Genomic DNA, 144179 nt, shown 5'->3' with positions numbered 1-144179 from the left:
TGTTCCCATTTGCCTCTCGAAGAAATTCAAGTAAGTCTTCCCAGGCATACTCAACACAGCTAAGAGTGAGGAACCATGTAGGAGTTCCTAAGTTTCTTAGCATACATTTCAATTCCCCATGACGACGGTACCAATACTCATTCGTACCACGCTGACATGCCATGAGATTGATTAGGTGAGATTCCAAAATACTGTCTTCCACTTGGACTTTATCTATAAAGTCCCTTGCCGCAACATTTTGAAGATGTACTCCAGATTTCAGTATATGGTTCACAGCATAAGATAGTCCAGAGAAGTCACTCTCAAACAGAAGATGAAACAAATATGGAATGCACTGACGAAATCTTGGATCTTTTGCATATAATCTTAAAGTCGGGTATTCCGACGCAGGAATTCGAACAGGTCGGTCATCATATCTTCCACCTTGACCTGTTGGAAACAATTGAGGAAAACAACGAGCTTCTAAGCTTTCTTCCCATACACTTATGGGACTTTCTTTGGCTTCTTTCATTTGGAACAACTCAATAGCATTCCTCATTACTTCTTTGGAATGCAAAGGATGAACACTATAATGCTCATAAATCTGTTCACTTCTAGACACATCTACTTTTTCAATCTGTCCAGCTGATGAATCACTGTCCTCTTCTACAGCTGTTTCCTCTTCTCCTACATATACATTTTTGTAGTACTGATTGTTTTGTACTAAATACAACGTTGCCTTTTTGACTTTCCTAATATCCACTAATTCTTGCCAGATTTTCTTACTCTTTGTAGGAACGCCATTAACTAGAATAACTAGAGGTTCCTCTTCCACTTTTTCTACGCCACTGGTGTCAATATTTTTCTTTAAATATAAAGGCAAATAAACAACTCTTCCCTTTAATCCTCTCTGTAAATCTGAAGGAGGCAATTTCCCTGTCTTAGGCTCCAAGCGAACAATAGCCTGAAAACGATGCACACATTGAATCAGAATACACTCATAGGTATTTAAACCCATCAATTTAGACGGAATCTTTACCAACTCAAGATTATTATGTACAGCTCTAGCAGGCATTCTGTTTTCATTTAATTTATTATCACAATATTTACAAATACGCAGATCAGAACCCAAATCAAAACAATTCTCAACCAACAAATAAGTTGCAAAATCCTTCCATTCATTATTATTTTCCATTTCACTTTTAACATATAAATCAACTAACCGAGTCTGATTCTTATAATGAGTTCGTCGACAACACACACAAGAAAAATTTGGCCTTTCACTTGAAATGATCTTAAACTTTGTAATTTCATGATCAAAATTTTGAGTACTTACAATCTGTACATTCTCTTCCACATTACTTTCTATTACTGTATCATTTATGGCAGTGTCTTCTTTTTCACCAAAGTAACAAAACTCTATTTCTTCACAAATCTTCTTCACATCTAATTCTGATCCATGCAAAAGAGCACTGTTTAACTGTTTTAGCCTAAGTGCTGGACTTTTTGCATAATACAACCTTCTCACTATTTTCCTCACTTTAGTTTGATGCACTCCTAACACCCTAAAATGGTGAAAAGTACTTTTCTAGAAAGACAAGCCAATGAATGACCATGCAAACCTGTTTTTTCCCTCACTCTGCAAGGATCTAAGTCTTGTAACATCTTAAACTTTTGTTTTAGACTTTTCTTACTATATGTACGTAAGAAATTGCGAAACAAATTCATAGAATCCTGTCGCACACTACTACAATTCCAAGTATAGATCGGACCCTTAGCACGTCTCCCTAAAACTTCATCAGCTAACACCTCATCTGCATTTCTAGGCACAATTTTTTCTTTTTCAACTGGACAACCGTCCTTCACCTCATATGCTCGACCACTGGTGTCAACTGCATGTACCAAATCATTATCCTGAAAGTAACTCTCTTCATTAAAAAATGTCTCACTACTTGAACTATGCTTCCATTCTCCCGAAAAAACATCACAAAAATTAGTTCGATTGATTACTCTTTTCCACTTACATTTTGATTTCAAATCATTGATTGCCTTATCTAGTGTACGAACTCTATTGATTACTAAAATATACAGCTTTCTCTTCACTTCAAAAGCCTGATCAACAAACTTTTCTATTCTTTTCTTTTTCTTGTAAAAAGTTGTTTTCCTATTATATTTCTTAAGATTTATTAATAAATTCAAAACTACTCTGTTATGAAACATTCGTCTACGAATGTCAATAAACTGACTTCTCCTACGATTACCAGACACACTATGATCTCCTTGTACCATTATACCATTTTTTGATGACCTCTGTTTTTTCTTTCTAGTTACAACTTGTTTTTTTTCCGCAGAAACACTTTCTTGACTTTTTCTGCATTTTAACAATTTCCTTAAAAATTCCTTTGTTTGCTTACCAGGAGCATTTTTTCTTTTCTCTGATGATTGTCCTTTGCATGAATCTTCTAATTGAGTCCTCTTGGTCGATAAAACTTTCTTATAAAGTCTCTTTTGGCGGTCTTTCGTAGGCATAATCTATTATGACTCTGTAGATATTTACAATCTGTTGAAAAGAAAAATGTGACATATTATAGACCACTACTAACATAACACATAGCAAACACATTAACTAAACATTATAAACACTAGTTCACATCTCTCTTTGTGTATCTCATATCACTCTTTGCCTGCATTATCTCCCTCTTTGCATGCCTCATCTCACTCTCTCCTTCCACCATCTCTCTGTTTGTATGTGTGTGTCATCTCAATCTCTGCCTACACCATCTGTCTGTTTGTGTGTGTGTCATCTCACTCTCTGTGCCTAAAACGATTTAACAAGCTAAATATTTTTTACTGAAATGACTGGCTTTAAGATTTTTGACAAGCATCACACTGAGTGCGTATGTGAATTAAGGAATTATATTTTCATCTTTTTCCTTAATGTTAGCTGTGTGTGCTTACAGTTTATATATTTTACCTTATACGGTAGACTTCTTTTTAAAGTGTTTCTAATGCTTGAATTCAATGCTGGTATAGAGATAGTGCTAATGATTTCATTGGGCTTGTGTGGGCTGTGAGGGCTGTGTGGGCTGTGAGAGCTGTGCGGGCTCTGAGAGCTGTGTGGGCTGTGAGAGTGTGGGCTGTGTGGGCTGTGAGAGCTGTGAGAGCTGTGTGGGCTGTGAGAGCTGTGTGGGATGTGAGAGCTGTGTGGGCTGTGACAGCTGTATCGGCTGTGAGAGCTGTATGGGCTGTGAGAGCTGTGAGAGCTATATGTGCTGTGAGAGCTGTGTGGGCTGTGAGCTGTGCGGGCTGTGAGGGCTGTGTGAGCTGTGAGAGCTGTATGGGCTGTGAGAGCTGTGTGGGCTGTGAGAGCTGTGTGGGCTGTGAGAGTGTGGGCTGTGTGGGCTGTGAGAGCTGTGTGGGCTGTGAGAGTCACTGATAGCTCTCTCCTTCTGTTGAAGTACTTCATTCCTTTCTCGATTCTCTGCCTCAGCACAGGCTTTATCAATTGTGGCGTGTGTATACCCTCGCTTCAGAAACCTGTCAACCAATATGGTTTTTTCTTTATAAGGTGCAATTACGTATGGCTCTTAGTAACTCACCCAAAGGAATGCTACAAATTAAATTCTCAGGGTGGCAACATTGGGCGTGTAATAGGGTATTCCCTGCTGTTTCCTTTCTAAAGAAATAGCTGTCTGAGTGCTTATCATTGACCCTGAGTCTCAAATCAAGAAAATCAATAGTTGCTTTGTCCATTTGGCTGCTATTGATTTTCTTGACTTGAGAACCGAGTCACAGGAAAAAACATTTTAAAAAAGGGGGCTAGGTAGAAGCACCCCCAAATAACCATTAAAAATATAAATTGGCAGGAGATGCGGTGGATCCGGGGAGCCTGCAATTGATTTAGGATGGGCCAGTAATAAAAAATAATGATGGGGCCCCAAGTAGGCCCCTTGCAGGCCTGGAAACTGCCACCTCTCTGGAGCTGATTGCCCCCCCACTGACCAAGGGGATGATGTCCCCTTGCCTCTTATGGGCCTCAGGACCAAAGTGGACTTCTTACCCCAATCAGCAGTTCACCCAGAGGTGTGTTTGCAGAGTGGTGGAGAAAGGGGGTATGTCCTCTGACCACCTCACAGCAATCCAGTTGTGTGGGCCTTACTGGAGGTAGCAGGAGGGCTTATTGGTCCCCACGAACACTCAAGAGACAAGGGGACTTCATCCCCCAATTAGTAGTGCACCAGGATGCATGTTTGCAGAGTGGTGGAGAAATGGGGCATTGCCTGCTATTAGACCTCAGCAATCGTGCTGTATTGGACATACTGAAGATAATAGGAGAGGTAGGGGGCCCCAAAGGACCCTTAATAGCCAAATGGACTTCATCCCCTACTATTCGTGTGCCATGAAGTGCGTTTGCAGAGTGGTGGAAAAAGGGGCATGGCCTGCTATCAGATCTCTGCTATCTTGTTGTATGGGATTTACTGGAGATAATAGGAGGGATGGTTGGCCCCTAAGGAGGTCCTTGGGGGCCAACTATCCCACTTGTTACCTCCAGTCAATTCCACACATCAGGATTGCTGAGAAGATGTCAAAGGCACACCCACTTTCTCCACCACTCTGAAAATGTGCCTCCTGACATACTACTCGTTGGAGGATGAAGTTCCCTTGGGCGGACCAAGAAGCCCTCGTGGTAGATTCTGTAAGTTCTAAACAGCGGAATTCTTGAGAGCTGGTCCGAGGCCTCACCCCCTTTCTTCACTACTCTACAAACGTGATCACTACTTTAAAAAACACAGAAATTCACTGTCTGTTTTTTTTTATTAATGTTGGGAGGGTAGGCTTGATAATACGTCCTTGTTAATTCCCATAGAAGCCTATGTTCTGGTGTTAATATGGGCTTCTATGGGAAATAACAAGGCTGTATTATCAAGCTCAATGGTGCCGTTTTATCGGCAATTTCCTGCCAATAAAACGCCGATAATTTTAACACTGGTCCTTGATAATATGCACCTAAGTTTACTGGTCAAAAAAAGAGCAATGGGCCATATTATCAACAAAAGGAGATATATTATCGCAGCTATCATCGGCAGGAAACTGACGATAAAGCGGCAATAATGGGCTTGATAATATGCCCTTGTGAATAACCATAGCAGCCCAGGTTAACATCAGTACCTGGGCTGCTATGGGAATTTACAAGGGCCTATGGTTTTTTATTAATGTTGGGAGGGTGGGCTTGATAATACGTCCTTGTTAATTCCCATAGAAGCCTATATTCTGGTGTTGACATGGGCTTCTATGGGAAATAACAAGGCCGTATTATCAAGCTCATTATCGCTGTTTTATCTGCAGTTTCCTGCCAATAAAATGGCGATAATTTTAACACCGGTCCTTGATAATATGCACCTAAGTTTACTGGTCAAAATAAGAGCAATGGGCCATGTTATCAACAAAAGGCGATAGATTATCGCCGCTTTTATCGGCAGGAAACTGCCGATAAAGCGGCGATAATATGCCCTTGTGAATTCCCATAGCTGCGCAGGTTAACATCAGAACCTGGGCTGCTATGGGAATTTACAAGGGCCTATTATCAAGGCCATTATCGCCGCTTTATCGGCAGTTTCCTGCCGATAAAAGTGGCGATAATGTATCGCCTTTTGTTGATAATATGCCCCTTCATTTCTATGATAGTATGTAAAACTTTCTTTTTTTTGTGTAGCAGTTGTACTCTCTACGCATGCATTTCGAAGCCCGCGTTTTTTACTTTTTTTTACTTTTTCTTCAAGTTCAACAAGCAAACCTTTCTTTATTTCAGGTAGTAAATTTGTCGCTTTCTTTTCCCGGCTCGTGTGTGTCATCCACTGCTGTACTTTTGTAATATATTAATAATCATATTTTTTCTATATTTATTTGAAAGGTAGTGCCGAGGCGCCAAACGTTGATTACGTACTCCGTCCACCGCCATTTTAGTAGTTTATCACCGTTATTTTTATTATATCTGTTACTTAGAACTCAGTAGTTTTCAATCCTAGTCTTGAATATCTTACTATAGTATTTCAACATTATTTTTATTGTGGACTGTCATACCCCTCCCCCACAAAATACAAGAAGAATGTAATTTTTTTTATTAACTTTTATTAAAAAAATAAATGTAAATGAAACTCAATTATAACTATATTAGAAGCAACTAGAAAAATAACTTTAACAACAAACAATATTATAAACAAATTGTTAAATGGACTCGAAAAGATGTCCGATTGGTAATCTGCAAAACAAAAAAGAAATTAGAGTTTAGAATTATGTAGATGTGAGTAAATGAGCTGAAGCATTACAAGTTTTGGCAACTCTACGGTTTTACTTGTGCAATGTGCCTCGTACATTTCAGTTCTGTTATAGTGAAATTCAAGCGTGACCGCTTGCCCTCTGTGCACTGTTGCAAGTCCACAATGGGAACTTCTTCACTGCATTTATCAAATGATTAATTCAAATTACATCAAAAAGCACACTGCAAATTATTCTTGTGATTTGATCTTCATATTCTTTACTGACAAATTATAGTAATCATCATGGTACACAATTCGTGTTCAAAAACCATTGATACATGAATTAAATCAATCCGAATAACAATGTTTCATCATGAGCATTTTTGTGACAATAACAAATAATGGTTGTTTTTCCTGCCCAATGCATTTCGGGCCACCCGGCCCTTCGTCAGGGGCGGTACCTAAAAAACAAGACAATTGATTTCCATCACTAAACTGAATGGGGTTCTTCAAATTGCATAGTAGATAGCAAGTCACTGTATGCTTTGTAAGTCATAAAAATGAGTGCTGAAAATATTACTGTTGCTTCAACCCTGTTCTGTGATATCATACTCACTTCAAGCTCAGCAAATACTGTGTGTAAGTATACGTGTTTCAAATATGCCGGTAAAAGAGACTGAATCCGCCGTTCTATAAGAAGAGAAAATACGTCTAAGTTCTATTTCTGGCTAGGTTTTTGAAAATACAAAAAGGAACAATAAACACGACACTTTTCCTCTCAACTTACTCACAAAATCTGTGCACCAAAGGGGATACGGTTTCTAACGGAAACAGCTGGTCTGGCTGTATAATGACAAACGCCGAAACTGTTTGGTGTATCACTTTGACCCCAGTAATATTTTCAGCACTCATTTTTATGACTTACAAAGCATACAGTGACTTGCTATCTACTATGCAATTTGAAGAACCCCATTCAGTTTAGTGATGGAAATCAATTGTCTTGTTTTTTAGGTACCGCCCCTGACGAAGGGCCGGGTGGCCCGAAATGCATTGGGCAGGAAAAACAACCATTATTTGTTATTGTCACAAAAATGCTCATGATGAAACATTGTTATTCGGATTGATTTAATTCATGTATCAATGGTTTTTGAACACGAATTGTGTACCAAGATGATTACTATAATTTGTCAGTAAAGAATATGAAGATCAAATCACAAGAATAATTTGCAGTGTGCTTTTTGATGTAATTTGAATTAATCATTTGATAAATGCAGTGAAGAAGTTCCCATTGTGGACTTGCAACAGTGCACAGAGGGCAAGCGGTCACGCTTGAATTTCAGTATATGTTTAGTTTCTTGATGCAGTTCTTGGACACAGCATCTCCTTCTGTAGCACGCATGATAGATTTTGTTTAGAATAAACAAACATTGAGTATTGTCATTTATACAGGAGTGCCTTTCCCATCACTAATTTCTAGTTCTGTTATAGTGCCACGTTCAAGTGGTGTCTATATGGAAGTGCCTACTGCATTACTGACGCCCGTTAAGCCGACTTATTTCTAATGCATTGCTATGAAGGCTTTGTAGATCTAGGCCTCTGTGCTTACTGTTGTATAAACCTTGCGGCCAAACACTTCAGGCAATTGGATTCACAACTTATTTTCAACAATTCTTCTACACGTCCAAGCAGACATCAGTGTCTATAAGTTTAAGAGAGAAAGAGAAATGATGTCGCAGAGAGTGAGAGAGAGAAAGAGAGAGAAAACAACATTAAAACGGTGTTGCAGAGTCTGGAGTTGAGATTTTTTCTTGAAAAGCCAGACGGTACAGTGTACCTGGTACATTTCACTTGTTATAGTGCCGCATTCAAGTGGTGTCTATATGGAAGTGCCTACTGCGTTACTGACACAAAAGTGGCATAACGGGATTTTAAATATGGCGACTTATTTCTAATGCATTGCTATGAAGCCATTGTATATGTAGGCTGCTGTGCTTACCGTTGTATAAACACTGTGGACAAACACTTCGGCCAGTTGAATTCACAACTTCTTTTCAGCAATTGTTCTACACGTCCAAGCAGACAGCAGTGTCTATACGTTTAAGAGAGAAAGAGAAATGATGTCACAGAGAGTGAGGGAGAGAAAGAGTGAGAAAACAACATTAAAACTGTGTCGCAGAGTCTGGAGTTGAGTTTTTTTCTTGAAAAGTCAGACGTAGATTTGCAAGCTCCTTGCGTCACTTGACTTTACCCATGTTAAAAGTGACTCAAAAGTGACGTAATAAGGTTGTGGATCTGTTTGTCAGAATGTTGTAACCCATCTGTTGTCACTGCTTGGAGGTAATTATAGATTTTACAGAGAAGCTGCTGTACACTACGCACTCTCTCCTTTCACAAATAATGGTAACACAACAGTTTTACGAGTGCAGTGTACCTGGTACATTTCACTTGTTATAGTGCTTCATTCAAGTGGTATCTATATGGAAGTGTCCACTGCGTTACTGATGCAAAAGTGGCATAACGGGATTATAAATATCACTATGCCGACTTATTTCTAATGCATTGCTATGAAGGCTTTGTAGATCTAGGCCTCTGTGCTTACCGTTGTATAAACACTGCGGCCAAACACTTCAGCCAGCTGGATTCACAACTTCTTTTCACCAATTCTTCTACACATCCAAGCAGACAGTGTCTATGAGAGAAAGAGAAATGATGTCACAGAGAGTGAGAGAGAGAAAGAGAGAGAAAACAACATTAAAACTGTGTCACAGAGTCTGGAGTTGAGATTTTTTCTTGAAAAGTTAGATGTAGATTTACAAGCTCCTTGCATCACTTTACCCATGTTAAAAGTGACTCAAAAGTGGTGTAATAAGGTTGTTGATCTGTTTGTCAAGCTATCTGTTGTCACTGCTCGGAAGTAATTGTAGATTTTACAGAGAAGCTGCTGTACACTACGCACTCTGGGCCATATTATCAAGCCTGGGCGATAAAATTAGGCTGAATAAAGGGTCTGCATTTTGAATTTGAATTAATTTTAGAATAATTCATAACTCCAGCCAAGAAAGGCAGCAAGTGTGCAAATTTTCCACTGCCTTTGGACAGGGTAGTTTCTACAACAAAAAAGTTTGATAAATGTCTAATAACTAATGTTAAGGACAGTGACGCTTCTGTTTGTTGTTTTTGATGAGGTTGATAAACTGTTTCGTGTAACACATAAGTTATTCGCAATAAATGCATAGAAATTTAAGTTAATCAAATTGAAGATCAATATGAGAGTATGGACTGTTGCCTGAAGGTGCTGTTGCAGTAGTTGATGTGCTTGATGCAGCAGCAAGTGGGTTGTTCTGCAATCTCTGTGCTGCAGTGAAGCAAAGTTGTTGGGGTGCAAGTTGTTTAAGTGTTGCACTATATTTGCTGTGCCAAAGGAGGATTTTTTGGATTGATCACACCTTGAAAGAGTTGTTTGCTAAATATAACAGGTTACTAATGGTTGGTGTGTTTCAGTTAGTATGTGTCTGGACTTTGCTGGAATCTTTAAGGGACACATTAGAGCTTTCATAATACAGAAACAGTTTGTACTTAGTGACGTCCAATTATATTTTGTGAAGAATGGTTGAATTCTACATCCGCCTTCAGAACTAGTGCGAGGGTAGCATTTTAAAGTGTTTGACAGGTTACACTACATGTGTGCATGCAGCTAAAGAAAACTTAGCATTGTTTTGCATGGGCATCCTTTCACAGAAAAAGTAGTATTCAGGATTGTAAAAGCTTGACATAGGAGTGACTAATGAGTTTATATATGTCAGTGACAAAAGAAAAACAAGTATGATTGTTTTACATTACAGATATACAGACCTGAAAGACTATGCATGTAAATCCATGAAACTGTTTTTGACGGTATGGAGGAAAGCAGTGAAAGGGTGTTTGGAAGCAACACTGTCCAGCATAACAAGTGCATAAGTATGTGTTTAAGTAACATATGATCACATGCAAGATATCTAATTATATATTTGCACACTCCTGCAGTATAGTCTTGTGTCCAAATTATCTTAAAAAGTAATGTTGAGACACACTCTTTTTTCACCTGTTACGATTTGCACAATCCTTTTAGAGTTGGACCAGAGTTCCTCTAACATTCCTACTTAATTTTCTTTTTGCAATTGAACAATTATTTCGTTTACCTGTTGAAATATACATTTAAATCTTCCTCTTTGAAGGTCAAGAAGCAACAGCGCTCCTCTACACAATATTGTTCAATGGTAGTCTAAAATGTAGTGGTAATTCCACTGTCAACAAGGTAGATATCTGACAATAGAATGAATGATATTTTTACACCAGTATTTCATAGTCCTAATGCAGCCTTATAGCCCGCCGGAGAGGGCTATACCGGCTATTAAAGGCCCTCTCCAGCGTTAAAGGCCCCGAGTCGAAGGCAAGGGCCTTTAACAGGGAGAGGAAGGTCTAATTTGGAAGTTTGTTACTTTTCCAGAAGGGCAATAAAAGGTTAATGCTCGAGACTTAACCTGTAAAATTTGCCAAACAACTCTTTCAAGGGGTGATCCATGTAAAAAAGACTCCTTTGGCACAGCAAATATGGTGCGACACGTGAAGAACTTGCACCCCAACAACTTTGCTCGAGCTGCAAGGCACAAGTTGCACGAGAACCCACCTGCTGCTACACCTAATCTCTGGCAAAATTTCGATTTCACTTAAATCGACCTACACAAATATCGTGTCTTAAATATAGATTACAATTACATCGACATCCTATACTTATTTATAAATTTACTAAAACATCGATCTCACTATATCGATATACAAAAATCTCGAGTACACTAATTTCGATCACACTTATATCGAAATACAAAATATCGACAATCATTAATATACATACCACTATACAAAAACATCGATTACCAAAATATAGACAGCAATAATATCGACATTACCTAAATATCGACTTTTCAAAATCATTCTTACAGTTTATATAAACATTATACACATTAAATATATTAAAATTATACTATTAAATAACTATATATCTCTAAAAAAATATTATTAAATTACGAAATCTATGGTAACAATCACATATTACATTTCTTATATATACACATATTTATTTTATATTATAAATGTTTTAAAGCTATACTATTTAATTATATTATATTTAAAATACTTACTAATACACAAACTCTCTAAACAAACATTTCGAATTCAGCAAATTAAACTATTAAAAATAAAAAAATTCAAACTAACCAATAGGAACTGTTTTCTATGCTTCTAACCAATCACAAACTAACACTAATTAAACATACCCTATAAAAACAGCTACAATTAAGACTCAAAAACCAGCAGAAATTATTCAGCTTCAAGGAGAAATGCACTTATTTCTACCACTCTAAATATTGCTCTCATACAAATATACTACAAATCAACAAAAAGTAAGTAATTTTATGTTTCAGTATAAAAAGTTACATTATTTGCAACCTGCCGTTCATTCTAAATATCTAAAACTGCTTTTCTATCTATCTCTACATATATCCTAAACAGATTCAAGGTTAACAAACAGATGAACATTTTCAAGAAAAGTACAACAACAAATTTGATAAGTAAGTTTATTAAATTACCTTTTTAAACACTAAATAAATGCCAAATCCATAGTAAAACATGTTATAACTAACTCATACATTCCTACTTAAATGTCTAATTTTTGTTTTTTATTAAACACAGTTTTCAAAGACTTACAATGTGAAATGCTTGTTTAAAAAATTGTTACTTCTATTATAAAAACTAAACTAAAGTTTCATCATACTATTACTTTTTTCCACAGATACCTTTACTAATTAAAGCTGCAACATAACAACAAACATTCTACCATCAACAACTAAAAATAAAAAATAGGTAAGCATCGAAAACATGCCCAAGTACTAATATTTGTATTTTAAACACTCACAATGTTTAGATTTAACTGTTTGTATATTTAAAACAGTTTTTTCTTTAAATGATATATACATCTGAATAAATGTTGCTAACGTTTTCATAATAAAACATTGTACCTTAGCAAATGTGTTTTATAAATACACATATAAACATTCACTAAAATATTCTTCATTTTCTTTCAACAGACCACTACAATCTATTAAAGCATCAATCAACAAAAATATCTCCTTTGAAAATATACTACTTTGGAATAGGTAATTACCCACAAATGTTACATATGTATTTTTTTCCTCTTCTAATAAAATGACTATTTCTAATAATATTTAATACACCTTTTCTAGATTTAAGAAACCAACAATGACAGAAGATGCAAGATTTATCTCATCTCAGAAAGGGAAATATTTGTTATGCTATATGGGGTATACTTATACTCAGGAAAAACAAAAAGACCTTAAAGTTAACTGGAAATGTACTAAGTATTATTCCAACAAATGTTATGGTCGTGCAACAACTAGAGAAACAAGTGTGATTAATACTACTGAACATAACCATCCACCTAATATCTCAGAAATAGAGGTTAGATCTACCCTAGACAAATTTAAGGAATTAAGCAAAACCTCTGACTTACCGACTAGTGTAATACTTAAGGAAGTAATACCTAGAGTACCTAGAGAGGCAAGAGGTCAGTTACCAACGATAGCTGCTATAAAAAGAACTATTGCTAGAACCAAAAAATCTAGTAGACCAACAATAGCAACACCAAAAACTTTTGAACAGGTCATAATTCCACCTGAACTTAGCAATAACTCATAATGATGAACCTTTTATCTTCTACGACAACAACAACAAAGATAAAAGGATAATAATGTTTGCAACAAACACCAACCTCAAAAAATTAACTGATAGTCAAACATGGATGATGGATGGCACTTTTAGCATATGCCCTAAACCATTCTATCAATTATATACTATACATGGCCAATTCCACAATACCTGCATACCATTCATTTATTGTTTGTTACCAAACAAACAAACTTCTACATACACTGAAATATTAAACAAAATCAAAGAAGAAACAAGAGACTTCTTTCCCCTAAAAATTATAATTGACTTTGAACAAGCTATGATAAATTCCATCCTTAAAATATATCCACACACATCCATACAAGGATGTTACTTCCATTTCAACCAATGTATATGGAAAAATTTGCAAAAATTAACACTTAGGGGCCGATTAGGATGGCGGTTTTTCCGCATCCTCCGGGCCGGCGGAAGTGTCCGCCGGCCTGGAGGATGCGGAAAAACCGCTGCGGAGCCTCCAAAGACCCACCGCCAAATTAGGATGGCTGGTGGGTCTGGAATTCCGTCCGCCGCTTTTCCGCCGCGGTCGGCTTCCGACCGCGGCGGAAAAGCTATAACATGGCAGGCGGTGTCTATGAGACACCGTCCGCCATATTAGGATGTTCGTAAATACATGCTTTTCCACGGCGGCTTTTCCGCCATGGAAAAGCATACGGACATTCACTTTGGGGGCCCGTTGCGGGCCCCCTGGGTGAATGGGGGGTGGGGGGTGCACATGGGGGGTACCTATGGTACCCCCCTGCATTTGCGTGCACAAAGCAGCAGGCACCGTGCGGTGCCGGCCGCTTTGTGCATGTAAATGTAAAACATGCTTTTTTAACATTGCGGCGGGTGCAGCTTGAAGCTGCACCCGCCGCAATGTTAAATATAGAGGATGTGACCGCCACCCTGGCGGTCACATCCTAATCAGCACGGAGGGAACGCCGCAGCCCCTGCGGACGTTCCCTCCTCCTCAAGGGTGGCGGACGGACGCAAGTCCGTCCGCCATCCTAATCGGCCCCTAAGTGTTGAATATGCAACCAATATTACCTTCGCATACCAAATAAAACACCTCATTGCCCTAGCATACGTGCCAATAACCGATGTGGCTGAACACTATAATCTTTTAATAGAAAGTCCTTTCTATACACAAAATGAACAAAAATTGTCTCCACTTTTGGATTATTTTGAGGATACCTGGGTGGGGAGACTACACCGGTCAGGCCACAGACGACAGCCTAAATTCCTAATTCCTTGGTGGAATGTATATCTACCAACCCTAAATCAAGAGGCCAAAGCAAACAACGCAGTGGAGGGTTGGCATAATGCCTTTCTATTGTCAACTAGGCGAACAACTCCTACACTACACAAGCTACTAACAGCAATACAAAAAGAACAAAGTTTCCAAGAGTTAAGAATGGAGCAATCAGTTCTACAATTAAAACCCAAACTATCAAGACAAACAGCCCAAATGTACCAATATTTACAACAAGTACAACTTTACCCCACAACAAGAGGACTAGAATACTTAAAAATGATAGCCAAAACACTAATCTAAAAATAATGAGTCACAAAAAATCTGAACATTTAAAAAAGCCTTAAATGTAATGAAACCATCTTATTTACAAATTATAAGATATTATTATTTTCTAAAAATTATAAATATATAATAATTTTTAAACAAATAAAATATGTAACTCAACCTTTTTTTTTTTAAATTGAACATTTCCCAACACACAACATTTAATAACATAAATGCATTTACCTTTTGACAACAACGTAATTAGCAAATCCAATGATCCATTACAATCCATGCTGTAATAAATCCACAGCATATAAAAAAAAGGGGCCTAATACAATGCAAAAATACTACTGTTCGAAATACATCTGAAATCCCAATTATTAGATAACTCTGATTCCCGAAAAAGGCTCTAGAATGTATGAAACGCTCCAGAAACACAAATAAATCAACGAAGTCTAAAACACATAGCAGTTACAACAACTGAAATGCACTTATTTTTTAAAAAAAACGTAACAACTCGGAAACGGAAATGGGTGTTTCCAAAAACGTACAAGAGAAAAAAAATAATACCCACCTACATAAAACTTAGAATAACACATTATTAATAACTAGAACATACATATATGTAACGAAAAAATCATAAAAAGCCACAAACACAATAACTCCAAGGCCGTTACTGAGAATACGCTAAGAAAATGTAAAAACATTAATAACGAACTACATAAGAAGTTAACCCTAACATAGTATTCCACAAACAACAAATAACAAAGTACTACCTTCAAAATTACCTTAAATTAGTTAAAATATAACAAATAGCACTCTTACCTTCTCAGGCGTGAAGTAGCTTCCAACCGCGAGCTTGAATCTTCCAAAATGACCCAAAAAGACTAAGAGCGGTTACAAAATGAAACTCCCAAATGATACTATTATCCAAATAACAGTTAAATAAATGTCAACTTAATTTGTTTTAGTAATAGAAATTTGTTAAAACTGTATAATTATTTCGGCTGTATTTATCCCATGTATTATTAATTTTTCTACAAAAATATTAATTTGATTTATTTTTTTTATTATTACATTAATTATTAATATATATTAATATGTAATGTTATAATAAAACAAACAATATTTACTTTAAATTATTGAAAATAAAAAGTGTTATTTGTCATTACTTATATACAAATTGTGACTAATATGTTTAATATATTAATATTAATATTATAAAATTAATATTAATACATTAAAAATATATAACAGATATTATAATTTAACATGTTTGTAAAATATACATTGTATGATATGAACTATAAATATTATCAATGTTGTTAATTCCAAATATATCTACATATATAACATATATTGAAGTTCACATGTATATGTAACAAAAATATTACTATATCATTTATTAACAATTGTGATGTATTGTAATTTCACTTAAAATGTATATACTCTATATAGTATAATGTTCAATGTTTTATGTTTTACTATATAATTTGCATATACCACAAATGTAAATTACTGCAAAGATATCGAAATAAAAAAGAAATTGGTGCTAAATTAGATATATTATTGTGTTTAAATTGTATAAAATAATTTTTTATACATGTATTATTTGCTTTAATTACTATATGAACAAATAAAGAAAAAATGTGTTTAAAACTGTGTCATTTTTATCTACTACCTGTGGTAAATAAAATATTACCCTGTCATAATTTCTATAATAAACAAAGTGTCATGCATTAAATGAGAGGCAGAGTCCGTGGTATCCGAGTCAAAGGGCTTTATTCCAATAACTCGAGTTAAGGGAGAATCTGTTCCATCACCTCTAAGGTTCAGGAAGGGTCTTCTAAACATTATTTTCTGATTACATATTTATATGTGCAATCTTGTACATAGGGTGAAACGCTCCAGGCAGAGCAAGAGAAAGAGAGATAAGAGCATGTGGGCGTGAATATGGGCGTGCATTTGAGGAGGAGTCATAGGTGGGTGGATACATGGAGGGGGGTTGCATGGCAGTCTGGAACTTTGCCCTACTTGTGCGTGCAACTTGATCATGATGTGCAACTGACGTGTGACTGGGGGGAAAGCTGACATTCAGTCTAGTAGAGAGGCCTTCAGTGTCAGGGCGACCAGCACGTCTGGTATTATCTGATATCTTGAGTCCGGGGATGTTTTATCTGAAGCAAAGGTCGCTCATCACTAAGAGCCAGAGAGGGCATATATTTCTTCGTGCATTGCATGGGGGCCGTGGACTTTCTACGGATGCAAGCTCTGTAATTTACTTAAACGGAGACAGAAAGGCTAGGCCCTTTCTCTGCAGACGGGTTCTGTTTACCTTCTTCACTGGGCAGGAATGTGATTCTGTTCAACAAGCAGATAACTATTTTGCAAAACACTGTCTTGGCACCCCGTGCTGGGCCTCGGCTGAGCCAGAGGTATGCAAGGTCAGGGATACGTAACTGCAGCTCTCAGAGTGTCTGGAGACCTGGAGCCCTAATTCAGAAACAGGCTCAGGCTAAGCCACCAAACGGGTTATCCGTGACTTATTTAAAAGTGCACAATGCAAATACATGGGCCTTAAATGCTAACTTAATATTTCTTACATGGGAGACTTGAAGACTGGCATCCTAATGCAGGACGTAAATGCAGAGGCCTTGTGATTCAGGCCACTTAAGGGAAAATGCATGTATGACATGCACATACATTAAACATAGGGTACACGCAGGGGACATATTGGTCATGTAAAATTTCATCTTACTCTATATAGTATAATGTTCAATGTTTTATGTTTTACTATATAATTTACATATACCACAAATCTAAATTACTGCAAAGATATCGAAATAAAAAAGAAATTGGTGCTAAATTAGATATGTTATTGTGTTTAAATTGTATAAAATAATTTTTTATACATGTATTATTTGCTTTAATTACTATATGAACAAATAAAGAAAAAATGTGTTTAAAACTGTGTCATTTTTATCTACTACCTGTGGTAAATAAAATATTACCCTGTCATAATTTCTATAATAAACAAAGTGTCATGCATTAAATGAGAGGCAGAGTCCGTGGTATCCGAGTCAAAGGGCTTTATTCCAATAACTCGAGTTAAGGGAGAATCTGTTCCATCACCTCTAAGGTTCAGGAAGGGTCTTCTAAACATTATTTTCTGATTACATATTTATACGTGCAATCTTGTACATAGGGTGAAACGCTCCAGGCAGAGCAAGAGAAAGAGAGATAAGAGCATGTGGGCGTGAATATGGGCGTGCATTTGAGGAGGAGTCATAGGTGGGTCATAGGTGGGTGGATACATGGAGGGGGGTTGCATGGCAGTCTGGAACTTTGCCCTACTTGTGCGTGCAACTTGATCATGACGTGCAACTGACGTGTGACTGGGGGGAAAGCTGACATTCAGTCCAGTAGAGAGGCCTTCAGTGTCAGGGCGACCAGCACGTCTGCTATTATCTGATATCTTGAGTCCGGGGATGTTTTATCTGAAGCAAAGGTCACTCATCACTAAGAGCCAGAGAGGGCATATATTTCTTCGTGCATTGCATGTGGGCCGTGGACTTTCTACGGATGCAAGCTCTGTAATTTACTTAAACGGAGACAGAAAGGCTAGGCCCTTTCTCTGCAGACGGGTTCTGTTTACCTTCTTCACTGGGCAGGAATGTGATTCTGTACAACAAGCAGATAACTATTTTGCAAAACACTGTCTTGGCACCCCGTGCTGGGCCTCGGCTGAGCCAGAGGTATGCAAGGTCAGGGATACGTAACTGCAGCTCTCAGAGTGTCTGGAGACCTGGAGCCCTAATTCAGAAACAGGCTCAGGCTGAGCCACCAAACGGGTTCATCGTGACTTATTTAAAAGTGCACAATGCAAATACATGGGCCTTAAATGCTAACTTAATATTTCTTACATGGGAGACTTGAAGACTGGCATCCTAGGACGTAAATGCAGAGGCCTTGTGATTCAGGCCACTTAACCCCTTCCACACTCATGACGAGCTGGGCTCGTCATGAGGTAGCCTCCTCGCACGCTCATGACGAGCCCAGCTCGTCATGAAACAATGGGAATCAACAAATATCAGCACAGGAGGGGAATATGCTGAGCATCGATGTGGTTAAGGGAAAATGCATGTATGACAAGCACATACATTAAACATAGGGTACACGCAGGGGACATATTGGTCATGTAAAATTTCATCTTACTCTATATAGTATAATGTTCAATGTTTTATGTTTTACTATATAATTTACATATACCACAAATGTAAATTACTGCAAAGATATCGAAATAAAAAAGAAATTGGTGCTAAATTAGATATATTATTGTGTTTAAATTGTATAAAATAATTTTTTATACATGTATTATTTGCTTTAATTACTATATGAACAAATAAAGAAAAAATGTGTTTAAAACTGTGTCATTTTTATCTACTACCCATTATTAAATAATTAATACCAATATATAAATTTGTAAAAATGTTTACAATATATAATTATTTTTATAATTATTTTACATATATAATAAACTATTACTATCAATTTACTATTCACACATAAATATACAATTTATTAAAATCGATACTGGACACTTAACATTAAACATTTAATTCCAAATCCAAAATATTTTTTTTTATTATTAATAATAAACACTTAAACTATCAAATTAACAATTGTAACTCAAATATACATTTAATTAGGGTAGTTGCTGTACACAGAACCTATTTAATTTACTATGCCAACTGCTATCTACATTTAATTAGGATATATGCTGGACACTCAACCTATGTCTAACACCTAAAAATACCCCTGTACCGCAAAACCCAAACCTAGCCCTGAAACCTAAAGATACCCCTCTACCCCAAAACCCAAACCTAGCCCTGAAAACTAAAAATACCCCTCTACCCCAAAACTCAAACCTAGCCCTGAAACCTAAAAATACCCCTGTACCCTAAAACCCAAACCTAGCCCTGAAACCTAAAGATACCCCTCTACCCCAAAACTCAAACCTAGCCCTGAAACCTAAAAATACCCCTCTACCCCAAAACCCAAACCTAGCCCTGAAAACTAAAAATACCCCTCTACCCCAAAACCCAAACAGAGCCCTGAAACCTAAAGAAACCCCTCTACCCCAAAACCCAAACCTAGCCCTGAAAACTAACAATACCCCTCTACCCCAAAACCCAAACCTAGCCCTGAAACCTAAAAATACCCCTCTACCCCAAAACCCAAACCTACGCCTGAAAACTAAAAATACCCCTCTACCCCAAAACCCAAACCTAGCCCTGAAAACTAACAATACCCCTCTACCCCAAAACCCAAATCTAACCCTGAAACCTAAAAGTACCCCTCTACCCCAAAACCCAAACCTACGCCTGAAAACTAAAAATACCCCTCTACCCCAAAACCCAAACCTAGCCCTGAAACCTAAAAATACCCCTCTACCCCAAAACCCAAACATAGCCCTGAAACCTAAAAATACCCCTCTAACCCAAAATCCAAACTTAGCCCTGAAACCTAAAAATACCCCTGTATCCCAAAACCCCAACCTAGCCCTGAAACCTAAAGATACCCCTCTACCCCAAAACCCAAACCTAGCCCTGAAAACTAAAAATACCCCTCTACCCCAAAACTCAAACCTAGCCCAGAAACCTAAAAATACCCCTGTACCCTAAAACCCAAACCTAGCCCTGAAACCTAAAGATACCCCTCTACCCCAAAACTCAAACTTAGCCCTGAAACCTAAAAATACCCCTCTACCCCAAAACCCAAACCTAGCCCTGAAAACTAAAAATACCCCTCTACCCCAAAACCCAAACATAGCCCTGAAACCTAAAGAAACCCCTCTACCCCAAAACCCAAACCTAGCCCTGAAAACTAACAATACCCCTCTACCCCAAAACCCAAACCTAGCCCTGAAACCTAAAAATACCCCTCTACCCCAAAACCCAAACCTAGCCCTGAAAACTAAAAATACCCCTCTACCCCAAAACCCAAACCTAGCCCTGAAACCTAAAAATACTCCTGTACCCCAAAACCCAAATTAAATAAATGTCTTACTTTTTTTTCAATTTTTTAATTTAACATTTCATATTTAAAATGTAAAATTTCATATTTCAAATTTAAAATTTCGAAATCTATTTTATATAAATTTATTTCCTAAAAAAATATTTTATTTTATATTTTTCATACACTCCCCACCCTTATCCCCTATAAACCCAACATCCCGCTGCAGAATTTTTAAATTATTTTCTAATTTCAAATTTCAGATTTAAAAATTAATATTTCAAATTTCTAATTTAAATTTTCGAAATCTATTTTTATAAAAATGTATTTGATAAATTATTTATATTTTTTTATATTTTTCATACACTCCCCACCCTTATCCCCTAAAAACCCAACATCCCGCTGCTAAAATATTTTAACATTTTCTAATTTCAAATTTCAGATTTAAATTGTAAAATTTCATATTTCAAAATTAAAACTTGGAAATCTATTTTATATAAATTTATTTCCTAAAATAAATATGTTATTTTATATTTTTCATACACTCCCTACCCTTATCCCCTATAAACCCAACATCCCACTGCTGAATTTTTAAATAATTTTCTAATTTCAAATTTCAGATTTAAAAATTAAATTTTCAGATTTCAAATTTAAAATTTCGAAATCTATTTTATAAAAATGTATTTGATAAATTATTTATTTTTATTTATATTTTTCATACACTCCCCACCCTTATCCCCTATAAACCCAACATCCCGCTGCTAAAATTTTTATATATTTTCTATTTTCATATTTCGATTTTCTAATATTTAATTTCGCATTCTAATTTCTCTAACATATTTTTTAACATTTATATTTTTAATATTTATATTTTTAATACACTCCCCACCCTTATCCCCTATAAACCCAACAACCCGCTCCTAAAATTTATAATACTTTATATCAATAATTTATATTATAATTAAATATTATAGCACATTTATATAACATTTTTTATTATTAATATATTAGAAACATATATTTAAAAATGTCGATATTTTGACATTTCGACATTATATATGTCGATATTTCTATCATCGACATTACTTATCTCGATATTAATGAATATACATTCAAATTGATATTTTAGACAACGATATTTAGAACATCGATATTTCTTACCTTCGATTTTTCGGTCTCGATATTAGTGCAAATCGACATTGTTGACTCAATATTTTGACTGTGCACCGCTACACCAAGCACACCAACTGCTGCAGCAGCATTTTCAGCAAGCAGTCCACACCCACAAATTGATTCTGACTTTGCTAAAGTTAAAATAGTATGCATTTATTGCGATAAACTTTTGTGTTATGGGAACAGTCTATGGACCTGATAAAATGCAGGATGCAGGATCATTGGTGTCCTCGACATAAGTTGTTTTTTTTTCATTCTTTTGTTCCGCTTGGAATTTGTTGAGAAAACACAAAAAAAATACAAAACAAAAAATAAAAAACTGTTCTTTTTAGAACTCCCTTCACTGGTCAAAGAAAGAACTATATTTCTATGTTACTGTGTAAAAGTTTCTCAGAATAAATGTATAGTTCATAAATGAATGAATGAATATATTACTGGTGTATGGAGAATGTGAAAGTGCAGAACTATAAGGAAGTGCTACAGCATAAATCTATCAATCAATCAGTCAATTTGTAAAGCGTGCTACTCACCCGTTAGGGTCTCAAGGCACTGGGGGGGGGGGCGCTGCAGCTAGTGGTCGAAGAGCCAGGTCTTGAGTAGTCTCCTGAAGGCCGGGAGATCTGTGGTCTGCCGTAGGTGTAGGGGGAGAGTGTTCCAGGTCACAGCGGTGCGGTGGGAGAAGGATCTGCCCCTGGAGGTGGCTCTGTGGATGCGCGGGATGCCGGCCAGGGATAGGTCGGCGGAGCGGAGCCTCCTGGTGGGTATGTATAGGGAGAGTCTGCTGTTGAGGTAGGCTGGGCCGGTCTTGTGGAGTACTTTGTGTGCGTGGATCATGAGTTTGACAGTGATTCTTTTGTCGACGGGGAGCCAGTGCAGGTCTCTCAGGTGCGGGGTGATGTGGTCTCTGCATGGGACGTCTAGGACCAGGCGTGCAGAGGCGTTCTGGATTCTTTGGAGTCTGCTGATGAGTTTGGACAGGGCTCCGGCGTAGAGGGCGTTTCCGTAGTCGGCTGCTGATGAGGGCGTGGGTGACTGTTTTCTGCATGTTAGTTGGGATCCATCTGTAGATCTTGCGGAGCATACGGAGGGTGTGGAAGCATGAAGAGGAGAGGAGACTGCGTTGACTTGGTTGGTCATGCTGAGCTTGGTGTTAAGGTATAAGGTATAAGGTATAAGGTGTTTACCTATAGTATACTGTAGTATGTCCGAAGCACTTGAATGTAACATATGTACATAAATATGTTACAAGTCTATGCTTCAATTTGCGCTGCTGGTGAAACTGCCTGGGTGAATTTGTATGTGTTAGGGGCAGATTTACCATTCCCTTGTGCCGCTTTTACACAGCCGGTACATCACTTTTGTGACACAGCGGTGATGCAAAAGATGTGCCATTAACACAGTGTGTGCTATTAACAATGTGACACATCTGAAGGGTGCATTACATTGGGCTTTCCTGTGCAGAAGGGGGTGCAGCAACGCCTCCTAAAAGTGACTGAGTGAAATGTATAACATTTCATTCAGTTACTTTTGAGCTTATGCTGCGTCAAAACCTTGCACATGCTTGAAGCAGGTGTAAGGATTGATACAGCATTGTGAGCATAGGGACCCAAGAGCATTGCTGGAGCTGTGTTATACTTGCAACCGAAGTCAAGCAATAATTAATCCAAAAATTACTTTGCAATTTAGTTTTGTTAATATTTTATAATAAGAATATAAAATATAATCTAAAAAATAACATAAATATGAATATTTATATTAAAAATATAAGAAATTAGTATAAACAGAAAAACATAATAATTAATACATTTATAAATTATCATTTACAAAAACCTGAAATTCACTGAAAAAACCATAGGTTTCACACACGTTATAGTTAGGAATTAGCATTTAAAAACCATGCAAATTCATTGAAAAAAACCATAGGTTTCACACATGTTATAGTTAGCTGAACATTTCTCTCATACAAAACCTTTGAAAGTCCTCCGTTGTTGGTAGCTCAGCTAACTATAACTTGAGCGCCCGCAATGCACTGCTTATGACGTCACATATTACATCACTCATGACATGGTCAGTGACATCACTCATGACATCACTGATGACATCTCAAATGACATCACTGATGACACCTTCCTTGTGAAAGAGTGGCAGACCTCCTCTCAGCGTAATATAACCCTTGATACACACATTCAAAACTAGAAACAAAAATTGGAGATAACAATACCAGTTAGAGCAACCTATTTAGTAATTCTAAAAATATACATACACATCCAGTCATTCACTAACATTTCTATATAGGCACTCATACCTGTACTTACTCATATGTACTCATACACCTATACATCTTATTACACACCGACACTCATCTATAGAGTTACTCACACACATACTCAAACATGCAAATAAACTATCAAACATCCATTTACTTGCATATACAGCTATACACCCACCACTACACTTACTTCTACAGAATCGTACACATACTTACTCTCTTAAACAATCACTTATATAAACACATACTTATTTATACAGGAACTCTTACAATCTCTTGCTCTCACATGTACTCACTTATATACATATACATCAATACTCACATGTACTAGTTTAAAACATATGTAGTTACTCATAAAGATACTATTGAGACAGTGATTCACTCACTAACACACCCATACACAAACTCACCCACCCATACAGTCCTGCACACATGCTGTCATCAAAACACATACAAATAGTGAGTCACCCATTCATGCATCTATGCGGTAAGTAATACCCCCACCAAACCATACAGACACTCATACTGATACTCTAAAAAACAACTAATAACCCATATCATGTAGCTAGTCACCAACCCATGCAGCCACCTATACACAAAGTGAGACACTGATACAGATATTTACATATTTAAACATTACTCGCTAATACATGTATTCACTAAGATACACTTAATAAGTCAGTTATACAATCATTTTTTTTTTAAAACATCCATTTAGACACTTATTTACACATTTATTCTTCCATCGACCTTTAGATATACATATATAAAAGATATTTATTTTTCAGAAAGACACACATTCACTGGATGATGTTATCAGTGATGTCATTTGAGATGTCATCGGTGATGTCATGCGTGATGTCACTGACCATGTCATGAGTGATGTAGTATGTGACGTCATTAGCAGTGCATTGCGGGCGTGCAAGTAATAGTTATCTGAGCTAACTATAATGGAGGAATTTCAAAGGTTTTGTATGAGAGAAATGTTCAGCTAACTATAACAGTCCTGCTGGCCGATTTCTACCTGATTGGGCTGCTCTCCCCCACCGGGGCTCCCAGGGACCTTTCACCGAGGCCGGGCTTGGCTTCGCCCTTCCCGTACACTGGACAACCGGCCGGGCTTGGCTCCGCCGGTCTAGCTACAGACTACATCCCCCAGCATCCTTAGGGGCGTGACGACGACGACGTGAGCAGGAGCGCGCCTGGAGGCGCATAAAGACTGGACAGAGGCCGAGTCCCCTGGTGTCCTGCTGGCCGATTTCTACCTGATTGGGCTGCTCTCCCCCACCGGGGCTCCCAGGGACCTTTCACCGAGGCCGGGCTTGGCTCCGCCCCTCACGTACACTGGACGACCGGCCGGGCTTGGCTCCGCCGGTCTAGCTACAGACTACATCCCCCAGCATCCTTAGGGGCCTGACGACGACGACGTGAGCAGGAGCGCGCCTGGATGCGCATAAAGACTGGACAGGTCCCTTGCCCCGCGAGGATGCGTGTGGGACTCGCCGGGCGAAGCCCGGGCAAAGGGCCGGCCCTCAGAGGCACGAGAGGGACGGTACGGGCCACCCCCCTTGGGTCCCACTGAGCAAGGTACAGTGAAACTTTGACCCACATCTCTGCATATATTGCAGAGACACCAGGAATTCCATAGACTTTTTTTGAGGTACTCTGTTTGCTGCGCCGTTGCCATGTCTTTTAAGGGGGCTTCCAAATTCAGTACTCTCCCAAGTGTCTCTAGTAGGGGGAGGTTAGACTGTTATATAAACAGGGCTTTATCACCCGTAATTCTTGATTTGGAAGATCTAGAAACCCGTTTGCCCCTACATAGCGTAGACTGCAAACACCCCGAGGAGCAGCTAGTCGATATAGCATCAAGTCTGTCCTGGTTGGAGGATTTGAACGCCTTATGTCACATTCGATATGTACCAGTTGCACCAGTTGAAACCATACCAGTCACACCCCAAGTCCTACTCAGCCCAACACTTCCTGCACTTTCGCTGCCGGACTCTCTATTGATCGCAAATGATATCATTCTGGCTGCCCCACTCCTTTCCCCGTTAGTGAAAGTAAACGCTAAACAACTAGGGAACCCTAAAATCCCTATGGTCACAAGAAAGCGCCCCGGGGACAACAGTATGGGGAGGGAAGCTAAACTGCTTAAGCCTTGCATAAGTTCCTTACCGTCCATCAGCGCCCCACCCACAGCTTCCCAGGCCCGCGATAATCTTGAATCCTTTGTACCCCCTACCAGGCCGCTCTTCTGGACCAGATTGAACGCTTGGTTACTTCTCTAATATCCCCTTTGACTGCAAAAATCAACTCCTTAGTGGATAGGTTACGGGAAATAGAGACCTCATTCAGGGCATCGACTCAACTTGACAAGAGCCTGGCAGGATTGAGCCAACCACAGCCTTTACCCGCTACCGTGGTTTCTAAGTTAGCTCCTCAAAGAAGTAGCAACTCCCCTAACAGACCCACGGTCCCACAGAACCGCCCATGCATCTCCTCGTCATCCGATACCGAGCCCATCACCACCAAGGGTATCTTTACTGATGTAGGGGTGCCAAATGTCTCTCCTCCTTATGAGGAGAAAACTATTAATCTAGATTATACCAAACACATACATCTGCCCCCAATTGCCGCCCCCTTTGTCTGTGTCCTCACTGGTGTCTCACCAATCGCAAAGGGAAAAACCGAGAGACCAGAGGATTTAAAACACAAGGTCATCTATTGGCTGTCTAGGAATAGACCCTTGCCAGCGAACATTGATGGTGCCATTCGAAGTGTTAGAAGGGTGGGATGGCTCGGCCCCCTTCCAAAAGATCTCCCAGGTGACCTGGTGTTAGTTAGATTCTGGAGCGATCGGGTGGTGCCTTATCTACAAACTTGGTCTTCACAATCAGGGGATGGCCCGATCTCTGTCTGGGGCTCCATGATTTCTACCCTAGGTCCCGCTACCCTCGGCCCTTAAAAATAAGACCAGAGAGAAAACACTATTTTACTAACTACCGGCCGGACCGGAGTGTGTATGTACAGAATGGCTTCATCAACCCCATCCCAAATTTCTTTTCATGTATTGCTTTTTAGTAGTGGTATATTGTATTGAAAAGGTTCCTAATGAGGTGTACATAATGAGTGTGGTTTTTATATTATTACAATTATGGGTATTGTAAATATTGTTTTATAGGATGAATTCGTCAGTTAGTATGCTAAATTTAATAACATTTTAACCATTGTACATGCTTAGTTATGTGTAGTTCTTTATTTATAATTGTGTGATGTTTAATGATTACATGTTTTTGTGCTTTTATGACATAACTGACAAATAAAGCTTATTTTGATGATGATGAACTATAACATGTGTGAAACCTATGATTTTTTCAATGAATTTGCATGTTTTTTTAATGCTAATTCCTAACTATAACATTTGAGAAACCTATGTTTTTTTAAATTAATATATATATATATTACCTACTGGCGGTCGCCAGTAGGTATATATAGTTAGGATTTTTTTCTCTATGGGATTTTTGAAAATTCTATGTCTAATAACTTTGGCGTTTGTGGACGGAATTGGCTGTAATTTTCAGGAAAATGGCACATTTTGTTTCTGAGCAGCCCTTGAAAATTTGGGGGGGGTTCGTCAAGGGGGGGCTGAGAAAAAAGGGGGGTCCCAAAACGTGTTTTTAACATTGAGTTTTCCATAGGGCGGTTGGCCTCACTTTTAGCCCGAACGGCTGAATGGATTTGCACGAAACTTGGCAAAATTGTAGGGACTGGTAGCCCGATGTGCCTTTTGTAGGTCTCAATATATGTGCTACAGTGGATTTTGAGAAATTAACGTTTAAAAAAAGATATATATCTGTAACAGCGGACCGGGCAGCGCTCCAGGACGCGTACTTTTCGCGCAACGGAGCTTTGTGAAGCGAAGCTGATTGGTTCTCCGGCGTCTGTCAACATTCCAAACAGTCCGTAGCGGCCGCCATCTTGTCTCTCGGTAGGATCGAGAGACAAGAGGAGGCCAAAGCGAAGGGGCAAATGACCATAAGGGGGAATAGTAGATCCTCGCTGACCCCCTAGGTTTGATGTGGAGGTTTTAAAAGGGCCCCGCGGGGCAAAAAAAATAAATAATAATAATAATCGAACGGCTGAATGGATTTGCACGAAACTTGGCAAAATTGTAGGGACTGGTAGCCCGATGTGCCTTTGCTAGGTCTCAATATATGTGCTTCAGTGGATTTTGAGAAATTAACGTTCAAAAAAAGATATATATCTGTAACAGCGCACCGCTTCGCGTACTTTTCGCGTTACGGAGCTTTGCGAAGCGAAGCTGATTGGCTCTCCGGTGTCTGTAAACATTCCAAACAGTCCGTAGCGGCCGCCATCTTGTCTCTCGGTAGGATCGAGAGACAAGAGGAGGCCAAAGCGAAGGGGCAAATGACCATAAGGGGGCATAGTAGATCCTCGCTGACCCCCTAGGTTTGATGTGGAGGTTTTAAAAGGGCCCCGCGGGGCAAAAAAAAATAATAATAATAATAATCGAACGGCTGAATGGATTTGCACGAAACTTGGTAAAATATTAGGGACTGGTAGCCCGATGTGCCTTTGCTAGGTCTCAATATATGTGCTTCAGTGCATTTTGAGAAATTAACGTTCAAAAACAAGATATATATCTGTAACAGCGCTCCGCTTCGCGGAGATAAAATTATATCTGTATTACCTAGCTGTTGCTAACACCAGTTAGCGACGGCTAGTAGGAGATAGCGACCATCTTGGGCCCCACTTTGCATGTGAGTGATATTTATCACTAATGACATGCAAAGTGGGCATGCCAAGATGTTAGCGACTGGAAACAGTCGCTAACATCGCTATCTCCTATTATCAACTTTTGGAAATATTCGAGATAAGCGCGAATATCTCCAAAAAGTTACAGCTGCCCTGAGCAGTTCTTAGCCATGTTATCCAATGGGAGGTGGATAACATGGCTAAGAGCATTAGCTCGGTAATGCATGAATATCGCTGAGTTTTCAGCGATATTAATGCATTGCGGTCGTTTTTTATCGTATTTGCGATAAACCTTGATAATAGCAAGGTTTATCTGCGATAATTTCTGACGGTAAAAAAATCTTTGCAATGCATCGTTAGGGATAAATATCGCTTAACTTTGGTAATATGCCCCAACGTCTGTTAACGTTCGATTCGAAGGAAATCAGGAAGTGTTGAAAAACATTGTCTGCGCCATCTTGTCTTTTTTCAAATGCCACACTTTTGTCGTGCACGGCAGCCATTTTAGATGCCTTGACCAGACCCACTCTGTGCACGCTGTCGATCCTTAGCATAACTCCCCACCCTCGCAAGCATCTCACCCAGGCAGTGGTCACCCCCGCTCTCTGTCTTATGCATGGGTAATAAACCTCCCCCCATCTGCGCTGCTCTTCCCTGAGAATCACACCCTGTGCCCACCCGACACCTCCCTTTCGCCCTATTCACTACCGCACCCTCTGACACTCCTTTTCCTCTGTGTCCGATTGTCCAGGCTGGTCCTAGGGTATCAGCTAGCCCTGCAGATGTAGTTTATGGCCACAGCTGTAAAGAATCACCCCTCTTCAAAGGAGTTATAGTAGATCAAGGCCCACACTCGATGAGATCCGTCACAGCAGAAGCATTGCTATTATCTGAAAACCATCCTGTATTGTGATTGGGGAGGGGACCGAGCGTGAAGCGGAAGATTCTAGGGATGACTCTTTGTACATCAAAGTTTTTACAATTATGTGTCACATTAAAAATATATAGCACTCCGACAAAGTAGTAAGATTATAAAACTTTAATAATTTATAAATATATACAAGAAAACAAAAATAGTAATAACATATAAACATTTTTAGGGAAAAACAACGAAGTAGCGGTCGGCTGTGCGAATAGTCCCAACGCAGCACAACGTCCAGATTTCCGGCGTGGGCGTCGCGGGGGGTGGGTCATCAGTAGCAAACTGATGTGCGAATAGTTCCAAGGCAGCAGAACGCGCCGAAATCTAGATGACACGAAAGTGATGTCTAGTAAGTTGCCACCCAGCAAATAACGGCGTGGGGCGTCGCGGGGGGTGGGTCATCAGTAGCAAACTGTTGTGCGAATAGTTCCAAGGCAGCAGAACGATGGCACCAAGGTGATGTCCAGTAAGTTGCCGCACTGGTTTTGGTATCCTACAATGCTGCTCCGAATAACGGCGTGGGGCGCCCCGGGGGAGGCGGCGTGAACGGGCCTCTCCAGGTGGAGTGTCATCTGTTGTAGTGGGGCGCCCCTTTACCGTTTCAGTTGCCATTCCGTCCGTTTTTGGTCCACTGTGTCAAAAGCCGCAATTCAGCTGAGTTGCGCCCACTCTTGCGGTGCAGCGATAGGCGGCTGTCACAGGACTCTCAAAATGGCGGCAGGCTCTTTCCTTTTTGGGCCTGGTCCACTGAAATGGCCCTGGGACACCTTGGAAATCGGACGCTTGTCTGCTAGGTCTTGGACCCCATTCTCGAAAGCGTCCCCTCCGCCTTGAGAATTCATCAAAAGTTTTGGGGGCCCCGACTCCTGCAGGCTTCTGGTGGGGAGCGGCTGCCATGATTGCTCGCGGAATGACCACGACGGAGCTACGAGATGGTGGTGCTCTCATGCTGACGCCAGCTTCAGTCTGAAACATCCAGAAACAAGGTGGGGCTTTCATCGTTTGGGGAAAAAAAAAAGTTTTCATCCAATGAAAAGTGTTGTTTTTAGGTCATATGATCAAGCCTTCCATCATTAGGAAACCAAAAGTAAAATGAACCAATGAAAAGTTTTATAAACAAGTCACATGACCTGTTATGCGGCATAGGGTATAAAATGCAGAGAAAATACGTTGGCACGTGAGGCGGCGTCAGTAGCGGACCGATGTGCGAATAGGCCGAAGGCAATACAACGCGCCAAGATCCGGATGGCACCGAGGTGGTGTCCAGCAAGTTGCAGCACTGGTGTGGCCATCCTACAATGCTGAAAGTCGGCGTGGGGCGCCCCGTTGGCCTGTGAGTTCGCGTCAGTAGCGGACCGATGTGCGAATAGGCCGAAGGCAGCACAACGCGCCAAGATCCGGATGCCACCGAGGTGGTGTCTAGTAAGTTGTCGCACTTCTGTGGCCATCCTACAATGTTGAAAGTTGGCGTGGGGCGCCCCATTGGCCTGTGAGATGGCGTCAGTAGCGGACCGATGTGCGAATGGGGCCAAAGGCAGCGCAACAATATTTTCTGATTTGAAGACACCACAAGGCGCTGAGATGCCAAGATCCGGATGGCACCGAGGTGGTGTCTAGCAAGTTGTGGCACTGGTGTGGCCATCGTACAATGGTAAAAGTCGGCGTGGGGCGCCCTGTTGGCCTGTGAGATGGTGTCAGTAGCGGACTGATGTGCGAATGGGGCCAAAGGCAGCGCAACAATATTTTCTGACTGACACCACAAGGCGCTGAGATGCCAAGATCCGGATGGCACCGAGGTGATGTCTAAGTTGCGGACTGATGTGCGAATGGGGCCAAAGGCAGCGTAACAATATTTTTTGTATGGAAGATACCACTAGGCGTTGAGATGCCAAGATTCGGATGGCACCGAGGTGATGTCTAGCAAGTTGCTGTACTGGTGTGGTCATCCTACAATGCTGAAACTCGGCGTGGGTCGCCCCATTAGCCTGTGAGATGGCGTCAGTAGCGGACCGATGTGCGAATAGGCCGAAGGCAGCACAACGCGCCAAGATCCGGATGTCACCGTGGTGGTTTCATAGTTGAGAGGCACTTCATCTGCAGTGGGGCGTTGAGATCCGGATGGCACCGAGGTGATGTCTAGCAAGTTGCTGTACTGGTGTGGTCATTCTACAATGCTGAAAGTCGGCGTGGGGCGCCCCATTAGCCTGTGAGATGGCGTCAGTAGCGGACTGATGTGCGAATGGGGCCAAAGGCAGCGCAACAATATTTTCTGAAGAGAAGACACCAAAAGGCGCTGACATTCCAAGATCCGGATGGCACCGAGGTGGTGTCTAGCAAGCTATGCAGTTGAGTTGCGTGCGCACTTGCGGCGAATAGGTCGAAGGCAGCATAACAATGTTTTCTGAATAGAAGACACCACAAGGCGTTGAGATTCGGTTACCACCGAGGTGATGTCTAGCAAGTTGCCGCACTGGTGTGGCCATCCTACAATACTGCTCCGAATAACGGCGTGGGGTGCCCGAAGGGGGGGGGGGGAGCCGGCGTGAATGGGCCTTCCTAGGTGGAGGCTCGTCTGCTGTAGTGGGGCGCCCCTTTACCGTTTCAGTTGCCATTCAGCTGAGTTTCGGCTGCTCTTGATGCTACAGCGACAGGCGGCTGCAAGAGGACTCTCAAAATGGCGGCCTGTTCTTTGGATTTGGGCCTGGTCCACTAAAATGGCCCTGGGACACCTTAGAACTCGGACGCTCGATTTTTTTTCCTTTCCTGTACATGCAAAAAAAGGTAAATGCCCGGTACGTTACACGGTTCATCTGCCACGATGAACTCTCCAGAGGAACCGAAAAAAAATATAGTTGTGGTAACTATACCATGCATCGTCATATGGAGAGGTGGCACCAATTAATTATAGTGCTGCATAAAAGAGAGATTTGGAGGAGAATCCCTGACCTGCTAGTACATTCATCAAAGAAGTGGCACTGAGAGCTTCAGAGGCAAGGGAAACGGTCCCAAATATTTAGAAGAACTTTGGAAAGATTAAAATTACATGTTTAGATTGTGGCAAATTAATTTCATGTGGACAGATGAGTGTTACTCTAATAAATACAGCATATGAACATGATCATAGTCGATGGTTGGTAGAGACATTTTGACTATATCCTGGACCTGCCCGTCCTCGCCCAAAATGGCGCCGGAATAAATGGGACTCGTAACTCCTTGTTGTGTACTGGTTGCAGAACCTTGAAATCACGAGATACGTATGCAGTTTTGAAGCACATGGCGGGCGGGGACGAGAATTGATTGAATATTTCGACATCCCTATTGATATTAAGTTCTGATGTGTTATTGATTACTGTACTGTTGAAAGTTCGAATTAACGTCACCCATGGTACTTGCCCGCAAATGTATATCTAGATAATTTTATTGTAACTGGCCCTGTCGTATTTTAATTATAAAATGTACGTCCACCGATTCCGTAACTGTTAGACACCTTAGTTCTTGCAACCTAATGGCCCGCCCGTTACGTTCCTCTCCAGTGTAAATGTCTATTCATCATATACGATTACAGTTTGCTCCGTGGCAGGCCCACGTGGTTATAGGCTCGTATTTGTATAATGAAATTTTCACAATAAAGGTTTTTAAAAGAAAACATGGTAGTAGTATATACATTGGTAAAGTTTTTAATAATAGTGACTGTTTTAGAATCATTAAAAGGCAAGTGAAATAAAGCAGACCAATTACATGAAGGGTAAAAGGTATAATACGAAGGAACGCAGTAAAGATAAATGGTCAAGGGCTGTTGTGTTTTCTATTCCTGCAACATAAAGTGATCGATAAGAATCTCATATTCAGGCGTATCGGCGACTAAGACAGCAGGTCGACCCTCTTTTGCTCAACGGCTCCGTCATGGGACGAAGAAACGCTCTTTTTCTCGAAAAAAGAATATATTTTACTTGCAGGACAGTTGTAAAATTTCCGGGAAAGTACATTAGCCTGGAACATTATAACATATATTTAAGAAAAAATATTGTTCGGAAGTAATGAAAAGCGTAATTTTTAGGTCATATGACCAAGCCTTTCATCATTACAATAAGAAAAGTAAAATGAACCAATGAAAAGTTTTATTAACAAGTCACATGACTTGTTATGCTTACGTTACGCGCTGCGCGCCCCGGATGACTTCCGGATGCGCTAACGCGGCGCGTCATATGACGCATTACGCGACAACGCAGGTCCAGAATATAGTCAAAATGTCTCCACCAACCAGCGGTCGGAACACAACCCCTTTCAGCCGGCTAAATAGTTCTGTTAAATGACAACAGAAGGGACAGGCAACAAGAACCATCAGTCAAAGAGGGGAGGGCTAGTTCTTCTCTACCGGGTTACATTGGGGCGCTACCGGAACTGATCGAATTGGTAGTCTACAGTGTTTCTGGATGTTTCAGACTGAAGCTGGGGTTAGCATGAGAGCAGCACCATTTCGTAGCTCCGTCGTGGCCATTCCGCAACCAATCATGGCAGCCGCTCTTTATCGTTATTTTGGGCGGGGTGGGTGGCGGAGCCGAGCTGTTTTGCAGCCATCATTGTGTGGAGTTCAGTTCATCTCACTAGTTTTGTATTTGTCATGAGGGGTTGTTCCTAATGTTTCTATTTTAGCGAGGTCAAAAAGAGATCCCATTAGTGGCCTACTGATTTTGCTTGATTCCTTTTCTTTTTTTTTACACGATTTTTCGTTATCTGCAAAGACTAAACAGAGTATTGCGACTCTGTGTTTGTTTGTAAATAGAGAATGAACCAAAGAGAACTAATTCTAAAACAGTAAATACTTGGATAACAATCAATCAAATGGAGAGAGAAGCAGGCACGACGGATTACAACGGGGGCAAAGGCCTGCGTTAAATACCTTTCACTATCTGCAAAGAGAGAGTACTCCTAATAGAAATGAGGGGGGGGGCACCATTCAAAGCAGATCAGTGTGCATAAACACGAAAATGTTTTCACTTACCACGTACTTGACATTCGACAGCTTATGATATTTGCTATTAAAAAACCATTGAAATTCACTGAAAAAACCATAGGTTATAGACCATATATAGTTAGGAATTAGCATTTACAAAACCTTGAAAATTCACTGAAAAAACCATAGGTTATAGACCATATATAGTTAGGAATTAGCATTTAAAAAACCTTATTTTACTCACACAAAACCATTGAAATTCCATATATAGTTAGTTGCACTAACTATATATCGCGCACCCGCAATCCACTGCTGATCATGTCACATATTACATCATTCATGACATGGTCAGTGACATCACTGATGACATCACTGATGACATCTCAAATGACATCACTGATGACATCACTGATGACATCTCAAATGACATCACTGATGACATCACTGATGACATCTCAAATGACATCACTGATGACATCTCATTTGACATTACTGATCACATCACTGATGACATCATTCATGTGATAATACGATGAACCTCTTCAGACTCTAATATAACCTTAGATACACTCAGTGTAAACAGACACTCATAGACTGTCACTCATCCATGGAGTTACTCAGACACTTAGTCAGTCATGCAAAGAATCAATCACACCTCCATTTCCTCAACTATACAGTTATACACACCTTACTTATTCAAACATATACTAAAACATATTTACTCACTTATACAATCCTGGATACAAGTTCACAATGATCCATACAGCCACTCACACATTCACTGGCTCTTATGCACAGTTATTTATATATGTCAACTCTCACATGTACTGTGTTTTACATATGTACTTACTTTGACATGTAGCACTGAGATATCCATTCACTCACCAATACACTCATGCACACAGTCAACCGCCCATACAGCTGTTTCCACATGCACTTTTGAACCCATACATCTAGTCAATCAACTGCTCACACATCTATGCAGAGAGTCATACACCTCCCAGCCACCCAGACACACACTCAGTCTCCCATACAAATGCTTGGGCAACCAATCAATAACCCATACAGTTAATCATATAGCTAATGATCAACACATGCAGCAGTTTACAGAACAACAGACATAATGATGCACAAATTAAGACAGTTTAGTCACTAACCCATGCACTCAGTGAGACACATTTAATCAGTCACTCATACAGTCAGCCATGCCCCTACTAAATCCTTCATCAAGACACTTATACATCCACTCATTCTTCAATATGTAAGACATATTTTAACTTTACAGAATTATACAGTCACTGTATGTAGTCATCAGTGATGTCATCAGTGATGTCATTTGAGATGTCATCAGTGATGTCATCAGTGATGTCACTGACCATGTCATGAATGATGTAATATGTGACATGATCAGCAGTGGATTGCGGGTGCGCGATATATAGTTAGTGCAACTAACTATATATGGAATTTCAATGGTTTTGTGTGAGTAAAATAAGGTTTTTTAAATGCTAATTCCTAACTATATATGGTCTATAACCTATGGTTTTTTCAGTGAATATATATATATATTCACTGAAAAAACCATAGGTTATAGACCATATATAGTTAGGAATTAGCATTTACAAAACCTTGAAAATTCACTGAAAAAACCATAGGTTATAGACCATATATAGTTAGGAATTAGCATTTAAAAAACCTTTTTTTACTCACACAAAACCATTGAAATTCCATATATAGTTAGTAGTACTAACTATATATCGCGCACCCGCAATCCACTGCTGATCATGTCACATATTACATCATTCATGACATGGTCAGTGACATCAATGATGACTTCACTGATGACATCTCAAATGACATCACTGATGACATCACTGATGACATCTCAAATGACATCACTGATGACATCACTGATGACATCTCAAATGACATCACTGATGACATCACTGATGACAACATCCAGTGACTGTGTATTTCTGTAAAGTTAAAATATGTCTTACATATTGAAGAATGAGTGGATGTAGAAGTGTCTGGATGAAGGATTTAGTAGGTGCATGACTGACTGTATGAGTGAGTGGTTAAATGTGTCTCACTGAGTGCATGGGTTAGTGACTGAACTGTGTTAATTTGTGCATCATTATGTTTGTTGTTCTGTAAACTGCTGCATGTGTTCATCAGTAGCTATATGAGTAAGTATATGGGTTATTGATTGGTTGCTCAAGTATTTGTATGGGAGACTGAGTGTGTGTGTGGGTGGCTGGGAGGTGTATGACTCTGTGCATTGGTGAGTGAATGGATATCTCAGTGCTACATGTCAAAGTAAGTACATATGTAAAACACAGTACATGTGAGAGTTGGCATATATAAATAACTGTGCATAAGAGCCAGTGAATGTGTGAGTGGCTGTATGGATGATTGTGAACTTGTATCAGGGATTGTAAAAGAGAGTAAATATGTGTTAGTATATGTTTGAATAAGTAAGGTGTGTATAACTGTATAGTTGAGGAAATGGAGGTGTGATTGATTCTTTGCATGACTGACTAGGTGTGTAAGTAACTCCATGGATGAGTGACAGTCTGTGAGTGTCTGTTTACACTGAGTGTATCTAAGGTTATATTAGAGTCTGAAGAGGTTCATCGTATTATCACATGAATGATGTCATCAGTGATGTGATCAGTAATGTCAAATGTGATGTCATCAGTGATGTCATCAGTGATGTCATTTGAGATGTCATCAGTGATGTCATCAGTGATGTCATTTGAGATGTCATCAGTGATGTCATCAGTGATGTCATTTGAGATGTCATCAGTGATGTCATCAGTGATGTCACTGACCATGTCATGAATGATGTAATATGTGACATGATCAGCAGTGGATTGCGGGTGCGCGATATATAGTTAGTACTACTAACTATATATGGAATTTCAATGGTTTTGTGTGAGTAAAAAAAGGTTTTTTAAATGCTAATTCCTAACTATATATGGTCTATAACCTATGGTTTTTTCAGTGAATTTTCAAGGTTTTGTAAATGCTAATTCCTAACTATATATGGTCTATAACCTATGGTTTTTTCAGTGAATTTTCAAGGTTTTGTAAATGCTAATTCCTAACTATATATGGTCTATAACCTATGGTTTTTTCAGTGAATTTTCAAGGTTTTGTAAATGCTAATTCCTAACTATATATGGTCTATAACCTATGGTTTTTTCAGTGAATTTCAATGGTTTTTTAATAGCAAATATCATAAGCTGTCGAATGTCAAGTACGTGGTAAGAAAAAACATTTTCGTGTTTATGCACACTGATCTGCTTTGAATGCTGCCCCCCCCTCATTTCTATTAGGAGTACTCTCTCTTTGCAGATAGTGAAGGGTAGTTAACGCAGGCCTTTGCCCCCGTTGTAATCCGTCGTGCCTGCTTCTCTCTCCATTTGATTGATTGTTATCCAAGCATTTACTGTTTTAGAATTGGTTCTCTTTGGTTCATTCTCTATTTACAAACAAGCACAGAGTGGCAATACTCTGTTTAGTCTTTGCAGATAGCGAAAAATCGTGTAAAAAAACAAAAGGAATCGAGCAAAATCAGTAGGCCACTAATGGGATCTCTTTTTGACCTCGCTAAAATAGAAACATTAGGAACAACCCCTCATGACAAATACGAAACTAGTGAGATGAACTGAACTCCACACCATGATGGCTGCAAGACAGCTCGGCTCCGCCACCCACCCCGCCCAAAATAACGATAAACTCTATGCAAATATATACAACACACCAGCAAAGTAACAGGGTAAAACATTTTATTAAACAACTATTTACATAACTATTTTAAACTTTTTGTTGCCCGATCCGGCTAGCTCAATCGATCGAGCATGAAACTCATGCACTCTGATGATTAAAAGTTTTGAAGAGTGCTTGTAACACTGTCTGAAGCCTATTTTTACTTGCTTCATCTTCACTATTCTAAAAGTAAGTGGGGGCTGTTTGAGTACGTTACTGCATTTGTAAACAATGTCATGTGGTGCCACCCTGAACCGCTTAACGGAGGCCCCGAGGGACGGTGTGATGGCGCGGACTCGGAGGGGGCGCTTGGCTCCGGCCCCCTCCCCAAGTCGTGTTCTCCTGGTGTGGCCTGAGATCGCCCCCGACATAGGTGGCCGGCTCCAGGGATCAAGCGGAACTTTTTGCCTTTTGGTAACTCTTCCATTCTTGACCTTGTCCCACTATCCGTTTCATCTAAAGACACGCTGTAGTGGGGTGCCCCTTTACCATTTCAGTTGCCATTCCGCCCGCTTTTGCTACACTGTGCCTCTTCCGCTATTCAGCTGTTTACCGCCCGCTCTTTCGACTACAACGTCTCGCTCACCATGTAGTTGAGTTGCTCCCGCTCTTGCGGTGCAGCGATAGGCGGCTGCCACAGGACTCTCAAAATGGCGGCCGGCTCTTCAGATTTGGGCGTGGTCCACTAAAATGGCCCTGCGACACCTTGGAACTCGGACGCTTGTCTGCTAGAGCTTGGGCTTCATTCTCGAAAGCGTCCCCTCAGCCTTGAAGATTCTACAAAAGTCTTGGGGGCCCCGACTCCCGCAGGCTTCTGGTGGGGAGCGGCTAGCATGATTGCTCGTGGAATGGCCACGACGGAGCTACGAAATGGTGGTGCTCTCATGCTAACGCCAGCTTCAGTCTGAAACATCCAGAAACTCTGTAGACTACCAATTCGATCAGTTCCGGTAGCGCCCCAACGTGACCCGGTAGAGAAGAACTTGCCCTCCCCTCTTTGACTGATGGTTCTTGTTGCCTGTCCCTTCTGTTGTCATTTAACAGAACTATTTAGCCTGCTGAAAGGGGTTGTGTTCCGACCGCTGGTTGGTGGAGACATTTTGACTATATTCTGGACCTGCGTTGTCGCGTAATGCGTCATATGACGCGCCGCGTTAGCGCATCCGGAAGTGATCCGGCGCGCAGCGCGTAACGTAAGCATAACAGATCATGTAACTTGTTAATAAAACTTTTCATTGGTTCATTTTACTTTTCTTATTCTAATGATGAAAGGCTTGGTCATATGACCTAAAAATTACGCTTTTTATTACTTTCGAACATTATTTTTTCTTAAACATATGTTATAATGTTCCAGGCTAATGTACTTTCCCGGAAAATTTACAACTGTCCTGCAAGTAAAATATATTCCTTTTTCGAGAAAAAGGGCGTTTCTTCGTCCCATGACGGAGCCGTTGAGCAAAAGAGGGTCGGCCTGCTGTCTTAGTCGCCGATACGCCAGAATATCAGATTCTTATCGATCACTTTATGTTGCAGGAGTAGAAAACACAACAACCCTTGACCATTTATCTTTACTGCGTTCCTGCGTATTATACCTTTTACCCTTCATGTAATTCGAATGCTTTATTTCACTTGCCTTTTACTGATTCTAAAACAGTGACTATTATTAAAAACTTTACCAATGTAAATACTACTACCATGTTTTCTTTTAAAAACCTTTATTGTGAAAATGTCAGTATACAAATACGGGCCTATAACCACGTGGGCCGGCCACGGAGCAAACTGTAATCGTATATGATGAGTAGACATTTACACTGTAGAGGAACGTAACGGGCGGGCCATTAGGTTGCAAGAACTAAGGTGTCTAACAGTTGCGGAATCGGTGGACGTACATTTTATAATTAAAATACGAGAGGGCCAGTTACAATAAAATTATCTAGATATACATTTGCGGGCAAGTACCATGGGTGACGTTAATTCGAACTTTCAATAGTACAGTAATCAATAACACATCAGAACTTAATATCAATAGGGATGTTGAAATATTCAATCAATTCTCGTCCCCGCCCGCCATGTGCTTCAAAACTGCATACGTATCTCGTGATTTCAAGGTTCTGCAACCAGTACACAACAACGAGTTACGAGTCCCATTTATTCCGGCGCCATTTTGGGCGAGGACGGGCAGGTCCAGGATATAGTCAAAATGTCTCTACCAACCATCGACTATGATGATGTTCATATGCTGTATTTATTAGAGTAACACTCATCTGTCCACATGAAATTAATTTGCCACAATCTAAACATGTCATTTTAATCTTTCCAAAGTTCTTCTAAATATTTGGGACCGTTTCCCTTGCCTCTGATGCTGTCAGTGCCAGTTCTTTGATGAATGTACTGGCAGGTCGGGGGTTCTCCTCCAAATCTCTCTTTTATGCAGCACTATAATTAATCGGTGCCACCTCTCCATATGACGATGCATGGTATAGTTACCATAACTATATTTTTTTCCGGTCCTATGGAGAGTACATCGTGGCAGATGAAGCGTGTAACGTACCGGGAATTTACCTTTTTTGGATGTAGAGGAAAGGAAAAAAAATTCGAGCGTCCGAGTTCTAAGGTGTCCCAGGGCCATTTTAGTGGACCAGGCCCAAATCCAAAGGACAGGCCGCCATTTTGAGAGTCCTGTTGCAGCCGCCTGTTGCTGTAGCATCAAGAGCGGCCGAAACTCAGCTGAATGGCAACTGAAACGGTAAAGGGGCGCCCCACTACAGCAGACGAGCCTCCACCTGGCAAGGACCGTTCACGCCGCCTCCCCCCCCCCCTTTGGGCACCCCACGCCGTTATTCGGAGCAGGATTGTAGGATGGCCACACCAATGCGGCAACTTACTAGACACCACCTCGGTGCCAACCGAATCTCAGCGCCTTGTGGTGTCTTCTATTCAGAAAACAGTGTTGTGCTGCCTTCGACCTATTCGCCGCAAGTGCGCACGCAACTCAGCTGCATAGCTTGCTAGACACCACCTCGGTGCCATCCGGATCTTGGCGCGTTGCGCTGCCTTTGGCCCCATTCGCACATCGGTCCGCTACTGACGCCACCTCACGGGCCAACGAGGCGCCCCAGGCCGACTTTCAGCATTATAGGATGGCCACACCAGTATGGCAACTTGCTAGACACCACCTCGGTGCCATCCGAATCTTGGCGCGTAGTGAAGCTGCAGCAGCTGCAAATAAGCTTCAGACAGTGTTACAACCGCTGCTCAGAACTCTCAACTATGACACCACCTCGGTGCCATCCGGATCTTGGCGCGTTGCGCTGCCTTTGGCCCCATTCACACATCGGTCCGCTACTGACGCCACCTCACGGGCCAACGGGGCGCCCCACGCCCACTTTCAGCATTGTACGATGGCCACACCAGTGCGGCAACTTGCTAAACACAACCTCGGTGCCATCCGGATCTTGGCGCGTTGTGCTGCCTTCGGCCTATTCGCACATCGGTCCGCTACTGACGCTGCCTCACGTGCCAACAGATTTTCTACGCTTTTTATACCCTATGCCGCATAACAGGTCATGTGACTTGTTTATAAAACTTTTCATTGGTTCATTTTACTTTTGGTTTCCTAATGATGGAAGGCTTGATCATATGACCTAAAAATAACACTTTTCATTGGATGAAAACTTTTTTTTTTCCCAAACGATGAAAGCCCCACCTTGTTTCTGGATGTTTCAGACTGAAGCTGGTGTCAGCATGAAAGCACCACCATCTCGTGGCTCCGTCGTGGTCATTCCGCGAGCAATCATGGCAGCCGCTCCCCACCGGAAGCCTGCAGGAGTCGGGGGCCCCCAAGACTTTTGTACAATCCTCAAGGCTGAGGGAACGCTTTCGAGAATGGGGTCCAAGACCTAGCAGACTAGCGTCTGATTTCCAAGGTGTCCCAGGGCCATTTCAGTGGACCAGGCCCAAAAAGGAAAGAGCCTGCCGCCATTTTGAGAGTCCTGTGGCAGCCGCCTATCGCTGCACCGCAAGAGTGGGCGCAACTCAGCTGAATGGCGGATTTTGACACAGTGGACCAAAAGCGGACGGAATGGCAACTGAAACGGTAAAGGGGCGCCCCACTACAGCAGACGAGCCTCCACCTGGGGAGGCCCGTTCACGCCGCCTCACCCCTCCCCCCCCCGGGGCGCCCCACGCCGTTATTCGGAGGGCGGCAACTTACTGGACATCACCTTGGTGCCATCGTTCTGCTGCCTTGGAACTATTCGCACAACAGACCGCTACTGATGACCCACCCCCCGCGACGCCCCATGCCGGATACCGAAATCAGTGCGGCACCCAGGCAACATCACCTGGGTGCCGTCCAGAAATCTGGACGTTGTGCTGCGTTGGGACTATTCGCACAACCAACCGCTACTTCCTTCTTTTTCCCTAAAAATGTTTAAATGTTTTTACTGTTTTTGTTTTGTTGTATATATTTATAAGTTATTAAAGTTTTATAATCCTACTACTTTGTTGGAGTGCTATATATTTTTAACGTGACACATAATTGTAAAAACTTTGATGTACAAAGAGGCATCCCTGGAATCTTCCGCTTCAGGCTCGGTCCCCTCCCCAATCACAATACAGAATGGTTTTCAGATAGTAGGAACGCGTGTGGTGTGACGGATCTCATCGGGTGTGGGCCTTGATCTACTATAACTCCTTTGAAGAGGGGTGATTCTTTACAGCTGGGGCCATAAACTACATCTGCAGGGCTAGCTGATAGCCTGGGACCGGCCTGGACAATCGGACACAGAGGAAGAGGAGTGTCAGAGGGTGCGGTAGTGAATAGGGCGAAAGGGAGGTGTCGGACAGGCACAGATTGTGATTCTCAGGGAAGAGCAGCGCAGATGGGGGGAGGTTTATTGCCCATGCGTAAGACAGAGAGCGGGGGTACCAGTGCCTGGGGGAGATGCTTGCGAGGGTGGGGAGCCATGCTAAGGATCGACAGCGTGCAGAGAGTGGGTCTGGTCAAGGCATCTAAAATGGCTGCCGTGCACGACAAAAGTGTGGCATTTGAAAAAAGGCAAGATGGCGCAGACAATGTTTATCAACACTTCCTGATTTCCTTCGAATCGAACGTTAACAGACGTTATCTCTACCACACTACCGGTCCCCCTGGGCTTAAACGCCGAGATGGTAGGGACTGCATCCCGTGGAGATAGGCCGAGACGTCACTCAGCAGAAAAAAAAGAAAAAAAAAAGTCTATAAACATACAATAAGTTAAAAGTCAATCATTCTTGTTTCCTTGTAGTACGCTCCCCAGGCCCGCGGGGCCCTTTTAAAACCTCCACATCAAACCTAGGGGGTCAGGGAGGATCTACTATGCCCCCTTATGGTCATTTGCCCCTTCGCTTTGGCCTCCTCTTGTCTCTCGATCCTACCGAGAGACAAGATGGCGGCCGCTACGGACTGTTTGGAATGTTTACAGACGCCGGAGAACCATCCGGTCCGCTGTTACAGATATATATCTTTTTTTGAACGTTAATTTCTCAAAATCCACTGGAGCACATATATTGAGACCTAGCAAAGGCACATCGGGCTACCAGTCCCTACAATTTTGCCAAGTTTCGTGCAAATCCATTCAGCCGTTCGGGCTAAAAGTGAGGCCAACCGCCCTATGGAAATTAACATTGGAAAAACGCGTTTTGGGACCCCCCTTTTTTCTCGGCCCCCCCTTGACGAACCCCCCCCCAAATTTCCAGGGGCTGCTCAGAAACAAAATGTTCCATTTTCCTGAAAATTTCTGCCAATTCCGTCCACAAACGCCAAAGTTATTAGACATAGAATTTTCAAAAATCCTTACAATCACTTCGCTACAACCTCATAAATTAAAAATAAAAATGAATAATGTCTCAAACAATTTTTGATTTCTAAATATAAATTTATTCTTCTGAATTTTCATAATTTGAAAGAACTAGTAACATGTCCTCATCAGGAATTTCCTCTTCAATCATCTCATCAGGAATCTCCTCATGAAAAGTCTGCAATGATGATTCTTGTAACTCTATAGTCTCCAAACATTCGATAAATTCGCCGTCAAGAGATTGATCAAAAAAATCATTCAAGTCATCTCCTCCTTGTGAGAATATTTCATTATTGGTGCTGTCAATTTCAATAAATGTAGTGGATAATTCAAAAGAAATTGCCACGGTCTCTTCATTGTGATCCATTTTATTTTGAAATTTCTTGCTGTAAATTGCAGAAAAAAATAATCACTTTCATTTATCGTTTTTAGTAATACATAATATAAAACTAACTTTATCAAGTATTTAGTATAACAGAAGGACTGTAAATAAATAACAGAATTTTTTTTTCAAATTATCTTAAAGTGTACAACATAGTTCCCCTTACAAATTAACAACTCACCTTTTTGAAAGTAGGAGAAGCGTTAGTACTGTGTAAATCAAACACCAGAAATTGAGCACCAAAAATTCCTCACAAATGTACCTCAGACAGTAGTATCACAAAATGGCTGTGGTTTCCTCTCATTTTAGATATATACATAACCATTTAACTTTCATCACACACAAATACAAAACCAAAGTAACATTTTAATTGGTTCTAAATTTCAACACTTTCAAATGTGTTTTCCCCATATATACATAACCAATTAACTTTCATCACACACAAATACAAAACCAAAGTAACATTTTAATTGGTTCTAAATTTCAACACTTTCAAATGTGTTTTCCCCATGCAATTTTCCATAGGACATTTAGATACGTCTACAGCCTGAATGGCTGAACGGAATTACACCAAACTTGGCAAAATGGTACATCAAACCTAGGGGGTCAGGGAGGATCTACTATGCCCCCTTATGGTCATTTGCCCCTTCGCTTTGGCCTCCTCTTGTCTCTCGATCCTACCGAGAGACAAGATGGCGGCCGCTACGGACTGTTTGGAATGTTTACAGATGCCGGAGAACCAATCAGCTTCGCTTCACAAAGCTCCGTAACGCGAAAAGTACGCGAAGCGGAGCGCTGCCCGGTCCGCTGTCACAGATATATATCTTTTTTTGAACGTTAATTTTTCAAAATCCACTGGAGCACATATATTGAGACATAGCAAAGGCACATCGGGCTACCAGTACCTACAATTTTGCCAAGTTTCGTGCAAATCCATTCAGCCGTTCGATTATTATTATTATTATTTTTTTTTTGCCCCGCGGGGCCCTTTTAAAACCTCCACTTCAAACCTATGGGGTCAGGGAGGATCTACTATGCCCCCTTATGGTCATTTGCCCCTTCGCTTTGGCCTCCTCTTGTCTCTCGATCCTACCGAGAGACAAGATGGCGGCCGCTACGGACTGTTTGGAATGTTTACAGACGCCGGAGAACCAATCAGCTTCACTTCACAAAGCTCCGTAACGCGAAAAGTACACGAACCGGAGCGCTGCCCGGTCCGCTGTTACAGATATATATCTTTTTTTGAACGTTAATTTCTCAAAATCCACTGGAGCACATATATTGAGACCTAGCAAAGGCACATCGGGCTACCAGTCCCTACAATTTTGCCAAGTTTCGTGCAAATCCATTCAGCCGTTCGGGCTAAAAGTGAGGCCAACCGCCCTATGGAAATTAACATTGGAAAAACGCGTTTTGGGAACCCCCTTTTTTCTCGGCCCCCCCTTGACGAACCCCCCCCCAAATTTCCAGGGGCTGCTCAGAAACAAAATGTCCCATTTTCCTGAAAATTTCTGCCAATTCCGTCCACAAACGCCAAAGTTATTAGACATAGAATTTTCAAAATTCCCATAGAGAAAAAATCCTAACTATATATACCTACTGGCGACCGCCAGTAGGTAATATATATATATATATATATATATATATATATATATATATATATATATATATATATATATATATATATATATATATATATTAAACCAGCAACAAAGTCCTCAGCATGAAGGGCACACTTAACAGCCGGTGCGTGCGGCAAGGCTAGACTGCTCCTTGAAATGTGTTTCTCACCAATTTGAAAGTATAACGCTGCACTCTCCTTGGGGTATTAGTTTTCTTTAGTTGTCAAGCCATCTACTCCAACACCTACGCGTTTCAACTGAATATATGATCTTATTCCGCGGGATAAAATCCTGCATACCATTACTCCGCATTTTTAATAACGCAAGTGCGTTTACAACTAAATACATTCACCCCTGTCAACCACACATGTCTTGGTCACGGTGCATAGCGTTAGTCCATCCACACTTTCACCTATTTATACCAACCTCCCACTAAACCGATTATGAGGCATTGTGGGATTTGTAGTCATTTATGTTAAAAAGCATAATTAAAGCATAATTATTTAATTTTTCGAGTGGAATTACCATTACATATACTTATTAACATAGCATATGATCTTATATGACCAAATGGGGCATGGGTCCATGATGTTCTTATTACTCCCAAAATCCAGCAAATATATCAGTTGACAATGCATTGTGTCTTAGTGGATTTGTCCACACAATTGCCCCTGCATGACTACTATGTATCATATTGTTTCTCATGTTATGACTTAGGGTCTTTTTCACGGTTGCTTATTTGGCGGCTGAGTGCCCCAGTTGTATGCATGGATTCATATAGCACTGTATTGTCCATACCCAGGATCATTCTGATCCTTGTACCTTAGTTGAATTCCCCATGAGTCTCACATCCACTAGGTTGAGCGTCGTAGTAGGGAGTCAGAGGTCTCCAGGACCCAAGAAGGATCAAGGGAAGGGGGCCACACACAGCCCTCCTTCCTCAAATAGAAAAAAAAAACAAAGCTAGCAACTCTTCAGAGGCCTCGCCCCCTCTCTGCACTATTCTGTAAACGCACCTCATGGTTCACTGCTGCTTCGGTGATGAAGTTCCCTTTAGTCTTGAGGCCCTCTGGATGCAAAGGGACCTCATCGCCCACCAACAGCGAGCTGAGAAGTGAGTTTGCAGAGTGGTGGGAAAAGGGGGTTGTCCTTTGACCACCTCTCAGCAATTCCACTGTGTGGGGCTAAATGGAATTAACAGGTGGGCTAGTTGAACCCTAAGGACCCTCAGAAGCAGAGGGGACTAAATCCCCCAACCCATAGCGCGCCAAGAGGTACGTTTGCAGAGTAGTGCAGAGAGAGGGCAAGGCCTCTGATGAGTTGCCAGCTTTGTTTTTTTTCTATTTCAGGAAGGAGGGATGTGTGGCCCCACTTGCCTTGATCCCTTGAGCCTTTTGGGCCCTGGGGACCTCATCCCCAGGGTCTGACCCAATTTGTTTTAATAAAAAAGGAGAGTGGCCTTGAGAGGCCCATTTTGGCCCTGGGGACCCCATCCCTCTGGGTTAGGCCTATTTCTTTTTATTTTTAAAAGGGAGGGGGCCTGTGTGGCACCCCTTAACTGGGCTGATTTTGGCCCCAGGGAACCCATTCCCTGGCTATTTCTTTTTTTTAAAATAGATATATTTAAAGGAGGAGGCCACATGCCCACCCCCCCACTGAGGCCAACTTTGGCCCTCGGGACACCATCCCCGAGGCCAGGCCTTAACTTTTTTCTCTTTAAAATGGTTGAGGGGGCCTGCATGGCCCCTCTACCCAGGCCAATATTGCCCCGGGACCACATCCACGGTGCGTAGCCACATCCCTTGCCAGAGCCGGCATTGCTTTTGGGCACAGGGAGCTGCTAACATGTAGCTCCCTTTGCCCAAAAGTAATTTTGCTTTGTTTCATGGAAGAGAGAGCATTTTCAAGCGAAGCAGAGTTTGCTATGGATTGGCAAGAGCAGTGCTCCCGCCAAGCTATAGCAAATAGCAATGCCCTGGGGTGGGCACTGCAGAACATTGCTGGAGCCAGCCCTGGGGGAGGTGGCCCTGCACATTTTAATGAAAGTAGTCCCGGGTGGGTGGTGGTCCCCAGGGTTTTTGGGGGGGCAAGCGCCCCCACACAATCACTTTAAAAAGAAAGCCCTCAAATCTCATTCTAACATTGCTACCGGGAACTGGCCAAACTGGTGGCTTCAGGAAACAAAGTGCAGGAGCTCGCGCTTCGTTTTTTTGGGGAATTTTCGGCTGTATTCACAGATCAAACACAAATCTCACCAGAAAAACCTTTTTAAAAAAGGTGGTCCCAGTGGGTCCCCTCTGCAGGTCTAGGGGGTCGGGGTGTTTCTAAGTTTTTTACCTTTTTTCTTATGACTCGGTACACAAAATGGCTGCCAACACTTTCTGGTTCAAAAGTGTTGACAGCTAATCTGATTGCAGGCACGAGATCAGGCGGGTGCGCGGATCATCAGCGGCCATATTTATATTTCTGAGAACTGTTTACATTTCTCAGAAACTCCTGTACAGATTAACACCATTTACCAAAATTCACCAATTCACCATTTAATTACATTGCCTATGTTGTAGCCCATGGAAAGACTTTTGGGACACAATGTGTGATCAGCGCAATCCAATTTTTTCAAAGTAATAGTAGCTAGTAAAGTTTTACAAAAAGATGTGTGCAACCCAGTGAAAAGGCACCAGCCTACTATAATACTTATCACATTGTTTGTCCAAGGCAGATTCCAACTCCACCTCATTGGATATTATCCTCTTGATCCTGAGCATCTGTGAATATGGTAGATTTTGCAGTAAAGAAGGAGAATGGAAACTAGAGAACAGCATTAGGTTGTTTCTGTCCGTTGGTTTTGTGTATACGGATGTTTGAAATTTATTGTTCTTTTTAGTGATTAAAACATCCAAAAATGATAGACTGTTTACACTTATATTGTGGGTGAATTTGATGCGTGCGTTTTTAGAATTCAGCTCGTTGATTTGTAATTCCAATGATTTTTTGGAGCTATTCTTTGTTGCCATCTCTGGACATTTCCTACGATGTATCTGTCACTTTTTGACATCATTGGAAACAAAAAATACTGGTACCTATTTATGTCTCTTTATTTCACAGTGGCCCCTGAAGAAGGGATTAGTTCAATCCCGAAATGCATTGGGCATGCCTGGGCAATTTTGTAAAAATATGTAATTTTGTTTAATGATTTTGTGTTTATCATCACTTGAAACATTTTTTTTTGTTATTTGCAATTCATGTAATACCCTACAAGCATACAGTTTTTGATCAGATGATTATAATAATTTGAGTCTCAAGTGTTATACTTTTCATAAAAGCACTGTTTAAACTGAAGGAAGTATTTGGGACCTTTTTTGTATAATATTGTGAAACATAAATACTGTAATTTCAGATGTGCAATCAGTATACTGGTGGGCTACCACCAGAAAAAGACTTTTGGGACCCATGGATGTTTGCAGAGTCCACAGGCTTAAACCGCACACTCTGATAGCCAAAAGGTATCTACCGGGTGTGACACACCACTGTGTGCATGCATCAGTGGTGTATGCACACAGTGCGACATCACTGATGTGTGACAATATGTTTGTCTCTCCCAATAGATTCCTTTTTGCCCAAATTCCACTGCTGTGACCTGTGGGAGGAGCTGTGTGACCCAAATCTGTTTTCTCTCATTATTGTGCTCTGTAGTCTTCAACTGCAGATTCTGGTGGCCGAGAGGTGTCAACCTAGTGTGATCAAAATTCCGGTATAGATCAAGGGTGCAGGCATGAGAAGGGAATGAGTGGAACATACCATAATTCATCACCAATTCAGGTTTGGAACGTAGCATTTGATTCGTTTTGGACTTTAATGGTAAACAGAGACTCTGGTTTTATATGAAACATGAGCTCTGACAACTGCTAGGTAGTTTTGTATTGCTAAACATCAAAAGGACCTTCATACACTCAAAGCAGCAGATTATTTTTTCTTTTACATCAATTTGGCTTTCTACTTATCTTTTACTCAAAAGTAAAAACATTTATATTTCTAAAATTGTAAAAACGATATCACCACTCAGGCAAAATCAGTGAAGAGATTGCTAACTTTTCTGTCACAAATACATTTTTAAAACAAGACAGAAAAGAAACTACATGTATCACTGCTGTGAAAATGGCAGTGATATGCGGATTACCTCTTCTCAATCACAGGGCAATTATAGCAAAATAAACGATTGCCCCTTCACTTGCTGTTAAATATGATTTCCATAAAGGGAATTTTATTTAAACAGGATACATGTTCAACATGAAGCTTTCATTTTAGAGGAGTTTTTATTTAGCCCTTTTCTAAGCCTTCCACCTTTAGTGGATTTGGAAACACCACAGAAAGAGTTATTTGCTCAGGATCACACGTGTTCAAATTCAGGGAGCCAAAATGAACAACTTTAAATTAAACAGGGCCTTTGAAAGGCGTGTCACGTGTTCTTGCTTTTTGCAAACTTATAGGCTGCTTTAAATAACATTCAGTCAGCTGCTACTTAAAAAGCGAGTGTCGGGGAAAAACCTTCAATTAATTATCTCCCTTGCTTTTTGGACCTGGAAACTTGGTTTCAGTAATGTACCAGAAGGCAACATTAGACTATGTCACAAAATACGGCATAACGAACATATGCTAATGGTTAATCTAGTAAGCGGTCTTGAACAGTTGCTGCTGAGATCTGTTTATAAGTGACATAGAAACACAGTACAGTTTAAATCATCCATATGAAAATTCAGTACGCCAGATGGGAAATAATTTAATTACTGCTGGGTTAAAACTGTCGGTGACCTACCACCATCGTCCTCTCAATTTCAGGATGGCCTAGTCGAGCCAACAGAAATCACGCTCCTGCCACATTGAAAAACATAGTTTATCTACAGGATCGCTGGATTTTTTCTTCGAGTATTCATTGTGGGATATTTAGCTACTTTCTTGACTCTTCAGTTTTGCTTGAATAAAGAAAATTACTAAAAGACGTTATTTTCACTCAATTGCATATGTGGTCAAAATGTTCAGTTTAGGGCCTCAGAGTTTTTCCAAAAGCGAGTTCATCTATAGATCAGAAGAGCTCCCTCCTCCACCAGACCCTCCCTTCACCCTCCTCATATATAGGTAGCTGCCTCCGTAGTTGGAAACCTATGACATAATGGACCTTCCACATCAGGGTTGTTGGGACAATGGATCCGCTATTTTAAAGCAGTCTTTCTGATTCACCATTTGAGGCATCGCTGGCCTGGGCAGGAGAATCAATCACTGGCTCCAGGCACATCAGGTATTTCACTTTGTCTTCCATTTCAGAAACAAATACCTGTTTTAGGTGGGGCACCCAAGTTAAAATAATCCCCTCAGTCAGCAAACAGATCACCTTACATGTATTGGGAGATCTATGTTAAGAAGAGACTTTCCAGTCCATTATGGTTACTAGGTCTGGCACAAAGCCACTCAAGTTCTTGCCTTACAATGGCTTTACCCCTTCTTTCGATAAAATCCAACCAGCCTAAGTGAGAATATTGAGTCACAGCTGATCAATGTAAATACTGAACTTCACAGTTTTTGTACTGTCCTGCTTGGAATCTTTAAAAGTGCCAGTAGCAGGCATTAGCCTGTTTCACAGAAATACATGTTGAACATAATGGTTTAAGGATGAGGTTTGTGCACTGTATGCTGCTATCTCTGCCTTACTGTTAGACCTCTCATCTTTAGGGTGGTCGTCCTCAAACCTTGTTGCTTGCTTACCTCTTCTTTTTGCTAATTCTTTTTGTTGGCCTTTCGATTCTGAGTACTTTACCTCTGCTGACCAGTGCTAAGGGGCATGTTCTTCTTACCTAAACATGGTAATATTGGTGTATACCCAATTGACATATTTAGTTTACTTGTAAGTCCCTCGCAAAGTGGTATACCATATACCCAGGGCCTGTAACCTAAATGCTACTAGTGGGCCTGCAACACTGATGTGCGCAGTTTATTATCACTTCAACTTGCCATTTAAAACCACTTGCCAATCCTCAAACTTCCCTTTTATTACACACATGTCACCCCTATGGCAACTCTAGGTAGCCCTAAGAGCAGAGTGCTGTGTAAGTAAAAGTAAGACATTTACTTTAATGTTTCACATGCGTTGTAGTGACAAACACCCAGATTCTTTTCTCACTAGTGAGGCTTACACCTCTAATAAGCTAGCATTAGGAAGTTCTTAATATAGTTGTAAGCTGTAATTTCTGATATGAAATGAGTAGCTGCATCATTTTGGTATCTTTGGAATCGTAAAGATAAACCCTCTTTAATGGTAAAGTTGGAATTAACATTACTATTTTAGAGATGCCACTCTTAGAAAGCAGACATGTCCCTGCACTTACTGATCTGTGTGCCTGCAGGCTGCCTCCAATACACATCTGTGGTGGGTGACAGCTACACTTCTGCATTCTCTCTAGACTGCCACAAACACAGGAAGGGTGGGTGTGACATAGAACTCATCTGCATTCTGATATCTCTTCCTAGGCAGGAAGAGTGGGGGGAGCTGACACTTACACCTGAATAGGCAGTGTCCTGTTTCCCACACAAAGGGCTGATTACCCTCTATTTATAGTCTGGAGCCGAGGTAGGGAAGAAAGTAGGTCACATGATAATGAATAGAATTGGATTCAGCCAGTGCTGTAAAAGGCCACCTGCTTGGAAATCAAATTAATTGAGTTTCTTCTTGAGATTATCTAGTAAGTGTATCTACTTACATTATCTCATGTTCAGTGAATAATTTAAATCCCCATCTCTGGGATTGCTAGTTACCTCTCTACCACAAGATACCCAAGGTTCTCAACTGGATGACTCAACTTGGTGAAATATTGTACTTCAGTGCTATAGATTCCTGTCTTTAATTTTCTGGTATGTCTGACCAACGTAAGCCTGGTCACATGGGTATTTAACTACATACATTACATCAGTGCTATTTCAGTTAATCTGACTCCTAAGGGAGCACTTCTTCTCATTATGGTTGAATCTTTCTTGGGTAGCAAAAAGCCAATCCCATTTTTTCTTAACCTTCACAACATTGTTAACACAAGTGCAATATATCTTGATTTACTATATTCTTTTGACATTCCTAGGTACTGAATCTAGAAGGGTAAGTTAATATCATGTGACATGAACTGTAGATTGGCGCTTCTGCTTTTCAATTTCTCTGATCTCATTTTGTCACCAGTAGTAATCCATCTAGGGCAGAACCATGCTGGCTTTGCCCTTACCAACATTTAGGTATGTGTATAGTATTTCTATTGTATAATCCTACCCAAAAGACAGAGGAGCGCTATACAGTGTTAAACACAAGCATGAAGTCAACATGTGATAGGAGAGGTTGTTGCTTGTAGATGGTTAATGAATTTTGATGTAGTGTACATTAAAGAGGCACATCCTCAACGTGCTCCTAAAGTGGAGCAAGGTTGGAAAGGTCTTAATGCATAAGGCAGTTGTATTCCTGATCCTAGGTGAATAGATGGAAATGACTTGCTGTTTTTTTCTTTTTTACACTTCTTGGTCTGCAGTTTGATAGTGTTCCTGCTCTGTGTGTGCGAGAACCACCAGAAAGGGTGGGCTTGTCTACAAGATAATCAGGGATGCTGGCTGTGATGGCTTAATAAATGATGTAGCTGCTTTTGATGATGGTGTTAAAAGTAGTGCAAAGCATCTTGGTTCTGAACACGCTTTAACCAACGTATATTAATGGCTTTTTTTAGATCACAGTTCTCATGTAACTCAGTTTTTCTTGGACGATGCAAAGAATAAACTAGGCTGAACAATGACATAAACTACTTTATGGTCTTGCTTGACAGCTGTCACTAGATAATCATATGAGAATAACTTTGATTGGGCAGGAGTTGTGTGCTTCCACAAAAGCGTGCTTGCCTTCCAAACAGCTTTGATAATTTTATTTATCCCGCTGCCTTAGCTTGAACTTCAGGAGGACACACATGAAAATGAAAACTGCAATGCTCTTAAAGTGGTTTAGATAACTAGATAATGTTGTTGTTTTTCTCTGGCAGCCGTACAGATTGGAGGAAGGCACTTAATAACCTACAAGGATTTTAGGTCAGCTTGACAGTTCAACTGTCACCTGACCTTTTAACCTACACCAATATAACTCTACAGTTCTTTGCTTACACACAAATAGACATCCATTGCCATTGTATTTACTTGTAAAGCTTCACATTACCATACAAAATTCCTTTGAAGCCATACACCCTGGCACTGCCAATGTTTGTTGAACTTTAAACTACAGTTTATAGCCATGGCTTCCTTAGAACACCTGAATTCATTTTCCAGTGGAAGCTAATGCTTCAAAGAATGTATTGAGCAACAGCTTTGTCAACTGCTGATGCTCATTATTATCAATTTTTTTAATGTTGAGAAAAAGTATTGTAGACACATAAATACTTGAAGTTAAAAGGTATTGTACAAAATGTTTGTTTTATTTTTTTTCTCCTCATTTGACCCAATATCCTGATTGGTTTTACTTCTAGTGTCTCCAGGTTGTATCTTATCTTGGGGGCCCTAGTCGTAGACCGCGGACCGAGACCCAGAAGAAAATAGCCCACAAGTATACAACTGTTTCCAGTTCCATTTCTGAATTCTAACTGTGCCAACCGGGATGCCAAGAGATAATATGGCCAACAGAGTAAGTGACATAATCATTGAACTCAGTTCAGTTCAGTTCATAAATCTTTATTCGAATTCCAAGAATTCATAAAAGCACAATCAACAATTTTACAATAATGTGATGAAATCCTTATAAAAAAAGTTCTTAGACAGTTCATTTGAAACACCATAACAAATCATCAACCAATTTTGCAAGGTTCCCAAATGAAATTTAGAAGTCAAGGATTGTTCATAGTCTTACGGGCTCCGGTGGCAATTTTCAAAAAAGTGCAAGTGCGAAAAACAAATTCTTCGTTTTCTAAAGAAAGCAGCATCTGATAGGCTTTTTCCAAGGAAACAGGTCTCTGTTTTTAAAAAAATGGAATTAAAAGCCAGTTCACATTTTTTAAATAATATTCACAAGAAAAGAAAAAATGCAGATCAGTTTGTACGCTCACCCCATCACAGGGGCAGAATGTGTTTACAAGACTGGGCCGAGAACCAAGAGGGAAGCATAATAAAAATTTGACAGTTCCTGCTCTTGACCGAAATAAAAGGTTTGTTTCCCAGTATGTCATGGGCAAAGTAAGATATATTGGTAGAGGATGCTTACACAGTTCTATGTTCATATGACTTAGTACGGAGGATTTCTTGTATTCCAAACTGATCTTTTCTGAGTTGTAAAGTGAATAAAGTGCATTTTTCAACTCATTCTTATGAAGTGAGTCGGCACTACTCTGGTCTGAAAAGAGACTACATTTATCAATTATACATAAACTCTGGTAGACCCCCGAGAGCCAGCAAATCTACATTCCTCTCTCACATTTAAGACAATCACTTATGATTTTTTTCGACAGGGATGCAGATTTGTTCCTCCAAACTGAACACCAAAATAGAGCAGGACGACCACTAATAAAATCACAGATAAAATTTAAGTTAAGTTCCCTGTGGCAGATATTTTGGGAGGTAGAAATTGGTATACCCAGCAGCTTTCCACAAAACCTATTTTCTTCCTGCTGGATGCAATAACTGTTCGCCAGCCCCCATATCTCAGCCCCATACATAGCTGCTGGAACGCATTGCAGTTTAAAATGGGTAAGATAGCACCTGTTTTCTTTGGGCGGGGGAGACTTAGGATGGAATTGATGGCCTTTGAGAACTTGGTCGTGGAGTGGGCCAAATGCCCAGTCCACGAGCCATTCGCAGAAAAGACCATCCCTAGATAGGGAAAGGTGCCAGTGGACATTAGTCTCTCATTCCCTAATGATATGGAGTTAAGCTGGCGTTTCCCTGGACCACATGACATGATAAAATATTTTTTTAAATTAAAACGTAGGTCCAGACCGTCCATGTACTCAACAAAGGTCTTTACCAAAGTGTGCAGAGAATTTGGTGGGCGGCCCATGAGCACCGCATTGTCTGCGTATAAAACTACCGGAAGCAATTTACCATTGATTGTCGGGACATCTACAGTTGTCAGTTTCAGAGAATCACACAGCCCATTAATATAGATATTGAAGAGCAGCGGTGCTAAAACGTACCCCTGTCTAACTCCCCTGCCCACCTTGATGGCTCCCGATACCTCACCACCCACACGAATCCTGACTTGTGCTTTAAGATCGGTGTGGAGATATGCCAAGAAATGTACCAGGGGTTCATCTAAACCATAAGCCAATAAAATAGACCAGAGCTTAGACCTATTAACTAAATCTAAGACAGATGATGAGTCCATAAAGGCCAAATAAACTGGGGAAGATCGGGCGATGGTATATTTACTAATAACCAAATTGAGATTTAAACATTGTTCAGTTGTCCCAACCTTACTGCGCAAACAGAGTTGACATAGCTCTAATATACAACTTCCCTCTGTCCATTTTAAAACCCTATTATATATAACTCGACCCAAAATCTTTAGTGTATTGTCAAGCAAAGAAAACGGCCTATAGTTAATAGGTTCCGATCTATCCCCCTTTTTATAGATTGGAACAATGATGCTCGTGGCCCAAGTTGTAGGCATAGGGGCTCGGGGTAAGTTATTAAAAACATTCACGAGAAGGGGGGCCCAAAATTCTGGTTGCCATTTGATTAAATCTATATGAAGCCCGTCTGGGCCCTTGGCCTTGTTACCGAGGCTCTGTGCAATTGCTTCTTCTACCTCTAAAAAAGTGATTTGCAGACAGCTCATAGTGATCTGAACCATGTGGCGGGGTGGCATACATTTTGGGATAGTGACTCTCCCATGACTCGCTGGAGATGGTACAGCTGACTGGTGTTAGTGGCTGACCCATGTTACACAAGTCCCTAACTGCGGACCAAAATATGTTGCCCTTCTTTCCGCTAGGTGATGCTGATATTACTTCCTAGCGCTCACTAAGGAGAACACCCTTCCACTCACTTACCACAGTGTTATACCTCTTTCTAGCTGTTCTTACATCTTCTGAACACCTTGGTTTGGAGGTTAGAGCCTTGCGTAAGTTCCTATTGGCCTCCGAGCATTCATGATCAAACCACCTTGGACTCAAGTTACCATCTCTCTCTACTTTACCAATGGAGCCCACACCTTCTCCCTGCTTTTTTGATCACACGCCATATCAGATTCACTAATATATACAATGCTCTTGAGGCATTTAGAAAATATTGGTGGGTTCCCAGATTTCCAAAGTTTACAGATTTCCGGTCTTGCCAGCAGAACAACATAAAACAAAAATTTGAATTCATCGGCCGAGAACTGCGCTTCTTGGTCCAAACTTAACCCCCCTCAAAAAATGAACCTAAAGTTGCCTTTAATTGTACCCCTATAGTTTCTCCCAAGAAAACAATTATCACATTCCAAAGAGGGACAATCTTGAGACATGACTAAGTATGGGTGAAATTTGCGAATTTGTGGTACGTGAATTCGTGCGAAAGCGAATTCGCGGTCCGCAAAATCTGCAAATTTGAGGGTTTTTTTTTGCGTGTTCGCAGGGTGCTTTGCGTGTTCGCCGGGTTTTTTTCAGCGCGGAGACCGCAAAGTTACCCATGCGGTCGTACGTGGGCATGGCCATCTTATTTTCAGTGTGCACGTTGCGTATTTCCGTTTCCGGGCACCTGTTGTATGCTCACGTTGTGCATTTCCTATATGCGGGCCGCAATTGCCTGTTCACGTCCATTTTTGCCTTCTCACAGGGGAAATATCGTGCGAACTTCCCCACGCGGCCGCAATGGGTGCGGCCATCTTGTTTTTCATTCATTGCTATGGTTCTGGGCATGCTTTTTCAATTATCCCTTAATCTTTGCAATCCTTTGTTTCTTTGAACTTTTTTTAACTTTTTTTTACTCAATACCTATCTCTTTATTTTTGTACATCTATATTTTGTGTTTTTTTCAACTTTTGGTTACTTTAAAACTACTTTTTTTAACTCTCTTTTCTTTACTTTACTTTTTCCCTATTCTTTCCTATTTTTTTTTCCGTCAGCTGTCCAGGACCATGGCAAAGGGAGCCGGGAAGAACCTTAAGGGGAAGGGTCCCGCACCCCGTACCCGGCTCCCTTGCGGGTGCTTAAGGGGGGAGGCAGTAACTACCCGGGCGGTCTTCAACGCAGTGGAGGTGGCCGCACTGGTTTTCTTTGTACAGCTCCACCTCCCCAAGACCGTCGCAGCAGGCGGCAGGCCCGGTACCGGGTTCGGGCTCCGGGAGCGTCGCCAGCTATGGGGGAAGGTGTGCCGGGCCATGTATCGGGAGTCTGGGGTCCGGCGCATCTGCAACCAGGCGATGCACCGGTGGTCCGACAACCTGGACCGGGAGCCAGACCGGCTCGACCTGTATGGAGTCGAGATCCCGGGCCTTGGTGAGTAGTGGTAGCTAGTATTTAATCACTACTTTGTTTTCTCCTGCTCTGTGTTATGATATTGCAAATATTTATTTTTTCCGAAGAGCAAGAATGCTGCCAATTACATTGCAATTAAATTATGTTTCAAAAGGTTCTGTTACTGCAGGTGCTCGCCTGCTCACTGGCGGTGCTACTATGCTTACTTGTTTTCAATTTTGTGCTCATTTGGCCTGGGTGATTTTGTATGAGTGTACTCTACAGAAGTGCGTAATTCTAGACACTAGAGATTACATTGCAGGTAAATTTTGTTTCAAAAGCTGTACTCCTGCCACTAAGAAGAGATAGTGGTAGGTTGAGTATATTATGACTGATTATTTAATATTTAGTAGGAAACTTTTTAGTGGTCCGCAATCATGACGGACTGTGTCTGTCACTTCGCGAGCTGCGGAATGCTGCCTGCCAGTCCTAGTAGAACCTTTTGTAGTTGGTTTAGTGAGTTACATAACTTTCTAGGGAGACGGTCCGCAAATCCAGCAATACTAATATCCTAGTAGACCACATCAGATAGGTCAATAAATTTAATGCAATTGTAGTCTATTTACCCAAAATAATTTGTTATTAATTTTTTGAAATGTTTTGATTTGGCTGACAACAATCATCCATGTTTGTGTCTTTCTTTCATGTTGTACAGAGGAGGAGATAGCGGTGCCGGCGGAGCAGGAACAGCAAGGCCAGGATAGAAAGCAACAAAATCACAGCCCGAAAAAACTGACATACAGATAATTCCAGTATTAAAAAATGCCCGTGGTAGATCCCCTATTAAAACAGAAGGGGTAACTTCGCAAAAAAACACAGAAAGGAACTTAGAAATAAACTAAATATGGATAAATATGGCATTACACAGTAACAGAAAACAATGAGTCGACAAACCTAAGCAAGCACCTGTTAAATCCAATGAGATGGGACAAATAAGGATGTGTTTGTGGAACATTATTGGAGTGGGAAGTAAGATCTATAATGCACAAGTAGACTCAATATCGTGCCCATGTCAGATTATTCTGTTCAAGAAACATGGGAAACCAACCCACTTATGTTACACGGATACGCAGGTTACTATGAACATGCTAAAAAAATGCATAAATTCGGCCGCCCGAGTGGGGGCCTGGCAATATTCATTTCTAATGCCATACAAGCGAGGCATGAGCAAGTGGACTCAGGCTGTACGAATATCCTAATAGTTAAACTGAATTATAAAACAACAAACCAAAAATCCAAATCTATATATTTGATCAATGTATATATCCAAGCAATACAAACCAGTAGGGAAGCAACTTGTGCAAACCTGAATGACTTCTTAATAAAAAACAAACATTGGACGATCCGATATCAGATTACCTGGTTACCGGGGATTTTAATCTAAACCTAATGTCCCCTTATATAAGAGATGATATAACACAATCACAAGACCATCAATGGTCAATTCCCTATCAGGACTTAGGAAAAGAGATGAATCCCACTACAAACAAACTGGGTACACAGTTGATCAAAAATATGTAAGCGATGGGTCTTCGTATTCTTAATGGCCGATTTAAAACAGATGTCCCACCAGCATATAGTTATTTTGGGTGTAACGCAAAGTCTAGGATTGATTATACCATGACTTCGTTAAATATGTTCCAGAACATTACCTCATTTCAGTTACAGAAAACAACGGAGAGTGATCACTGTCAGCAGATAATAACAATAAATATTGGAAATAAAACAAACCAAGTATATCAAACCGTCTAGGGGTGCATTGGAACAATAAACTTTAAAAAGCTCATTTGGAATGCTGAAAATGAAAAACTAATGAATGAACATGTGGAGAGTCTTTTGGAGTTTTTTTGTAAGGACTCAACAACAGAAACAGTGATACAACAATGGGAAAACTTTAATAAGAAGTTGATCAAACCCTTATCGCAACCAAACATAAATCCGGACACATCGCACTATAAAAAGAAAAACAAGGAAAAGGAAAATTTTATAAACCTTCCACATACAATAACTAAATTAAAAAGAGCCCGGAATAAGATCATCAGGCAAACAAAGAAAACCGGAATCAAAGAAGAAGCTGTGGGCAAACTGAAATCACTAAACCAAATTCTGAAGAAACTAATATGGAACGAGAAAACTCAAGCACAAAAGACAATGTGGGCAAAAATATTCCATGCAAGCAAACAAAAGAACCAAATAGAATTCTGGAAAATTGTTAATGGATTGGTTAGACCAAACAAACAGGTGGTCTCATCTCCACTAACGGAGCAGGAATGGGTCACATTTCTGAGTAAGCATCTAAACCAGAATAACACAGGGACAAGGGAAACGGAAATGCATCTCATTGGCAGCTACGAAACAGAAATACAGAACTATGGCAGTAATACAGAAATACCTATTGAAATAACAAAAGAGCTAATAATAGAATTAATTAAAAAACAGAAGGATGGAGCTCCGGGACCAAATGGTATACCGTTCGCACACTCTATAAAGAAAATCCAGAACTATGGGCTCTGTATCTAGAAAAACTATATGGAGAAGTCATTCAAAAAGGAGTCATACCTGAGTCATGGAGAGGATCTTTAATCACGCCAATATTTAAAAAAGTAACTGGGCACTCGCAGAAAACTACAGGTTAATTACACTTCAAGACACGGACGCCAAGTTGTTTGCCAGGAGCTTGCTTACATATCTTAGTGAATGGGTTCGGGAAAACAAGATATTGCCTATGAACCAAACGGGTTTCATACAAGGACTGGGGACAACGACAAATATATTGGTTCTGTCCCTGCTTATGAGCAAATCTATTAGAGCTAAACAACCTCTTTACCTATGTTTTGTAGATTTTAAATCTGCATTTGACTGTTTCCAAAGAAACCTATTATGGAAAAAACTTCAGGAAAAGAATATACCAGTGGTTTTATTGAAATTGATTTGTCTCCTATACAGTAACACATGGGTAAGGGTGAGGATGGGGGATGGACAAACGTTATCAAAGGAGATCCCAGCAACTGAAGGACTAAAACAAGGATGTGTTTTAGCTCCCCTCCTTTTTAACTTGTTTTTGTCGGACCTGACTGGGATACTTGATGAAACAAACGCCCACCCTCCGAAAATAGGTGATAAGCCCATTACTAATTTATTGTACGCAGACGATGTTATCCTTCTAAGCCACACTAGAGTTGGACTACAGCGTCTAATCAGTCGAACGCAAAAGTATGCAAAGGAAAACGGGATGGTGATAAACGAAGCGAAAACCAAGATTATGGTAGTCACTAAGAAAAACAGGATAAGATATAAAACCAAAAGGTACATGGACAAGACCCAATTAGAACAAGTAGATGCATATAAATATTTGGGGGTGTTATTTGATGAAAAGGGTAATTACCTGTTTCATAAAAAGGATATAGAACGAAAGGCTAATGCGTTGACTGCAGCATTTAGAATTGTACAGAAGTCATTCAGTAACCTCACATATGGCCCACTCTTGAGCATTATAGGGGCAAGACTCCTCCCAACTATCACGTATGGTAGTGAAGCACTAATGAGAAAGGATACGGAAATAATAAATAAGGCCCTAACAAGAACATATAGAGTACTTTTTCAACTCCCTGCGAATGCGTCACCCGCACAAATTAGGTTGGAGTTTGGATTAACCAATCAACAATATGCGAGGCAAGGGCAATTCATCAAAATCTGGAAGCGTATAAAAAACGACCATGAAAATGAGATATCACAGCTACTATGGAAATAAATAAATAATAACGTAAACTCAGCCGCATGGATCTACCTCAAGGAAGCAATAGATGTCTTTGCAGTTACTTATATCTGGGAAAATAATATAACCAATGCATCGTTCAAAAAAATAATAAATAAAACTGCAAACCAATTATCCATTGTAAGTGACAAAGCTACCCTTTTAAAGAGAAAACACTCCTCGTCAGTAATAAATGGTTACAAAAAAAAGGGAATACAACAATACTTGGAACTACCCTGGACTGAGAAAAATAAACAGGTGCTTCTTAAAGCGAGATTTGGAACGCTGCCGGGACTTTGCCATCTTCCCCCGTGGAAAAATACTGAAGAACAAACAATTTGTAGACTGTGTAACAAAGGTGAGGAGAATATTCTCCACCTATTATGCATTTGTCCCGAACTCTTAAACGAGAGAAGAACTTTACTCAAGTTACCGCTTAATGTACGTGGAATAAGGACATGTAGGCAGGCCCTGATACGGTGTCTACAGTCAAACAATATAAGTCTAAATGCTACCTTCGTAAGGTTCCTATTGATAGTGAAAAAGAAATTAGGAGAATAATAATTTTAAAAAGTTATTTATTATGCAAGCAAATGAATTTTACAGTGCTTTGGCATTTTAATTGTTTTTAAATTTAATATAGCAATTTACATGTTTCATTTTGGTATTGCATGTGCAATATTGTAAGATTTTAAATAATCAAACAATAAAGATTTATTCATTCATTCATTCATTCATTCATTCATTCATTCAGTGTAGTTTGTGTCCAAGGGCTGCACAGGTGGGGGCGGGGTCAGTGAAGTAGGGGGTGGGGCTAGAGTAACAAAAAAACTGTGACCATGAGGTTGAACACAGGTACCTTTAGCAGACGCCTTCGTCCACTGAGCCACCAGAACCGGCATACACACATCTCTCTCTCTCTCTCTCTCTCTCTCCCTCTCTCTCTCTCTCTCTCCGTCTCTCAACCTCTCTCTCTCTCTCTCAACCTCTCGCTCCCTCTCTCTCCCTCCCTCCATCTCTCCCTAATTCTCCCTCTGTCTCACTCAGACTGTCTCACTCCCTCTTTCTCACTCACTCTGACTGTCTCCCTCTTTCTCTCTCCCTCTGTCTCCCTCGCTCTGTCTCCCGGGCTCTGTCCCCCTCATCGCTCTGTCCCCCTCCTCGTCTGTCTCCCTCCTAGTCTGTCTCCCTCCTCGCTCTGTCCCCCTCCTAGCTCTGTCTCCCGCCTTGCTCTGTCTCCCTCCTTGCTCTGTCCCCCTCCTCGCTCTGTCCCACTCCTCGCTCTGTCCCCCTCCTCCCTCTGTCCCCTCCTCACTCTGTTTCCCTCCTCGCTCTGTCCCCCTCCTCGCTCTGTCTCCCTCCTCGCTCTGTCCCCCTCCTCGCTCTGTTCCCCTCCTCGCTCTGTCTCCCTCCTCGCTCTGTCCCCCTCCAATTGCTTCTCAATTTCCTGGCTTGCCTCTTGATTCTTTGTGTTTATTGCATAGCTGTTACATTTTTGGTGTGTGGAGCTTTGCTGCAGCCACCTCTTTCAGTATAAATGTTTTCGGCAATCTCCCAGTACCCCTTTCACATGTTCCTGTGGGCTTATTTGCCTCACCAGAAGGCAGGTTTGATCAAGCAGTGCACTATTTTCAGTCTCTTTTCAGGGCCTGTCTGCTGTTGGCGTCTTCAGGTTGGCTCTGTCTGGGAAAGTATTTTCCGGTCTCTTGCTCAATCCCCAACTTCTGGAGAAGTTAGTGATTGTTAATGTGGGTAGAACCTTAAGTCGGGTGCTTATTTCTAAAACCTGTAAGCTTGTGCTACATCGCCCAGCATATGTCTTTTTTTAACCGCATGCGTGCGGGCGGAATTCCGCTCGTACGCGGAGATTTTTAAAAGCGCATATTACGTGACGAGCTGGGCTCGTCATCAGCGTGCGAGGAGGCTATGCCATGATGAGCCCAGCTCGTCATCAGCGTGGAAGGGGTTAAATCTATTTTATTGGTTTTGGGTTAACCTGGACATAACGTGAATGACCTTTTGTATCCGCTATCAAAGGTTGGATACAGTGGTGAGCGGCACAACTTGGTACAAATACAGCATATTAATGTTTGCCTGTCCAGTAAGTGAGCTGGTACATAGGTCTGTATTAAATACATATCATAGATTAGCTTTGGGTAATATTGGTAGTCGCTTAGCAACAAAGTACAGCTTGATAGTGATTTTAGTGAGTGTCCGTTATGTGGTGGTCTGCAAACTGGGGAGGCGGCTGGGACAAAGTAAAACGTAACAGGGGTTTGTCACCATCTACAACTGCCTGTGTGTGCCTGGGCTGAGACAGCTTTCTGGCACACACACACACAGCCGCACCGAGCACTTCACAGGTCTTTAAAAGACCATTTGTATGCTAATGAGGCTTTTGTATTTCACCTCTTAGCACCCCTGCAGCTGCACTCTGACTATCACTGGAATGCCCGGCCCCCACAGAGCAGCAGAGTCTCTCAGAGACGCGGTGCACAGTGTTTGCTATCACTCTTTAATTTGTATTTGTTTTAAAAAAAAGGTAAATTGTCTGCAAGGTCCGTGGGCCGCCAGGGAAGGGTTGTCCATAATGTCTATTGAAGTTTTCTTAATGTTTATGCTTTGACAATTCCCAAAAATAAAATGTCAGTGGCCACCATGAATAAGATACTAGTTTACATTTTGATTTGATATGAGGACATACTACTACTGTTGCAGGGACTATTCTGCACATACAGAACTATGGACAAGAAATAGGGCATTGGTGATAATATGTGCAGTTAGACTCTTCAGTTTCCACATACCTCAGTCATAACAGCAGTTGGACCCCCAATCTCCTTATACTGAGACTAGCTAGTGTGTCAGAGTCTTTATTTAGCTCCCAAATGCAGCGATGATCCCCAATGATAATACAACCCAGAACATAAGACTACGGAGTCAGAGTCCACTCCTGACCTCTCAGAGTCACGGAATCATGCTTTCAAATTACAAACCCTTTCGCTCACTCACTCATGACCAAAAAACCACAGAGTTTATGTAAGTTTTAAAGCTTTATTTAAAGTAAAACAACTAGCTCTGTGTGTACTCAGTAGTCAGTACATTACATTTCAATTGTGCATTATATAAAAGCATGTATTACAATCAAATTCATTCATATAAGTTAAACGGTGAAGTCTTTGAAACTTAACAGTGGCTGATTTATTTTACACATTAATTATGGGAGACCCCTCACCTGGAAGGAACTTAAAGTCTTGGTGGTGATGATGACGAGTCGACTCCGAGTAAAATCTTGCTCTTGTTCGTACTTGTAGAAGGGAAGCTTCTATCTGTTATGAGAAAAATGGTGCGTGTTAAAAAGCAAGCATTCATCAGTTGCGCCAAAAAGTGTAGCTTCTTATCATGGCTAAGCATAAAAAAAACACCCTACCCTTCCGAAAGAGGAATTTTTAGTTTAGACTATAGAGTCACAAATAATTAAATTTGTGAAGTAACATATTTTTTCATTCCCAGACAAAATGAGGAGTGGTGTATGGCATCTAAAAATTTCACATGTATTTTCTAGGCGTTACACCATCGGCACAGACAACCACCAGTGCCGGGGCCAGCGCGGAGGCGGTCACTCCAGGGGCGGATGCGGTGCCAGCAGGAACTGCTGTGGGGGATGCCACTGTGGTGGCGTGCAGTGGTAAGCTTAAGCTATTATATTCCTTCCTTATTGAGATTGCAGAGTAGGCTTGCTGCAGGGGTGTATATGTTGTACAGTACAAGTAAGTACACTTTACTGTTAAGAAGACTTACAAATTTAGAAGTAAGTTTTTGTCAACCGGGTAGAACTTAGAACGGAAGACAGTCACCCTTGACTTTAGCATTAGCGGCAGGAGTTGACGAGTAACCAATGGCCTACTCTAAATTTGACTTCAACTCAGCTGTGAAAGTTTTATCGAGAAGCCAAGTCAGATCGGAGATGAACTTGATGGATGGGATGAACGAAAAGGGAAAGAAGGGTTTAAGGAAGGACGAGCGAGTTAAATTAATGACTGGCAAAGAATGATACGTGTTTTTGAATGCAGGCACAGTTGGCTGTGAATCTGATGCATGGCCCGTTGAAGGCTGAAGCAAGGATGGGTGGAAGGAGAAATAAAAGAGGACTGCCTGGGTGGGTGAAACAGAAAATGTATGTGTGCGCAATATATCCTTTGGTGCAAATTCAAATGCAAGTCAAGCACGGATGCATGTCTTGCGGCTTTCAAAAAACAAATAAAAAGGGTGTTTTTTGGTGAGAAAAAGTAAGGGTTGGCCATTAAGAAGAATGATTGACATTTACTTTGAATGGATGAATGCCTGGATGGTATCTTCCTCATAGATAGCATAGGTGTATGTAGAGTAGACAGAGTAGGCGATCACTGGATGAAGACTAAGAGTGTTACTTTGTAGAGCATGTAACACTGCACGTCCGTGCCAGAGTAGCAAAGCCGAGGAAAGTAGAAATTGTATTTTTCAGTAGTTTGCAAGCACAGCATATATTGTCTATCTATACTACATAGTTCACATTATCAAGTCAAGTCACAAGTGCCTTTCTCCGGCGATTATGGGGACCACTCACTACCTCTGTTAATAATTTGTTTTCAACTCTGTCATTCATGTGTGGCCTATCAGTGTTCACTCAATCAAGAAAAACAAAGCACGTGAAATCATCCCTTATATAAGCAAATATCCTGTGAAGGGATAGATGATCATATTATCTTCTTCATTTCCCATTTGTAGTAGTCAGGGGCAGGGCAAAGTGAAAGTTAAATTAATTGAGCAGTAGCCCTTGTAACAGAGTATGGCCAGTGCCACCCGTAATAGAAAAGTAAGAGCTTCACCACCTGCATGTACTGGACTGGTAACAGTAAGGCTGTGTCATCATGGCTTGCGTCTGTTTTTTTCGGGTGCGCTGGCATTATGCCGGCTTCCACAAGTTTAAGTACCAATTTCGCTAAACAAGAGAGAAGAAGAAGACTGGTGTACTGTCTTAGTCTAATTTGTGAGTCCACATAGTGCTAGTAGAATTCCTGAAACTCCCACTAATGTTAGAGGAGAGGCCGACGAAGTTGGAGGTTGGATAGATACATGCCACACAAATGTTATCTACTGTGCTTGCAAGTTGCTAGTGCTACTGTGACACAACTTTCTGTTGAATTATTTTGTGTTAATCTTAAAGAGTATTGGACTTGGTTACAGTATTTTTCTTTTTCTTTATTTAGATACTCCTTCTTCTAAACTGTCTTGGCAGGAGTTGGCTATCCAGACCAGGCACCGGGAGCTGGAGACAATTATCGCCGAATATCGACGGTTGGTGGCCCAGGAGGAGGAGGAATCACAGTCGACATCGACAACAGCTGCATCCTCCTCCGCTCCCCCTGGGTCATCCGGTCAGCGCAATCCTCTAGCGGTACGGCGCCGTGGTCTGTCAGCCACCCGCCGCCGCCGAGCAGTGACAACAACAGCTGCCCCCCACAGTGCCTGCAAGGCAAGGATGCACCGTTTGTCCCTGAGAGTGGCCTACCTTGAGCAGCAGGTGGCCCAACTGTCGAGGCAGAAAGCCCAGGACACCGCCGGCAGAAGTAGATGGAGAGATACTGTCCCTTGCCCTTTTTTAAAGACTTTTGGGGGGGTGGGAATTGGGCATTGGGGTTTTTGGACTTTTGAGACATTTGATTTTATGGACATTGGTTGGGGTTAGGGAGGGGTGCGTTGGGTCTTGTGGGATAGTTTATTTTTGTTAGGGACAAAATAATTATTTATTTTCTACTGAAACATAGCATATGCATTTTATGTTTTGTGGGTGAGGCAGGGTGGGGTTAACTCAACTGTACGTTTGTTTTCCTGAAACTTAACTGGCTGCTTGATACTAATTGTCTAAGTAATCGCCGACATTTCTACAAAAGTGCCACTGACAGAGTTAGTGAATTCAATTGTCCTACTACTTTACTAGTACTACCGTCAGTCTCTCCTCTCCTCCTGCTCCATTATTCTTCCTCCCACAAAATGCTTATCTTACATGTCATTAGTGTTTGAGAATAGGGCTAGGTACAGGTCTGGCTGCATGGCAAATGGCGATTAAGGTTGGTAATGGAATCCTGGACGGATGAAATGGCATCGTTGTGGTGGTAGTAGTAGTGGTACACACTGGCAGTAGCAGCATATGAAAAAAAAGGAAATGAAACATTTAGTGGCCTGAGCGTAGCATTAGAACAGTACAATATATAGTACAGTATACAAGAACGGTGCCATTGTAGCCTAAGTAATGCTAAAGTATTCAAAATATAAGTACTAGTCGCGTGGAGTATGGCTACTACAAGAAATAGTACTGAAGGTGAAGGACAAAGCAGCGTAACCCTTCGATTCGTCACGTGTAGGAGGAGGATGTTGTTGAAGATCAAGCCACTTGATGGCGCACATGAAATTCTGATTTGATTTGCAAATAGTTACTCATGGGTGTGTGTCAAGCAGAATAAGAATATATCCTCGGAATCCTTCACCAGCCTTGAAATTGATTTTCTGTTGCTTTGACCTTATCCTCCCCAGCAAGTGTGTGGAATTATTGTTGTAATTTAGTCACACCTCAATGAAAACCACACAGCCCGGGGGAAGAGGGTTAGTGTTTGAAAATTGGAAGGGAATGGGGGGTTTTGGGAAAGTTTTGTGGAGAGAGGAAAAAAACACAGCATGGACAAACAACAAATGAAGAAAAACAAATCTTTGGATACGAAGATATCCATAAATCTTTAAAGAGACATAAAGGAAGTGCACTACTGCATGCATGAAGTTGTTTGCTAAATGGATGGTTAGGTTACTAAAAAGTAGTACTTTCTACAACTCATTACCTATGAAGAAACAATTTGTCAGTACAGGGCTGCAGTAATTAGGCAAGTTCACTTGCCTTTCTACCCTCAGAGAGAATAAAGACTTATCAGTAGATTAAATTAGTTTTAAAAATAGTAAAGAAACTTATCAAATAGCTGGAGGGATGAATCTGAAGCAGAGAGCAAACAAAAGCACAGAGTCACACTCAAAGAAGTTCACAACCATAACATTATTTCAAAGATAAGGAGAAGTGAAGAGGATACTGTAAATGTATGTTGTAGTTGTCCTGTTCAATTTGGGAAGTTGCATGCATCCAGCCATTCCTCTTATTCGCGGTACTCCTCCATTCCATCTGACGCTCCATCGAACTATCTTGGTGACCAGACAGACACACTGTCCACTGCCTGCCTGGCAGATGCGGAATTGCGGATCGCTAATGGTAAGCCTGAGTTAATAGTTTTTCCCATCATACAGGGTAAAAGCCGTCCTGTAATTGTTGATGGAAAAACAGGAAGTGATATTAAAACACCACAGAGAAAAAAATATAAGGTACGGTGTGTAGTGCAAAAATAACACTTTCAGTTTCAGAGGCGACAGTATTACATACAAGCATCATTTCTAAAGTGCGTACTCTGAGTCTCCTTTTCAAGGATAGTAATTAGCACACAGCAGGCCAGGGCCATGCAGACGGTCAAGGCAGGCACCACTAAGTGAAGCAACCTGATGTAGCATACCTCTTTGACACAGACAGACAAAGCTATCTAATTGTATGCAGCAAGTCACATAGCCGCAATTTTACATGAACTGCTGTCTGGACTCTGGCATAACAACACTACACTGGCTCCACCACTCCATACCACGATTAGACAGACATGTAGTTCTGCTGTAGTTGTTGTTGACTGGTTTACCTGTTTGCCACTCACAAAATGGCCATAGTTCTTCCGTAAACCGACGATGATGATCCATCCATCCCAGTGAGTGACTGTAAAGAAAAAATATATTTTGTAAGTTTGATCATCAAGACTCATCGTCATCATGGTATATTGGCAAACTCAATGTTGTTCATGCAGTCGCAGTCTAGTAGTTACACACACAGTGAGTCCAAGGTCATTTTGCATATTAAAAAAAGCAACGTAGTGGCCCCTGCAGTAGACGTACAATTTGAATTAAACAAGGTAAAAAAAACAGAGTAGACTTGAGTTACATTTAGTGTGTAAAAGATTAAATAATAACAGAAGACATATGATTCATTTCATGCACAACAAACATACAGCAATTGCTTTCAGCAGAGCCAGACAGCCAGTGCTGTCGACTTCATGCCATCTCATTATTCATTACCTGTTCCACTTTTGGTTCGCATCCTGTTCTTAAAGTGGAGGCCCACAGGGCAGCCTCTCGTGTCAATTTCAGAAGTAACTGTCAGCAAACAGCATATAGTCAGTAATTCCAGTCCCACTTCTTTTGAGGGGACTCTTCTACGACGCAACAGTTTCTTCTTTCTGTGTAATCCAGCCATCTGCCTTGAGGGAAGTGGATACGGGGAGTCCAGAGGACGAAGATAGAGGAGCATGACTGAGTTGTGAACTTCAGGATTGCAGACAGCAGCACCTTCAATAAGGAAATAAGACGAAGACAGTACTGCTGATGGATTTGTTATGATTAGAGTTTTGTTGTGGTAAAAGTTGCAAAACAAAGAAAAACACACAGGAGTAAAAGTGAATAAGGAGTCAGGATGAAAAAAAAAGGAAGTCAGTTTCAGGCCTAGGTGTCAGGGAAGTAGAGCTCGTCCTCAAACTCTGTGAATTGAGACAGGAGTAGGTCAGCTAACAGAGAAGAACTTACGTCACCTAAGTCGGTGTCCTCTTCTTCCTGCGTGGAGTCACGTATTTTGTAATCTGGTGGTATGAAGTGCTGATTCATCTTGTTCATTGTTAACCTCTCCACATTTTTGGGCGAGAGGCGGGTCCTTTTTGAAGTTACAATGGCACTAGCAGCGCCAGCAACACGTTCAGAAGACACGCTTGCAAGTGGGCAAGACAAATAATTTAGAGCCAGCTTGGTGATCAGTGGCCATTGACCCCTTTTCCCATACCAATACAGCAATGAGTTGTGATCAATGTAGACCTCTGTCGGGTCATCCAGATAGGCCTGCACCATCCACTCAAGGTCATCCAGGGATGCTGAACTTTGCGTACCATCTGAGGCCTCTACATCAACACTGGAACGAGCAAACCCTTTATGAGTTATCCAATCCGCTTCCGACAATATTATGGCTGGGCCTGGTGCAGGTAATGATGATGATACGGTTGCTGGTGTTGGTAACGGCTGTGAGGGAAAGTGACAGCCTTGGGCCACAAAAGTGGAGGACCTTGACGCCGGATGGCCTGCTGATTCAGTAGTACTTCTTCCGGTTCCATCAATTTCCTGCCGCTCTTTTTCGAACCGAGTGGCTGACAGAGCTAGCCAATGTTTGTACTTTGAAACATCTACTTCATTAAAAAGAAAGAATGCTTTGCTGGCCAGTGCCTTTTTGAACCGTGGATCCAGAATAGTGGCACAAATGTAATGTTGTTCTGTATGTATTTTTTTAAGCCTTTTATTGTCAACTAGGTGGGTTAATAACTCTCCGCCAACTGATATACATCTTGCTTGTCAGTATCACCTTTGAACGTTGAAGACACCGCCTTCAGTTGGTGCTCTAGCATGCGCAACAATGGGATAGCTTTGCCCAAGGTACAGTACTCCCTGCTGACTTCACGCGTGAAGATCTCAAAAGGACGAAGCATGTCTGTCAGGCTTTTAACTAGGTCCCATTCCTCCAAATCTAGCCTCATGTCTTTCATAGTAGAACCCCGTGCAAAGACATACTCATTGATTACCAAGCACTGCTCAGACAGAGGCTCAAGCATATAGAAGGTTGAGTTCCAACATGTTACCACCTCCTGGATGAGTCCTCTGACTGGCACTCTACGGTCACGTTGAATGTTCCTCAGCTGCTTCCGGGCCTTAAAAGAATGGCTGAAATGTGTGCAGATTCTTCGGCAGGTGGTCAGTAACTTGCTGACTTTGTTTTCTTTCTCAAGAAATCTTGAACAACAATGTTAATACTGTGTGCCAAACACGGGACTCTGAATTAGCCACCATCATTAATGGCCCTAACTATATTACTGCCATTATCCATGGAAACTTAACCACTCATGCGCTTTCTTGGATGCAGCCATTCAAAGACTTTACTGTTAAACTCCTCTGTCAACACCTGCATATAACTTGTCTCTTACCCCTGCAAAAGAGACCCAGCGTTCAGTGATGCACATGTAATCAAGGGCTTGGCAACTGGTCCAAATGTCTGTTGTCAGGTGGATATTGTGAACAGCACTCTTCTGCAAAGCTGCCCCAATCACCTCCAGCACATCTTGATGTAGTGCTGGAGCCGCAACTCTGGCAAAATAGAACCGGTTAGGAACCTTCCATTTAGGGCAGACTGTTGCCACAAATTCTAGAAAACCCACCCCTTACATGAAAGAAAAAGGGAGAAGGTCCAGCGCTAACATTTCAGCCAGCATTGCATTATAAAGACGTGACGTTGGGTGGTTGTGTTTAAATGGCGCCTCCGACCGAAACGTGCTTTTAATGGTGGTCTGGACCGTTTTCATATGTGATGAGGAGGATCCAGACCTCTTCAACCCAGTTAGGCTCATTGATGTACTTTTTCGCATTGGTGACTACCAGACTACTGTGCCTCCTTTATGCTTTTGGGGTAGAGGAGGGTGTGGGTGCTACCACAGCAGTGCTGTGGCCAGGGGTACTGTGTGTACCAGAAAAAATGCCTCTCGGGTGTTCGACTCCCCCTGCACGATAAGCTCCTCTTCGTCATCAGATGCAATATCAATGTCTACATTTGGATTTGTACTTTTGGCTTTCCGGATGTTACTTAGGTGCGCCTCCCACTGGATAATTTGGTGTTTTTTTAGATGACCTCTCTGGCCTCCGGTACCATAGTTGGTACCTAGCTTACCCCTACTAACTACTTGTTTACAAATCGAACAAATGACTAGGTTTTCCGCCTTTTTGCTAATACTAAAGAAGTCCCAAACTGGGGACTGGAGATTTCTGGTGGTGGTTGAGGTGCTACTTTCAATACCAGATGAAGTGGAGGATGGGCATTGCTGAATTTGACTCTGTTGTGCACTTACAGCACCACTACTTGAGGTAATGGAGGTTGAGCTGGATGGAGATCCCTGCCGGCCCTTCTGACGAGAAAATATGGGAGCTGTATGTCATGTTGGTGTAGTAGTTACCTGTGTTGGTGGTGGTACCAGTGCCACGCCGCCCACATCCCGCTCAGCAGCAATTTGGGATAGGGCAAAAATGTCTGTCTGCTGCATGCCCGCGGGGGATGGAGTGACGACTGTGATGACTGGGTCGTCATCGTCAGACTGTTCATCAGCAGCAGAATACACCATTTCTACTTCTTGTTCGTCGTCATCACCCATAAGTGAAAGCCTTGTGGAAACCTTCCTTTTAGGCTTATCTACCTTTGTCGGCTCATGGTGTACCTCCCTCTCAGACTGCATTGGTGGGTTCCAATCAACATCTAGATCATCAGAAGGAAGGGGGCTTGAAGAAGCACTTGTACTAGCTCTCCTTGACCTTTTTCTTGCTGGGGATCTGAAAGACAATGGATCATCAGGCGGAGTGTCTTGCTCGGATGATACCTCTGCTTGAATCTCGATTTCCTGATGTGCCCCTACTTCTGGAGGAACAAGCATTGTGGGCAGTTGTGCCACTCCATGCGCCTCTCCATGCGCCTCTACTTGCGCCTCTACTTGCTCCTCTCCATGAGCCTCTTCATGCGCCTCTACGTGTGCCACTCCTTGCGCCACTCCTTGCGCCACTCCTTGCACCACTCCTTGTGCCACGCCTTGCACCTCTCCTTGCTCCTCTCCTTGCGCCTCTCCTTGTTGCACCTCTGGTTGTGGTTGCGGCTGTGGTTGAACACCCGTCAGATGAGTTACATCCTGCGTTGATTGGATGCTACTTTCTTGCAATGAGTCAACGCCAACATAACTGGTCGATGGTGATTTAGCAATTAAAGTGGCTGCCTCTGCGGCACTCATGGCCTTGGGCCTAACTTGGCGTGGTGGCACTGAGACCAATGAAGCTGAGGTGCTGCTCCCAGCTTGGTTCCCGGCGGACACCGCTGCTGCAGGCGTAGTTTTTTTCCCCAAAAAAAGTGCCTGTGGGCACACCAGCCTCCTTGGTAAGTGCTGGCGCCACTTGCTTCTTCTGATCCTTCTTACTGGCAGTGGCACTGGCAACTTTCTTGGTAGAGGACCTTTCTTTGGGCCCATCTTCTTCAGATGTCAGAACAGCAGGCCGCAGTTGAACGCGTTGCAGAGTTGTCTGTGGCCACACATGACGTTGTGCTGCACACACCGCAGAAGGACTTCTTCCTGGCACTGATGATGAATGATGAGGATGATTTGTGGTTCTCTTCACCTAAAAAAGCAAAGGAAGCCAGAGGAACATCAGTTAAATAAATGTTGCATATTTCGTGCTTCAATTAATATTTGCAACAAGCATTTATTATTATTGCAACACACCCAAAAACGGAAAGACCAAAAATAAAAATTGCAATTATTTCTAATCAAAAATGGATGTTTACATTAATAGAAGAGAGACCCCACAGAAAGCCTTGGTCCACTCCATGCACCACTGAGTACCCCTGGGCATAATGGATGAACGCAGGGCAGACTGGGTGCAAGCCTATGGCACAAAGCACACTGCCTGGCTTCAAAATGGCCCCTTGACCCCTACCCACATGGCCAGGCCCTGCCTGCTCCAGGCCTCAAAATGGCCCCCACCCACATGGCCAGGCCCAACACCACCCCAAAAAATTGAAAAACACACAAAATTCACCACAATCCAATGCCATCCATGTCCTAAATGATGTTTAAATTCAAGACGCCCCACAGAAAAGCTTGGTCCATGCACCACTGAGTACCCCATGTCATAATGGATGAAACCAGGGCAGACTGGGTGCAGGCATATGGCACAAAGCACACTGACTGGCTTCAAAAAGGCCCCTTGACCCCCACCCACATGGCCAGGCCCTGCCTGGACTAAGCCTCAAAATAGCCCCCACCCACATGGCCAGGCCCCAACACAACCCAAAAAAATATACAAAAATCACCATAATGCAATGCCATCCATGCCCTAAAGGATGTTTAAATTCAAGACACCCCACAGGAAGACTTGGTCCATGCACCACTGAGTACCCCTGGGCATAATGGATGAAAGCAGGGCAGACTGGGTGCAGGCCTATGGCACAAAACACGCTGCCTGGTGTCAAAATGGCTCCTTGACCCCCACCCACATGGCCAGGCCCTGCCTGGACCAGGCCTCAAAATGGCCCCCACCCACATGACCAGGCCCCAACACCACCCCAAAAAATCAAAAAACACACAAAAATCATCACAACCCAATAACCATCCATGCCATAAATGATGTTTAAATTCAAGAGACCCAACAGAAAGACTTGGTCCATGCACCACTGACTACCCCTGGGCATAATGGATGAAAGCAGGGAAGACTGGGTGCAGGCCTATGGCACAAAGCACACTGCCTGGCTTCAAAATGGCCCCTTGACCCCCACCCACATGGCCAGGCCCTGCTTGGACCAGGCTTCAAAATGGCCCCCACCCACATGGCCAGGCCCCAACACCACCCCAAAAAATCATAAAACACACAAAAATCACCAAAATCCAATGCCATCCATGCCCTAAATGATGTTTAAATTCAAGACACCCCACAGAAAGCCTTGGTCTATGCACCACTGAGTACCCCTGGGCATAATGGATGAAAGCAGGGCAGACTGGGTGCAGGCCTATCGCACAAAGCACACTGCCTGGCTTCAAAATGGCCCCTTGACCCCCACACACATGGCCAGGCCCTGCCTGGACCAGGCCTCAATATGGCCCCCACCCACATGGCCAGGCCCCAACACCACCCCAAAAAATCGAAAAACACATACAAATCACCACAACCCAATGCCATCCATGCCCTAAATGATGTTTAAATTCAAGACACCCCACAGAAAGACTTGGTACATGCACCACTGAGTACCCCTGGGCATAATGGATGAAAGCAGGGCAGTCTGGGTACTGGCATATTGCACAAAGCACACTGCCTGGCTTCAAAATGGCCCCTTGACCCCCACCCACATGGCCAGGCCCTGCCTGGACCAGGCCTCAAAATGTCCCCCACCCACATGGCCAGGCCCCAACACCATCGCAAAAAATCGAAAAACACACAAAAATCACCACAATCCAATGCCATCCATGCCCTAAATAATGTTTAAATTCAGGACACCCCACAGAAAGACTTGGTCCATGCACCACTGACTACCCCTGGGCCTACTGGCTAGTGTGGCTTTACACGCACCCCAAAATTAAAAAAAAATCCAAATATAACAGTGAGCCTTTCAATTCCATGTGATAAATTATATTTAAGTTTCACACAACACACAGAAACAGTTGTATCATGTACTCATAACTAACCCTGGGCCTACTGGATACTGTGCCTACCCACAATATATTTTTTTTAAGTTGTGAAAAAGTTTAAAAATTGTAGTTGCAGCTACTGCAATAACCCAAACAAACAACACCAACTTACTTGTAAAATCTCAAATCCAAAAGTAATCCAAAAGTGATCCTAACAAAAAGTCCTCAAATACAAATATCCAGCAGAAGCCACAAAAAGTAATCCTTCCAGCTCCAGATCCAAATGAAAATTGACCAGGACATGGACAAAGCACTGGGAGGAGCCTGCTGGACAGGAACAGGAAGTTGGAGACTCTGGGGCACTTCCTTCCTCCCACCTCCTCAAAAATTGACTCCTTGCACAAAAAAGTGCAGCCAAATGTCAATCTGAGGAGTTATTCTGATCCAAATCATCATTTTCATAAGCTTTATGCTGCCTGCGGTAGATTTCTTGTGCAGAATTGCAATTTTTGCAAGTTCGAGAAAGCGAGCTCCCGCAGGAAGTCAGCTGAGCGTCGCATCTACTTGTTCGCAGTTGTTTACTTCCGCGATGCGTGATCACGGGCCCTTATGACGTAGTCACGTTCTCAAACTCTCGCAGTGCAAGATGGCGGGCCGCTATGACGTACTCGCAGTCGAAAAGTCTCGCGCGATCACGCAGCCAGATCCAAAATGGCGCAGCGCACGCAAACCGGGAGGAAAAAAACTCGGCAAACTCAGAATCACGGTAAATCAACACCGCACGCGTGAGATTGTATTTTTGAAGCGCGACCAAGCAAAAAAATCCACCAGCTTGTGAAGTGTGAATTTTTTGACAATTTCGCGCGATTTGCGGACCGCGAATTTGTCAAAAATTTGCAAATTCCACGAGCGGAACAGATTTTCAGCCCACACTTAGACATGACATAAGCATATGTATATCGTCAGCCTCTACCTGCGTACACCTGGGACAGGTATAGATATTGCCAATAACCTTTGAAAGTTTTACAGGAGATCAATATACCTTATATGTGGTGGTTTCATTTCAGTGGTGCTGATTTTACTACTTTTCTCAGGGTAGCATATCAATTACGCCACATTTGCATTAGATCATGATTTTCCAACTATTCACCCCACAGTTTTAACATTTCATTCTCTATATGTCCTTTTGTCTCCACAAAGACCCAATACCAAAATGATGTTTCTTTACGCCACTGACCGGTTCTCATTACTTGATCAGCGTTAACCTCCTCAGCCTCTGTCCAATCTTGCGTAGCTCAATAGGAGCTAAGTTGATAATATTTGAATCTTGTCAGCAGACCACCAGTACAGTTACTCAATGTCTCCCAACTCATTAAATGTGTGCCAACCTTAAGATCCACACAGCAACAAATACCTCCAGTTTTCAAAGGTTGGCTCACTTGGTCCCTCAAACACTCCGGCGTACCAGGAGAATCCCAAATTGGTGCCCATGATGAGAAATTTGGGATTTTTAGGGTTTTCCACACATACATCCATACCTTTAGTGCGGATTTCAAAATCTTAAGCCTCACTTTAAAAGAAAATGTAGGATCCCCATATTTAAAAAGAAAACTAATTTGATCTTGTGGTACATCTGCCAATAATGCTTCAAAAAGCGCGCCAATCATTGAATTATCAACATTATTGGCCAGCACACAAACATTTTTGAATTGGAAGGCGTTACAATAGGCTAATGTATCTGGTAATGCCAATCCTCCAATTTCAAGTCTCCTACGCAATTTTTTCCAGGAAATCCTGGCACCGTTTTATGCCCAAATAAAACTTTCCTATTCTTGCCTGGAGTTTTGCTATGTCTTTCCTTTTGGAACGTGAGTGGAATGGAATTAAACATAAATGTCACTTTTGGCAAAATAATCATTTTAATAAGGTTTACCCTACTGTAAATATTAAGCTGTAAATTCACCCATTTAGAAAGCAAACCTATAACTTCATGGCTAACTTTCTTCCAGTCCACTTTAATAATGTCTTCTATGTTCTGAGTTAACCGTCTCTCAAATATCTTACTTGGTTCTTCACACCACTACTTGCTACCCCCTGATTCCAATCCATGATCTCAGTTTTACCTGGATTTACTTTATAGCCTGAGATGCGACCAAAGCCTCCAACTTCCTCATCAAATTTGGAATCACTTCTTGAGGATTACTTATATAGAGCAGCAGGTCGTCTGCATAGAGCCCTAATTTTACTTCAAAAGTATGAGATTTAAAAGGAGAAATGACCATATCCACCCTAATCAAATTAGCTTAAGGCTTGTTATATATATTAAAAAAGGAGCGGGGAAAGGGGGCAACCCTGCCTTGTCCCTCTGAAAATATCAAACCGATCTGACAGCCTCCCGTTTATTAAGACTCTAACTTTAGGGCCTTGATATAGAGTCTGGATTGCAGCTACCGTATTCGGCGGAAAACCAAAACTACGCAAAGCCTCCCATTATTCTCTGTCACCTTCTCTATCACCCACCAGGCAACACCTCAGCATCTGGGGAACAATTATCAGACCTGTGCTCTCGGAGACTCCAACAACCTAATTCTTGGCAATCTTAACCTGCGATGGAATGAAACACATTATCCGTTAATTCAAACGCTATCCAATCTCCTCAGTGACAATAATTTAATCTAACATTGCACCGAGGAGACGCACTACAAAGCAGCTACCTTAGATGCCATCATCGCCCAACGAGATGCAATCTCGATCAAACACGTACTCCCCGTGGACTGGTCGGACCACCACATAATCCTATTCCATATTAACCAACAAATTCTCTCTCAACCACCTTTGCAAGACCCCCCTAAATGGGCTACCAGATACCCATGGAAGTCCTCGAAAAAAGGATAGGCTCGCTCCTTCCCTGACCCAGCGACCATCTCTCCACTACCGAACTCACTGCACGGTACAACTCTAACTTAGTGACTATGCTGGATCAACTCGCTCCGCGAAAGTTGAAAAAAAGCAGAGGCATTCCATCCAGGTCCTGGTTCAACACTCACTCTAATTCTGAAAGGAGAAACCTAAGATCCAAAGAAATAAGCTGGAGGAAGAACCCTATCTTCTCTCTCCATGAGCAACTCAAAACAGCCCGCAGGAAATACAACAATCACATCAAAAACAAGAAATCGGTGTTTTTCTGCTCTGTGCTGCAGGCGTCCAACGAACTCTGTGACAACTTCGCCAACTTTTTTAAAGACAAGATTACTAAGATTGAACACTGTCTCGATACCATTAACACTCGACCCACTAAGATCACCACGCCCGGGGCAGTCGCTGTCGCTCCTTGCTCCTCCTCCAATTCTTGGCTAAGCTTCTGTCAGATTCAGGAACATGAGATAGTCACGCTGATCTCCACCTCCAAATCCTCTTCCAATGTCCTTGACCCCATTCCAACCCTACTAACCAAAAAACTGAAACATTCCCTAGCACCACTTTGGTGCACAATCATAAACAGCTCCATGAAAAATGGAGACATTCCAGACTGCCTTAAAGTAGATCAAGTCACACCTCTGTTGAAAAAACCTGGCCTTGACACAACGGATTTGAATAACTTCAAACCTGTATCTAACCTTCCCCTTCTGTCCAAAATCCTAGTAAAGTGCGTACTCCAACAGCCAACCCAACACCTGGTTAACATCAATCTCTTGGACCCCCACAAATCTGGCTTCAGAAAAGGCTGTAGCACAGAAACTGCGATCCTCAACATCATCGACGATATCCACCACTCACTAGACTCTGACCAATGCTGCCTCTTCATTCTCCTTGACCTATCGGCTGCATCCAACACAGTAGACCGTGAACTCCTCATTAGGGCTCTCAAAGAAAGAGCCGGTCTTGGTGAGGTGGTCCTCCAATGGTTTTCCTCATTCCTACAACATCGCACTCAAAAAATAAAAATGTTAAACTTTGCTTCTGACTCTCACCCTGTCAACAAGGGAGTCCATCAAGGCTCCGTGCTCTACCCGCAACTCTTAAACATCTACATGAAACCTCTCACCAAACTACTCAGAGCAGTCAACATCCGTTTCCATCTTTAGGCAGAAGATACTCAGATATATCTGGAAACCACCTCCCTCAGTGACATTCAAAGACTCAATGACGTACTGAGAGATGTCCAACACTGACTGTCTTTGAATCACCTTAAACTAAACCCCGACAAAACTGGGATACTTCTCATTTCAAACAAGGAGGAGAACCCTCGAAATGTTGAATGGCTAAAGGCCATGGCTGTACTCAACAGGAATCTCACCATAGCTGACTCTGTCAAATCACTAGGCATAATACTAGACCCAAAACTAAACATGACCAGACACATCTAGAATTCGGCCAAGAACGCTTTCATTAACCTTAAACTACTGAACAAAATAAAACACTTCATTCCGCCTGGTGATCTCAAACAGGCCACTCAAACACTGGTACTGTCAAGACTGGACTATGGGAACGTAGTCCTCTCAGGAATTGCAAAGTCACACCTAGCCCCCATCAAAACAACTCTGAATGCGGCTGCCAGAATGGTCACCAGAATCAAGAAATTTGATCACATCTCTCCTGCACTCAAAGAACTTAAGTGGCTCCCAGTTGAAATGCCGATCAGCTTCAGAACAGCCTGCCTCACTTATAAAACCCTACACACAGGTAAACCCGAATACCTGGCGGCCAAACTCAAAAAATCCGGTCAGGCCAGGAACCTCAGAAGCTCAAACTCAGTCCTCCTCATCCCGCCAAAAACGTGAAAACTAAAAACTGCAGCTCGATCCTTCGCCTGAAGCGCAACCAAAATCTGGAACTCCATTCCCCCTAACATCAGAACCATTCCCTCTTTTGTAAAATTCAAAAGCAAACTCAAAATCTTGTTCCTCAATTGTGCTTTAGGGAGTCGATAGGAGGACACGGAACGCGGTAACTGACACCCCGCACTGCTCCAACATCATGTCCGCGAGTATACGAAACAGATGTTCCCTTGACTACAAATCAGACCCCTCAACAACGCCCTGCATTATTATTGTGTCCTTCTCTTGTCTCGTTTGTTTTAATCTCTGCAATGTATCCTCTGTAAAGCGCTCCGATACCCTCGGGTCAGGCCAGCGCTACATAAAACTTCTAAAATAAATAAATAATGTACCCCGTCAAAGGCTTTTGCTTCGTCCACTGCCACTATGGTCAGAGGTAATTTCCAGCCTCTGCCAGATCTTTGGCTCCAATTAACTAGAAGGTCAACTCATATAGTTTTCTTCCCGGGATAAACACTCTTTGGTTAGGGTGGTTGACCTCATGTATTGCTTTTGCCACTTGAGATCCAATAATACCGGAAAAGATCTTATAGTCTGTATTCAACAATGAGATCGCCCTATATGAGTCTATCTTCTATGGATCCTTATTAGGTTTCTGAATCATTGTGACTGTTGCTTCAAGACAGGATTTAGGTACCTTCTTTCCGCCCATGTATATCCTATGAAATAAATTGCATAGAGCAAGAGTTACAGTATCTAGAATACACATAAAAACTTCTACGGGAAAACCATCCGGTCAGGCTGCGTTTCCCTTATCCATTTCATGGCACTGAGCCCTTATCTCACTCTCCTTAATCTCTCTTTCTAAAGTTTTTAATTGCTCAGTAGATAATCGGGGGAGAATTGTTAACCCAAGCCAATCTTTTAAGTCTGCCTGACTTGGTGCTGTGTCCTCTTTATACAAATCTGAATTAACGTTCAGGAGGGCACCTGATTCTCCACTGATCAACTCTTGCATAGAATTTCTTACCCTATCCACTTTTAATTTCCAGGCTAAGAGTGCCCCACAATTCTCACCATAAGCGAAGTGCTGAAATTTGCTTGCCTTCCACCTGTCTAAAGATTTTTTATCCATTTGCGCCCGGAATGTAGCTTGCAACTCCTCTAACTCCTTACTTGAATCCGCTATAGATGCCATCTGTACCTCCCCCACATTATTCTTAATATCTTGGATCGCGCCTTCTCTATCTGGTATTTCTACCCAATTTTTCCCTATCATACTACATTTTATGGTTCCCCTTAAATATGCTTTGAAAGCATCCCAGACTATATCTTCTTCTGCTGACCCTTCATTAGTGATTAAAAGCCCTCTGAATTCTCCCTTAAATCTTTGACTATCCTTTCATCCTAGAGGATCACCCTATCCAGAGTTCACCTTCTACACTCCTCTATTTGGTGATATCTTAAGGATAGTATCACTGCAGAATGATCAGATACTATTGCTGGGATATGATTCACATCCAGAACATCTCCACATAGCTCCTGATCAACCAGAAAGTAGTCTATACGGGAGTGGTGTCCGTACTTTTTACTATAAAAGGTGAATTCTCTCGTATCCTTTTTAATTATACGCCATATATCTGTTAAGTTAAATTCTCTTATTATAGTAGTCAGTCTGGAAAACATTTTTGGTGGGCTATTGTATTTTGATTTTGACGTCCTGTCTAATTACTTGTTTAAGACCAAGTTAACATCCTCCCTACTACAATGGGGGCTGCTGTCTCCAATAGACAAGACTCCAATATTTCCAAAGAATCTGGGTTGTCGTTATTCATCCCATAGTAAACAGTACATATCAGAGGTCTGCCATGCACTAAGAGAGTTGCCACCAACCATCTGCCCGAAACGTCTGGTTCATATTTGGGTAATCTTATTTCATGATTAGTCTTAACGATTATGGTCATTCCTCTAGTGTTTCCCCTCTGGTCGGAGCATATTACCTCAAGTACCCATCTACATTTATGAAAGCTTTGGTTACATTCTATCCTTTCTAAATGGGCTTCTTGCAACAATATTATTTGAGCCGCACTATCCTTACAAAATTCAGCAACAATTGCCACTTTTTTCCTAGATCTTATTCCATTTACATTCCAAGTTAATATATTAATTGTTTTAGCTTTGTCTATACTCATCTTCTCGAATAGAGATAGTCCTGCCTTAAAGAACCCTCTTTTAATGCCTTCCCCAAGACCAACTCTTTCAGAGTAAAATTCAAAACGTTGACCAAGATTTTTCTTGGAGTCTTCCTCTCAGGGTTTAACCTAAAGGGGTCTCGATGTGCCCTTTGAATCTCACTCTCCCATTCAATATCCAATCTATCAAGCAGGGTTTCTCTTAAAAGAGTACAAATAAAGGTCTTAACGTCTTCTTTCCCCGCCCCCTCTGGGATTTTTAGAAACCTCAGGTTATTACAACAAGATTGTGGTTCTAGTCTTTCTAGATCTTCTTGTAATATTCTGTTCTATTTCCTTAACCCTTCGATATCTTTTGAGTTCTCTGAAACAGTTGCAGACAAAGATTAAGCCTCTCCTTCCAAAATACCAGTACTTTGCGCGATGTCATCATATTTCTCCTCAAGAGCTTCACATTTATCATGGATTCCCTTTTGATTGGACTCCGATATCAAAAATTTCTCAAGAATATCTTGCCTTAGATTAAGAAACAATCTTTTGATGGATTTTTCTACTCCTCCACCTCCAGCTCTTCAGTCTGGCAGGCCCTCTTCAAGATTCTCCCCCTGTTTCGAGCTATCCATCCCTCCAAGAAGAGATTCTGTACTTATATGAGCCATGATGGGAGGGCTAAGGCTAGGAACCAGAATAGAGCTTGAGTTAGAGCAAACATCGAGGCTTGGGCTTACACTGGAGCCAGAGTTCTGCTCACTAGTTGGCTCCTTAACATTATTGAGCTGCTGCCCATCATCATTAGAAGTCAGTCCAGCTAACGCAGAGAATCTATTTTCTACAGGGAGAGTATTCAGATCATATGAGTTGGTGCTTTCTTCCCCTTAATTTGAGAGCTTGCGACATGCTCCATAATTTTGAAGTATGACTTCAAAGAGGGGAGCAGTTTCGTTGAAACGCGCGCCTCCTTCTGCACACACCGCCGAGGCTTTCCGATACCCTTTGAACTTTTCATTTTAGGTGAAAACAGAGTGACAACAGAAACCTCCCCACCCCTCCTTTCCCACTTTTACTTTTTTTCTCCCCTGGGAATGATCTTAACTGGCATTGGCTCCTCACTTGAGTCTTTGGCGTTGATGGCATAGTACCCGTTACTTTCTTAAAGGTACTTTTGTTCCCTCACCAGAGTTTCTTCCACTATCATGGGGGACTGCAGCACCGCCCCCAATGTCCAAAATCTTGGTCACATTCAGGAACACTAGAGGGCAGCTGTTCCATCGACCTCCTACCCTTCAGCCCCCCCCGTGCCTGTATAATTTCTACCTTCTTAGACAAAAACGAACATGTAGCACCGGATTTTGTGCATATTTCTCAATGAAAACATTAGACGTTGTACAAATGGATTAATTACCACCATATATATTCATGATATCTTCTATTTATTTTTATGAAAATATTATATTAAATATTATTTCATCTTTTTATTTTTTTTATCTCTTTTTTTAAATATACAAACATCGAATAAATTGCTTTTCATACAAGTATTATTATGTGGATAAATGATACTATATTGCAATCAAAATACAAAAAAAGATTTTTTCATAAAACAGTTCATAAAATACAGAACCAAAATCCCATTCAACGCGTTTCGGCGTATGCCTTCCTCAGGAATTCTGTATTGTTTTCGAAATAGCAGTTACTATGAAACAAAAAATGAATACAATAAATTATTCATGAACTGCAGAGAACGTCAACGTCTAACCATATTCACTATTTACATTACTAACATCTATATCTATTTTTAATTTATTGAAGGGACTTCTCCTACACCGGAATGTATTCAGTCTAGCTAAGCCAACAATTCATTTTCACTTAGTTCACATCACGATACTATACATATTCATACATTGCTATACATATTTACAGTACATATTTATATCTCACTGAATTACTACATTCATCTATACATTCTATACATTATATACATGTGACTATTAATCATGGACTTTATAGATATGAAGGTCACTCAAATTAACCGATCAATGCTTACAAATAGGATCGCTACTAAACAGGTCTGCCAGGAAAATGTATTCAATCCATTGTGCTATATTAAGAGGATTTCAACGTTCTATGAGCTAGTGCTCTCTGTTTTATTTGGTAACTGGTCAAAGAAAGTCTCAATGAGAGGATATTGAATAGACCGATTTGATTAGACTAGATAGTATGAGCACGAGTCATAAAAGCTGCCTCATCTGAAAATAAAAAGTAAAGATACTAAATGAATGGAACCATCTAAGTAATATTTAGAGGGCTGAGATAGTACCTGTAATTGTGTCCTGATAGACTGACTTTACTGAAGGCATATATTGTATCTGTAGTTGCCCTAGCTTCTCATTTGTGGAACTCCCAGAGGATAAATATGTGACAGGGGAATCTGGTAAATCAAAAGGTAGAGAATACCAAACTCTCTCTCTTATCATGAATTGTAAACTAATACTCAATTGATTATATACCTACTCGAGAGACTTCTCTTTATGTCCTTCCAATAAAGGGTAAGGGAAAATACTGAGGAGGATGTTCTATGCCCGCTGGTACCATAGATGACACTATGATTGAAGATAATAAAAAACATGCGTTTCATCACCTACTGAAGTCCAAAATAAGTATTATTAAGGATGTAACTTCTTGGTGCCTGGACATACCTGTACTCGCTTAATTATCGCGTCATAGTTTATGCAAGGAATTCTTCTAAATGTCTGTGGTTTCAATCAAAGTCCGAGTATCAAATTATCCTATAGGATGAAAATAATGGGTACATGTAGTATAAATAGTGTACTCTCTACCTTAATTCACTAATACCCATCTAAATCCATAAGAGGCCAGTATAAGGCAGAAGACAGTTACTAACCCCAACGTACTACTTAATCTCGTAAACCCCATATGTGGGAATCTGTGTAACATCCACGCCGCTCTCTACTGAAACCTTCAATCACTGACTATGCGGAAACCCATCCATATCACCAGGGTTGATGAATGGCAGATTTGTGAGTTAGTATTACTGAACCGAGATTATTTAGACAACCAAAGGGAAACTACCTATACAGAAAACACATCAGAATGTGAGCTTACAACAATGCGCGTGCCCTTACGTTATTATTTAAAAAGTTCCTCATTCACAATTACGCTACCACTTACTTCTTATATCGTGATCTTGGGCATATCTATGGCGCCTTTCAACCGGTAACTGGTGTAACCGTAACTATTGTTCTTGCCCGATATAAAAAGGATCTGCAATACGCGCAAAAGTAAAATATCGCGATATTGGTGGTGTCAACTTAGGTCATATCTAGTTGCGCAGGCACTCTGTGTCAAACGGAATAACAACGGCGCCATCTTAGCGTGGTGCAAAGTATTATGTCTACAATTATACATGCGAGATATTGATGACTATGTTATTTCCAAACTAAAGATATAGGTAGTCATGAATAATTTAATAATATAAATGTGTTTTGATAGCAGCTTGCTTAAATAAGTCTTAAATAAGTCTAGTTAGAATAAAAAGTCTAGACTTAAATTTATTTTACGAATAATAATGCAAGATGTGGACATTGCGCTAACCTATTTTCCTTAGTTTACGATGGTGTATGCTGATATAGGTTCAGATTTCGTATGTGTCACTGAACAGTGACGCCTTTCAAGACAAGAGAATTCTGTCTTACAAGGTGTGCTGCCATGTTGGAAAAGGATGTATTCTGACACTTACTCGAGGTTCCAGAAGAATCTATTCTGCTACATTCTAACAAGATAAGAGTTGTCCATACAGGTATGAAGATACACGATAAGAGAAAGTGGATAAAGATACGTTCTATATATAAAAAAGTAACGTATGTAAATGGGGTGTCTTCTCCTACTTCGATTGGGGTGATCAATATTCTCACTATATGACATAAATTCACCCCATACGTATGTATGTCAAAAGCTATTGATGTGCAACTCGGTGGGTAAGGTCACATGAGAGTATAGACAATCCTAGACTCTCAGGCACACATATTAAATCAATGAGATATACTGTCTGGCTGTATGTAAACTCATAAACTATCTGTGATGATAAACTTGTTTGATGTTACAATAAACTTGTCCGATATATTTGCAACTAACCAGTGGACACAATCAACTATCTGTAAGCAGAAACTGATCAGAAACAGCAAAAATCATCTCAATGAATATATTGGTCTTCCTTCTTTTCATTTTTGCTGCCCCACCTGAAACCTTCCTACTCTGCAGCACAGCGGCCGGGCTTGGCTCCGCCAGAACTCGCGGGTGAAACCGACCGGCCGGGCTTGGCTCCGCCGGCCGGACTACAGCCCCCAGCATCCCTTGGGGGGCTGCGACGTGAACAAACAGCGCGCCAGGCGGCGCATCATAAGAAGCCTGCAGGGGCCGAGTTCCCCGTCTTCCTTCTTTTCATTTTTTCTGCCCCACCTGAAACCTTCCTACTCTGCAGCACAGCGGCCGGGCTTGGCTTCGCCAGAACTCGCGGGTGAAACCGACCGGCCGGGCTTGGCTCCGCCGGCCGGACTACAGCCCCCAGCATCCCTTGGGGGGCTGCGACGTGAACAAACAGCGCGTTAGGCGGCGCATCATAAGAAGCCTGCAGGGGCCGAGTTCCCCGTCTTCCTTCTTTTCATTTTTGCTGCCCCACCTGAAACCTTCCTACTCTGCAGCACAGCGGCCGGGCTTGGCTCCGCCAGAACTCGCGGGTGAAACCGACCGGCCGGGCTTGGCTCCGCCGGCCGGACTACAGCCCCCAGCATCCCTTGGGGGGCTGCGATGTGAACAAACAGCGCGCCAGGCGGCGCATCATAAGAAGCCTGCAGGTCCCTCGTCCCGCGAGGACGCGCGCGGGACGTGCCGGACGAAGCCCGGACTAAGGGCGGACAGTCTGCGACAGTCCGAGACTGTCAGAGACTGGACTGGGCCAGTTATTCTGCCCGTAACTCTAAAGGTTAGGTCGCCTCTGGACACCCTTTTCCCTAACTGTGTACGATAAGAGGCTAAGTTGCTGGTGGGTTATTGGTATTGGGTCACGTTGGGTTTCCGTCTGCGCATAGCTCCTAAACGATTACTGTATTATTGCGCTATGCCCAGTAGAAAGCTATCTCCGATTAAGAATACAATGGACAACTATCTAGTCCAGGTGGTTGCTAAAATTAATAGTGAGAGGAGATCCTCACTTGGGGTGGGTTCACCTTCTAAATTACCCTCACCTATTGTCCTAGCACCAGACCCAGCCCAATCTCCTGACACAGATATTGGTAATTGCTCTACTGTACTAATTGACCCTGATGGTAACACTACTGTGGACCAAACAAACCGTGTAATGGAAGTTAGTGACAGTGAAGAAGAGATAGAAATACATATACAAGAAGAAAAGTCCCCTTCTCCAGCGCCTGTACCACGAGTTACTAGAGGAGTTAAAGGGGCTAGGAGGGGCCAACCAAAGCGTGGCGGGCTCCGATCAAGTCGGAAGAAGCCTGCCTCTCCAGTCAGTAACACTGTGGTTGAGGAAGCTGGGTCAATAGATGATGCTTCCATGTGGGTTTGATAGATATTAAGATCAAGGGAATTGTAAAGCCGTTGGTTAGCAGGATTGATAAGCTTACTAACGAGGTTAATCGACTAGGAGGCCTTTTGAGCAAAACTCTGGAAAAATTTGAGAAACTGCCTGAAGAGGTTATGAACAGGGCTGAATTAAAGATGGTAATCCCTAGATCCGAGGATGGTGGAGGTGTAGGTACGTTGACTAATCATCTTGAGGCACCACAGTTAGTTGAGGTAGAAGGTGGTCATGGGGCTGTACTCCCTCCAGTTGTCCCCCGGGCACAAGGATATGAGCAAGAATCAGTTGAGCTTATTGTTGAGGCTTCTCCCCTAATCCTTGTTTTGGCTAATGTCCATAAATTGGCCTCTGGTCAGGACGAATCCTCTACATCATTAATGTCCAAGGCCCTACACTGGCTAACTAATAATATGGTGATCACTCCCAGGGGTAGGCAACAGCTAGCAAAGGAATTAGTCACGGCCAGGCGGGTGGAGTGGATTGGAAGCAGTCCCAAAAAAATTAGCGGTGATTGTGTTATCTTGAACCTTTCAGACCCTGAGGTCTTATTTAACATACTGCCCAACCTCCTACCACCACAACGAAGATCCGCCGACATTATTCCACTTACCCTAGACTTCTTCTATTACCGGAGAGGGAAGGGGCCCAATCGGTGCACATTAAGAACTAAATGGAATGTGGTTTCTGTTAAGGGGAGTTGTGCTGTCAAACCCACTGAATGGGGTCTAGACCTTGAGAACAGGTACGCGGCCCTCTCCAATCTGGATGCCTGTGATTGACTCCCTGGGGGTGAAAGTCCTTTGCTACTACCGGAAATAGACCAGAATCTATATGCCTTGCCTGTCTATGGTAATGTGAATGATGATGATCAATCGATCCTTACAAGTGCTGCAGACCAGATAAACCCAGCAGCCCATACAGCGGATCAGTGCCCGCCAGGGGTGGGAAATTTAATTTCTTGGAATTTGGCTGGGCTGAGCTCTAAATTAGATTGTGGGGTCGGGCTTGGCTTTGTCAATTTATATGATGTCTGTTTATTCCAAGAGACTTGGGCCTGTGAACCTGTTTTTATGTAAGGTTATTTAAACTTCTCTGTACCAGCAATAAAGGGGTCAAAAGGTAGACCAATGGGGGGTCTTACAATCTGGGTTCGACAGACCCTTAAAGTTACCATTAAAACTATAGAGACTAGCCATAACGATATCCAGCTGATCAGGGTAACTGGTGCTACAGTGGGGGCACTTGATATATACAATGTATATGTTAGAAGTGCTAAAGGTGGTCGATCTGATGTTATAACTGCCTTGTCCAACTTCCTTGATACATTTTCCATTGGTAATAAAATTGTGATAGCAGGCGACCTTAACAGGACTTTTGAGCCTTTGGTTAGGTGTGAGTTATCTGTTGGTTCAGAAGAGGACTCCGAATGGGGTATTCCGGTGTTAGATCTGAAGCCAGTAACACGCTGGTCTGAAGACATCATAGATCTAAATGCTATGTGCCTAGAAAAAGGTCTAAGAGCCTTGAATGGCCGGACGGCCTCGGATAAAACCGGCTCTATGACCTTTGACAATGGAAGACACAGAAGTAGGATAGATTATGCTATTTGTAGCTTACTTTTGTGGCCATCTATTTGTGATATGGAGGTTGTCACGAGACCTGAGAGCGATCATAACCCCCTAAGCGTAGAGCACAAATGGTGGTCAGGGGGGTCAGATCTAATTTGTTCAAACGCTCTTGTTCCACCACTGGTTATCCCTGAAAATAACATGCGTAGGCTAAAATGGGCTAGTGTATTATCTAACCAACAGGCTATTGATACCATCAACTATGAAACTGACCAAGCTATATTAGCCATGGAAACAATTAGTGCTTCCCCCTCTGGTTTGGGTAAGGTGGTTGACATACATGAAACCCTTTTTGCTAAAATCAAAACATTCTTTCTGAAACCAGTAAGGAGTAATGTAGTTGGAGTTAAAAAAGATGCAAAATGGTTCAGTGCAGAATGTAGGGCAGCAAGTATATCATTGGGCCAGGCCATCAAAAAGAGGGAGGTTGAAACTATTCATATAGCCAGAAAGAGCTACAAAGCCAGCATTGTGAAAGCAAAAAGAGGGTGGGATGAGGCTCACTGGTGTAAATTGAAGAAAGCCAGCGATAGGAAGGATTCCAAAGCGTTTTGGAATATTGTTAAATGGGGCTGCGAAAGAGTTGAGGAATCGCCAAACAATAATGTGCCCCAGGAGGCTTGGGTAAAATTAGCTCGCAGTATGCTTCTAATATTCAGATTGCTGGTGAGGACAGTTTTACTATGTCTTTTCCACAGGGTAATCTTCTTAATGATAAAGAAATTATGATTGCTATAAAAGCTGTGAATAGAGGACGTGCCCCTGGTTCAGATGGCGTCCCTGCAGACATTTTTTTAAACGATGAGGAGCGGTGGGGTAAATATATCTACCTACTCATTAATTCCATTGCTAAGGGTGCTGAGGTCCCGGTTTCCTGGAGAGGAGCAGTGATCATTCCGGTGTACAAAAAGGGCGATCGAGCTCAGCCGAGCAACTATAGGCCAATAAGCCTGATCGACACCGTACAAAAAATAATCGGACGAGTGGTGGTAAATAGGCTCCTCGATTGGGCAGAAGAAAATAATATTTTATCACCCTTTCAAGCGGGATTTAGAAGGGCAACAAGCACGGTGGACCAAGTCTTTAGATTTCAATTGCTCCAATGGAAGACTGTGGTCCTGGGAGGAGGCAGCCTTTACACGACATTTGTCGATTTGAGGGCTGCATTCGACCTGGTGCCTCGGGCAAAATTGTGGCAAGTTCTGCATTGTCTGGGGGTCCCTGAGGATCTACTGACTATGGTAATGCGACTGCATGAGTCCACTTTTGCTAAAATACAGTGGGGCGGTTACAATAAGGTCACAGAGGAATTTCCTGTTGAAAGAGGGGTGCGACAGGGATGTTCAATGGCTCCAACCCTGTTTACTTTATACATAAATGGTGTAGTCCCACCTATGTTAGCAGCCCAAGTAGACGCTCCATCCCTTGCAGGTTTAAAAATCCCCATACTAATGTTTGCGGACGATACGTTAATCTTGTCCAAAACTCCTAGTGGTTTACAACATGCCTTGACCATCTTTGAGTCCTTTTGCGGGGACCATGGGTTGGAGGTGAACGCCACTAAAACTAAGCTTATGACCTTTAAGCCTCATTCAAGCTTTAAATCTAAGATTCTAATGAGTGGACGACCCCTTGAGGTGGTCAACTCATTTACATACTTGGGAATTCTTATTGCAGACAATAGTAAGTGGAGTCAGCATATAAATATTGCTACTCTCCGACACAAGCAAATATCGGGTGCAATTAATTTGGAACATATGAAGTCTTTGACCAAACCCGTTAAGCCAGCTCTGCTGGTATATGAAGCTAAGGCTATAGGGTCTGCACTATATGGAGCTGAGATGTGGGGTAATGAAAAGTTGAACTCGTTACAAGGGTCGGAGAACACATTTCTAAGGTTACTTACTGGTACCCCGAAAAGTACCCCACTTCTACCATTAAGATATGAGCTCGGTAGGAAACAAATTAAGGATATAGCCAGATTACGACCAATCTTATATTGGCGTAGACTTTGGACTACCCCTGAGCTCGCGCATTATGCTGAAGGCTTTATTGATGTCATCAAAGCAGACTGCTTCCACAAAATTAGCTGGCTGAAGTCATTAAAGACTACATTGTTCGAGCTTGGGTTAAGTTCCCTATGGTCTGACCCTCTAGGTGCATTATTTCCTTCTAAAACAGTTCTTAAAAATATATTTTGGGAATACATTGCGAACAGGAGCCTATGTAATGTAACCAATGGGTCTATGTCTGAGGGTTTCCTTGAGGTAAAAATTTACCCGGTTTTGGAGTTATACTGGGATGTTATCCCTAAACCGGGTGCTAGGAAGCTCTTATTTTAATTAAGAGCTGGAGCCCTTCCCTTAAGAACATTGACAGCCAAATGGGGCTCTGGGGGGTGCGATATCTGCCCCTCATGTGGAATAGGGAAGGAAACTCTTGGTCATTTTTTGTTTTCCTGCAAAGCATACTGCGCCCCAAGACTGGTATGGTTAGCACCTATGTGTAGGAATCTAGGAACTACTTGCAGTTTGGTTGCATTGCGCATTATCAGCTCAAGCCCTCTTTTATGGATAATGATAGCCACAGCAAAATATACTTCTTGGGCTTGGATGATACGGCAGAGACTGCTAGATAATTGACTATTCTCTCTATGTAAAATCTGTTTTTATGAAATTGTTCTCTAATAAGTCTGGAAATTATACAGGGACTGCTAGTTAGTTAACTATTCCCTGTATATAGTTTTTGTTCTTGTGCATTTGATACCATCACAGAGACTGCTAGTCATTTGATTATTCTCTGTTTGTAAAATTGGCTCTTATTACCCTGCTTTTATAATTTTTAGTCTAAATGAGAAACCTGGTATTTTTATAGAGACTGCTAGTTTATTGACTATTCTCTGTATGTAATCTTTTGTATCACGGAAAATTATATTGCAGCTTTTCTGAATTGTAATTATCTTTTTTAATATATTAACTAAATCCCTTTTCTCTAAAAATATTTTATCATACTGTGAGAATTCTTTTACCTGAACACATTTTTATGGTTCAAATTGGTGCTTTGGTATTGTTTGTAAATTTAATTCTATCTTAATTCTGTAATAACTGTGTGTGTCATGCTTTTATGAGTAATTACTCGAATAAAGCACTTTTTGAATTTGAATTTGAATATATTGGAGCAGCAGAGACAAATAAATGCAATACATGTACTTCATATTCACATTATTGTCTGTTCCCATGGTATTTCTGCATTTAATCCATTAACTGCTGTCCCCAATAAGAAAATCCAGTATACTTCCCACAGTTTTCTAATCTTGTCTTGGTCACATCCTGTCTTCGGGTGAATCCTTTCCAGGACATACCAAGACATATTGGCGGGTGCGTGGTTCCGTTCTAAATAGTGGGTGACCATATGGGCTGTCAGCTTTCGTGTCCTAATCGCGGACCGATGTTCGGTCAACCTGACATGTAACGCCCGACCTGTTTGTCCCACGTATCCTTTCTGACAGGGACAAATTATTAAATAAATTACATTAGAACTTCTGCAGTTATTGAGATCCTGAGGTTTGATCAATTGTTTATTGAACTGCAAAGTAGGACCTTGTAGAGCTGTGTCACACGATTTGCAGTTCAAACAACTGTAGGTTCCTTAAACTGGTTGCATATTGATAAGGGATTGCTGACCACCTAAAATTTTTGGTGTCATGCGTGATCTTACAATGTGATCTTTCAATGATTTATTCCTTTTATATGCAAACATGGGTTTAGGCAACTGGTCTTCTTTAGGGATATTCACATTAAGAATGTGCCAATTGGCACCTACTGTTTGTCTAATTCTTTCGTTAAGGACTGAATGCTTAGTAATGAACACTAAATTCGGGACTTTTTTGTCTGAGCTTGGCTCCAAAAGCTGCTGGCGATCATAGAAGCAAGCCCGCTTGTATGAATCTCGTATTATTTTCTTTGGATAGCCTCGAGCCAAAAATTTAGACTTCATCATTATTGATTTGTCATCGTAATCTGATAAATTTGTGCAGTTGCGTCTTAAGCGCAAAAATTCACCAAATGGGACACTGTTCTTCTGTATAGTAGGGTGATAACTATCATAATGGAGTAACGTGTTCCTTGCTGTGGGCTTAACAAATAAATCCGCAGCAAGGACCCCATCTTGATGTTTAATTGTGACATCCAGGTACTCCACCTGTTTGTTGTCTGCATGGTGAGTAAACCTGATGTTCTGGTCGCACAAATTTATCCATTGAAGGAATTGGTCAAGGTTGTCTTCATTATCAATCCAAACAAAGAACACGTCATCTTTGTATCGCGACCAATGGGTCACAGATTCATAGAATGCTGTTACTTCGTTGAAAATGAATTGGTTCTCAAACTGACACATGTAAATGTTGGCAATTGTTGGAGCGCATGAGGCACCTATGCTAACTCCATGTTGTTGTTTAAAAAGATTGCCATTGAATTCAAAAATATTGTCCAACAGGACAATCTTCAAACATTGTAGGACAAAAATGGTAGGGCATGTTATATTATATTTCTGCATAAACCAATGAGTGGCTTCGAGGGCTCCCATGATGGGGATTTTACTGTATAAAGCCTCTATATCCATGGTGACTAACAGCTGGGCAGTGTCACAATAGTCCACATTTTCTACCTGATGGGTGATGTGTCTGGTATCCTGTATGTATCCCGGGATACGGAAAATGTGTGGACATAGAATAGCATCTATATATTTAGCCAATGGCTCCGTAACTGAGCCAATTGTTGTCACTATGGGTCTAAATGGTAGAAATGTTTTTATGCACCTTAGGTATTCCATAGATGCTAGCAAGTTTCGGATTAATTACATTTAGGTATTCCCTTTCTTTTTTGCAGATTTCACCATTCCTCAAAGCTTTGTCTGTTAATTTTTTGATTTTGGTCTTTATCGAGTATCACTCAACATCTCTTCCATTTTAGTGATATAACTCGATTTATCATATACTACAATCCCCCCACCCTTATCACATGCCTTCACTGTGAGGTTCTTATCTGCCTTGATGTCATTTAGAGCCTTATATTGAGCTGAGGTGAGATTGAATGGCGTTTTGGGAGTGAAATTGGTGATATTTGTGAATTTATCACACATTATCTGTTCGAATATGGCGACCTGGGGTGGTAATTGATCTACTGTGGGTGTGACAACCGTTTTGGGTCTTAAGCCAGATCGATTCACCTCCTCTGAATTCTCTTCCTGTCCTAGAAAGAAGAATTTGAGTCTGACTTTACGTAGAAAGGATTGCAGATCTCTAAAAAAATCTAATTTATTCAATTCAGAGTATGGTGTAAATGTAAGGCCTTTAGATAGAACAGAGATAGTATCTACTGTTAAATTTTTCTTACTGAGGTTAAATATTGACAATGGTTCTAATTTCTCCAGTATCTGTTGTTTCTCGTTTCCAAATATTGGTTGTACATCATGGGGTGATGTGCTAGAAATTGGCTGAAATCCTGTTGAGGGGCATTCTGGAAGCGAGGTTGATTTTGTGGCCTCCAGTTGCCACGTCTCATCTGGCGGTTCCCTAAAAAAGGTGGCCTATTTTGATATCTGGTATTGGGTCTACGATTTTGATAACTGCCTTCATAGTAAACTCCGTCACTGTCAGAACCAGATGATTCGGAGAAAGTATTAGTTCTTTTGCCATATCTGGTTTGTCTATTTCCCCAGTTGTCTGTGGGACCTTCAGAATTAGTGAAAAAATGGTCTGAGAAGGTAAAATTCAGTTCAGTTGGACAAGGCTGCAGGAGTTATCTAAAGAGGGAGCTTCATTGGATAGCCTTGGTTCGGAACCATGGTTAAGATGTCTACCTGTAGACGGTAGGCTCAATTATGAGTTTAGCAGTCCTCGAGCAGGCTGCCATGCCACCGCCCTGCTCCAGGACCATCATACTGGGCTGCCGTCTGCCAGATTACACTTTTTTTGTGGTCTGGTTGGCTGGCTGCATGGCAGTCCTGTTGCAGTGCCTTTCAAAGGCACCTATGTATGCCTTATAATGGCACCATGCCAGGACCGCCACAGCACATTCCAGCACAGCATTGACTGTGAAGTCCATGCCATGCTGAAACTGGGAGTGTATGCACACAGGGGGGCACAACATGCATCCTCCTGCATTCACACCCATGCATGAGGAACAAGGGTCCCTGTAGGGCCCCCTTTGTTTCATGACTGGCAGCAGTTTCATGGAGGAAGAATCTCCTTGACACCGCTGGCAGACCTGAAACTCGTAATATACATGGCAGTGCCACAGAGCCAAAATCAGTGTATTATGAGCTCCTGACTGCTGCTGCAGGACCACCCGGGAATGTGGAAAGATCTAATACCCGGTCGAACAGTGAATGCGTTGGTGACTGGATCGCCTACGCTACACCCCACGAGTCTGGCAGTCTTCGGGCCGCCAGACTCATAATCATAATAACCCTTAGCATAGATAGGGAGATTAATTGTCCTGTTGAATCTGTGAAGCTATTCCAAGATGGCAGCTACTCCTACTGATTATAGATGAGAAATTATAAGGGTGTGCTTTCTAGTCGATCTAAGTGACATTGCCGCAAACTATGAGTTGTTTTTACACATGTATATGCGTTTATGGTTGAATGGCAAAACTTTATGGTATTTGGTAGTGGTTTTGTCCCTTGTGGCTGCTTTTATTGTAGGCAGGCGGTGCATATGGTTACTGGATGTATTGATTTAAGTACTTTTGATTCATTAGTTTGTTTGTGTCAGTACTTACAGGATTTACTTCTTCACAAGTCCTGAGGATGGTCTCACGGACCCAGAGGGCCATTGAAGACTGAAGACTGAAACTTCTACACAACATCCCCCTTAACTTGATTCATCACAATTTGTATTTTGTTAAGTCCTATTCTTGCGAGTATTTGAATAACTGATTCATTGGGACCAAAAATCCCGACTGTGGCAGAAGGACACCATGAATGACCGCCGGTAGCGGGCAGAGCTGGTAAAAATCCATCAGCGGCAGTCGGATTTGTGGCAGAAACACACTTAACCGCTTCCAGGCCAGCGGAGTGAACGCACGGAAAATTAGGATTCCCCCGATGTGACAGCGGTATGTGCCGCTGTTTCCGACCACGGCGTGATAAACTGGAGAGCCAGCGGAAGGACTGTTGCATACCCACAGCCGAGGACACTCCGTGACAAATATGGCGTACGGCAAAAAAAACACACCACAAGGCACCAAGTGCACACATCAAATTAGCTCTGCCCCCAAAAACAACTAACACATCCCAATGACACACCCCGATGGCAACTTCAAAAGTACAAATCCCAGGACAACTCATACTACACACCGGACAGCAATAACCTATTGTGACACACCCACATAGCTGAGTATGAAACCAGCCCCTTCCCTAACCAGAATCCTTTGCACTACTCCAGCTCTGAAGTAACCAAATCCTGCAGCACATTGAATACATTGGATAGGCAAAACACCACACATCTCACCAGCACCACAACCCCCCCACACACACACCACCCCCACCACTCTCACAACTGCACCTCAAAACATTTCCACATCACACACCATGGCACAAAAGAAAATGCCCAAATTCACAGAGAGTGAGTTGTCAGTCATGTAGATGAGATACTCAGAGTAGAACTACAATTGTTTGTTCACCTGGTCCAACAGACACCATTAGCCACAAGAGCACAAATGTGGAAAAGGATAGTCGACAAGGTCAATGCAGTAGGTATCACTCCACGCTCCAAGCAGGAAATCATAAAGCGGTGGCATGACCTCAAGAGGGTGGTAAAACAGAAGAAGAACTGTAAGTATGGGTGAATTTTGCGGATCTGCGGTCCGCGAATTCACGCAAAATCGCAAAAAAGTCAGCGAATTCGTGGATTTTCCAGCGAAATTGCATATTTTTTTGTGATTTCTATCTACTCAACTGGAGAACTTTCTACTGGCTAATCAGTAAGTGCTACCTCGTTGGGTAAATGAATAGTGCTTTTCCTACACTGCAGCTGCGTAAAAAGGGCCAGAAGATTTATCTCCACTGACCATGTGTGCCTGTAACTTTGCCACCGCGTCCCTTGAGTGAGCTTTCCATCATAGTTGGGAAAGGGCGGGAAGACGTTTGATACTGCTAGTGTGTGGTGCGGGGCTTCTATGTGTGTCAACATGCCTCTTGTGTATAAAGAGTCAGAGAGCAAGCAGGGCAGCAGGTGAGGAGAAAGCAGCCTCCTGGTCACAGGAACTACACGGGGATTGCGCTCGAGAAACTCACGGATTCAAAGACCTCCCTCGAGTATTACAGCTAATTTTCGACGGCAGATATGGGGTTAAAGCACACTTGCCCAGCCTCGACCGTACTCACTAATGTTTTGGGCTGATTAATACATTACTGAATTTGAGCGTCAACTCGGGCAACTGCTTTATTTATATCTGTAAGTGCTTCCTGTTGAGGTTTAATTTTTGTGACAGGAGCCTCGTGCCAGAATGAATCCTGCCCTGCATAGTTATCCACGAAGATGCCACCATTTTGAGCAATACCTCTACTCAACTGGAGTACTTTCTACTGGCTAATCAGTAAGTGCTACCTCGTTGGGTAAATGATAGTGCTTTTCCTACACTGCAGCTGTGTAAAGGGCCAGACGATTTGTCTCCACTGACCATGTGTGCCTGTAACTTGCCACCGCGCCAAAATACGCTGAGGTCCCTTGAGTGAGCTGTCCATCATAGTTGGGAAAGGGCGGGAAGATGTTTGATACCGCTAGTGTGTGGTGCGGGGCTTCTATGCGTGTCAACATGCCTTGTGTATAAAGGGTCAGAGAACAAGCAGGGCAGCAGGTGAGGAGAAAGCAGCCTCCTGGTCACAGGAACAGGGATCGGGCTCGAGAAACTCAGGGATGCAAAGACCTCCCTTGAAGCTAACTTTGTAACCATTTTAGAATGGCAAGCACTCTGGCAGCTTGCTGGCGCCATTCTAAAATGGTTACAAAGTTAGCTTCAACTCAAGCACCTGCCTTAACTGTGCTTCCTGTGGGCCGCTCGCGAATTCACACATTTTTCAGCAATTTTGCGAGATTCGCGGATCGCGAAATTGCCGAAAATTCGCAAATTTCGCGAGCGGAGCGGATTTTGCGCCCATACTTAAAGAACTGTCTCAGATGACTGCAGTAGCCCTCCCATTCCACCAAAAACATTCACTACATGGGAGGAGAAGGTGCTTGCCATACTGCATCCAGAGAGTCTCAAAGGAATACCAGGGGGAGTGCAGGCTGCTAAGGACAAACTAATGTATACCATTATACTACTATGTACTGTCTTGCACAACTACAAAGCTACATCTCCTAGGCCCAAGTCCATTCATATGCCCCAAATACCCAACACAGGTCTCACAGATGTAACATCCACACCATCTAAATCACCCCAAAGGTAGCCTGCAACATTCCCAGGGTTGCATGTGTACAGACCGCCATCACTACAACTCCAACCAGGCCCCCTGTCCCACCCCTGAGCAGCATGGAGCTCACCCCCCACCCAGAAGCATGTAGCAACCATTGGATTACAACAAATAAACGTACAAGTAGGTAGCCATCTTCCTAGGGAGGGTAGTTTGGGGGTGTGAGTCCAGCCCCACAACTCCCGCATGCCCCCTGTCCCACCCCTGAGCAGGATGGAGCACTCAAACACATTGCCAGAAGCATGTGTCAGTCATTGCATTGTTCACATTCACCTAACAGGTAGGTAGCCATCTTCCAAGGGAGGGCTGTTTGGGGGTGTGAGGCCTGTACTACAACTCCCACCAGGCACCCCTGTCCCACCCCTGAGCAGGATGGAGCACACCGCCCACCCAGAAGCATGTGATAGCCTTTGGATTATAACAAATAAACATACAGGTAGGTAGCCATCTTCCCTGGGAGGGCCATTTGGTGGGGTGAGTCCTGTCCCACAACTCCCACAGGCCCCCTTTCCCAAAGTCCAGCAAGATGGAGCACTCCCCCACCCTCAGAAGCATGTTACAGCCATTGCATTGCTCACTCTCATCTAACAGGTAGGTAGCCACCTTAACAGGGAGGGGTGTTTAATGATGGGGGGCCAGCACTACAACTCCCACCAGGCCCCAATGTCCCACCGCTGAGCATGTAGCACTCTTCTCCCACCCATAAGTATATGGCAGCCATTACATTCCTTTCATCAAACTAGCAGGTAGGTAGACATCTTCCTAGGGAGAGGTGTTTGAGGGTGTGAGTCGTGTCCCACAACTCCCAACAGGCCCTCTGGCTCACCCATGAGCAGGATGGATCACACCCACCAAGCCAGGAGCATGTGGCAGCCATTATATGGTTCAACTTCACCTAACAGGTAGGTAGCTATCTTCCCAGGGAGGGCTGACGGTTGTTGGGGGGCCTGCAATACAACTCTTACCAGGCCCCCTGTCCTACCAATGAGCAGGATGGAGCTCACCCCCCACCCAGAAGCATGTAGCAGCCATTGGATTAAAACAAACGTGCAGGTAGGTAGCCAAATTCCCAGGGAGGGCAGTTTGGTGGTGTGAGTCCTGCCCCACAACTCCCACCAGACCCCCTGTCCCACCCATGAGCAGGATGGAGCACACCTACCCAGCCAGAAGCATGTTGCAGCCATTGCATGGTTCACCTCCACCTAACAGGTAGCCATATTCCCAGGGAGGGCTATTTGGGGGTGTGAATCCCGCCCCACAACTGCCACCAGGCCCCCTGTCTCCCCCATGAGCAGGATGGAGCACTCAAACACACACCCAGAGAGATATGTCAGAAATTCCACCCCAATGTGACAAAAGAACAGGTAAGTAGACAGAGCATGCATCCCACCATTCCTCTCAAAAAGCATGGTGCCATATGACAACACCAGCCCTCCAATCCCACCAAAATTGACTCAGGTACAATAAAAATTACAGTGTGCAGACAGCTAAGCGTATGTAACTGTCACAGAAACAAAAGTGTGACTCACCAAATCCCAGGTTGGGGAAAATCAGGGCACAAACATGCACAGCACTGAATGCTATCTGTAAGTTGAATGGGGGCTGAGCTTAAAGGACTGTATGAAAACAAAGCAAGCATGGTCTGTAGAACAAATACATCAAAGCACAGGGCATGGCAAAGTATGCATTTAATGACAATGGCTAGTTCGTGCACAGATGTAACGCCTGCCATGCAGATTAATCAGCAAAGATGCTTCACATCAAGTTATTGTGCTGCTAGTTGTCAGATGACAACATGTCCTTGTAATCATAAAATCTGCACGTAGGGCAAGGCACCCATTGACATGTCACACCATGGAAAAATCATGTATGTACCTCCACATCATGTCATGAAGAACATTACTGTGCAGTCATACAATGTGAGAACTAGTAAACTGTTATTTGCATAGGCTGGAAATAAGAAACATTGAACACCAAGCTTGAGGGGTGCACTTCAATGGCCATTTCCACTCTGTTCCACAGGTGACCAAGAACTGACTGCAGAGGATGACAACTCCAACCTGCAGAGCCAGTCTCCAGCCCATGAACCTGGACTCTCTGATGATGACTCCCTGGATTTTGAGGATGCAGAGCAAGAAGCCGGCCCATCTGGCATTCCAGGGCGCAACAGGTCCCAGGACCCCACTGTACCCACCACCTCCTCTACCTCAGCAACAACAACGCTGACCCCTGCTGTAACGACCTGTGTGGCCACCACCACCAGTGCTGCCTGCAACACTTTCCCTGCCCCAGAGGTTTGCCACCCAACCCCACCAACTGAGGAAGGCAAGGAGAGTAGGTGGGTATGTACGGTGGTGAGGCAACAAGTCCGTGATAGCAAGGCATGTGGGAGGGCAAGGGGGAGTATAAGCCAACCTGACACTGGGGCCAAAGCCCTGAATATCATCACCTTGGGGCCTATGAACAGGCCCAGGGGCAAATGGGCCAGGCTCAGGAGGATTTTCATGAGCTCCCCCTGCTGCTGAGGTCCATCGACACCCGCATGAGCCAAATCGTGGACCTCTTTGGCCAGCTAGTGGCCGTTCTGAGGGACAGGCCTGCAACACAAACAACACCTCCACCTCCCTCCAGTGGGCTGCAGGATGACAGTTCCACATCCTCCCCTGTGGCCACAGAGAGGAGGGACTCCTCAGACCCCACTGGCCCGACGGCAGAGGCCCTCCCTATAAAACGTCCAAAAAAATGCCAGGGAGGAACCTATGGCAAAGCACCTGCCAAACACCAGTCAAGGATCCAGCCATGATGCCACCCGTCTTCACCTTGCCCTTGACTATGTTGACTGTCCTTTACCACACTGTCATGGTAATGCTATCCATCTGTTGGACTGGGCCACCACATTGTAGTGTAGTTCCTATTATCCCAATAGGCTCTGCGCATTGGAATAATATCTTCAATAGTATAGACCTAGGGCAGAGGTTAACTAGGTCTTCTACTGACGATATTAGACTTAAAGTTTTTGGTTTTGCCAGCTAGCTCAGAGTTCACTAGAAACTTTCTCGAATAGGCAAGGAGGAGTTTAACCTCCCTGGATAGACAAGAAGGGATTTAGTTTCTGACAACCATAGAACATGACAACTTTGCTCTCCCCTAATCAAGAGTCTATCTCTAGAGTCGTGTGAAAACAAAAGACAACTTATTTTACTCAGTCAGTACGTGCATTCTTAGTTTCACCAGATTGTAGAGAAAAGGAAGAGACGGGCGTGTTCAATAAAAGATGGTATTTATTGATCAGTCTCTTTCCTCGTACAAGAGAAATCAATCGATATTATTGCGATACTTATGGTTAAGTAAAGTGCATACAATAAAAGCAGGAGTATGAAATAATACTGCAGAAGCATTGATATGGTTTCTAAGCCATATGATATTTAAAATTGATAAAATAGATACATACATATATACATTTGACTAATCGTACTCAACTGGTGCTTCTAACCACGCCTACCCCAGTGTACCTGACCTAAGCCTAATACGTGGGCGGGAGTAGATAAGTAGCAGTTTAAGTTAAGTTTGTTTTGCCAAGGGACTGACTCAAGAATTCTCTGCAAGGGGTTGTTCAGTTCTGTACCTGAGGTCTAGAATGATTGAGGGCTGGTATCTCTCGTCTCTGGTCTTGATATTCCAGCTGCCTGCGAGGGCTGCTTGGAAGCGCCGGAGCTGGATTTCTCGGCAGGAGAAAAGCAGCGTCTCGTTCTCAGCGCGTCAGGAAGGCGGGGCAGCGCGTGTGGGCTTCGCTCTCTGCTGGGCTCCTCAGCGCGTCTCGCTGCTCCGATCTCGTCACCATCGCGTGTGTTTGCTTAAGGCGATGTCGGTAATATTTATACCTGTAAGGTGCCGAGATTGACGTAAGGATGGACATGGATACGTCAATAAGGATGTCATACGAACGGGCTTGTTCGCACATTCTTTTGCTGAAGTTCTCGGTGAAATCAAAACAATGGCCGCAGGGATTTTCCCAGGTTGTCATAGGTTTGATTTGTTTTGAGAACTCCGTATGCCTTATCAGGGGCTGGAGGAATAGTGCTTGCCTAATTAGATGGCAAGCGTTATGACCTAATCAGATAACGCGTTCCTGTGCCGTGGTGTGGCTTAATCAGATAACGTTTTTTTTGTACCGTGGGATGGCTGCTAGTTAACTATTAACCAGAACAGGGTCAGGAATAGGGGGATCGATACAGAACCTATAGGAACACATCACACCCACTCCACGCAGACTATGTCCATATTTACAAATCTAGGCATAGTAAATATACTAGTAGAGCATGTGTATACCGTACCACCCCAAAATACATCCATATGCATTTTGAAAACATGAAATATACGAAAAGATATATATATGCATTATATGCACTCAAGCAGTATAACAATGCTAAATAAATCACGCATATTCATACATCATTATTAATAAAATATGAAAATTACACATGAAATGGCTCTTAAGACAGAAGAAAAAAAATGCGAGACCATTTCATCACAAAATAAAATATATTTGAACATGCCAGAGGGCAGCTAATGTCTCTAAAGTTCCTAAAATAGAAATTTAGTTCCCTAAGAATAGTTTCTACTTTAAGCAGAAGATAAGTGTCCCGAAAAACTGCAAAATATTTTTGGGGCCGCTGAAAAAATTATGTTCCGCTGTCCTTAAACTGGAAAAAATTGTTCATGATACTTTATTATCAAAGTTGAAGGCCAAATTCAGGGTGTTGGGAACGCCGTGTGCTAGCCTGCTCAAAAGTCATTATTTCTGCTCTGGTGAGAACATCATATCATTTAGACTCTCGAAAAAACTGTCAACAGCTTCCTGCGAAAGTTCCATTAACTCGGAAAAAGATGTTACCATGCATTCATGAGCATGATTGCCTTCATTGATGTTTTGATCAGCATAGCTGACAGAAGGTCGTACCTGATCGATGCTGCTTTCATCTTGAACCTCACTACCCCTCAATCGTAGTGGTGAAGTCTCCACGAATGCCGTCATCAGGATTGGTAGCCGCAGGGGACAGCACAATGCATGAGCCATGACCGGACCCAACAAATTTTCTGCATCCATTGGCGCATCCGATTGTAGCGTCAGACAGGTATCTAACACGCATTCTTCTCCGCATAGCAAGCACCTTAATACAGGTAAAACACAGCTTTGCCACATTGGTCTAAATGAAAGAAACCAAGTCATGTTTAGGTCTCTAAGCCGGGACATTCCAAGGATTTTAGATATCCGGTCCCGGTATCCAATGGCTAGGATTGTTTCTTCCCTTGTCGCAGGTGTTTTGTCTGTGACACGGTTTGCCATAGCGAAATAACAGAATCAAAAATAGGATTCCTGCCACTAGTCCCAAAAGGAGAGGAAGTCCACCAAAGATGGACTGGACAAAGTCCGGAAAAATACCCAGAATGGCTTTAAATGGTGTTAAAGCCCCCGAAAACACTGTCTTAAATACATTTGAGACTCCACTGGTATCAGAAATATTTAAGATTTCGTTCAGGATTTCTGCGAAATGTATGGGGGAATTAGTTGATAACAATGAATGAATCTCTGCCGTTGTCCTTGCAACTTGGAGATCATACGTTCCTTTTGATGACGTGAGCCTGGTCGGCATCTGAAGGAGCACTGTTTTCATTCTGCTTAAAGTATCAACTCGAATGGAAGCAATGTTCAAATTCGGCCATAACCTTGCCTCCCTGTCTGGCATTGCGCTGGGGAACAATACTCGTTCACAGCACATAACCTTCGCAGTCGTAGTTATGAGATAAGCTATTCCGGGCACCAAGCTACAACATCTGCGGTCTACGATTATAATGTAACTCCCGTTCGATAGTCTCCTAAAGAATGGTTCTATTTGTGTCGCAGGTGTGCCTAGCTGGTGACATGAAAGGTTATTTGAGGACCCTTCACAGGCTCCGTGTAAACTAATACCATTACACAGAAGTGTACCGCTTAGTGACATGGCACAATTATTGCCACTAAGAAACACTTTCCGGCCTTTATTACTGACACAAGCATGTGAATAGGGCAAGTTCCATGTTGACTTAATGTACCCTTTGCCCAATTTTTCGTACATGCCAGCCTGTATATATTTTTGGCAATATTGAAACCTGAAAGTAGATATTGGAATATTAATTATTCCATGTATTATCCATTCACTGACAGGTCGTTCTGACATTGTCAATGGTAATCTCTCGAGTTTCTCAATGCTCAGGATTGTATAATCAGCACCCTTCTGTGCCATACTGATTTGTTTATCAGTAAGGTTAAAGATATTGATCAGTGACGTTATGTTGATTAAACGCCAAGGCACATAGCCTGAACGCAGATTTTGTAACGTCCAGCCAAGTTGTACAATAGAACGCAATTGAGACTGACCGTGTTGTAACAACAGTAAGTCTTGCGATATTATGTCGATTGCTGAAGACACAATGCTGTCCAAAGGTATATTCTGGAGGACAGAGTCATTAACCCATTGTCCACTACAGAAAGTGATTTTTCCAAATTAATACGGTCAATTTCCCGTATTCTCTCTGATGTTTCAATTTGAGTTATTTTCCAGGCTTCGTTATAAGCTGCATATACAGAGGCTGCTATGAAGCGTTTTTGACGCTGTTTGCGCGGTCCCATAATGAAATCACGCAAGTCAGCACCATCAGTAAGTAAAGTCAGGTGTTGCTTAATTTCTGCCAGTGTGGATGTTTGTAGCCATTGAAGGCAGAGCTTGCCCACACTGTACGTGGTAATTATCCCTGGGTGTTGTCTTTGGGAATATCTAGGGTCTGGCCTGGTCAATGTGAACCCTTGGATTTTGTTCAGGAATCTGTCTTGACAGTTATTTGTATCTGTGAGCCAGATCAACCACTTTTTCCAATCAGGATGTGTTCTGTTTTGGCATAATATATGGTTTACGTCTATCTCAACATCTATAGAGCCATTACTGTTCATTGATGGCTTTGGAATAGACGGTTTGTTTAAGTCTTTGATTTTGGCTAGGCCAAGACAGGTAGTTTGTTGAACAGTGTCATTCAAAAATATAATTTGTTCTGGGATCATGCAGGCTCTAAACAATGATTCTATACCTTGTACTTGCCATTCCTTTGTACCCCAAACACTTTTTACTTCAACATTTTTGTCCCAGTATTCAAAACCAAATGTACTCATTTGCTCAAAAAACGAGTCTGAATATATCAATTTAGTGTTTGTAAGCATGGTCTTTGTACCTGTCTTATTTGATAATTTGAAATAAAATGTTTCTGCATTGCTTGTGTTGAACCCTGAAAAATATGAATATTTGTCATAAAAAGTTCTTGAGCTACCTTTTGGAGGGGTTGCACAGTGTTCCCATTGATTATAATTAAAAACATTTCTAGGTTGTGCAGATTTATGCAGATAATGATTACTATAGTGATTATAGCAGAACATTTTATCATAATTAGACGAACCCTGCAAATAATCATGTTTTGTAAATTTAGCAGACATCACTAGGTCAGACATCATATTATTAATGCTTTCAACGTCCCAATCATCAGCAACTGAGCTTGGTTTTACAAAGTCACTCAATGAGATCTTGATTTGATGTGGATACTTCAGGATTTCAACCGGACCATAGATTTCATAATCAGTATTGTCCCATGCTACCCCACCGGGTATAGGATTGGCTGTGAAGTTGACTGAAGAAAGTTCTCTTTTCTCGACGTGTGAAGACGTGTGTGGTTTGAGGACCAGGTTGATTTTCTGGCTTGCTGTGTCCATTTTAGCATATTTTCCCTCAATGAAGTGTCCCAAACATAGTACCATGATGAGCCAAAGTATGAGGATAAGTGCACCTAAGGCCACCCAGAATTCTATCCACGGAGAAATCAGACAGGAACTGCTTTTCTGTAAGAAGACCCAAATTCCTTCTTTACCGCGATCTTTTCTCTGACTAGATCCCCGACTTTTGGAATCCAGACAGGTCTTGCTGGGACAGGTGGTTTTTCTTCAGTGGTCGTTGGCTGTTGTTTCAACTTTATGTTGCTCAGGTCTTTCCTTGTTTCGTTTAAGTCCTGTAAAATAGCCAAATGATCTTTGATATCAAAGCTTTTTTCTTTAACCACTGAAGTCTGACTGTCAAGATCTAAGATCATCATTCTAGTTCCAAACAATAATTCGTACGGACTGAATCCCCTCAGAGAATTTCTTGGCAGGTTATTTAGACTACGTTGGACACTTATTAGATGTTTGACCCACCCAGCTACCGAACCTAATACCTTCGCTGTTATAAATTGCTTTATGTCATGGTTTTTTCTTTCTACTATTCCGTTTCCCTCGGGATGAAATGGACAAGAGTACCGCAATGCAATGCCCATGCTGGTCATGGCCTCCTTATAAGCTCTAGAGCTAAAAGCAGGACCCTGGTCAGAATGCAGCATGCCAATTGCGTATGTGCCGATAAAGACTCGCAAATCTTTTATAACAGTTCTGGCGTCAGCCGATCGCTGGGGCCACATCCATATGAATCTCGTGCATGAATCCACTGCAACCAAGATATATTTATAGTTACCATCCCTTTGTAAGGGACCGCAGTGGTCCAGGTAAACACAGGCTAATGGTTTATCCGAGATTAGAAGGGGCGTCTGCGCTGGTCGTCTCACTGTTGATACTTTCATTTTTTGACATATTTCACATTCTAGAACATAGTTCCGTGTTTGTCTTCTCATTTGTGGCCACCAGTATCTCTGTTTTAATAACGATACTGTGGCTGAGACGCCAGCATGTACAGAAGCAAGTCCTTCGTGTGCCGCTATTATTAGTCCTAACCTATGTTCCATGTTTGGAATTGCCCTATCCCCCACTCCAGGGATTCGAGCAAACGGAACATTGTTTGTATCAGTTATATATGAGTACTTCACTGGAAAGCCTTTCTGGAGTGTTTCTATCGAATCTTTTTCTGTAGCGCTGACAGCTTGCAATATATCGCTGTCTATTTTTGTTTTTGACCGTGTGATGGCAGCTACGGAAGCCGTTTGTACAGCTGCCTTCGCGGCCTCATCCGCCAATGAATTCCCTGCAACGTGAACGCCATCACGTTGATGACTCAGTGTATGTATCACGTGAGTCTTTGGTAGTTCTTTTTGCAAATGAACTACTTGTTCCCAAAGCATTTTATGCTTGATTGTGCCTCCTTTTGCATCCTTAAAACCATTCTGAAGCCAGATCTGCAAGTATTCATTGTAAGACTGAACGCAATAGTACGAATCGCACACTATGAGTGTGGGGAATTCTCGATCCGTATTTTCAAGCGCCATCTTGAATGTCAGTAGTTCAGCTCGCTGAGCTGTACAATCTCCTAGAGATTGTGTTTTAGTGACCGCTGGTTTAAATTTCCCTTCGTGCCAGCGACCTTTAACAATCGCGCACGCAGCACTGTAAGCTTGTTTACCCCCTACTGCGGGTTGTGCTGACCCGTCTGTATATATTATACAGCCGTAATGTTCTAGAGGCAGAATTTCGATTGGCGGAGGACATTCAAATTCGTATTGGAGAAATTCTTGTGTTTTTAAGTTGGGATCAAATTCGTATACCACGTCTGTTGCAGCAAGAGAATTATCCCACTGTATCCACCTTGGATGGAGTGCTTTAGCATTCGGAATGCTTGCCTTTGTTACCGCCTCCAGGGCTGGTATCGGTGTCACGATGATTATTCGTTTACCTTGTGCTAGGGCCCGCTCCTTTGCTACAGCAGTCTGTACCGCGGTCAGAATTTTTTCCGTTGGACTAAATTTCATTTCAGCCTTTGTGTACAAGTGTGATTTGTATGCAATTGGTACCTTTTCTCCCTCATTAGAGGTCAGGTATGTGAATCCGCATCTTCCTGGGATGACTCGAATCACAAGATTGCGTGTGTTGTCACGTGTTTCTAATTTTGTTTTAATTAACATGTCTGTTTGTAAAGATCTCAAAATTTCTGTGTGTTTTTGAGTCCAATTGATTCTTTTAAAATCTGGTTTTATTAGATCATAAAGGGGTTTAACCCTTTCTGCGTAATTTGCAATGTATGTTCTTCCGAAGTTTAGGAAGCCTAGAATTGATTGTACATTTTTTAGTGTTCTAGGAGCTTGGAGTACAGCACATTTCTCTAGGAAATTGTCAGCCAGGCTTTTGCCTTCACTTGATAATTCATATCCTAAAAACAGGACTGTTAGATGGGCAATTCTTGATTTTTTAAAGTTGAATTTGTAACCCTCTGCTGCGAACCCAAGTATTATGGTGTTCACTCTCTTCAAGTGAGTATCCAAGTCATCATCTGTTAGGTAAATGTCGTCGACATATGATAATGCCTCGTCATCGTATGTTTGTAGTAATTCTGTTACTCTTTTTGAGAATAATCCTGGGCTGTTATTGTGCCCCTGGGGTAAACGGCAGAAACTTTTTTGCGAGCCATTTACCGAGAACGCAGTCAAATATCTGCTCTATGGTGATATATTTTGACAAAAGAATCCATTAGAGATGTCTAATGTTGTTTTGTATTTTTTGCGCACTATGTTATTCATTAGTGCAGCACTATGCGAGTTTTGCACTGCAAAGGTTTTGCAACATGAGTTAAGGTGTCTGTAATCCAAAACTAGACGATATGAGTTGTCTGGTTTGGAGACAGGAAACAAAGGATTGTTCATTTGTGAGGTGCAAGTTTCAATCACCCCCTGGTATTCAAGTTGATCTATGATCTCTTTTACCTGTTTTTTAGCTTCTTGCTTAATTGGGTACTGCCTCTGTGCAGTAGGTTGTGATTTTAACTGGATTTTGTGAGGAGGAGAGTCCTCATCCCATCCCACATGATTTTTATATAAAGCAGGAGCTTGAGCTACTGCCCACTTTCTAGCAAGTGTATATTTTTTATGAATTGGAATATGATTTGAGAAGGCAGGCATAATTATTTCTTCGCCATGAGGACACTCCCTGACAAACTCTGGTGGCCAATCTTTCTCAGCTAGAAGGATGTCATAGCCCTGGGAGAGATTATCCCAAAATAGTCCCCTTATTTTTCTAGTCTTATCCCCTTCTATACGTAATGTTATTTCATATATTTTATGAGGTTTGCTAACTCTGGTATCTGCAGTTTCCACCTGAATGTATTCATTCGTGTCCACTGTCTCCAGATGATTCATAAGGACTTTGCGAGCTATGCTCACTTCTGCTGCGCTGTCTAGCATTGTCTGAGCCCATTCTCCGTTTTTCAGCTGTGTTCTCAGTATTCTCGGCATCTTTGATTACTTTAATACTGGCTACCTTCTTTTTTGGAAATTGTAACTTTTTATTTGGATGAGCAGGTTCCTTGTCTTTGGACTTGACGTGCTCTTCCCTGTGTTCTGATCGTCCTCTTCTTTCCGATTTCTGCGAGGAAGTCTGAAAAGATTGAGAGGGACGTGTATCATTATCTTGATATCTATCAGGTTTCTTCAGATTATCCCTATTTCTAAGGTTGTATTTTTTCCCAGAGGGCTCACTTTGGGGAGACCTGCGTCCTTGGTTCGGAGATCTTTCTCTCCGCCGAGGAGACCTTCCTCTGGACTGGAATCTTTTTTCTTTAGGATTGGATTGTTTGTTTCCATCCCAGCTCTTTTTTTGAGTGTTTAAATTATTTTTAATAAATGCCTTTTCAGGACTTTCAATCAGTTGAGGTTTTACCGGTATTCCACCCAGACTATCCCTTCCTAGTTCTTCATAGGATTTCTCTATGATTCTGGCAATTTCAGTTGGTTGGTCTGCTATGTCTGTCTCTTTTAACCTTTGGCGGATCGCCACGTTTGCTGCTTCTCCCTTTATGTTGGCTAATAATATAGCCGAGACCTGCTTGAAGTCTTTCAGTAATTTCATACCAAGAGTTAGAGCGGGTTCTGGACCATATTCATCTTGAATCTGTTTTAGCACATCTGGTATTACTGACATGGATGGTACACCATGTGTTTTTGTGTATATGGAAGCAAAGACTGTACCCCAAGTGTCACAGTCCTCCACGTGTGGTGCGATTCCCATTGGAAGACAGATAGTCAGAATCCTGTGTTTTTCTACCGGGGTGGTGTCTGGAAACACTGCCTCTATTTGAGTGATTTTTTGTGCTAGCCAGAAGGGTATTTGTTCCCGTTTTGCGGGTACTTTACCCAGACAGAACTGTATGTTCTGTGGTGTAATTTTATTTGTGTTACCCTGATGAGGGTTCAGCTGTGGAATTTTACTTGCTGGTTGGACTGTTGAAGTCCGCATTACATATTGGACTAATTGTCTATGTATTTTGATTAGTTGTTTTAGCTGTATTAAAAGATCTGGTGCAGGCATTTCTTCAATGTCTGGATGTGGTGTATATCCGGCTAGGACCGGCCACGTTGCTCCTGGTCTACCTAGTGGACCGAGCCTGGTGATGTGATTATTATGTTTTAGGGCACCTTTAAACAAGAGCAGGTGCTCTTGGAATTTGAGTGGTACTTCCACCTCCTCGGAAGGAGTGTAGGTATCCGGTGGGTCCTCTATTTTATAATAGTGGAACTCTTTTGTTACAGCGTTTGCTGCTGGAAAGTTTATCCATGAATAGAATACCTCTGTCTGCCGATATTCGTGTGCCTCAATTACGAATATGACTGTACCACCTCTCGATGTCAGTCCATTTTCTATAAGTTTTAAGGTTATAGATTTCCTTATGTTGACCGGGATGAGTATTGCATTTGGGTCATTTTCCAGCAGAGTATTGTCTGCTACTAGGAGTTCAGCTGCTATTCTAGCTGTCTCCCTTTCTTCATCACTGTCTATCATTTTACCGACAGGAAGGTTATTCTGTTTGTTTGCAGATCAGGTTTCTATGGAAACAAAGATTAGATGCACAATATTTTGGAACAGTGTATCCTTCAACGTTGACTAAACCAAGAACCATACATAGGAGTCTCCTCCTGCGAGGTTTGGCGGATATGACCTTTCACCCACTCCAGACGTCTTTGGAGTATTATGGGAAAAAAGGGGTTCTGTGTGAAAAAGCACGACTGAGTTACTCTAATGTCTTGCGTTAGTTTTATCGCCTATCCAAACGTTTGGGCGCCATGTAGTGTAGTTCCTATTATCCCAATAGGCTCTGCGCATTGGAATAATATCTTCAATAGTATAGACCTAGGGCAGAGGTTAACTAGGTCTTTTACTGACGATATTAGACTTAAAGTTTTTGGTTTTGCCAGCTAGCTCAGAGTTCACTAGAAACGTTCTCGAATAGGCAAGGAGGAGTTTAACCTCCCTGGATAGACAAGAAGGGATTTAGTTTCTGACAACCATAGAACATGACAACTTTGCTCTCCCCTAATCAAGAGTGTATCTCTAGAGTCGTGTGAAAACAAAAGACAACTTATTTTACTCAGTCAGTACGTGCATTCTTAGTTTCACCAGATTGTAGAGAAAAGGAAGAGACGGGCGTGTTCAATAAAAGATGGTATTTATTGATCAGTCTCTTTTCTCGTACAAGAGAAATGAATCGATATTATTGCGATACTTATGGTTAAGTAAAGTGCATACAATAAAAGCAGGAGTATAAAATAATACTGCAGAAGCATTGATATGGTTTCTAAGCCATATGATATTTAAAACTGATAAAATAGATACATACATATATACATTTGACTAATCGTACTCAACTGGTGCTTCTAACCACGCCTACCCCAGTGTACCTGACCTAAGCCTAATACGTGGGCGGGAGTAGATAAGTAGCAGTTTAAGTTAAGTTTGTTTTGCCAAGGGATTGACTCAAGAATTCTCTGCAAGGGGTTGTTCAGTTCTGTACCTGAGGTCTAGAATGATTGAGGGCTGGTATCTCTCGTCTCTGGTCTTGATATTCCAGCTGCCTGCGAGGGCTGCTTGGAAGCGCTGGAGCTGGATTTCTCGGCAGGAGAAAAGCAGCGTCTCGTTCTCAGCGCGTCAGGAAGGCGGGGCAGCGCGTGTGGGCTTCGCTCTCTGCTGGGCTCCTCAGCGCGTCTCGCTGCTCCGATCTCGTCACCACCGCGTGTGTTTGCTTAAGGCAATGTCGGTAATATTTATACCTGTAAGGTGCCGAGATTGACGTAAGGATGGACATGGATACGTCAATAAGGATGTCATACGAACGGGCTTGTTCGCACATTCTTTTGCTGAAGTTCTCGGTGAAATCAAAACAATGGCCGCAGGGATTTTCCCAGGTTGTCATAGGTTTGATTTGTTTTGAGAACTCCGTATGCCTTATCAGGGGCTGGAGGAATAGTGCTTGCCTAATTAGATGGCAAGCGTTATGACCTAATCAGATAACGCGTTCCTGTGCCGTGGTGTGGCTTAATCAGATAACGTTTTTTTTGTACCGTGGGATGGCTGCTAGTTAACTATTAACCAGAACAGGGTCAGGAATAGGGGGATCGATACAGAACCTATAGGAATACATCACAACATCAATGCGGTGACTACTCGATTGTCTCACTGACAATTCTTCACTAATTATCTTTTCATAAATATTCACTCCCATGTCACATTTACCCATTGTAACTAAATACTCCTTACACATCAATGCCGTTGTGTCTGCTCTGTGTTTATCACAGGATGTGCAATATTCACCATGATCACAATGTACCAGGAGCATGGATTGTTTGTAGGCAAGGAGAGGCTGAAGGGACCTAGGAAAACACAACAGAAAAACATTCACTGGTCAGGTAGTGGCATCACGGTTATCATACAACACTTGCCATCAAGGTACTCCAATCTGTACACATTACAATGAGCAACAGTACCGACATAGACATCCTGTAGCTGTGCATACTTACCCTGTCCCAGAAACATTGGCAGCCAGCACTGAGTCAACAATAGGCTGCAGTCACAAAGCCCACACATACCTTTTCACCATAAATGACATTAGCAGACAAGGGCCCTGTTGTACATTGTCACTCACCTTCAAGTGAAGTAGCGGTTGATCAGCTGTTGACGCAGGTTGACCCCTTCCTCCTCTCCACTATCCTTGTCACTGGACATGGCTTGGTTTGCAAGTGGGGGCCCCGGCTGCTCATCAGTGTCCAGGAGCAGGGGGATCTCCTTGCGCAAGTCCAGGTTGTGGAGCATGCAGCATGCAACTACAATCTGACACACCTTTTTGGACGATTACATCAGTGCACCTCCGGTCTTGCCCAGGCAGCGAAATCGTGACTTCAGGAGACCAAAAGTACGATCCACCATACAACGTGTCCTCCCATGGGCATCATTGTAGTGGACATCACTTGAGGTCCTAGGATTCATCAGTGGGCTCAGCAACCAAGGATGGTTGGTTGGGATATGCAGAGTCACCTAGGTGTGAGTTACACAGACCAACTTTGTAATAGAACTGTGACAGAGGACAGCATGCCACACACACAGCACGCATCTTGACTCTGCATACTCACCCACAATCCATGCATGCTCCGGAAGCAGATAAGCCATCAGCTGTGGTACAATGCTGCTACGCATGATGTTCGAGTCATGGGCCAAGCCAGGAAATTTAGCACAGACATGGGAGATGATCATAATTGTCTGGCACACCACTTGCACATTGATGGAAAGGAAATATTTCCTGTTCCTGTAGATGGGCTCAAGTACCTGTGGTGGAACTAGTGTGCAGTCAATGGCAACAACAACATTGGGGATGTGCCCTGGGCATAAAAATCTGCCTTCACAGCCGCCAATTTATGCCTCCTGGAGAAATGGATGTATCGGTCCTTGTAGGTCCTCATAGTGGACAGGAAATCAAGTAGCACCATGCTGAACATAGGTTGCGACATCCCATCTGCGCTGGACACTGTGTACTGGAATGATCCAGTAGCAAAAAAAGTGCAGGGCCGCCATCACCTTAGATGCTGGTGTGAAAGCAGTTGGATATGTTCTGCGAGGCCACAGGTGGGGCTCCAACAAAGCACATAGGTCTTGCAAGGTAGATCGATCCAGATGGAATTTCCGTATGATCACTTCATCCTCCATGTCTGCCAGGACTGTGAATGGCAATCCTAGGTGCGATGAAAGGGGACACATGTCAATGCAATCCACCATGAAATGTGTCCAACATCTTAAGTTTTCACTGGCACAACGTCAACAATGACTGTCATCAAAGGGCAGCTCACAGCCCAACTTACAAGTAGGGACACCATCAGCTACACTAGTCGTACACTTGTCCACTTTTCACACAGCAAGTATCTGAGAGTAGTTTGTACAGCATGTGTGTGAAACTGCAACACTACTGTCTTCTACCTAGCTGCTGATCCTGCCACACCTTCTTTTGTAAGTCGAACAGGGCACACAACAACAACATAATGATCACAGTCTGTGGGTTAACAACAAGTATGTGCATGAGGCAAGCAAAGAAGACAGTGACATATGCACAATGTGTAGACAGACATTCATCACTGTGAGTTGCTCTGCCCTGTCACACATTGACATGTGTACCCTATTGAAGAGTCCATCACAACACTGTTCTGTGCACTTTCCCGACAATATCACAAGTGACATGTGAGGAAGTACATTCCAATGTTTACAATCATATACACAAACATGGCATGTGTAGTCAGCAGTGGGGTTAATGTTATATTCGGATTGTGTGCACAATCTTGTGCCATTAATCATGTGGCCACTGTGCACTGTTGAGAACTCACCATTGGCCATTGACACAGCATGATGTGCCCATAGGTGCTGTCAAAGTGCTCCGCCACTCAAATCACAGTCACTGGCTCCATATTGTGGTAGCGACCGCATGGCCCCAGCGATGTGTCACTGCCAATGCCAAAGCCACACTTGTGGTAGTGATAGATATATACTCAAGCTCAAATGGCAGTTGGCATGCTCTTCCACCAAAATCACTATCATTCTTAGCAATGCATAGCAGCCATATCACGGTAGCCACCGCGTGGCCCCTGCGGTGTGTCACCACCAAAGCCCAAGTCCTTACAACCAATCGGAACCGCAATTGTGATAGCGTAATGGAATTTTGAAAATCGCAGTAGGCGTGCTCAACCACTGCGGGCCGGTCATTGGATGCAATTGAAATATGCACTATCGCGCTAGTGACCACCTAGCTCCTGTGGTGTGTCTCCACCAATGCTCAAGCCCTTACAGCCAATGGGAACCACAATCGTGGTAGCCTAAATCGTGATATGCAAGCTCCGCCACTGCAGGCCGGCCATTGCACGCATTTGAAAAAAGCTGACGTGGAAGACCAATTGCAGCAGCTTAAACTATCCCAGGGGGCTATATATGTGTGGAAGAGAGCCTCACATTTCCACTGCTTCCAGACACTGCTGCCTGACACTCTTCATCACCAACTGCTGCTGCTCCTGTCTTTTGGACTCAGTCACTGCTGTCTGACACTCTTCACCATCAACTGCTTTTGCTCCATTCTCATGTCTCCAGACACTGCAGTCTGACTCCCCTCACCACCAACTGCTGCTGCTCCAGTCTCCACACACATCTGTCTGACACCCTTCACCACCAACTGCTGCTGCTCCTGTCTCTTAGATCCAGTGATGTCAAGAACTGAATCGATCAGGGCCCTTCCCTTCACCACCGAGGCGCTGGAAGTCCAGGTGGACGAGGTGCTCACACAGTATATGGTGCTCCAGATGTCACCCTATTTAATATCTACGTCTCCCCCCTAGCGGCCATCGTGGAGGGACACGGCCTTCGCCTGGTGTCCTACGCCGACGACACGCAGTTGGTCGTCTCCTTATTGTGTGCCCCCGGTCTTGCAGCGGACATCTTCAGGAATTGCATGCAAGATCTAGCAGCCTGGATGTCCGCAAACTGTTTAAAGTTGAACGGTAGCAAGACAGAGGTGCTCGTGGTGGGGGGTGGGCCCTCTGCTTGGTCGTCGGCGTGGTGGCCACCCTGCCTGGGTGAGGTCCCCGTTCCTTGCCAAGAGGCTAGGAACCTTGGTGTGTGGCTGGATAAGGATCTTGCCTTTGGTCCCCAGATCAGCCGGGTGACGGGGGTATGTTTCGGTGTCCTAAGAGCCTTAAGGAAAGTCCTAGACCTGCTTCCCATTTCTGCTCGAAGGACGCTGGTGCATGCCCTGGTCACCTCGCGACTTGATTATGGGAACCTGCTTTATCTGGGGGCCACGAGCAGGGTCATGAGCCGCCTCCAAGTGCTCCAAAATGCCGCGGCGCGGTTGGTGCTCAGACTCCCCAGGAGGTCACCCTCCAAACCTGCTCTTCAGGCCCTCCATTGGCTTCCAATGGAGAAGAGGGTTGAGTTTAAGGCCCTCTCCACATGCCATCGCATTCTGAGCGGTAAAGCCCCTGAACCGCTTCAGAATCTGGTGACCCACTACGAGCCCACTCGCAACCTACGGTCCTCTCAGACTGGGCTACTAAGGGTACCCAGAGTAAGGAAGGCGCGTATGGGAGGGAGATCTTTTAGACATCTCGCCCCCAGATGTTGGAATGTCCTACCCCCTGAACTGCGGCTTGAACCATCGGAAATCCTGTTCAGGAAAAAGCTTAAAACTTACCTTTTCAGCAGGTAGCCTTCAGTGGGAGGGGGGGGGGCGACCACTCACTTATCACAGCGCGGGGACACGCCAGTGGCGTCACCAGGCGCTTTACAAATGCCCAATAATAATAATAATAATAATAATGGTAAGTGTTTCAGAGTGGAAGTGAGGGGGCAGGAAGTGCACACATGAAGTTGTATATAGAGGCTATCTTGTCCCTTTTGTGGAATCCATTTTGTATTTCTGGCAGCCATCTTGTTTGCCATGTGCTACCACGTGCATGCCATGTGCTCTGTCCTACCTTGCTGTTGTCAGTCCTTGAAATCTACCTAGAGACAGGTTATATTTAGCCTCTTCTGCTTCACACATGCTCAGTTGAGCTTGCAGCTGTCCTTGCAGCTGTCCCTAGTCTGTAACTGTCAGGATGTGTTCACCAGAATTAGCAACTGTTAGCTCCTCCCAACTCTTGACTGTGCATTTTCTGTATGACCGTATATGTTCCTAAAACCTTCTTCTTGTACTTGTACTGCCTTCTTTTGAGCCCCTGTGTGGGTATAAAAGGACCAAGCTCCTTCCATTCAGTGTGCTTCTTCATACATTACCGAAGGGTGCTGTGTGAATGTAGTTCCATCTCATGAGGTTTAATAAATCTTGTATTTTCTATTCCAGTTTCTGTGCCAACTTCTATTCTATGGTCTGAGGACTCTGTGCAGAGAAGGGCAAACCCCTCACACTGGTAGGCCTTGCTGAGGCCCACTACTACACTCCTGTACTGAGAGGTAGGGGTACATAACCCTGTGTCACTGATTTTTCCCCCTCTTGTCTCCCATGCCTGCAGCTCAAAGTCCACCAGCGTAAGGCCATGTGGAGGGCTATTGCATGCAAGGTATGGGCTCTGGGTGTCTCCAACCGACGACACACACACACTGTCACAAGAGGTCGGATGACATCTGCTGGCTGAGCAAAAACGTAGCAGAGATGACCTTGGAGCTGCTGCCTTGGACTGGAAGGTTGGTGCAGCAGGAGATTGACACCACTAATGGCCCGCATCTTAGCTGTGACACGGCCTGAGCTGGATGCACGTTTGAAGGAGCATCAGCAGCAGTGAGTATTCCGGGACGGGTTGTGAGTGACTGCCTGTGTTCCAAGCCTGGGCCAGTGCTAAGCTCTGTTATGTTGCTAGTGTGATGCAATGGCTTGTAAGTGGCCTCTGGGTTGGGTGCAGCTGTCATGCATTTTCCCTACCTGTACTTTCTCATTTCATTGATGTTTTGGCCCTTGACATTGCATTTTGAGTTGTGGCCTTCTGGCATCGTCTGCATTGGTGTAGTCAGGGGCATCCCATGGAAGGGAACTTCAGTGTGACTCATCTGAGTGTGTGTACATCAATGTGTGCAGTGCCTGACCTCAGCAGTGTGAGGACTACACATGAGACAACGATGTGCAACTGTAGTTGTGCCCCAAAGTACAACATGGTGGATGGCATGGGCTCATGCCCATTGTGGACTAATATTTTGTAGTCTGTATCTGTCCTGTTCCCTTCTGCAGGCTCCAGATGTCACTGTGGCAACATATTCAGAGATACATATTTTCCCCCCTCAGGGACCTAGGTATGCTCAGAGGGATCTGTATGTCTGGTTACACGGAGCCACAGGCAGGCTATTTGGCTGTGTGGTCATCACATGGCTCACTTATCCCAAGTTTGCATGATAACACACAAAATTCGAGTTTGGAATTGAGGTCGCACAATGTTTCCGCATAGGGTGGTGTGCCAGACGGGGATATCATCATCTTGTTTAGTGCTTTGCTTGGATATGATGTTCGCGTTAATGCCACTGAACTGACTGTCTCTGTCTCTTGCAGCATCAGCCGTGGGCACAGAAGGAAAGGGGACGGACACCAGTGGTGAGGCATCAAGCACGACTGCTACACACAAGCACACTTACACTGATGTGACCCGCGCCTCAGAGGGGGAGAGGAGTCTGATTTAGGAATCACAGCCGGAGACACCAACCTCAACGTCATCTGACGCCAGCGGTGACAACTCTATGTTGGCAGGGACAAGGAGTGGGAACTCTGCCTCCTCTTCCACCACAAGGCGTCCAGTGTCCACATTCCCACCTACTTCCTCTAGTGCTGCACATGCTCGCATCAGTAGGAAAGGAAGAGTGTCCTTCACCCCAGGCACTGCTGCCTCTGCCCCTGTCTCACCTGCTGCCATCAGTGTTGAGGCTGTGGACCTTTTGTTCCAGCTGTGTGTGGGTCAGACAACTCTCCTCAATGCCTTCCTAGACCACGACAAAAAGTTGGCACAGATAGTTGCCTTCATAGAGGGCATTCATTCAGACGTGGGTGGGCTACACCGGACTGTCTGGTCTTTGTCCTCCACAGTGACGGAAGCCATTCAGCTGTAACAGGTTCAGAGTCCCTTTGGCCACAGCCCTGCCACTGCCTACATCTGACGAGAGTGACTACACACCACAGACCTCAGGCTCAAGATACAGCACACGAAGCACGCAACAGCAGCAGCCCAAGTGGGCCAGAGCGCAGACACCATCACCCACGAAATCCAAGTCCACCCTAGAGCGCAAAGGCAAAGGCCTTCAGCTGACACACAGGGGCATAAAGCAAAGAAGCAGGCTCAGGATCATATGCCTCAGAGGCATCCCAAGCCAAGGACTCTCCTGGCCCAAAAGCATCTCGCAAAGAAAAGTGGACAGTTGCCGGGCCTTCTGAGAAGCTGGTGCCTGCTAAGAGTCTACATAAAAAGGGCTTGAAGGCAGATTCACCCACAACCTCAACTCTGATCCACATCCCTGTGAAGCAGGGAAAAGAAAGCACTGTAGTGGATACACCTGGTAAACAGTGGATGGAGGAGCAAACACAAGGCCAGGCTAAGCATACCGATGGATCCTGTATGTCCCCAGAGGGAGGGCCACCGGCTGCACCTGATGCAGCTTAGCTTTGGTGGGGAGTGTGCCTGTTGTGTCCGCCTCACCTCCCACTCCTACCAAGACAGGAAAGCCACTTCGAATCCCTAAGAAGTGGAAAGGCACCCCTCCACATTCTCCCTCCCACACTGTGTCTCACAGCAGTATAACTCCACCTGCATGTGCCACCTACCCCACCCGGTCCAAGAAGCCCTCCGGCTCCAAAAGGCACTGATGCCTCTACCTCAGCTGGTCCTCTGTCATCCAGGTCCACTCCTCCAACTGGCCCGACACTCAGCCACTTCCCAGTCAAACTGACAGCCAAGTCTGAGCCAAAGTCTCCCTCAGACACCTGTCTCTCCCACAGCGGTGCCTGGACTGCCCATTGTTATCCCCGTAATTGTGTTGCTGACCATGGCATGACCCATTCCCTGTGCAGCCTCGCATGTACCCATGTGGCTACTTGGAACAGTGGACTGGCCACTGGCCTTGCTGTTCATTGCTGTGGTTGCCTATTCCCTGTGCAGGATCTCACACACCTACTCTGCACTTTGTACTGGCTACTGGCTTTGCTGTTCATTGCTGTGTTTGCCCATTCCCTGTGCAGCTTCTCATGTACCTACTTTGCACTTTGGACTGGCCACTGGCCTTGCTGTTCCTTACTGTGTTTGCCCATTCCCTGTGCAGGATCTCATGTACCTACTCTGCACTTTTTATTGGCCACTGGCCTTGCTGTTTCTTACTGTGCTTGCCCATTCCCTGTGTAGGATCTCATGTATCTACTCTGCACTTTGCACTGGCCACTGGCCTTGCTGTTCATTGCTGTGTTTGCCCATTCCCTGTGCAGGATCTCATGCACACATGTGCCTACTCCGCCCTTTGTACTTGCCACTGGCCTTGCTGTTCATTGCTGTGTTTGCCCATTCCCTGTGCAGGATCTCATGTACCTACTCTGCACTTTGGCATGGCCACTGGCTTTGCTGTTGTCTACTTTTGATGCCTATCTGTGTAATATGTGAATAAAGACCGTTACTCCTGTTGTCTGCTTTGTCAGTGTCCTTGCTCAATAAAGTGTTTTATGTGTGGGTATGGTTTAATGTGACACATGCTCTGTATGCCACTTTAACATTGCTAATAGCTGATTTCCCTTTTTCAGGGTTTTGCAGAGGTGACAGGCTCTTCAGTGCTTGACTCTGAGGCTTGGGGGTGCAATCATGGTTGTTTGTGATGAACTACTCTTATCATGATGAATCTATGGTGCTGTTAGCTAAATTGTACACATGTGATGTTTGGATGCACTGCCAGCACAGATTGGCATTCTATCCACAGGATTGCATGCATGGGTCCATCATGTCTGTGTGATCTTTCTTGATGGGTGAACTGCAGTGTTGGTGTATGCTCATCTTTTGATGGCCAGTCATCCTAGTCACATGGGTAAATTTCAAAGTGGGCACTTGGGTGGTCATGAAGTGTGCAACGTGAAGGGGGTGACTTTGTCAGTTGTGTTGATGTGTGTGTGCCCCTGTGATGGCAACTGCACATAAGTGTCAGCCTGGATTTGAGTGCCTGTTGGTTTGATTGGTCAGCCCTGTGCTTGTGATTGTGTGTACATGTGGGAGTTGAAGGTTGTACACAGTGCAGTGTGTTAGTATGTCCTTGCACTTCTGGGGGACACCTACTTGTTGTTGGTGGCAATTGTGAGTATGCAGAGTGTGCGACTGGCAAGTCAGTGTTGTATTATGTTGATCAGCCATGTGTGTTGATACTGTTGCGCTCACTGTGCAGACATGCTCAGCCACACTGACATTGAGGGTGTGTTATCTCAAGCATTTCTGTCACTTGAAAAATTGTTTGATGCAGTGTGGCATTTGGGATGTTGAGTTGTACCATCCCCTATCTGTGCTTATGTTAACTACCCATTGTGAGTTGATACTCCATGTATTTGTGTATGGTGCACTCCTGCTATGTCCACTACTGATGTACACACTACTTCACTCTCATGTTAGCTATCCCCTTGGGTTGCCAGTGTGTGTCCCTCCCCGCCACTTCGTTTGTTACACTATGCTTTGTGTTGCTGATCTGTACACAGGACCAATGTGCCACTCAGGACGGTTTTTCAATTGGTTATGTGTGATTTTCTCGTACTGGTCTGCAGTCAGGGTTGCTCATATGCAGTGCAACTGTTTGTGCTGCACAGTCCTCTGGTCATGTTGTTTGCACCTGGGTATCCCAGACTTGTGCCTGTGTGGGTGATGGGTGAGATGTATGTGTGTTTGCTGAGGTACTGCTACCCTTCCTGAGTGTGATGTTGTCTATGTGCTGTGGTGATTTGTGTTGTGGGGGTTCATGTTGTGGCACTCAGGTATGTGTGCTACTGGTTTGGTTGGTGCGCACACACTGCTTGTTCTGCATGCAGTGCTGTGAGTGTATGTTGCCTTGTAATTGCCTGGTGTGCATCCCCTGATGTACAGCTGTGTTTGCAATGTGAAGGATTGGCATGTGCATCTGTTGTGTGTTTGATGTGGATGTGTGTAGTGTTTGGTCTGTGTTGGCTCTTTCAGCTGACATGTGCTCTGTATGTGATGTTCTCTTTGCATTGTGTGTGAGTTGCTTGTGCATTGTGATACATTGTGTGTAGCTAGTTTATTGTGCATTACTTGTGTGTATGTCACCTGCACGTATGAGTATTCTTGTTCCTGAGCTTGTTTTGAGTGCACCATGGGGGTTTCTCCTCTTATATTTGACCTGTCAATTGTCAGGATAGTGCATGTGCATACATGTGGTACACTATTACACCATGTTGACTTGATGGGTGGTGTGGTATATCTGTTGTGTTTTCTTACTGTCCCATTGCTCACAGTTTGTGTCCATGATTGTTTTGAGATGTTGCACTTCTTGTATGTGTTGGGGTATGGCGTTGGTGCTTTAGTCCAGAGTGATGATGTTTGTACTCCTGTTCTGTATGGGCTCCCATTGCCTTTCCACTGTTTGGCTGGCCATATGATAGCTTGTTATACTTCTGTGTATGTTGTTTGTAAGGTTTGTGTTTGGCTATTGTATTTGTGCCAGCATTGGTTCAGGCATCCCTGAGTGTGTGTGTGTGATGTTTGTGGCTACACCCAAGGGAGTGTGATTCTTTTTCAGTGTATTTATAGCACATTATTTGTACCATGTCATTTGAGATGTCATCAGTGATGTCATGAGTGATGTAATATGTGACGTCATCAGCAATGCATTGCGGGCGCGTGAGTTATAGTTAACTGAACTAACTATAACGGGGGAATTTCAATGGTTTTGTATGAGTGAAATGTTCAGCTAACTATAACATGTGTGAAACCTATGGTTTTTTCAGTGAATTTGCAAGGTTTTTTAAATGCTAATCCCTAACTATAACGTGTGTGAAACCTATGGTTTTTTCAGTGAATTTTCCAGGTTTTTTAAATGCTAATTCCTAACTATATCCTGGCTCAAACATGTGGTTTTTTCAGTGAATTTCAAAGGTTTTGTAAATGTATTAATTATTATATTTCTTTATTTTTATACTAATTACCTACATTTTTATTACAAATACTTATATTTATTTTATTTTTTAAGTTACATTTCATATTTTTAATGTAAAATAATAACAAAAGTAAATTCAAAAAGTTTTTTTATTACAGTTTTTTTACCAATATATTAAAATGAAATACTATATAATTCCTTTTTCATTGTTTTTTTTGTTGTTAATTGTACCGTACACGTAACGTGATCACACCATACATTGTACTGTAAATCGAACTATGCGCGTACTCGTGCATACGTTATGCACATGCCCTTTGAAGTTACGTGTCACATCCACGTTTCCGTGTGATGGCTTATACGGCGCCCCGTACGCGTACGGCGTGAAAGTTTCTAATTGTTCAAAAACATATATTTATGTATTTTTCTTATAATCCTTCACAACCAATCAAAAACAGGTGTAAATCGTTTTTGTTTTTAACATACGAGTAAATCAGATATTTTGGCATGTACATGAAGCGAGAGGGAATTATTAAAGATGACTTGCTTTCGCAAGACCCCAAAAGGCTTGTTCCAAAAAAAGTACGCACTTCACTGCCAGACCCCATTTAGTGATTATCCAGGCTCTCAACTTAAACAAGTCACAAATCATCTCTTTTTTCTGCATTGGGCAGGGCATGAACTTGTTATATGATGAATAATGATATTGATGTGTTGCTAAAAAGCATATGTTTTTATTTATTTTTGAATCTTTTCGTTTTTACTTACGAACTCATGTACTTATCATATAAAATGTGATTGATATAACAGTGTAAATACATTTATCCTTTTTTGAAACTATATAATGGTGTGGTTTCATTAATTTACTTTAAATTTGAATAATTGTTGAAGTTGGATTGATTTAGTATCCATATTTGGGAAACGCAACAGTGCGTAGAGGGCAAGCGGTTTCGCTTGTTTATTCTTTCATGTTCAGATTTTAGACGCACAAGATGGACGGTGCGTCCTCCTCCACTGCACGCATGGTTTAATAATGTCATTAAATTGTTAGTAATATTGTGAATTTATAAAAAACAAGGAGTGCCTCTCCAAATCACTAATTTTCTGTTATCTACCTATCATCTACCTATGACTCATCAAGTGTACGCCCACATGCTCTTATCTCTTTCTTTCTTGCTCGGCCTGGAGCGCTCCTCCCTATGTACAAGGAGAAAATTGTATATATGCTGTTCATTGTTATTGAATGTTAGATTACTCTTCCTGAACCTCAGTGGTGATGGAACATATTCTCCCTTTGACTCGAGTTATTGGAATAAAGCCCATTTTAACTTGGACACCACGGATCCTGTCTCTCATTTGATGCATGATATTTGGTTAATGCCTAGAAATTCTGCCAGGGTAATATTTTATTTACCACATTAATTGGCGCCCGAACAGGAACATGTCCCTTTCCCCACTCGCCGGAGTTTGTAGGTCTAGTCTTTGCCCCCTTCCACAGCCGTGACGGACTTTAAAGTGTACACGCCATTGGGATTACCCGCTACTCCCTCAGGCCCAGGAGGAGGACGGACTGCGACCAGGCATCCATGTGAGGCGGTGAGGAAAGCGGATCGTCTCAACCCAGAGCCCAGCCCATGAGAGAGCAAGGTCCGAGGTCTCCAGAGGTCCACCTGTTCCAAGGCGCATGCGTAGAAGTCCGAGGCCTTCAAGTTTCAAGATTCTGCTTCCCGGTGAGTACCACTATGGGGAATGCATCAAGATTAAAGACGTGCCCATGGTAAACGTGGGTGCGGTAAAGACGTGTCTCATTCACGTGAGACCGGTAAAGACGTGCCCATGGTAAACGTGGGCGCGGTCAAGACGTGTCTCCTTTTTGAGACCGGTATGGTTGTACTGTATTTCAGTGCATAAAGTTTTTCAAGTACATGTTTAGCTCTCTGTATCAGTTTAGGTTGTACCTGTTTTAGTGTTTAATATTTGTTTGTGTGTGAATGATTGTTGATTGTTTCAGTCTATTTTTGTGAATATTGGTTTCAAACATGCCACTGTTTTCAAAGTTACGTCAGATAGGGACCAGAAAAGGTATACTAGAAGAACCAGTTAACATCCCGCCTAGAGACACACCTGGTCATTATATGTATAATAAGCATGGGCTAGACGCCATTTTGTTTTTAGATTTATGGGTAGACTACACCAAGGACCTGGAGGAAAAGTATAGATGGCCAATCTCGGGTACATGGGATCCTGAATGTATTATGAGGGTGGAGGAAGCACTATGGAAAAAGAAGTCAAGACCCTCTCAGAAAGATGCCATCGAATTGTGGCGCAAAGAGTCACATAGGAGAACAGAGAAAGAATTGAATAAAGCAGATAGAACTAGACAAGCTGGGGAAAAAGCCAGAGAAAAGGAACTGCGGGAGGAGGGGGAACGTGTCAAAACAGAACAGACTGATAGGGAAATAAACGCCGTTGTTAATGGTATTTATCCCGTTCTGTCAGAAGAACTAGCTAAAGTGACCACCTCAGAAAGATCCAGTAGGTCTCGAACGCCACCACCTGTACCATATAGAGTACATAGAATAAAGCCGACAGCATCTGAAGCATTCATTTCCTCGTATCTAGACGAGTCCCTTCCAGACTACGTTAATGCAGGTTTTCCTCCACCCCCAGCAGCAGATCAGCTCCAGCAACTTCAGCAGCAGCTAGCAAAAGATGACGTAGGTCCAGGGGCAGTGGGAGGGGTGCCTACTGTAGATTGAGCCATTCCATTTTGTGTATATGATACAGAACCAGGAAAGGGTTCAATGGTCGTGATTTCACGTAGACTAAGACAAGCTGTTGCATATCTAGAGACATTACCAGACATGAAAGATCACCTAGATAGCATGTATCGTTTTATTAGAACGGGGGAGGGACCAGATAGTATAGCACAAGCCATGGCACAGAGAAAAGTAGGGGTTAAGAACTATGTCTTACGTTTTATTATTAACTGCCTGATCAGGGAACAGGACGAAGGGGATGGAGATGTAAAAGCAGGATTGATAGAATGGAGTGATCACATAGATGCCGGTAGACATGAGAAACAGGGACAGATAGATGCCATGTACAAGAAAATACGAAAGGAAATAATAGAAAGGCACAGAAAAGAGTCTGAGGAAAATGGTGAGTTATCAACAGAAGAAGTAGATGAACCAAAAGACAAGATTAATTATGTAGGAAAAGCGCGACAGTTTGACAGACCCAAGTGCCTTGATTACCGTAAACAGGGGCCAGCTATAAAAGAAAGGTATTCCCTTGAAGCATTATTCCAGGCTACTGAAAAAGCACTGAAACAATGGATAGGGAGTGAGAGACCTCCCACACAACACGAAATAGAGTTGGCCCGGTCAGCCACCCAGTGGGTGTCCAATGCCAATATATATAGCAGTGATATAGTGGCTCAGACTTTCTTAAGCCTTCCACCGAACGAACAGCGTTTGGCTGGTATTTACATGGTTCAACACTTGATAACGTTGTATAAAAGTCAGCATTCTGATCCTGGTCACTTGCATAAAATACTTGACGACATTTTACTAGATAGATGGACAGGTTTAGGTACTGAATTAATTAATGTAATCCTGGATCAACGACATAAGTACATAGATTCTCTGACTACATACATGCCTCCAGTCTTACACATAGACAGACATAACCCCCTACGAGAGGTTCATCCCGTTAAGAATGCGGCCAATGAGTTACAACGAGTGTATGTTTACACCCCCTTAACGAAATTAGAGATTCTTGAAATGAAAAAGATGTTGCCTTGTCATGATAAAGACCCAGGGGGATTTCACCGTGAATTAAAAGACATCCTCCGCATAGGAGATTATACGTACGCTGACATTCTGAAGCTATTAAAAGTACTGTTACCTGCAGGGATTTATGAAAAGCTTAAGGAAAAAGACTGGGAAGTGGGTGAGAAAAAGTTAAGTTGGGATGCGTTGGAAACAGAAGAGAAGGGCAGGGCCCCAGGAGTTGGTCTTGGAGAAAGAGCTAGAGAACTACCTGAATTTCTGATACAAGTTTTGCCAAGATTATTGATTACTAAAAAGGAAGATTGGGATGCTATTTCAGCATGTAAACAAAAGCAAGACGAGGACACTAGTGATTTCTATTCTAGATTTGAGAAATGTTTTACTATTAATAGTGGCCTTAAGCCTGGTAGCGAGTCATTTCCACATCTTTTTGTGAGCAAATTAGTAGAGAATTCCTTACCCCAGATCAAGAATAGAGTACTGAAGGTTGAGAGTACTTGGCAAGCAAACAGCCCTTCACAAATGTTACAGATGCTACAGTATCATCAGAATAGGATTAGAGAAGAGCAGGATCATGAAAAGAGACGCATGAAAGAGACAAAAATGAAGGTGCTGGTTGCCCAGACGGTACCGGCGACTTCAAACAAACATAACACGACACCTGTCAAAGGGAACTGTAATTATTGCAAACAACCAGGTCACTTTGTAAAGGACTGCACTGTTCTGAAACACAACATTGCTACAGGCAAGACAAAAGAGCGACAGTACACTCCTAGACAGAATAACACGCAACAGAACACGCAACAGACAGTAGCGAATTATCCTCCACCACCGCCTGTTCATGCCACACCACAAATGTATCAGCACACACAGTCTGACTATCCAGAATATCAACAGTTCTCATGAAACAGCCTCGAGAGGGAAGTAGGCTTGCCCCTTATTGAGGTTCCTGTAGATCAAGAGGGTCCGTATGTACATAGTCGTGTTCTAGGTCAGGATCGAAAGTTTCTGATTGACACAGGGGCGAGCAGAACTACCATCAGTCATGACGAGGTTCCAGGGGCACCTCTCTCAGGCTCACAGAATGTTTCCCTGGGATTTTCAGGAAAGCCTATTGTTAATGAAGTATCAAAACCAGTCTCCCTAGGGGTTGGTCCACTGTCACGTACCACTGACTTGCTACTTACTAAGTCATGTCCAGAAAACTTACTTGGTATGAAGACATTAAAAGATCTAGGAGCAGTTATCTGCTGTTCTCCAGAAGGAGTACGCCTGTTCTTACGTGATTTTAAGGGACATTATGTACTGACTGATTTTGACCATAGACTCAAGAACGTACCACAGATCCTGTAGGCACAAGGACCGACTGATGTAGGTTACATGGACATTACGCCTCACCATGTCACACTCAAAGCAGGAGTAGTACTTCCACGTATTAGACAATACAAGTTACCACCTGACGCCGAAACAGCATTACTGAAAATAGTTGACGAATTTATTGCACGGGGGGTAGTGGTTGAGACAGTCTCAAATGTATGTAACTCGCCTGTCATTCCTATCCTTAAAAGATCTGATCCTAGTGTATTGCCAGTGTACCGATTGATTATTGACCTGCGAGAATTGAACAAATGTGTAGTACCACAATATCCAGTGGTGCCAGACATTTCTTCATTGTTGACTGCTATTGATTCAGAGGCTACTTACTTTACTGTTATCGACTTGAAGAACGCTTTCTTTAGTGTTCCCATTCACCCAGACAGCCAGTACCTGTTTGGATTTTCATTAAGAGGTCGTAGCTTTGTCTTTACAAGAGCTCCTCAAGGTTTTACAGAAAGCCCTAGTATTTACAGTCAGGCACTAAAAAGACAGCTAGACAGCATTCACATGCCTTCCAACACTGCGTTACTACAGTATGTGGACCATATCCTGATTACAGCACGTTCAGAAAAAGAATGTGAAAATGCATCACTGACAGTCTTACATTTTCTGGCTGACAAGGGGCACAAGGTGTCCCCTTCGAAGTTGCAGTTCTGTGAAAAGCAAGTAGTGTACCTAGGACACTTGCTTTCCAAGGAGGGGAGACAGCTAACACAAGCACGTATACAGCTCATTGCTAACCTTTCACAGCCCAAGACACAAAAGGAAGTACGTGCCTTTATTGGCCTCACTTCATACTGTAGGCAATGGATTCCCCAGTATGCCTTTCTAGCCAAACCACTCATACAGTTAACTACACAGGAGGCAGGGGGGACTGTCCTCCCTTGGACACAAGAACACACCTTGGCATTTGAGGTATTAAAAAGAGCTTTATGTCAAGCGCCAGTGTTAGCGACTCCATGTTACAGCAAACCTTTCATGCTTTTTGTAACTGAAAGAGAAGGAACAGCGTTATCTGTTCTCACACAAGATCAAGCAGGAAAACACAAGCCTTGTGCTTATTTTTCTAGCACACTAGACCCAGTGGCCCAGGCTCTGCCTGCATGCCTGCAATCAGTTGCAGCAACAGCCCTAGCCATAAGACAAAGTGATTCAATAGTGCTGGGTCACCCTCTGACAGTACAGGTCCCACATGCAGTGGAGGTACTCTTAAACAGAACACAAACACAACACTTGACTGTAGCAAGACTGACAGGATATGAACTGACATTATTTCAACCACACATAGAGATCAGACGTTGTAATATTCTGAATCCTGCAACACTTTTGCCCTCAAGTACAGTAAATGCACCATCACATGACTGTGTGGAACTAATGAATATAGTGACAAAGCCAAGACAAGACCTGACAGATATTGCACTTTCAGACCCAGACTTAACGCTCTATGTAGATGGATCATGCATGAGAACGAGTGCAGGAGAGTTAGTAGCAGCCTATGCTGTGACCACTGATAAAGAAGTCATAGAGACACAGAAAATAGACACATTGTCAGCACAAGCAGCAGAGCTCATCGCTCTGACACAAGCCTGCATAAGAGCTAAGCACTTGAAAGTAAACATTTATACTGATTCGCAATATGCCTTTGGCGTTGTTCATGATTTCGGGGTCTTATGGAGGGAGAGAGGTTTCCTGACCTCCCATGGGACCAAGATTCAGCATGGCCAGCTTATTCAAGCCCTGTTAGAAGCCATACATTTACCTACAGCCATTGCTATCCTGAAGTTCAAAGCTCACACCAAAGTTACAGACACCATTTCCCAGGGTAATGACCTGGCAGATCGAACAGCCAGACTTACAGCCCAGACACCAACAGACACGACAAGGACAGAGGTACCATTACTGACAACATGTATGACAGTCAGGGATCCCACTCAAGACGTACTCGACATACAGACACATGCCACTGCAGATGAGATAAAGAAATGGACTGAACAAGGAGGGGTCCAGACTGACCAAGGTTGGATGACTAAGGGAAAAGGCACATGGTTTCTCCCAGATTCCATGGTACAAATAATCATTAACACAGCCCATAGTCCAGCACACTTAGGAGAAAAAGCAATGTTAGACAGCTTACAGAACATCTGGTTTAACAAGCACATGCGTGCCGCAGCAAATCAGAAAGTACGAACATGTATGATCTGTTGTCAGTTCAATCCAGGTAAATGCATCCCGGTGGAACAAGGCGGATTCCATCCTCCTGACCACCCTTTTGAGGTTCTCCAGATGGATTATATCCAAATGGACAGATGTAGAGGTTACAAGTACGTCTTGGTGGTAGTGTGTGCACTATCTAGATGGACAGAAGCTTATCCAGTTCCAGATTATACTGCTGTAACAACAGCCAGACAGTTAGTGCGCGAGTATTTCCCCAGGTATGGATTACCTCGGGTGATCTATTCAGACAATGGCCAGCCATTCTCCTCTGAATTAATGAAACAAGTGTCCCTTCTGTTAGGTTACACATGGAAGTTCCATTGTGTCAGACACCCGGAAGCAGCAGGCCTTGTAGAGAGACATAATCAAACCCTCAAGACAAAATTAGCAAAGGTCTGTGCAGAGAAAGGTGTGGTAAATAAATAAATAATACCTCTATTTTTGAATGGATAAATGAATAACAGATAGCTCAATAAATAAGAGTCAAGATTCGAGGTAGTAGGAGTTTGCAGGTTTAATACAGCATAAAGGACAGGAACAGGACAACCTGCACAGGAATAGGATGACAGGGCCCGGCAGCTGCCGGGGCTGGATCTGGGATGAGCGCGCTAACTTTAATAACAGTACACAAGCATATATACTAAAACAGTTGCATTACAGTGAATACAATAGGCGGAGCAGTGGGTGTGGTCAATAGCAGTCGCGAAAGATAAGGGTGAAAGTGGGTGTAACAAGGCGTATACATAGACATGTGATGTAAACGTAACAGAATATGTCATTAATGGGGCGGAAACATGGAGGGGGCTACCTAAGGAGCCGGGACCTCTAACCTAATGGTGCGCGCAAACTGACAATGACGTGTTACTAGGAGAAGCTGGGGGCTATGAACTCTGTGCTAGGAGCAGAGACTGAAGTCTGGAGAGTCAGGGCGACATGTGCCTAAACAATATCTAGTATCTGATGTTTAGAGAACATGTTGATAGAATCCAAAAGTTATCGGGGTAAAGGCTAACAGACTCTAAGACTGATGCATGCATTATTCTACATGTAGTGCGTGTTGAGGAATATTAAATGACCATAAATACAGTATTTCTCTTACATGGAGACGTAAAGGCTAGACGATGACGGAAACTATTGATGCGATTCAGTAGCTTAGGAATGCAGAGAAGGAGGGCTGGACTGATAACTAGAATCATAACATACTCTTGGCAGACTCAGAGGCAGAGCCAGGCTGAGCCGGGCACTGTGAGGCAGGAAGTAAGTGAAGGGTCGAGGATACAGGTGGGGGCTGTATCGCTCCTCAGCGAGGGTTCAGGAGACAGAAGCTGAATCTGGTGTCCGGGCCCATTTGAGGCCTAGAAAACGGGGACTTTACAATGAAATAACGTGCACACTGAGAAACGTGGCAACGTAACTTTACATAGGCCTAATATTCGTAGTATTCACGAGAACTGGAAACTGCCATACTAGAGATGGACACAACTATAATTGCATCTTAAATCGAACATGGGGAATACATATGCATATTAATCATGCACACATAACATAAGATGGAGGACACGTAGGGACACAGAACATGGCAAAATTTACTTTTCCACATTCCCTCCTTGTCACTACGTTTCCATCAGGAAACATCAATATTCATGATACCATCTATCATTTCATACAGTATCATTTGCTCGTCTCGAATTTTCTTGGAACGGGATTTAGAACGGGACTTGGGACTAGGAATACAAGAAGTAGCACAAATGCCGCAAATCGCGGGGCCACATTGTAAACAGAGGCAGCAACTGAATATGATCGCTACTGCAATACCTAGAAAAGACAATACTTTCCATCCCCAGGCGGAAATTATATTCCAGAACCAACCGGACCATGTCCAGGTGCCTGGATTTTGGTGTAACATATGGGCAATTTTATGGAGTCTGGTTATAGCTGAATAAACAGACGGCGCGTTATTAGGAATGAAAATGCAGCAACTAGATCCGATGACTCTACATGCCCCGCCCCTATCGGCCAGTATGACGTCAAGGACGAGACGATTCTGGAGCACGACAATTCTCATAAAGGATTGCTCCTCGGTTAAATTACCTAGAGCAGAAGTAGTCTCAATCACTACTGCTTCAAGGGTTCTGGTTAATCTACGTATCAGTTTACTATTCACGACAGTACCTAAGTAGGGGAAGACACCTTTATTGATATCTATGTATTGCTCTAGAGCAGTTTCAGTATAATCGACAATCGGGAGGTCTCTTTTGTGTCTAGTATGTACTAGGTGGGAATTCCTATGGTAGTCAGGTGGGGCTAGAAAAACTGGTGGCAGTAGGAAGGCAATGTAACAGGTTCCCTCCCAATCGAGGGGCAGACGAACATATGCGGTCTGACCACAAACAAAATAAGAATGACGTGAAGCTTTGAAAATAGATTTCCTACTGTCACTATACTTGATAATAGTAGTACAATCACTATGTCCTACATGTACGGAACCATTCTTTCGGACACATAATTCACCTTTGACTGGTAGTACTGACATAGCAGGTAAGTCTGGAGTAGAATCAGACTGAACATTTAGGACCATGAAATTCGAAGAATAATTACCTAAGTTATAAACTTCATTCTCTAGATCTAACCCTGTTCTGTGGGGAAGACCTTGCTTGTCTGGAAAACATGTACTGTTAAGAAAAGACATATCATTTGAGGACGACGTTAACGTGGACCATGCTCCACACGAACCATTATGTGAAAATGGATAAGGAAAGAGTGGCAGAACTCCCTTCGGTGTCTGGAAAGGGGGGAGTCGACCACACACCCAACAATTAGTGGCATTGCTGGTCTGGTGTGAATAATGTAACATGCGGATGAAGGAATTATTACGCATAGCAAGACGATATGAGAGTTCATGAGGAGGCAGATCACTAAACGTATGCTCTATTGTAGCAATAGAAGACGTATTTACATGAGGAGCTGGAAAATACAAATAAAATGCATAACCTGTGCAGGTAAACATAAGGCTGAAAAACAATATGAAACTTAGAAAAACGATACATCGGATTGAGTTTTGACTAACTCTCTCACTATGGGGGTCTATTTTATACATGTCAGAAACCGGTCTAACCGTTTCACCTAGGGGAGGACTTAGACAATCAAACTGGCTGACTTATTTTACTAGACCTTAATTTCTTCTTATACTCCTGCTGCGGAGTTTTCTCTAACAGGGAGGGATTCGTATCATAGTCTTTTGCGGGACAGTCCTTAAGAATAGTACTTTGGCAGTCTTTCAAATCCTCGGAAATGTTCTTGGTAACAGACTTCAATCCCAAAAATCTTTTCACATGTGACAAATGGACCCAGCCCTTCCTGCCTTCCAGCTTGACGGCAGTACGGGTGGCCAGGAGGACCTGTTTGGGTTCTTTCCAGCGAGGCTCCAGCGGACTTGAACGATCAAAGTTCCTCACAAGAACCATGCATCCGGGAACGATTTCATGCGGTGCCACCTCGGTATTGTCTGGAAATGCGGCAGCAACCTGTGAACGACAGGAGTTGAGGGCAGACATCAAGGAAGCTAGGTAATCTGTCAGCATATTACTTGAAACATCGGTAATACTTCGAGGTCTAGGTGTACCCCACATGTTAGGGGGGCGGCCGAATACGACCTCGTACGGGGACAAACCTGATCTGGAATGTGCGACCATGCGCATATAAAACAAAGCAACTGGCAGAGCTACTAGCCAGTCTACACCTTTCTCTTTACATACTTTTGCAATTCGAATTTTCAGGGTCTGATTATGTCTCTCTACGAGACCGGCTGCTTCAGGATGGCGTACACAATGGAACTTCCACTGGTACCCTAACAACAGGGAAATGTGTTTCATAAGCTCGGATGAGAATGGTTGGCCGTTATCAGAATATACGACTCTAGGGAGTCCGTAGCGGGGGAAGAATTCACGAACCAACTGCTTGGCAGTGGTCGTGGCTGTGTAATCTGGGACTGGATATGCCTCTGTCCACCTGGACAAAGCGCATACAACTACGAGGACATACTTGAAACCTCGACATCGCTCCATCTGAATATAATCCATTTGGAGGACTTCAAAAGGGTGGTCAGGGGGCTGGAATCCACCTTGTTCCACCGGGACACTTTTACCTGGATTAAACTGGCAACATATCATACAGGTACGGACTTTCTGCTTGGCTGCAGCTCGTAAATGCTTGTTGAACCAAATGTTCTGGATACTATCTAACATAGCTTTTTCTCCTAAATGTGCTGGACTATGTGCGGTATTGATAATGACTTGAACCATAGAATCGGGGAGAAACCATGTGGCTTTACCCTTCGTTACCCATCCCTGATCTGTCTGGACCCCCCTTGTTCGGACCATTTCTTGATTTCATCGGGAGTAGCATGTAACTGGATATCTATGACATCTTGAGTGGGGTCCTTAACTGTCATACAGGTAGTCAGATCTGGAGTGTGTGTCGGTGTCTTATTAACTGGAATGTCTGGTGTCTGAGCTGTAAGCTTGGCTGTGCGATCTGCTAGATCATTACCTTGGGAAATAGTGTCAGTAACTTTCGTATGTGCTTTGCACTTCATGATAGCAATAGATGTCGGTAAGTGTATGGCATCTAACAGAGCTTGAATAAGGAGACCATGCTGAATCTTGGTTCCATGAGAAGTCATGAAACCTCTCTCCTGCCAGAGCACTCCGAAGTCGTGTACGACTCCAAATGCGTAACGTGAATCTGTGTAAACATTAACTTTCAGGTTCTTAGCGTGTATGCAGGCTTGAGTCAGAGCAACTAGCTCTGCTGCTTGAGCAGACAGGGTGTCAATACGGTGTGTTTCTATAACTTCAGTGTCTGTAGTCACTGCATACGCGGCTACTAATTCCCCTGTACTTGTTCTCATACATGAACCATCCACATAAAGTGTCAGGTCGGGATCTGGTAATGGAATGTCTGTCAGATCTTGTCTTGGCTTTGTCATAATGTTAACTACTTCCACACAGTCGTGTGTGGCAGAATTTGAATTAACTGATGGTAACAGTGTTGCAGGATTTAGAACGTTGCAGCGTCTGATTTCTATGTGTGGCTGGAACAGTGTCAATTCATAACCTGTTAAACGTGCAATTGTCAAGTGCTGAGTCTGTGTTCGGTTTAAAAGAACTTCCACAGAGTGTGGAACTTGTACTGTCAAGGAATGCCCTAATACTATGGAATCACTTTGTCTGATAGCTAGAGCTGTGGCTGCAACTGACTTGAGGCACGCAGGCAGAGCCTGGGCTACAGGATCTAGTGTGCTCGAAAAATAAGCACAGGGCTTGTATTGTCCTGCTTGATCTTGTGTGAGAACAGATAATGCTGTACCTTCACGTTCAGTGACGAAAAGTGTAAAAGGCTTACTGTAGTTCGGTGTAGCTAGAACTGGAGCTTGGCATAGAGCTTTCTTTAACTCATTGAAACTAAGTGTATGTTCAGATGTCCAAGGGAGGACAGTCGATACGGCTGCCTCCTGTGTCGTTAACTGTATCAGTGGCTTGGCTAGAAATGCATACTGAGGAATCCATTGTCTGCAGTAAGAAGTGAGGCCGATAAAAGCACGTACCTCCTTCTGGGTCTTGGGCTGAGGAAGACTCGCTATTAACTGGATACGGTCTGGTGTCAACTGCCTACCCCTCTTGGACAGTAAGTGGCCTAAATAGATCACTTGCTGGACACAGAATTGAAGCTTCGAAGGGGACACCTTGTGCCCCATCTCGGCTAAAAAATACAAGACTGTAAGTGATGCTCGTTCGCAAGCACGTCCAGAACGGGCTGTGATCAGTAGATCATCAACATACTGGAGCAGGGCAGTGTCAGTTGGCATGTGAATATTGTCTAGTTGTCTCTTAAGTGCTTGACTGTAAATACTAGGACTTTCTGTGAAACCTTGAGGAGCTCGTGTGAACATATAGCTCCTTCCATTTAAACAAAATCCGAAAAGAAACTGGCTGTCTGGATGAATGGGGACACTGAAAAACGCGTTCTTGAGGTCTATGACTATAAAAAATGTGGCTTCAGAATCAATGGCTGTCAATAGGGAAGAGATATCTGGGACAACTGGGTACTGGGGAATAATACATTTATTGAGTTCTCGAAGGTCAATCACTAATCGATATACTGGGGGTGCATTTGGATCAGTACGTTTCATGACTGGAATGATCGGAGAATTACATACATTGGAGTCAGTTTCTACAACTACTCCTTGAGCCATGAGCTCGTCAATGATTTTGGATAAGGCTGCTACAGCCTCAGGTGGCAATCTGTACTGTCTGATTCGTGGCAGGACTACACCTGGTTTGAGAGTCACACGATGGGGTGTGATTTGCATATAACCTACATCAGTTGGACCTTGCGCCCATAGATGCTGCGGAACATTGGACAATCTCGGATCAAAATCTCGTAATACATAGTGACCCTTGAAGTCACGTAGGAACAATCGTATTCCCTCTGGGGAGCAGCAAATAACTGCACCTAATTCTTTCAGTGTTTTAATACCTAACAGATTTTCTGGACATGACTTCGTAAGTAACAGATCAGTAGTGCGGGACAATGGACCTACTTCTAGAATAACTGGCTTAGATATCTCGTTTACAATAGGCTTTCCTGAAAAACCAAGGGAAACATTTCTAGAGCCTGAGAGCGGAGCCCCTGGAACTTCGGCGTGACTGATGGTCGTCCTACTTGCCCCTGTATCAATCAAAAACTTTCTGTCTTTCCCTAGTACTTGACTATGAACATAGGGACCCTCTTGATCTACAGGTATCTCGATGAGAGGCAAGCCTACCTCCCTCTCTAGGCTGTTTCATGAATATGGCTGATACTCTGGATACTCGGACTGTGCATACTGGTACATCTGCTGTGTAACATGCTGTGTTGCAGCAATAGGCTGCGGTGCTGGAACTGTCTGTTGTGCATTCTGTGGCTGAGAAGTCTGTGAAACTTGTTCTTGTCTAGGCGGACGTGGTCTTTCTTTAGTTTTACCAGTAGCTATATTATGTTTCAGAACTGCACACTCGTTTATATAATGACCTGGCTGTTTACAATAATTGCATGTCCCTTTAACGGGAACTGCAGAATGACTGGCTTGATTCGTACCCCTCTTCTGACTGTCTTGAGGAACAGATTGTGCAACTAGTACTTTCATTTTCGTGTCTTTCATACGTTTTCTCTCGTGATCTTGCTCTTCTCTGATTCTATTCTGGTGGTATTGAAGCATCTGTAACATCTGAGACGGAGTATTAGCTTGCCATGTACTTTCGACTTTCAAAACTCGATTCTTAACTTGTGGACTTGAATTCTCGACTAATTTAGTAACAAAAAGATGAGGGTATGACTCACTACTCGTCTTGAGGCCACTGTTTATAATAAAACATTTCTCAAATCTAGAATAAAAATCACTAGTGTCTTCGTCTTGTTTCTGTTTACAGGCTGAGATTGCATCCCAGTCTTCCTTTTTAGTGGCTAATAACCTTGGCAAAACTTGTATTAACAGTTCTGGTAATTCTTTACATTTCTCTCCTAGACTGGTACCTGGTACTCGTATCTTATCTTCAGCTTCGAGAACTGCCCAATCGATCTTTTTCTCTCCCACCTCCCATTCTTTTTCCTTGAGTTTCTCGTATACCCCTGCGGGCAACAGGACCTTTAACATTTTAATAATATCTGGATACGTGTATTCTCCCATACGGAGCATGTCTTTTAATTCTCGGTGGAACCCTGCTGGATCTTTGTTGTGACAAGGAATTAATTTCTTCATCTCTAAGAGTTCCATCTTTGTAATCGGGGTGTAAACAAACACTCGTTGCATTTCACCATCTGTTGTCCTGACTGGGTGTACTTCTCGTAACGGGTTCTGTCTATCTATGTAAAAGGGTTTACTTTCTGGGGGTGAGACATGAACAAAATGCGGGTTCAAAAACGTTCTATATTTGTGGCGCTGTTCTAGAATGACACTAATTAAATCGGTACCTAGACCTTTCCACCTATACTGGAGTAACTCGTTCAGGACATCATGTAACGGACCTGGATCAGAATGTTGACCCTCATACAGAGTAATGAGGTGCTGGATCATATATATACCCACCAGTCGTTGCTCGGCTGGGGGCAATTTCAGAAACATTTGTGCCACTATCTCGTCTGGAAAAGTGGTAGAATCAGTAATCCATCGGACTGCTGATCGGACTAGTTCTTGTTCATGCATAGTACTTAATTCACTATAACCGATTCGTGACTTCAAAATGTGATCGGTAGCTTGAAATACTTGTTCTAGAGAACCTTGTTCTGGTGCTGGATGATGAAAAACTGTCTTGTGTTCTAGGCATAAATGGCGATCTGGAAATCTAGATTTTCCTACATACGCTATTCTAGTGGGATTCTCGTCGTCTACCTCTTCGGTAGAGTCATTTTCTTTCTCGCTTACTTGTGCTGCTTTACGTTGTTCGTGTAACTTTAGTATTTCTTTACGAATTTTCTTGTACATACTCTCTATACTACTGATAGTCTTGTGCTTACCCTCGGCTATATTATCACTCCACCTTGTCAGGATTCTCATTTTGGCCGGATCTTTAGTCGGGTAGTCTTGTTCTCTTATTAGACAATTAATCAGAAACTTTAATATCATGAGCTGGATCTCAGCTTTCCTTTGAGACATAGCTTCGCCAATACTTTCTGGATCATCCCCTGTACGGATGAAACGATATATTCTGTCTAGATCTCCTTTCATGTCAGGTAGGGTGTCCAAATACCCGGTCACCCGTCTTACACGGATGGAATATATTACTGTACTATCATCACCTGCAACTGGATCATAACGGCATTCAGTAAGAGCTCGTCGGATGTCTGCAACGGACTTATATTTGGGCGTACGCTGTAACGCACATTCATGTAACTCGGCCAACGTTCTACGTTGGTGTGGTGGCGGGGTACCAGGAGGACCTCCTCCTGCGGCCCCTAAACCGGAATCGTCGACTGATACTCGTCGTACCGGTGCGGTGGGAAATTGTAATGTAGGCTGGACCGGGGGTACCGTAGCGGGTACTGCAAAGGGTGCCCCGGTGTCTGGGGGAGCAGGAATTGCCTGATTTACAGGGACTGGCGGAACAGGATTTGCATATTCCGGGACTGTGTCGTCCAAATAGGACGAGATGAAAATATCAGCTGCGGTCGGTTTGTGACGTAGCTTAGTCGGAACTAATGGTGGCGGAAAATTACTGGATGCCTCCGGGGTCGCTTTTGGCAAGCCCTCGGCAAGAAGAGGATACATACCCTTAATAAGGGCATGCCTCTGTCTGTCTGACTGTTCGGTTTTGACTCGTTCACCTATCTCGATTAATTCCCTTTCTTGGGCTCGTTCTAAAGATTCTCTACTTAATTCTGACTTTCTGATTTCTTTTTCGGTTCTCTTATGAGATTCTTTGCGCCATAACTCGATGGCATCTTTCTGTGACTGTCTGGCTTTCTTTTTCCATAATGTTTCTTCTACTCGCATGATGCACTCGGCATCCCACGTACCTGATACGGGCCATCTATACTTTTCCTCTAACTGTTTGGTATACTCTACCCATAAATCTAGATATAATATGGCACTTATGCCATGCTTTTGATACATAAAATGACCTGGACTGTCCCTAGGCGGGACAGGAACTGCTGCTTCTAGCAGACCTTTTCTGGTTTTTAACTGACGTAGTTTAGAAAATAAGGGCATGACTGAACTGTAACCTAGACACAATACGCAATTACAATATACAATGAACACGATAATCACTCCACATTCATACCACGACATTACAATGCATGAAAAACATTTAAAATAACAGTTCGAACAGAATACTACCTGGAATACTGAAAACAGAATACATGAATTTTCTCGAGAAACAGAACTGACTAGAACAGAAACTAGATGTACTGCTAAAACAGTACGAAACTCACCGGTCTCATAAAGAGACACGTTAGGACCCGCATCCACCAAAGTGGACACTTCGTTTTGGGTCTGTGTACCACCAACCCACGGACCAGAGTCAATTAGATTGACCCTGTCTAGATACTACCCCAGCAATGGTACTCACCGGGCAGCAAGAACGGAAGGCCTCGGACTGGACTGGACTGCTTCGACGCCGGACGGACGAACTTCGGACTTCTGTTACGGGTGGGCTTCCGGATACCTCGGACCTTGGACTCTCGGCTTGGGCTCTGGTCGGGACTCGCCGCGTTCCTCCACCGCCTCGTCTGGATGCTGGACCGCCACCTCCGTCTCCTCCGTGGGCCTGAGGGATACTTGAAGCAGAAATATCTGCCGGTGCGCAGAAGAGTTCCGTCACGGCTGCAGAGGGTCAGGGGGCCGGCGTGGCTTCACCGGCGCGTGGGGAAAGGGCAAGTCCCTGTTCGGGGGCCATTATGTGGTAAATAAATAAATAATACCTCTATTTTTGAATGGATAAATGAATAACAGATAGCTCAATAAATAAGAGTCAAGATTCGAGGTAGTAGGAGTTTGCAGGTTTAATACAGCATAAAGGACAGGAACAGGACAACCTGCACAGGAATAGGATGACAGGGCCCGGCAGCTGCCGGGGCTGGATCTGGGATGAGCGCGCTAACTTTAATAACAGTACACAAGCATATATACTAAAACAGTTGCATTACAGTGAATACAATAGGCGGAGCAGTGGGTGTGGTCAATAGCAGTCGCGAAAGATAAGGGTGAAAGTGGGTGTAACAAGGCGTATACATAGACATGTGATGTAAACGTAACAGAATATGTCATTAATGGGGCGGAAACATGGAGGGGGCTACCTAAGGAGCCGGGACCTCTAACCTAATGGTGCGCGCAAACTGACAATGACGTGTTACTAGGAGAAGCTGGGGGCTATGAACTCTGTGCTAGGAGCAGAGACTGAAGTCTGGAGAGTCAGGGCGACATGTGCCTAAACAATATCTAGTATCTGATGTTTAGAGAACATGTTGATAGAATCCAAAAGTTATCGGGGTAAAGGCTAACAGACTCTAAGACTGATGCATGCATTATTCTACATGTAGTGCGTGTTGAGGAATATTAAATGACCATAAATACAGTATTTCTCTTACATGGAGACGTAAAGGCTAGACGATGACGGAAACTATTGATGCGATTCAGTAGCTTAGGAATGCAGAGAAGGAGGGCTGGACTGATAACTAGAATCATAACATACTCTTGGCAGACTCAGAGGCAGAGCCAGGCTGAGCCGGGCACTGTGAGGCAGGAAGTAAGTGAAGGGTCGA

This window comes from Lissotriton helveticus, chromosome 2_2 (genome assembly GCF_964261635.1).
Source record: "Lissotriton helveticus chromosome 2_2, aLisHel1.1, whole genome shotgun sequence".
In the NCBI taxonomy this organism is placed as follows: domain Eukaryota; kingdom Metazoa; phylum Chordata; class Amphibia; order Caudata; family Salamandridae; genus Lissotriton; species Lissotriton helveticus.
This window is presented reverse-complemented; position numbering follows the sequence as displayed.